General features: G+C 41.9%; 4 protein-coding genes across 17 annotated transcripts; 2 read left to right on the top strand and 2 right to left on the bottom strand.

The window, feature by feature from the left end:
* Nucleotides 1–51,412: 51,412 nt before the first annotated feature.
* On the bottom strand, nucleotides 51,413–92,027 carry gapvd1 (GTPase activating protein and VPS9 domains 1). 7 transcript variants are annotated; one of them, XM_080434459.1, is made up of 29 exons: nucleotides 91,871–92,027; nucleotides 84,355–84,573; nucleotides 83,097–83,364; nucleotides 81,821–82,393; nucleotides 80,974–81,057; nucleotides 80,711–80,845; nucleotides 78,876–79,071; nucleotides 78,128–78,208; nucleotides 74,191–74,345; nucleotides 73,113–73,242; nucleotides 72,766–72,792; nucleotides 72,226–72,351; nucleotides 71,914–72,087; nucleotides 65,059–65,196; nucleotides 63,091–63,225; nucleotides 61,917–62,036; nucleotides 61,296–61,367; nucleotides 59,564–59,910; nucleotides 58,905–58,992; nucleotides 57,234–57,305; nucleotides 56,966–57,094; nucleotides 56,509–56,635; nucleotides 55,531–55,643; nucleotides 54,590–54,749; nucleotides 54,276–54,463; nucleotides 53,644–53,857; nucleotides 53,066–53,138; nucleotides 52,729–52,926; nucleotides 51,413–52,352 (listed from the first exon to the last, which is right to left on the bottom strand). In XM_080434459.1, exons 2-29 carry the CDS (start codon nucleotides 84,537–84,539, stop codon nucleotides 52,212–52,214), a joined length of 4,449 nt encoding a protein of 1,482 aa, XP_080290585.1. In that variant the 5' UTR covers nucleotides 84,540–84,573; nucleotides 91,871–92,027; the 3' UTR covers nucleotides 51,413–52,211. The 7 variants fall into 7 exon arrangements, with proteins under 7 accessions (XP_080290585.1, XP_080290586.1, XP_080290587.1 ...); XM_080434460.1 differs by lacking the exon at nucleotides 78,128–78,208 and having other exon boundaries at nucleotides 55,486–55,643; nucleotides 74,191–74,348; XM_080434461.1 differs by lacking the exon at nucleotides 78,128–78,208 and having other exon boundaries at nucleotides 55,486–55,643.
* A 1,556-nt stretch (nucleotides 92,028–93,583) lies between these two features.
* On the top strand, nucleotides 93,584–101,535 carry LOC308089643 (uncharacterized protein). Of its 4 annotated transcripts, none has more exons than XM_080434496.1 (5): nucleotides 93,584–93,857; nucleotides 95,639–95,819; nucleotides 99,226–99,472; nucleotides 99,834–100,161; nucleotides 100,566–101,535. In XM_080434496.1, the coding sequence occupies exons 1-5, from the start codon at nucleotides 93,739–93,741 to the stop codon at nucleotides 100,714–100,716; spliced, it is 1,026 nt and encodes a 341-aa protein (XP_080290622.1). In that variant the 5' UTR covers nucleotides 93,584–93,738; the 3' UTR covers nucleotides 100,717–101,535. The 4 variants fall into 4 exon arrangements, with proteins under 4 accessions (XP_080290622.1, XP_080290621.1, XP_080290620.1 ...); XM_080434495.1 differs by having other exon boundaries at nucleotides 100,563–101,535; XM_080434494.1 differs by having other exon boundaries at nucleotides 99,834–100,186.
* An 11,114-nt stretch (nucleotides 101,536–112,649) lies between these two features.
* Nucleotides 112,650–126,740, top strand: LOC308088418 (uncharacterized protein). Of its 5 annotated transcripts, none has more exons than XR_013933441.1 (6): nucleotides 112,650–113,071; nucleotides 118,563–118,743; nucleotides 123,660–123,906; nucleotides 124,296–124,614; nucleotides 125,059–125,200; nucleotides 125,852–125,944. XR_013933441.1 is itself a non-coding variant. In XM_080432869.1 (6 exons), exons 1-6 carry the CDS (start codon nucleotides 112,953–112,955, stop codon nucleotides 125,935–125,937), a joined length of 978 nt encoding a protein of 325 aa, XP_080288995.1. In that variant the 5' UTR covers nucleotides 112,650–112,952; the 3' UTR covers nucleotides 125,938–126,740. The 5 variants fall into 5 exon arrangements, 3 of the variants coding, with proteins under 3 accessions (XP_080288995.1, XP_080288993.1, XP_080288994.1); XR_013933442.1 differs by having other exon boundaries at nucleotides 125,855–125,941; XM_080432869.1 differs by having other exon boundaries at nucleotides 124,296–124,501; nucleotides 125,855–126,740.
* Nucleotides 126,741–131,044: 4,304 nt separating this feature from the next.
* Nucleotides 131,045–134,266, bottom strand: unm_hu7912 (un-named hu7912; the record flags this gene model as incomplete). Its single annotated transcript, XM_080433404.1, has 1 exon — nucleotides 131,045–134,266. One exon carries the CDS (start codon nucleotides 134,264–134,266, stop codon nucleotides 131,045–131,047), a length of 3,222 nt encoding a protein of 1,073 aa, XP_080289530.1.
* Nucleotides 134,267–144,179: the final 9,913 nt, after the last annotated feature.

The following is a 144,179-nucleotide window of genomic DNA, read 5'->3' as shown; positions in this document are numbered from 1 at the left end:
TGCTATTTTTGAAAAATCTTGAAAAAATATTTTCCAGATTTTTTTCAAAAAACTTTTGAGATTTAGATTTTTTTAAAGAATCGCCTCAGGTCTTAATGGGTTAAATTAGTGAATATTGGCCATGGGCCATAGCGTGACGGTCCAGGCACCCTAGGCTGTAATGCCAGCCTGACAGCGTGTCGCAGGTTCGACTCCCGTTCCCGACGACCTTTGCTGCGAGTCACCCCCCCCCCCCATCTCTCTCCCCATTTCCTGTCAGCCTACTTTCACTATCCCTCTCTAAATAAAGGCATAAAAAGCCCCCACAAATATTTTAAAAAATATATATATTAGTGAAGTTTAGATCATGATTCATTCATTAATATTTTTTTGCATTGCGGTCATGTTTTACGCCGTATCATTGTAATTTGATCAAATAAGTTAAGTGTTAACGCGCCATGCCATTACGACAAGGCGGATTACACTTCACATCTTCAGTAGTTTATAATGTTATAGTATCGAAACTTCAGAAACTACACCAACTAAACTAACCACTTTTCTAACTTTTGGGCATGTCATTATGGACAAAATTCTTACAACGCTTTCAACAATTTTCACACATTTTCACAAAGCATAGCAGATATACAAGCTCACAACACGTCCTGATGAGGTATTTCTGCGGAACACCGACGTATGAGAAAGTATGAAGCTCCCCCAAGTATATTCTTGGGGGGGGGAACATTCGCCAAAAATTGGAGATTTACTGTACAAGCTCACACTGCACGGCTTGTAGATCGGCTATTTTTGGCAAATAATTTTGGTGTAGACAGAAAAAAGTACAGTAAGAATAGAGGGTTTCAGTGGTTAGGGCTAACTAACAATAAACTGGTTGCAGCTGACAGTGGTGCTTTTGCACCAACATGAGCGCCATAGTGATCAGACAGGTGTTTTGACATCACCCTCTGCTTTTTACTGTAACATCTGGCAGGCCTGCCAGGGTGAACTGTAATAGTATTTTACAAGCTGTCAGTATCCTGCACCACACTAACAAGAAGAGGAAAAAAAACAACACAAGTTCATCCTCATGAGGATATTTTAACCACTTAAGCCCTACATGCCTTATCGTGTGATGAATAGCGGAAATAACTGTCGTGGAAGCTCACAGCGCGTCGCAATGCAACTCGTTGTGAGCTTGTAGATCTGCTATTTTTGCTATTCTTGAAAATGTTTTTACAATTTATGACAATGTTTTAAAAAAAATATTCCTTCTCTTCCCTATAATTACAAATAAAATATAAAAGATTAGTCACTCATACTAAATCATGTCTTCCCCTCTTGCCCTGTTACATAGGCTGACTGATTTCCCTAAACAGTTGGAATCTTCTGTATTATTTACTTAATTTAGCTAGCACTGACTAGCTGTCTGCTTGTGTTAGTTTGGCTTGAAAAGGCAAAACCAGCACGAAATTAAGGGTGGGCGGCTGGTGATTCATTTGAACCAAAATTAACACAAGAACCGTGGAGGAGGTAGGGCGTTATTTTTGGATTGGTGACTTTATTCAACAATATACACAGTTTGAACTGAATGTGTATTATATTTCTTCAGCTTCTATGAATGAGTGATAGTACACTTAAATGAGAGAAAGGGCAGTTAGGCTAAGTGAACGGTATAATGTGCTGTATGCTCAATAAAAAATGGTTGTACGGATGACAGTTTGTCATTCAACAGGTGTTTATAGCAGACTGTAAACAAGAGCCCACCGCTGATTGACACAGCACTCTGTGTGATGGAATACACTTATATCATGCCATAGTAGTACAAGCTGTGTGAGCGTGTGTGTGTGTGTGTGTGTGTGTGTGTGCGTGTGTGCGCGCGCACGTTCTTGGACGAATAGAGAATGAATAGTTCTAAAGACTGCAGAGAAAGAATCTTAAGTAGACCCCTGGCACAGAAATTAAATGAGTAACTATAAAATGGTATGAGCCATTTTACGAGTGACAAAAAGATGCTTACTTTTATAACGTCAAAGGGACAAATTCGTTGAAGCAATTGTAAGGAACAATTACTTAAATAATTGGGCCTTCAATGAAAAGATTGATCGTATAAAAGCTGTTTTCTGTGAAGAATCCATTAGGGGAAACCATTTTTCTGCCCTCTTGACATCGTGTTTTTATTAATTTCTACTCCCAAAGATGCATGATTCTTGGGGTTTTTCGCTGTTCCGTCATTGCCCCGCATGATAAACTATTCAGCAACGGAGAGCCCATCAGACAGACCACTTACATTACATTCTGCCGCTGATTTACAGTGCTTACATCTCTCCTATACTGAGGTGCTCTCATTTTACACTATTTAGAGATACAGTACAGTATATACGCCCCAAATGCCAAATCCTACCCCGGGAAATTGAGGTTAAGGTTATGAGACTGATACTAGTGTATGGATATACGTATACAGTAGAATACTCAGTGTTAATTCACCAATTTGTAACTCTGACAGTGTACAAATTGAACCAAATTGACCCGTAAGAGTGTACAAATGGCTACATTTGTGCACTCTCTGGGCTACAGTAACACTACGGATTTAAAGACTAGTAGTTCACGCAAAAAAAAGACATATTTTCTATCCTATTACACACCCCATGAAGCCTTGAATTCATGGAGTTTTTTTTGTTTTTGTCGCATTTTGATCACTTATTTGAGTCGGAGACTCCTACGGTCATCAAATTATTGGTGTAGGAATGCGCCAAAAACAAAAAATCCCCATGAACTCAAGGCTTCATGGAGTATGTACAGTAATTTATAGAAAATACGATTTTTTGGGGGGTGAACTACTGTACTCCTTTAACATTTGCGGCAGTGCCTCAGGGGTAGTGGCCAGTAGAGCGGCTGGATGGGAACCGCGAGGTTCCAGTTCGATCCCGGGCTCCCCAAGAGTTAGTATCGAAGTGTCCTTGAGCAAGACGCTGAACCCCTAATTTCTCCCGATGAGCAGGTTGGTTGGTGCCTTGCATGGTTTCCTCCGTCATCGGTGTATGAATCCGTGTGTGAATGGGTGAATGTAATGCAAAATTTAGCTTTGGATAAAAGTGCTATATAAATGCATCATTTACCATTTACCATTTCTACACTCTCAGTGTTAAATTATTAACAACGAGGATTTGACTGTGTAACCAAACAGCTCCTATAGGCAATGTGTTTTTTCTGCACACTACTGGGCTGCCACAGCATGATGTCATCTTTATATTCACTGAGCTTAATTAGCACCTATTCACTACATGTTTTTCACACTGAGAGGAGAGGTGAAAGGGCTGGGAGGCTGCTGAAGGTTATCTCACTGACAAGCTGCTCAGACGCTGCAGGCTCCATTCAATAGGCGACCGGCGTCGGAGAAGAGCTAGCCTCCAGGCGGGCAGGTCATCCTGCTTTGTCATCTCACACACACACACACACACACACACACACCTGATATTCTCTCACTCTCGTTTTGGGGTTGGGAAAATGTATAGGAATACATTTTAAACCCCAGCTATAATAATACGGCCCCACATTTGTTAGGGATACGGCGTGGCGTGAATTCAGGGGGGGTTCTATCCTTGAGCCTTCATGTAATAGGCTAAGTACCCAGATGATTGATTCAGTATTGCCGGCATTGTGACGAGAGGGGCTTGGTTTGGTTGGTAGGGTCGGTGGGGTGGGGGGGAGTGTGTGTGTGTGTGTGTGTGTGTGTGTGTGTGCGTGCGCGCGCGCGCGCGCGCGTGCGTGCGTGTGTGTGTGTGTGTGTGTTGGGGGGGGGGGGGTTGGAAGTTGTTAACCCATTAAGACCGGGAACGGTCATTTTTCGGGCTATTCAAAAATAGCAGATATGCAAGCTCATAGCCTGGCACCGAGTGCCGCGCTACAGTATGAGCTTGTAGATCTATTTTTTGAAAAAAAACATGAAAATGTGTGAATATATATATATTTTTTTAAAGTGAAAAATGTTAACTCAAATCTTTGCTTCTGGGGATTCTAAAAATGTCTTCTAAATCCTAACAGTTGTTTTTTGTTTAAACTGTTGCTATAATCAGTGGTTCTCAAACATTTTTCATGTCAAGGACCACCCAAAATTATATGTATTTGTCTGTGCATGGACCCCCTCATCTCAAAATATTTTGTTCCAGGGACCCCCAGAAGCAAAGATTTGAGTTAAAAATGTATATAAAAATAAAAATCATGAAAATGTGTGAATATATATACAGGGTCCCCACACATTTTTAGCAATGAATTTCCAAAACTTTTCCAAAACTTTTCCAGAATATTTAGCCCAATTTCCAGGCCTATATAACAATCATTCAGCGCAATAATGTGTCTCTTACTCCTATGTACAATGCCCAAAGATAGGCAGTGTAGCAAAAAAAATCTTAAACAACCTCTATGGCATATGTTTGCCTGTTTGACTGAAATAAACGTGGCCTAAATGAAGTGAGGGTCTCACTCACTGTATGAAAAGATACATAGTGCACGCATATGATCCACTCAAGTCCCGCACCCGCAGGTGCAGGACAAACAACAGTTAATCAAATAGAAAAAAAAAGTGCACACTGGTATAAAAAGCTCCGCTATTTATGTATTGCTGTCAACGTTTCGATCAGTTAGAAGTTCATCAGGAATTTAACATTTTCATTAGGAAACATGTATCCTATGTAGCCAACATTTTCAGGACAATTCCCGAAGAAGCAATAAATAAATAAATAGCGGCTGTGGTGGAAGTGGAAAGTAACTAGTACATGTACTCAAGTACTGTAGGCCTACTTAAATACAATTTTGAGTTATTTTTACTTTAGTATTTCCACATTTCAATACTTTTACTTCTCCACTACATCTCAGAGGCAAATATTCCTACTTTTACTCCACTACACAATTATTTGAAAACTTTAGTTAGTTACTTTGCAGATATACATTATTAAATTAAAAAACATACATTAACCACTTTAGCCCAATTTTATACATTTGAAAATAGCCGATCTACAAGCTCACAATGCATCACCATGCGTTGTGAGCTTGTAGATCTGCTACCTATTTTCAAAAATTTTAGTAGCCTACTTTTACTTTAGGTACATTTTGATGCCAATACTTTTGTACTTTTACTGAACATTGGCCTTTTACTTGTTGTAACAAATAGTGGTTTGATAGTCGAATAGTCGGTTTGATATTCGAATATTCGAATATTCTACTATTCGGTGAATGCCCTAGATCCTATATCAAACAGGCACAAAGCACTATTTTTTTCTTCACTCTGACAAAGCAGTGTGCAGATCTCAACCAGGTCCACAATGGAAACACGTTCCTTTAACAACCATTGTAAAATCCTACCTCTGTACTGTTTACAAATCTGTTAATAAAGTATTTAATCAATAAATAAAAAACAATAAAAAGTGTTTGGGGGCGGGACACAGCCGCGAAACCTCGCTCAAATAGAGACCCTGCGAGCAAAAAATAGGAGGGGTGGACGACGTCGTTGCACGGTTCGTTGTCGCTCGCGGTAGGTCAGGACGGTCTCATTCAAAAACATGTATTTTAATGAGATTTCATCGCCCACTCGCGTCTCATCGCTGGCAGTGCGGATGGGGTGTTACACAGCCCGTTCGGCGAAAAACTACTTATGTTACATATTTCGTTTAATGTTATACATGTTTATGAAAATGTTTTGTATAAAAAAAAAACAATAGCCAAAAACAATGCATAGCCAAATATTTTTCCAGGACCCTTGATAAATTCCAGGACCTTTGATCAATTCCAAAACTTTTCCAGTACTGGATTTTTTTTTTTTTAATTTCAAAATATTTCCAGGAATTTCATGACCGTGGGGACCCTGTATATATTAATTAAAAAAAAGTGAAAAATGTTAACTCAAATCTTTGCTTCTGGGGATTCTAAAAACGTCTTCTAAAACCTAACAGTTAATTTTTTTGAAAAAACATATGTTGCTATATATACATCAGTGGTTCTCAAACTTTTTCATGTCAAGTGCACTCAGTGCCGCGCTATGAGCTTGTATATCTGCAATTTTTTTGAATAGTCCAACAAAATGACACAGATGCGTTCCCGGTCTTAATGGCTTAAAAACGTATCGTGCTGGCTTGGATGATAAGCAGTGTGTCCCTGAACAACAGCTAATGTGAGGAGGCCTGTGGCCATCTTGATTCTTCTCTCCTTCTGTTGTGCTGTTGAAGGGACAGGGGCACGCCGCCGCCATCTGCTTCCCATCCTCCTCCCAGGTCTCCCCCACCCTCCACCCCCCACCCATGGACGACGTAGGTCTCTCCTCCGATGCCCCCCCGCCGCCATCATCCAGCAGGCTCACACACACTCATTGTATTCTGTCTCCTCCTTGTACTGTAGGTCATGCTGTGTGTTTCAGATACATTATCCCCCAATGCAGCAGCAAGCAGCAGCATCCGTGTGTCTCGTCGTTTTCTGCACTTTAACCCGTTAAAACCGGCAACGCATCTGTGTGTAACCACTTAAAACCTGTATTTTATACTTTTGGGCTATTCAAAAATAGCAGATATACAAGCTCGCGCTATGAGCTTGTAGATCTGCTATTTTTGAAAAATCGTGAAAATGTGTGCAAATCTTTGAATATATTTATTTATTTATTTTTGTTAAATTTTTATCCCACGATTTTTGTAACCCATTTTTTCAGCCAGTGCCAATTGTCTAAGTAATCCTGGGCGCTACACTCCCTCTGCCAGCCTAGGGAGAGCCTAGAGCCGAGCTCCTTCAATGCATGAGAGCTAGCAAGCCGCTTCTTATCACCTGAATATATTTATTTTTAAAGCAAACATTTGTAACTCAAATCTTTGCTTCGTTCTGGGGGGTCCCTGGAACAAAACTTTTTCAGATGGGGGGTCGGCGGACAAATACACATATTTCTGGAGGTCCTTGACATGAAAAGGTTTGAGAACCACTGATATAGCAACATTTTCAGAAAACTGTTAGGATTTAGAAGACATTTTGTAGAATCGGAACCTCAGGCCTTAATGGGTTAAGATCCTGAGCGGAGAGTATGTATGTATGTATGTATGTACAGATATAGTCATCTGTACTACTCTCTAGTTTACAATAACCCTCCGGATTTTCATCGTGAGGGCCTCTTCCGCGTGTGATGCCGTTTTCGTCAATGGTATTATGCAGGAAAAAAAGGGAATAAGACAGTAAATTAAGAAACACCCTCTTCAGATGTTAAAGAACATTTCTACATGCAATCCCAAGTCTTGTTCTGAGGCGTGTACACCCTACTACCCTTTATTATTACTGTACACACTGTTTTGCAGAGGCTGATGTGAATTACTGAGCAATCCTTTATCAAGCTGTGTCTCCACATGCCTCCACAAACCTTGGGCTTGATGGAAATGTGGATGTGCATCATAGAGTATTATGTAAATGCGAGGAGAGAGAGAGAGAGAGGGGGGGAGAGAGAGAGAGAGAGTGTATTCCAAGAAGAGAAAAAAAAAAAGCTTTATTTATGTGTCCTACATCTCAACTTCTATTTCAATCATCCAGGGGCCCCCCCTCCCTCTGTGTTGGGACCGGCAGCTCTCTAGCCCCAGGGCGATCCGAGTCCCCGTGTGTGTGTGTGTGTGTGTGTGACTGACACCCTCCACCGCTGCACCCCACCAGGATGCTTCACACACAACCTGGGGGGGCCACCGTGTTAGAATTAGCTTTAAAAACTAGGCCATGGATAATTGTCTGGACAGGGAAGTGTATCAGCGCTTTGTCATGTTCAAGTTCCTGCCACTCAATCTCCTCTGCCTTAATCCAGGGGACTACCTTGATACTGCCGGGGCGAGAGAGTGTCTTTCTTGTGAGCTCGTTTTTTTTCTTTCTGTCTTTCTTTCTCTCTTTCTTTAACCCATTAAGACCGGGAACGCATCCCGCGTGTCCTTTTTAGATTTATTTGGCTATTCAAAAATAGCAGATCTACAAGCTCGGAGCGTGGCACCGAGTGCCGCGCTACGAGCTTGTAGATCTGCTATTTTTTGGGAAAATCCTGGAAATTTGTGTTTTAAAGCGAACATTTTTAACTCTGATCTGTGCTTCTGGGGGTCCCTGGAACAACATATTTTGAGATGGGGGTCCGTGGCCAAATACATATCATTTTGGGCGTCCATGACATGGAAAGGTTATGGAGCACTGCTGATATAGCAACATACTGTTAGGATTTAGAAAACATTTTTATACATGTATTTGCCCGCGGACCCCCATCTCAACATGTTTTGTTCCAGGGAGCCCCAGACGCAAAGAGAGTGCAAATTAAAGTTCGAGTTACAAATGATCGCTTTAAGAATATATATAATAAGATATATTCAAAGATGTGCACACATTTGCACAAGATTTAAAAAAAATAGCAGATCTATAAGCTCATAGCGGTATGAGCTTCTACATCTGCTATTTTTGAATAGCCAAAGAAATCCTAAAATGACACAGCATGCGTTCCCAGATTGAACGGGTTAACTTAATATTCTTCTTCGTTGGTTAGGTGCATGCTAATGCAGTCTGCAGCCCTAAGGCAGCTGAGCATAATTAATACATATGAAAGGTGAAAAAGGAGCAGAGAGAAAAAATAAGGTGTTTTTTTGATTAATTGTTCCTCTGTGTTGGCTTTACCGTATTAATAACCAGGAGGATTAAGAAGGTCAGGAGTGACCTGGTAAACATTAAAATTTCATAGGACTACTACACATGGAGCTGACAGTAAAAAGACAGTAAGCATACACGCGGCTGGCTCTCACGCTGGCACTGGATATAAATTACTCACGTGGCGTAACACCCAACCAAATCTGAAAAGTGTGCTGGGATGTCATTAATAATAAACAGGAAGGGTAGCCATTTATTAGAATAGTGAAAAGTCATGTTTTCTCTCTCTCCGATGTGGCCTATTTTAAAAGTGCGTCTGTGGGGGGATAGAGAGAGGAGAGGAGAGGAGAGGCGCCCCGTGCTTGTGTCTGAGCAGGCTCTGCAGGTCTCCACAGGGAGAGCAGCTGAACACTATAGCTGCTCCTCATTCTGGTGGGACAGAGCACAGGGGGAAATAGCAAGAGGGAATGTTTTGGCAGCAAGCTTTTTGCTTAACCCGTTAAAACCGGGAACGCATCCGTTGTAACCACTTTAACCTTTGGCTATTCAAAAAAATCGCAGATATACAAGCTCGTAGCGCGGCACCGAGTGCCTACGCTACGAGCTTGTAGATCTGCTATTTTTTGAAAAATCGTGAAAATGTGTGCAAATCTTTGGATATATATTTTTTTTAAAGCGAACATTTGTAACTCAAATCTTTGCTTCTGGGGGATTCTACGAATGTCTTCTAAATCCTAACAGTTTTTTGAAAAAACTTATGCTGCTATAATCAGGGGTTCTCAAACGTTTTCATGGCAAGGACCCCCAAAATGATATGTATTTGGCCGCGGACCCCCATCCCACAATGTGTTGTTCCAGGGACCCCCCAGAAGCAAAGATTTGAGTTAAAGATGTTCGCTTAAAAAATTATATATTCAAAGATTTGCACAAATTTTGACAAATTTTAAAAAATAGCAGATCTACAAGCTCACGCTATGAGCTTGTATATCTGCTATTTTTGAATAGCCAAAGTCTAAAATAATGGTTAAAGTGGTTACACAAGATGCGTTCCCGGTCTCAATGGGTTAAGCTAGATTTCCTTTAGAGCGTGTCTCCTTATCACGCGCGGATCGTGGATTTTATTGGCCATGAAAATGTTCCGTATATTTTTATGCTTTAAGCTATAAAACGTAATGAAAGGGGGAACACCCCAACGGTGCATAAAAAATTGTTCAGATTTTTAGCACAGTGTAAGAAATCCAGCTGATTCAAGGCCAACGGGGTCCATTTTTATCTTTTTGATTCTCACATTAACCTTCCATTAAAAATTATCTATGTTATCATCACCCCAGATTTAGACCCAATAAATTCCGGCTTTATGAGCCGTCTTGGAGGAGAATTATCATGATGTTATAGTTTAAGTAACATATGTTCCAATTTAGTGACATCTACTGGGTTTGACGCGGCATCAGCCATCCGTTTACATCATCATCATTTCATGGCATGAGATTTCCCTGCAATAAGTTGCTGTTGGATTTTGGTGATCAGGCAGCACATGAGGCTCAGAATGAACAGTCTGCTGAACAAGAGGAGCAGGAGCGAGATCTTAATCTCAGTGTGTGTGTGTGTGTGTGTGTGTGTGTGTGTGTGTGTGTGTGTGTGTGTGTGTATATATATATATATATATATATATATATATATATATATATATATATATATATATATATATATATATATATACTGAGATTATGATCTATCTCTTGTCAGAGTGTCACTCTGAGAGAATATAAACCTTTGTACCAGAGGTGGAAAGTAACTAAGTACATTTACTTAAGTACTGTACTTAAGTACAATTTTGAGGTATTAGTACTGATTGATTGATTGATTGAAATTTTTATTAGGCAAAAGAATGTAAAACAACACAGTTACATTTATAATGCTTTTGTCTAAAAGGTCCGGCCAAAAAAGTCCTTGCGGACTTGTTTCCGTTGGGGTCCTTGAGTTAATATATAGTAGCAACCAAACAGTTCAAAAATCAACATGAAAATACAGATAATACAGAAAAAGTACCACTATGTACAAAAAAAAGCATTTAAAAAATATATGTACAAAAAAAAGGGGGGGGAAGCATGGAAAAATAAAAATTATATACAAAAAAAAGCATGAGGAAATACAAAATATGTACAAAAAGAGGAGGGGGGGGGGGGGGTCGTCTGTCTACAGGGAAACTGGTACTAGCTCCTCTTTCGGCCTCCAGAAAGATGGGTTTTTAGGGCTGTTTTGAATGAGCCCAGCGAACTGCATTTTTTGAGGGATGGGGTTAGACTATTCCATTCCTTGGTGGCTGTGCTATAGAAGGAGAATTTACCCATGTTTGTTTTATGGGTGGGTGGTACCAGATTGTTGTTTACACTCCCTCTAGTTTCGTGGCTGTGGGTGTCACTAACTTTTTCGAGGTATTTATACAGATATGCGGGTATAGGGGGCATATCGGGCAAATCTGCATTTACAATTTTGAAGACCAGACCCATTTTTAGTTGTTTAACCCTGTCTTCCACCCTGAGCCAGCCTAGGCTGGCAAAGTGAGTGGGAGAGAGGTGGGTCATGGGCCCCAGTCCGAGAAGTAGTCGGATCAGTTTGTTTTGGGAGGTTTGAAGCTTAGTCTGCAGTGACACTGAGGTGTTGGAGTACCAAGAGGAGCTAGCATAGTCAAAAAGGGGCTGAATCAGGGCCCCTGAGAGGGTCCTGAGGGCCTGAGGGTTGACAAAAGAGGAAACTCTGCCCATAAATCTGGTTCTCTGGTTTACTCCTTTGACCACCTTTGTTGCCATGCTTTCACCTGACAGGTATTTGTCCAGAATACATCCCAAATAGGTAATCTCTTCTTTGCTAGTGATGATTGTGTCATCGACTTTGACCTTGAAGTCATTTACCTTCATTTTACTGAGGGAATGTTTGGTCCCAAATAGGATGGATTCAGTTTTCCCAAGGTGTAGAGACAGTTTGTTATCGGTAAGCCAGGTACGGATTTTTGAGAGTTCAGAGCTGAGAGCTTCCTCAACTTGCAACTTGTCCTCACCCGAGATCAGGAGTGCCGAGTCATCAGCGAACAGGAACAGTTTGCAGTTACAGGCAGCATTCATGTCGTTAATGTATAGAAGGAACAGTAACGGCCCTAGAATGCTGCCTTGAGGAACCCCGCAGCTCACCGGGAGGGATGAGGACATGGTTCCGTTGATGTCAACCACTTGTTCTCTACCCTCCAAGTAAGATCTCATCCAATTTAGTGATGTGCAATCAAAACCAATCGCCCTCAGCTTATCAAGTAGAATTGCGTGGTTTACAGTGTCAAACGCCTTTTGGAGGTCCAGCATGACCATGCCACAGTATTTGCCCGAGTCTACCTCACGTTTGATGTAGTCGGTCAAATATAGTAGGCATGTGTCAGTGGAGTGGGATGTTCTGAAGCCTGATTGGAATTCAAACAACAGTTTACGCTCGCTGAGGTAGCTGTTGATTTGTTCTTGGATTGATCGCTCTATAACCTTTGAGATGGAACAAAGGATGGAAACAGGCCTATAGTTGCCAGGATCTAGTTTGCTTCCTTTTTTAAATAGAGGGATTACTCTTGCCAACTTGAATTCCTTGAGTATATCCAATTTCCAATACTTTCACTTCTACTCCACTACATCTCGGATCCAAATATTGTACTTTTACTCCGCTACATTTATTTGAAAACGTTAGTTACTAGTTACTTTGGAGATTTTGATTATTATTACAAAATGTACATTAACCCCTTCAGCCCTATTATATATATACACATTTCGGCCATTTGAAAATAGCCGATCTACAAGCTCACAATGCGTCGCATCATTGTGAGCTTGTAGATCAGCTATTTTCTAAAGATTTGTATACATTTGAAAACTTGAAATGGGACATTCTGCACAATGAGCACTTTTACTTTTGGTACTTTGAAGTACATTTTGATGCCAATACTTTTGCACTTTTACTCAAATACATTTTGAATTCTGGACTTGTACTTGTAACAGAGTACTTCTATATTGCAGTATTGATACTTTTGCTTATGGAAAAAATGTGAGTACTTTTTACACCACTGCGTTGTACACTCTCAGAGCTGTACTAATGTATAACATAACACAGTATTCTACTGTGTGTAGTCTCCACTTCAAATCAAACTTCCTGTATCAACTTGGAACATCGGAATGATGACGACGATGGTGATGGTGGCGGCGACATGTTTTTCATGTTTAGGGTTATGTTTAGCATGTTACAACATATTTCATTACTATCAGTGCAACTGTTTTCTGTAGGTGAACGATCCACTGCACTGCATAATGTACTTGAATCTCAAGTGATCCAATACCTCTGGAATTCTGCTGAATTCGTGTGTCTTAACCCTTGATTCACTACAGTGGATACAACCCCATTAGCAAGGGATACAATGAATATTTAAATACTTAACGTTTGAGTTTTATGATCATCACGCTTTTAGTTTATAGCATATTAATTTATTCCCCTTGGTGGAAAGGAGAATGGCCTTGGTGTTAATGGGGAGGTACCTGTATATGGCAAGAGGATTGACTAAGCCAGCTAGTCTTGTATTCAGGAATTATAATTTGGCATGACTGTGAAGGGGATGTTTGATTTATAACTGGCGTCAAATGATATGATACTTTCTGAGATCATGGGAGATGGTCTGGAATCTCTGAGTGGTTTTGTTGCCAAATTTACGCTGGTGGAGTTTGAGGAATCCACATGTAAATCAGATTTCCAAAGGTTAATAGTATTGTGCTTGGGAGAATGCAGAGTCATAAAACAAGGAGTCGTACTCATGGCTTTTGTTTTGCTAAGAAGTGAAGTTCTTTTTCCACTCTACTTGCTTGATACTTTGTAATTAAAGTTTATAAAAATGCATATTTTCTTGTGATAACTAGGAAGAAAGAAACGTAGATTGCCGCCGCAGCAAATTATATGCAGTATATGGAGTTTGTGTGTGCGTTTGTTTATGTTTATGTTTATGTGTGTGTGTGTGTGTGTGTGTGTGTGTGTGTGTGTGTGTGTGTGTGTGTGTGTGTGTGTGTGTGTGTGTGTGTGTGTTAGTTACAGTAAATTTGAGAAATCAGTCAAAATAAATCTGATACTGATGTTTTGTTTGAGAGTGTTTTTGTAAATGGACTAGTTAGGGTTAGCGAATTTGAAGAAAAGCTGACACTAACCAAAAATCCATTCCAAATTCCATTTGACAAACGTTTGTTTTTGATTGTAAAATGTTGCTTTTAAATCAATCAATGAGAAGTTACACTTGAGATCAGGTGCATCAAATTTCCTAAAGCCTAAAAAAGGGTTAGTAGTGTGAAATAACACTCACAGAACAACGGTCATTTCAAAACGGGTAATAATTACATCCAGCACGGCTTGCCAACTCGAATGGTGCGCTAATCGATGCGCGAGGCCATCGGCTGTTTGTCGACATTCACCATGACCAAAAAAAAAAAAAAAATTTCGTCCGACCAGCGATAGTCAGTCTGCATTTGCATGTGTGACTGTGCCCTAAAGGTAGGCTCACACACCAATGTGGGGGGGGGGGGGGGGGGCGGGGGGCAATCACCCCTCATTTCATTTGAACAGAGGAGGACATGAAATGTGTTCACTTCCTGTAGCAAATAGATCTTCTATTTGTGTTCTCTGATTGGCTTACCCACCCTCCAAATTCAACCACAAATGAGCATTAGAGTAGGGCGGGTCTTGTCACCTTTCCTCGACTAGTGAATGAAGCCTGGTGGAAATGTCCTTATGCATTAAAGATAGTTCACTTTTGTGATAACTACATTACTGCACAACCCAACCGGATAAGCCTAATATTTGATTATTTGTGATGCTATGTGTGAGTATCCTGGTGTCAGCATCCTGGTGTATAGCGCATATCCGGGTTCCGTTCTTCCTTGAGAAACGGCCAGAAATGGCCGGAACCGGAACAAGGGCTTGCGACAACTAGCGTCAACTTGTATCTTATGTGTGGATGCACCCTATCCTGGCATCTGTATACTGGGGTCAGTATCCTGGTCTCAGTATCTTGGTGTCAATATCTTGGTCAGTATCGTAGTCAGTATCCTGGTGCCAATATCCAGGTCAGTATCCTGATGTCAGTATCCTGGTGTCAATATCTGGTACAGGCGTAGAAGCAGCTCTGTGTAGGAATGTCTCATCATGCCATAGTTCTTGAATAATCATTGCAGTTTTTATAAAACGTATTTTCATGTATTTTCAAGAATACAAAACGCGTATCTGTATCTCAAATACATAACTCAGACCAGTATTTTATATTTGAATTGTGATAAATTCTTTGAACCAGTATTTGTCATTTGTATCAAAATACCTTTTGATGTATTTTCACCCATCCCTGACCACTGACATCTCACACTAGTAATAATTCTGTATTGAATTAACACTCCATTTGACCTTGGAAAGTTGTGTATGGACGTCCCTCCTTGTCACAAACAAGAGCCAGCCTAATGATTATCATATAAAAGGGAGATTTTATTTATTTATTTATACAGCGCAAGCTTGCCAATGAAACGCTTCTTCTGATACAGAAATGAGTCACAGAAGTACAACGGAAAAGAAATCTAATCGATGTCATTAATGATGTCTGACACCTCCGTCTACTGTGCAACCAGTGGCCTTTTAGAGGGAGCTTTTGGAGACATCAGGGCAAAAATGAACCCTTCTCTGGACAGCTGCTGCAATAACCTGAATGGATGTCATCCCGGGTGCAATTAAACCCTCCCTGATTACGTATCTGTGGCTATCGATTGGAAACTTTCACTTAATAACCACTAACATGGTCTCTTATCTTAACCCCCAGGTCTAGTCCTCAAGAAGTGCCTGTGTCTGAGATTTATATGCCTGGTACCTTAGTGACTCCTCTGGGACTCTGTGTCATTTCTGACTTCCAGACTGTGGAGAGGTGCCATTGCCTTCACTTGTTAAACCACATTATTAAATACTGCACCTTGTTTGTGGAGGAAATCCTCTATGGATGACTTGTTGTATTGAAGGGAAATTGATGATGACATTTTTTGATAGTGTAAAGCTACGTTCTCTTGTGATCTCATGATGTGACATGTATAAAAAGGAATGGAGCTATATTAAAATACTGTTATGTAACCTGTCAAAAATGAATGAATGAGTAGCTTCAAAAAACTTTTTTGCATGTTCTCCCCGTGTCTCCTAGGGTAGGTACCCTCACAAAAACATGAAGTAATACTGGTCTCTATACTGCCTCCCCCTGGTCAGCCGGGGCGCCTGATGGAGGGGAAAGGAACTGGTTGGAATAACGTGTTCCTTCCACGTGCTACGTCTAACCAGGGACCCGGAACCTCCCCCCTGTCGGGTGATAAGAAGCGGCTTGCTAGCTCTAGTGCATTGAAAGAGGCATGAGCTCGGCTCTAGGCTCTCCCTAGGCTGGCAGAGGGAGTGTAGCGCCCAGGATTACTTAGACAATTGGCACTGGGTGAAAAAATAGATTACAAAATCGTGGGACAAAAAAATTAATGGAAGTTCCAGGTAAATGTTTATAAATCAACAGTTATATCAGTGTAAAGTCCTACATATAATTTCAAATAAATACTGTAAAATACCGTTATTGTATAAGTCCTTCACCAACGTATAAAAAATAGCAAAATAAGGCAAGAGAACACAAACTACACTCAGCCTTTGATAAGCATGGCAATGAAACAATGGAAATCGCGGGTTGGCTTATAGTGCGAGAGCAAACGAGTCACAATGCGTGTAAATGTTTCCTGGGACGGCTCCAAGCCGCTTGGTTTTTTTTGTTCCAAAAGCAACATTGTAGCCTTGTATAAGAAAATTCACCCTTCACAGCTCACGCCTCTGAATCATACACCTGTTTGGTTTCGCCGTGCCAGTCTCCCTCACTCTCTCCCCATGCTCAGCCATGTGAACAGAGCGCAGGTTGTCCACAGCACTGCCCTCAGGCCCTGCAATGTGTTCATAGCCTGACTGGCTGGGTGGGCGGGTGGGCGAGTAGCAGGAGAGGGGGGAGGGGGGATCGAGGGGAAAAGGAGGGAGGGGGGAATTAAATAAATAAAAGCGTGGCCTTTCTCTGGGTGAGTAAGCAAAGGGCGAAAGCACGAGTTTCAAAGTGGCAGACACGGTGCCCTTTTATTTTCCAGGAGCTTTAGGGCTCTTGCTCTTTATGGCAGATATATAAATGCTTTGTATATTACAGTGGTATTTGGTTGTGTGCAAAAATGCCAAACTGTATTTACAGGAAGGAGAGACCCTTTTTTTACTTACAATGTGAATAGTTCACATTTTTTTGTCAAAAGGCATATTTCTAACCTGGTTAACGACTTGAACTCAAGATGGAATTTAAGTCGGAAAAAAACGGCTCTTCTGTATAAAGTCTGCCGTGTGGGTATTATCTTCTTGTATCGTATCTTGTGTGTAGAGATAGATGCCTAGAGATGGATAGGTGTTTTTTTTTTTTTGTTGTGTGCTCTACTGTCTGGTGTCTGATCTGCAGGGGTAACTGCTGCATTCATCAAAGGTCTAGTCAGACACACAGAGACAATAGCTAATGAGTAGAAAGCTCCCAGTTGGGCTGATCCTGGCTGTGGTGCTTGCAGACAATGCAACAACATCTGTGCTGCTGAGTGCTGTTGTGTGCCGTCAGAGGCGTTCCCCAGAGGAACGTGTTTGGTGGGGGTGAGAGGAGCGGTGGTTGGAGGTAGTTGGGAGGGGGGTGCATTCGGGGGAGGGGGTGGTTGGGGTGGATTGGGGGTCTTCCTGTGTCCTGGACATACAAACGTCCCCCCTGCCCTCTTCCACATATCAACCCCCCCCCCCCCCCCGCCCCCCTTAACCCGACCGCTCTCATCACCCATCTGTAGGGGAAGGGGGGGGTGCATCTATTCTAAGGGGGGTGGGCTGGGTCAACTCTGTGATGTATTTCTCACCTAGGTATACAGTTCTTTGCACAAAACTCCAATCCCTGAAAAAATACGCATTTAAAATGTCAACATTTTTTGAGTTAGCGCTCGGAAGAAGGAGAGATGACTTTTCCAGAGTGAGGGGAGGGGGGGGGGGGGGGAACAGGTGTGGACCTCCCTTTGGTTGGAGCTTCTCAAGGGGAGGGTTAGCATTGACTGGGGCTGGATGGATGCCTCCCCACTGGGAGGAAGGTGCACATAATTCAGACAAGATGCCGGGCCTCTCCCACGAAAAAAAGGATTTGTTTTTTCTGGAGCAGTGACAGCCTACTATATGTACGTACACAGAAAAACACCCCATTTATGGAAGCATTGTGTGTACTTTGCAACTTTTACGAGAGAGTGTGTCTCATTGTAAACATGCAGACTGGATATAAAACAAGGGTCTAAGAACATGCACACATGCAGGCCCTGACTCCCCCACCAAGGCGGTGACCCATCAGGAGGACAAGGTGTACCTGGTAATTAAAATGCAATCTCTGCTGCTGTGCCCCCTGGAGTGGCAGTGGCAGCGGACTCAGCCCAGGAGCCCGGGGGCAGAGAGGTGCCACCTGCACTGCCATGCCACCTGCGCCACCACACCACTGCCTCCCTTCATTAAGCCTGGTATTTATACTATACCCCCACCACATCTCCTCCACCCCACCCCACCAGCCCTGGTCTTCGTGGGCTCTCTGGGTAAGGCAGCGGCTTTATTAGAATTAATGTGGCACTTCAGAGGAGAGTGTCAGTGTGGTGCGTACCGGGGTGCCAGGAGAAAGAGTCCCCAGCCCTCCTCTGTCACATTGAATAAAAGCGCCATGGCAAGCTCTGAGCGGAGATGAGCGTGGACAGCGCATGACAGAACTGTTTTCCGGGGGCCAAGGGAAAGGCAAAGTATTCTTTATTCAATCTGTTCTCATGTTTACAGGATGAGCCATTATATCATGTTGCAACGGAGAGACGATCAAAGCCTATGTAGAGAGTATACTGTTACTGTACATCACTGGGAGATTGGAAACATTGTACCCAACATTCAGACACAAAGGCCAAGAAAAGCAACACCTGGATGTTCAAACTTGCGCTTGCTGGCCAAAGCACATGACAGTTAAACCAAATATAATATTAAAGGGCCCCAGTAGAGGAGGATTGGCTTTGGGGGGTTGGAAGCAGCTAGACTCCCACTTGCTTGAGATGATGCAATTGTCAAAAAAAAGGATTGGCCCAGAGATTCATTGCAACACGCAGAACCCCGGCCTGTTCTACTTTGCTTCTATACATGTTGGGTTTATATTCCACTACTAACTCCCCTGACAAAGCAGCTAAAACCCACCTGCTTGGGACCGATGACACCGGTGCCACATGATTAATACCAACACTCAAAATATGGCCAATCTTGAGAGAATACACGTGTTATGTAATTTTAGACAAAACTCGTGCAATGTAGCTCCTAAATAAGTCATGGAACATATATAACTGGTTGTATGAGTGTTGCTGACTCGGGCTTGTTACCTGTTAGCCGTTACAGGCCATAATGTACAGTAAAAATGAACTATAGTGGAGTTTAACCCATTAAGACTTGAGGCCGATTCTACAAAATGTCTTCTAAATCCTATGTTCCTATAATCAGTGGTTCTCAAACTTTTTCATGTCAAGGACCCCCAAAATGATTTGTATTTGGCCGCGGACCCCCATCTCAAATTTTGTTCCAGGGACCCCCAGAAGCAAAGATTTGAGTTACAAATGTTCGCTTAAAAAAATAATATAATGAAGATTAGCGAAAAGTTTCACGATTTAAAAAAATTGCAGATCTACAGCCGCGCTACGAGCTTGTAGATCTGCTATTTTTTAATAGCCAAAAGACACAGATGCGTTCCCGGTCTTAATGGCTTAAACTCTTATGCTACGTTCTTAAGCACATGCGGCGAGACTAATATTCGGAAAGAGTTTCATACTGTTTTCTTGTCAACGGTATGTTTGGTCATTTCTGTGGGTGCAGACAGGAAGGAAGGGAGGGAGCTGCCAGTATACTGGTGCTGCTACTTGTAGGCAAGGCAGGCAGCAGGGGAGGGCATTAAAACCTAGTTTGCATCACTCAGCGCCTCCAATTAAACACGAATAACCAGATACAAGTTCCTGTCTTCAGATGGTGTTTTATGAGCTCCTACATAGCAAGGGAATTCTCCGTAATATACTGTACATCTCTCCCTGCAGTGTGGCAATCTCCACACTGCACGCCTCAGTTCATTAGTGTTAAAAATGGTAAGCATTTTAGAGGCAGATGTACTTTTTAAGTCTTATTAGCTTCATATGATGTTGTTTAAGGGGCAGATGAGGCTCCCAATTAAAGCTGCAGAAGAAAACCTAAAACCAAAGTTTCTCTGACATTCTCTTTTTTTCGGGCATAGTTGAAGCCAACTTTTCCCCCCCTCTTAACCCAATAAGACCGGGAACGCATCTGTGTAACTACTTTAACCATTATCTTATACTTTAGCTATTCAAAAATAGCAGATCTACAAGCTCATAGTGCCGCACTATGAGCTTGTAGATCTGCTATTTTTGAATAGCTGAATCTTTGAAAAAATACATATGTTAAAGCGAACATTTTTAACTCAAATTTTTGCTTCTGGGGGTCCCTGGAACAACATATTTTGAGTTGGGGGTCCACGGCCAAATACATATCATTGTGAGGGTCCTTGACATGCAAAAAGTTTGAGAACCACTGATTATAGCAACATACGTTTTTTCCAAAAACACATTTTCACGATTTTTCTAAAATAGCATATATACAAGCTCAGTGCCGCGCTATGAGCTTGTAGATCTGCAATTTTTGAATAGCCCAAAGATATCTTAAAATGACACAGATGCGTTCCCGGATTGAGTGGGTTAAGCCATAGGCCCGACTGTTAGCGCTCTCTGTATCAAAGGGAGACTTCAAAGGGAATCTACAGCTCTTACATAGTACAATCCTCTGGGTGCATTTCTCCTTTCCGACATGTCGCCTTTCCGACGTTGACGAACCCTATACCTAACCCTAACCCTAACCATAACCGCACGCGGAAGCCACTAGTCGGAGTGGTGAGATGTCGGAATGGAAGGAGCACCCCCAATCCTCTGTGTTAATTTAACTCTTAGATTGTGAACGTGGAGGTCGGTTCATCGGTCAATTTGGGTCAGATTTTTACTGTGTAGCCTATACTTTCATGACCATATAGGGCATAGCGGTGGCGGCCAGTTTGCGGTGCCACGGATGGAAAACCCATTCATTTTCCCCATAGAGATTTCCGAAAATATTTATATAAATTATTTTAAGCCTGGAACCAAGCCATCCAGACACCTGGTGAATCATGACCATAAAACATTTGATTCTGTGTCAAACTATATAAAAATATATAATATAATTACATACATTCATGATTCACCAGGAGCCTGGTTGGCTTGGTTCCAGGCTTGAAATAATTTATAAATATTTTGAGAAATCTCTATGGGAAAAATTTATGGGGTTTTCTATCTGTGGCACCAGAAAATGGCCGCCACTACTATGCCCTATTACATGTTAAGATGGACTCTCACAAGCTTGAAGAGAAAATTAAAAGTAGCATTTTTTGGTTTGTTAATCTCATGCTTTATACTGTAGGTGTTAGATTGAGGATATATTTGGTTTAGGACTAAATCAGGGATAGGATTTTAGGTAGTAAACACATCTCAGTGTGAACAATAGTTTGCACATTTTCTGAATATATTCTCATCAGATGTTGGTCCATAAATATATAATATAAGAATGCATCTGTTGTACCATAGCCACTCATCATTTCATATATCTGAAATAAATAATTGAGCACATATACAATACATAATACATAATGAACAAAATGCATAGGCTAAATGTATTACTTGAACCTTGAAACAAAAGACTGCTGAGGATTCCCTATAATGCTGATGCTGGATGACAACCATTTCCCTACATTTAGTCAACAAGTATTTCAGAGCAAGTGGAACCGTGAGAGAATACAACAACAACTCACGTTGATGTTTTCCTTGAATGTTGACCAGGTCCGGATCCAGCCCTCTCTGTGCAGTTTACCTTGCTTCTGTGGGTTCCCACTGGGATCTAGTCTGAACGGAGTCACAGGGCTGAGAACAAAGCCTGGAGCGTCTTCCTAGCGCAGGGAAGGTGCACTGAGGCCCGGTCCGTTGCTGCTGCTACCTCCACAATCCCCCTAACAGTGCTGTCACTATTCATTCACGGTGTGCCCTTCCTCCTGGCTCCACAACCTCAACTGGGGCATCGCTCATGATAGAAAACAATGAGCATGATTTGTGAACTCTCGCTGTGTTTGTAATTTCATCAGTGTAATGGGATTATATTTCAAATCACCACTCCTTTGTTCATTACGCGTTTAAACTCCTCTGACGGACAAAAAACTTAAATAAAATGTGCACGTCAACCCTGGTTGACTTCGCTCCCGCTCTCGTACTTGATTAGACAAACAGGCGCAGCCAGGGCTCCGGGATGGAGGGGAAATAATGTGCTCATTTATTCATTTTTCAGACAAGTCACAATAGATTTTTAACGACCAGTATCTGACCTCCCTTAGGTACTTCTTGCTTAGGGGGGTTAATAAAGCCTAACACTCTGGCGCCGAATCGCTACGCCAAGGAGCACGGCTGAGAAGCTGGCCGTGATGAAATAAAGACAGGACCAAATCAAGGGCCTCCCGACGCCGGCAGCAGCTCCATGACCCCAGAGAGAGAGACAGAACAAGTAAAGAGTGGGCGGGGGGAGTGTGTGGAAGGGGTGAGATCTGGAGGGAGGTGGGATTGGGGGGGTATGATGGTGATGGTGGTGGTGGGGGGAGGGGGTTGAGACCGGTATTCCACTTAGATTCCAATTCCACAGGTCTCTAAGGGACAATTAGACCAAGTGAGGAAGGAGCGGTCTTTCTCAACGCACTGGGGCGTGCATATTAGAGGCTGCACCCCTGGTGATACACACAGACACACAGACACACACACACACACACACACACACACACACACACGAACAGTCTGCCAAAGACTGAAAGTTGGTACTGTAGCCTCTAAAGCAGCTTTGAAACTCGATTTTGGTATTTAAGCCATCAAGGCCTGAGGTTCTGATTCTACAAAAATGTCTTCTAAAAATGTTGCCACATCAGTGGTTCTCAAACTTTTTCATGTCAAGGACCCCCAAAATGCTATGTATTTGGCCGCAGACGCCCATCTCAAAATATTTTGTTCCAGGGACCCCCAGATGCAGAGATTTGAGTAACAAATTAAAAGAATATATATTCAAAGATTTGCAAAAAAATTCACGATTTTTCAAAAATAGCAGATCTACAAGCTCGTAGTGCCGCACAATGAGCTTGTATATTTGCTTTTTTTGAATAGCCAAAGAAATCTAAAATGACACAGATGCGTTCACGGTCTTAATGGGTTAAAGAAAAAACGAAAAACTTACTTTTGCACAGTAAAGGAAGTTCTCTGCATGACGTTACTGTACAGTATATGAAGTAATTCCTCATTACAGGTCAGTAAACCCTCTTTCACATGATGTGGTAATTCCTTTATAATGCATCCACGGCGCAAGCAACCAAACCTACTAACTTCATCTCAAAACATTCATATTCAAATCCCTTCAGACAGCTTTAGATCATATGATGGGTCTAGGGAAAATGTCAAAAGTTTGTGCTCACCAGTCACAGAGAGAGAGAGAGAGAGAGAAAGAGAGAGAGAGAGAGAGAGAGAGGGAGAGAGTAGATGCATTGCCACCGAGACATCCATCTTGTTTTCCTGCTTAGCTCCAGTGCTCTATTTGTCTGAATCTATGTCATTTCGGCTCACTCAGGTCAATGGCAATTCAACCTTCTCTTTCGTCTAAGGCACTTCAGAACCATAATGTGATGCATGCAGGATGGGAACCTGCTAAACACAGTCCCTGTCAATGCTTGAGACGTAGCCGGATATAAATGATCTATGCCTCTATATGCCCGGGCTAGGCCTTCCCCGCCCGGCCCATACCTAGTAGTGATACTACATCCTGTTTTCTATGCTCTCCTGCTCGATGAGCACCGTTTTGTGTAAATGTTCCTCTTTCCACTCTGCAGTCTCAGGTATAACGTTTCAATGGTGTATCGTATAGCATTACGCTTAATCACAACCCCCAGATACAAGCGGAGGGAAAATAACTCTCGCTGATTTGGCAGCGGAGGAAATAGTAACGATAGCGTTTGTTCAAAAACAGTCAGTATTTCATAGCTTTCTCTGGAATCCATCCCTTGTTTCTTTCTTTCTTTCTTTCCTTCTAGTTTGGTGTGCGGCTCTCGCTGTTGGGAGCCTCTTGGGAACGGAGGGAAAATTACAGCCTACCTGATAATTAGCAAAGTTCAGAGCAAACTAAAAAATCTTCCCCGCTCTCCTATAGCTCCCCCACTACTGGCAGCTTTCTCTTAGCAACTAATTAAGTCCGCCTCTGAGGTTTTCAGACAGCAATGGTGCTGGATGCTGCTACAGCAGAATTAACCCGTTAAGACCGGGAAAGCATCTGTCATTTTAGATTTGAACCACTTTAAACCATTATTTTATACTTTGGGCTATTCAAAAATAGCAGATATACAAGCTCATACCGCGGCACCGAGTGCTGCGCTATGAGCTTGTATATCTGCTATTTTTGAAAAATCACAAAAATGCGTCCTTCCTTGAATATATATTTTTTTCTTTTCTAACAAAAATATTTTGAGATGGGGGGTCTGCGGCCAAATACATATAATATTGGGTGGTCCTTGACATGAAAAAGTTTGAGAACCACTGATATTGTAGCAACATACGTGTTTCAGAAAACTGTTTTAGAAGATTTAGAAGACATTTGTAGAATCGGCCTAGGTCTTAATGGGTTAAAAGAGAGAGAGAGAAAGAGAGAGAGAGAGAGAGAAATGAGGAGAAAGAATGAGAATATGATTTTTTTATTTTTTCCACAGTTTGTTTTGTCTTTCTTATACTGTATACAGAAGAATAAAAATATGACAATGGTATATATCCTGGAGGGAATATTATTATTATTTCACACATGAACGAATGGGACGTTTCAAAATAGAAAAGAACAGTGGAGGTCGCCATTATTGCGCAGTAGCAAATGGGCACAGCTCCCTCTGTCCATAATATTCTTTAATTATTATAATGTCATTATCCATATCCGGCAAATGTTGCATGAAAAAAGAAGGAGACCAGAGCCCACTGGGTACTAAGTGCGGGTTACTAATCTCCCTGCTGTTGAATGAAATCACAACCACACAGACAGCATTATTAGTGATGTTATCATCATCAATGCAAATTCATATGAGAGACTATTCATACAAGCTTAATACATTCACAGAGCGGGGGCCTCCATATGCGTGTCTGTGTTCCTGTAAGTGCTTTGTGTTTTTTTTTAGTCATTTTGAATTTTTCGAGATGTACATTTTTGATTACCGAAACTATAAAACAGCAGGCAGAGAGGAAAAAACGGGACCAAAAAACAGACAAATTAACTCAAAATGTCATAAATAAATCATGCAGATTTAAGTGCACCTCACATCTAACCAAAAAAAATACTACAATAGAGTAGGAAGATTCCAACCTGTCATAAAACCTTTGAGTAAAACACTTTAACACAAGATGCTCATTAAAGACACTCGAGCCAGTGGGCCAGCTCTGATGACTGGTGGTATAAATGGAGTCAGCTTTAAAAGGCAACCAAACAGGCTCCTTGATAAGGCTCCAGGTTGCACTGAGACTGTTTTGTGATGTGCAATCCATGAGAGACGGAGGATGCAAGGCAGGCAGGCAGTCATTATTTTCTCCACAATTACCTGAAGTCCTTGATAACGAGCAAAAAAATGCCACATAATTAGAAAAACACCAGCAACACCATTATTGTCAGGAGAACACAACGGTATAATGAAGCAATTATAAATGAGCAGCTTTGCGCTTGTCATTAATTTCTGCTTTTAAGGATGTGGAGATGAAGCATGGCTAAACGTCAGAGACAGAATGAGCTGGAGAGAGAGGACGGCGAGATGAGGGAAGACTACACCAGGGGACTCCTGGGAGGGAGGTTTTGGTGCTAGAGAGTGCAGCGCAGTGAGACCAAGCCCCGAAGAACCAAGTCTTGATGAGTCCACCGAGTTGAACCGTGGACAAAAAGGTCCACTGGGGACACTTCAGAAGTATTACAATAACCTTTTCGTCTCACACGACACAACCACTACATAGTGAAATCCTTAGCGTTAATTTTACTCTTGAGAGTGTACAGATGTAACCAAAATGGACCTGCGTGAGGGTCCATTTGGTTACATTTGTAAACTCTCAGAGTTACAAATTGATACATTAACACTGAGGATTTTACTGTGTTGTCTGCTAGTACACCTATTATTCCTAAAGACTGAATTCCCAAATGTGGTTCAAATAAGGATACAATAGAGATTGCCAGAGATGTTTGAATAGACAGTACTGTATTTTGAGTCATTTATTTTGTATGAAGTGGAAGATGTTTAGATGGCAAATGAGCGGTAATGAGTGAAAGGTAGGCAGGGGGAAGGTACATGCCCTCCTAATCTCACATCATCACTAATAGACCATCTTCTACACCAATGCTTTCTCTCCCTGGTACAGTTTCTGCTCTCGATTGAGAGATACTATATTTAAAAGGCATGCTTATATTCCTTTGAAATGTATACTGTGCTCCAACTGTGCTGATACGCCCGTGCAATTAGCTAGTGTTGCATTTCATTTGAAAGAATGCACGCTGCAAAAAAGAAAAAAAAGAATCCTCCCCGACCACAGAGTAGATTGGAGACAGATCTTTTAGTATTAATGAGCTTTTTTTTCCCCCCCACGTCTTTGATTTCACCACTTATTGTGATGAGCAGAGACAGGATGAAATCCCAAGTTTCTCCAGATCTGTGAGGAGAGTTACAGTGAACCCCAGTTGTTTGCTTGCCTCAAAGGCATCAAACGGTAAACAGGTGAGTAAAGAAGAAAGACCCGAGAGTGAGAGAAGTCACTCCGTCTAGTACACACGGGGAATTGAACTCCAAAGGATTGTCCTCCCCAGTTAGAAATGCCATCTTATTAACACATTCTACAGCACACTTCATCATATTGTCTTGAGAAGGCAATTGTATGGAAGGGGCAATTAGGATGGAGAAGCTGTGAGGTTGCCATTATTTTAGAATTTAATGACCAGGCAATACGGCGCTAGATGTAGAAATGAGGGCTACAATACTACAATTATGCATAATCTGGCAGATCTTACTGCACCCCCCCACTCTCTCTTCCTTTTGCCTTGAATAAATTTACATGGAAATGCATCCCTCCCTAATTTATTCAGAAAAATTAGAATATACATTACAAATATTTCCATAGACGACATCAGCAACATGCAGTTAGGATTTTAATGACTTATTTCTTTGTATTCATGGGTGTGGGTTAGGTTGTGGCCCCCCTAGGCAAGGTTTTTGAGAAAGTAGATAAATAATTAAACACAGATGTATACAGTGATATTTATATTCACCTTTCATTTTTTTGCCTGCTGGAATGCCACTTATTCTGTTGGAGAAAGAAAACTTTCTGGTTAAAAAAATCCTAAATCTTGGAGAGAAACACTATAGGAATTGTGTTTGAACATGCGCGCGTGCACGTGTGTGTGTGTGTGTGTGCTTGCGACGTGCACGCGCAGGTGTACGTATGTGTGAGTGTACGCCTGTGCGCATGCATGTGTGTGTTTGTGTGTGTGTGTGTGTGTGTGCGCTGGACACAACCCAAAAACAGGGAATTATTGACATGGATGCTCCACCATTAATATGCTGGGCTGTATCCTTTGTGTTTTGGGGTCGTCATTGCCGCAGTTAACTATAACTTGTCAAGGCTCCCCCCCAGCCCAGCCTCACACAATGCGCACCTCATGCATCTCCTGTCAGCAGGCATAATTCCTGGGTGCCGGCACGCCGCTGATTTCTGCATAAGTGATGCGAGCCTTCTAGTAGAGTTAGGAGCGCAAGTTTTTTTTTTTTTTTTTTCTTTGCCACTGAAGAGATGTTCATCATTCTTGATCTGGCTCTGTCAAGACCTGGTGTTTTAGTGCCGCTCACGATTAGGCAGAATTGACAGGTCAAGAAAGGCAAGCGAATAGCAGAAAAGTGTGAAACCAAGGGGGGGTGTGGTGGCAGGGTGTATATAGGGTGAAGTGGAGTGTGGCCGCCATTTAATCTGCAATTTATCAGTTTAGGCTGCAGCACCATGTAACATCAGGGAGATTACATTTGTGGAGAGAAGGAGCTGTATCTCTCCTCCATCCCCTCCTCCTCCTCTTCCTCCTCCTCCTCCTCATGTCTCCTCTCACATGCCTTCTAATGTTGCCTGACAGAAGAAGGTGGAGGAACGAAGAGGGAGGACTATCTTTATTGTCTGTATTATCATTTCTGAAACCCTTAATTAATATATTTCATTGTGGACTGCACCGTGGGAGAGCAGTGTAGGGCAATGGAACAAAAGCTGTTTGCTGTGCTGCAAGACAGGGTGTGGGTGTGTATCTTACATGTCTGCGTCATTGTTGCCTGTCATAGAGTTAGGCCATATTAAAGTACCCACACACACACACTCATGTGCACATGCATACATACACGCAAACAAACATACATGCTGCTACTGATGTCGGCGCATGACCTCTGACAACACGGATCACAATAGGCCGATAAATACTTAATTGCATGTTTTCATTGGGCTGCTTTATTGATGTCTTTTCAAACGTGATTAATATGAATCGGTAACTAGCTGCTGTATTTACCACTGACTGAACAGAGTCGAATTGATTTATCCAGTGTTTATGGACGTCTTTGGATTTTATTTACATTCTGCATAATTCTACCAAACACTGACTCATGAATTGATGACGTTATGCTTTTAATGAGAATCTGGTATATAAGCTCTGTGTTTGGCTCCAGTCAGCATGGTGCTGTGAGCAGTGACCAGTGATCAGCTGTGTTCCTCTAGAGGTGTCATTCACATTAGCTCCCCTGTAAATGATCCCCTGCCCAGTCTACTGGTCTACTACACACTGTTCATTTTGGCAGCTAATTTAGTCTCACTCTTTTGGACAAAAATCCTTACCGGTATCAGTTTTAGTCGCATTTTAGTCATTTCTATCCCAATCCGTCTAGTTTTAGTCAACGAATACTCAAAAGGTTTTAGTCCAGTTTTAGTCAAAAGAAATGTTTTTAAACCAATTCAAATGGGCCAATACAGGTATTGGATTTAAGATATGACTGTGCCAACAGTGTTATCATAAACACATCATCATGTGTTTCAACTAAATACTGCATGTTAAACCACATTACTGGTACTGGCGCACAGCAAACAACCCAACAGCGCAGTCCGTACGTCACTGACGTATACCCTTGGGAAACGTCACACCGTTTTATATAGAGCTCTATGACAGCAACAGGTCTGAAAAGCTAAATTTACTGCATTTGTTTAACTCAAACATGGGTCAAGTATATGACACGGCAGAGAAACAAGAAATGATTTATGATGACAAAAAGAAAAAGGTTCCTACCTTGAGCCGTCATCTACTTGACTTCGTCAGGTGTGTAAGAAGTGATGACCAGGGTCAACTCTCTAGTTCGTCCCCCGGACGAGCCCTCCAGCGGCATCTGCAGTCACGCCGATCCTCCATACATCCGGGTAGCGCGCCAGTACTTTCCTCCCCTTGCTGGGAGCTCCCCGACCAGCCCCATTCTCTCGGCTGCCATCTTCTCACTCACCCTTGGTAGCCTACCATACAGATGCATGTCGGACACATGTTCATCCTGGTTGATGTTTAGTACTGCACATAGTATTCTGGTGTAGCACAGTGGACAGGGACTTTCTGTAGAGCAGGCTTCAGGGTCCACAGCATTCACAAATGTATAGGAGAACAGACTCTACAGGACTGGGAAGAAGCTGAGCTTGATGTGGTGGAGGGTTGGACTTCCACACACTGGCCAAGTGGCCATGCCATTCAGAGCGCTCCTGCAGCACCCCTGCCAGGATGTCAAACTCCTCACTGTTGCCGCCTGGGGTCGTCACCTTGGCTCTTGTACCTTCTTCTTCTTTCGTGTATCATCATCAGATGTCCAGCTCAATGTCATGCAGCCACACCCTCGTCTCAGGTACCACATCAAAGAGGCCGGCCTCCGATGGTGGTCTAATACAGGGGACGGGTGGTGATTATGTGGTCGGCAGTGAGTCTGCTCAAGCTCCCCGCACTTGCATACTGCGCTGTCTGCCAGGCCCCACTCCTTCATAGATGTTTTGAAGCAGCCAACCCTGAGCCAACTCAGTCGGTTCAGCAGGGTCCATTGCAGGCGTGGCAGGTCTTCTCCTTTGATGCCGTCCCCAGACGTACTGTAGTAGTGACAACGTGTCGGCCCGGCTGACTCCCACTCACCAGCCATGCCTTTGTAGACAGGTCCTCAGGGATGGAACTGAGCATCTCTTGTGCCGTCTTGTTGTATGGGTGGCAGGACTTGAGTCTGTTTAGAGGCAGCACTGTCATAGCGGTGTCATGCAGGATATGCCAGTCATGTTTCAGGGCTTTCCTTGCTAGTGCAAGGGTAGCAGACTCTCGTCGGAGGCCGGCCGGGCCAGTTATGATAGGGGCACAGTATTTGGCTGCAGCAAAGACCAGGCAGGAATTGCGTGGAGATTCATAGTACCTGTCTTGTGTACATGGCTCCTAGGGTCCGGAGTAGGTTGGGAGGAAAACCATAAGCCTTGAGTGTCTGAAAAAGAAAGAAAGAAAGAAATTAAAGTGACCAAGACTCACATACATGTATAATGTACCCTGTCACAACAACTCACTACCTTCAACATTAGCCGCAACACAACATACAGTACACAGCCTAGTATACTGTGTATCCTGTCACAACATACACAGCCTAGTATACATATACTGTATCCTGTCACAATACAGCCTAGAGCCTAGCATACATATACTGTATCCTGTCACAACATATACAGTATACAGTATTCTAGAGCCAGGCACAGTCACTGAACATGATTCATTGCCAGACAGTCAATGAGGCCGCGGTAGAGTTAGTTTTACTTTGGATAGTTGACAGATATTCAACCACAGAGCTACTCAGGGCCGTCAACAAAGTACTCAACTTTATTTGTAATTTCTATTTTCAATTGCTAAACCAAATGAAATACTGACGTTCAAAAAACTCTATGTTGTGCAGGGGGATGTATGTGAGCACACCCTTATACATTTCTCATAATATATTTTGAACATTTTACATAAATATACCAGTAGTATTTGTATAGTACTTTTTTACTGTAAATTGTGTAATAACTACTGCCATAACAGTAGAACTGCACTTACAAAAGAAAATGATAATGCCTAGATTGAGCAGAGTACTTATATACAGTAGACATAATTTGTCTACTGAAGGACAACCTATATACTATATTATGTAGTAGTAGTAGGTATGTTGTCCTTCAACTGTCAAGTGACAAGGGTTGTAAAACTATGCTTCTTCCAGCTCGGAAACATTGCTAAAATCAAGTCCTTCTTTTTTGTCATCATTTGCAGACATTGGCCCAGTAAACATGTTTCTCTTCCCTACACATATTGATTTTGTCCTCACTATCTAGCTGGTAGCATTTTTTAACATGCACATATTATAACAGAGCTACACCTAGAAATGTGACTAGGGTATGCCTTGAAATACATTGAGGGATTAAATAGAAATCTAGATGTGGTATTCAAAGCAACTTTAGATGCAGATAGCATTTAGGATAGCATAAGTTGCTTGCAGCTAATTTAGGTTGTAACACATTGCATACAACACCTTCAAGCACCTTATTAATGGTACAGTATGTAATGTCAGTTTCAATTCTCAGACACACACACACACGCACACGCACACATTAACTCACCTAAACGACCAATGCAGTTTGTTTGTTTGTTAGGACAAGTCTTTCAACTGTCTGTCACAGATGTGACTCGGCAGTTTCCACTCCCTGACAACAACATTAACAAGTTGTTTGTTTCTCTCTCTCTCTCTCTTTTACTTCCAAACAACATTACATAAAGATGTTTTAATGGAGACTGCTCTGCTCTGTCTGTTTACAGTTTAGTCCTCCTACCATAGAGTTAAACTCCTACAGCAGGTGTGGGAGAAGGGGGCGGGGCAACAGGAGGATTTGAAAGAGCCTGCGTAGTTAGAGTTGTGAAGCCTAGTGCATAGGGAGTGTCTACCAATAACCTGCATTCACAGAGTGTCTACTTTCTAGTGAGTATTTGACAATAACCAGTGGTGGAAAAAGTACTTAAGTATTTTTACTTGAGTAAAAGTATCAATACTGCTATGTAGAAATACTCAGTAAAAGTACTAAAATGTTTGAAAACAGACGATCTACAAGCTCACAACGCGTCGCATCGCAACGCATTGTGAGCTTGTAGATCTGCTATTTTCAAATAGCCTAGGTTTGAAATAGGGCTAAAGTGGTTAATGTATGTTTTATAATATAATAATGTATATCTGCAAAGTAACTAGTAACTAAAGTTTTCAAATAATTGTAGTGGAGTAAAAGTACAATATTTGCCTCTGAGATGTAGGGGAGTAGGCCTAGAAGTAAAAGTATAGACAATTGGAATTGGAAATACTCCAGTAAAGTAAAAGTACCTCAAAATTGTACTTAAGTACAGTACTTGAGTAAATGTAAGTAAAGTTACTTTACACCACTGACAATAACACATTATTTTGTGTCTCAATATTATTATTTTTTTGCGCTTGTTAGTGTAAAATTATATCAAATATCTTTTGACTAAAAAAGTTACATATGACATCACTTCAACCTGGGTGGCATACTCAACTTTATTATTTCTTTTTTTTTTTTGTGGTCAGATTATTAGAATCCTACATTCTACTGGATCTCTTCTCCACTAGTCCCTCCGTAATATTTTAGTCAATAGTATGTATTTGTTGACCAAATTATCAATATATTTAGTCATAGTTTAGTTTTAGTCATCATAGCTTAGTTTCTATTTAGTTTTCGTCAGTGAAAAAAGGTTGTCGGCAAACATTTTTCAGTCATTGTCTTAGTCAACGAAATTAACACAAGGCCAAATCACTGCTTGCAAAATGGGTTATTGCATTTCCATCTCAGAACAGCACAATGTCCAATTGTCCTTACACATTAAAATGATCTGTTAAATTATCCCTTTGTAACTCAGAGAGTGTACAAACGTAACCAAAAGGACCCTTAACGGGTCCATGTGGTTACATTTGTACACATTCAGTGTACACATTTAAGCTGCAATCCATAAATTTTTGTCCCAGATCCCAGATCTTCCACACAGGAGACAATATTTCAACCAGTGAACTAAGACGGAACGCTTGCTTGGGCAGGGGAGATATCGAGGGCTTGGAGCAAACTAAAGATCTCTATGAGCTCTATCAGATGGTAAAATAATATGGTAATTATAATTTTTACTTAAAAAAAGGCATGGGCAATCATGTCAGTATCCTGGTCAGTATCATGCCAGTATCATGGTCAGTACAGTATCATGTCAGTATCATCAGTATCATGCTCAGTATTATATTATGGTCAGTATCATGTCAGTATCATGTCAGTATTATGTCAGTACCACATATGTAAAAGTATAGTATAATTACAATCAATGAAAAGTTCGTTTTTACTCTCCTGTAAAATTCTGAAAATGTCACATACATGTACGTCCTTTGCGCTCCAAGCCCTCGATGTTGTGTTTTGGGTTTCAGGTGGTACCACTTGTCAATGGTGTTCCTACTTCCTACTCAAACACAGGGTCTGAATTCCTCAACAGAAGAGCAGGGAAACCACCTCCAACCACTGCAGATGTGTGCTATATTGTATTAACATACTCTACTCTACCATACAGATTGGTCAAAATAACGCTGGATTCACAAAAAGGTTCCAGACTGCAGCTTTAACGATCAGTATTTTACAGTGTACTTTGGGGGATGTACAGCCATGGAGCCTACTGTACTTCACATGAGTTGCATTGCATGTTTGTGTCAGTTAAAGGAGGAGTTCACCCAAAAAATGACTTATTTTCTATCAATTGCACACCCTATGAAGCCTTGAATCCATGGATTCTTTTTTGTTTTTGTCGCATTCCTAAGACAATAATTTGATTCCCGTCTCCTACCGGCTAATGTATGAGTAACGGTAGGAGACACAAAGTAGATTATTTGTGTCTCCTACCGGAAATACACACGGTCATCAAATTATTGTCTTAGGAATGCCACAAAAACAAAAATAAATCCATGAAATCAAGGCCTCATAGGGTGTGTAATTGATAGAAATAAGTCATTTTTTGGGTGAACTCCTCCTTTAAATGATGATTATTGTTTTTGTCATTGCATTTTTTCTTTTGGAGGGTCATTTACGCTGCCATTTGTTTAAAAATATTCACCGGTACAACATTTCTACAATATGATTTTATCTTTATTTTCTCCCCGTTGTTATAGGATTCAAAGTGAAATGAGCCTGTTTGTGTAACTGTGTATCAAAAATACATGGATATGTGATCCTCTGCCCTGATTTGGGGCCAAGCAGTCATACAGGAAGGAAACGCATATAAGCCTGATTTTCTAATGGTTCAGGAGTCAAGTAGAACAAGGCAAGTAGCTTGAGGGCAAACAAAAGAAAAAATAAAGAGAAGGGATAGGACTGTGTATTTTAAAAGACAACAGATAGAAGGCCACAGTGAATATCTACTTTGTGTTAAACTCTTATACTGTTCTTTCATGACAATGACTCTTTCCACCCAATGTAATAAAGTGTGCATTATAGATTGCAGATGCCCACCTTAAAATTTAATTTGATGTATAATTTTGAATGTACACACTTAGGCCTATAGAAGAATGTGATTTTAACAATTTATTTGAAATCAACTGTGTGCATTTTGAAGATTAGTGTCACCACAACCTCATCTATCACTGGGTAATTATCATTTACTGTACTTATGTGAAACAAATAAATCATAATTCAAACATGTTTGTAGTTCTCAATTCAAACTATTAAATCCAATAGGTATCAGTAGGCCTACTCTTATTACTGGTTGTTGTATAGTTGTTGTTTTTTTTACAGTTTTGTGTGTGTGTGTGTGTGTGTGTGTGTGTGTGTGAGGACAAAATCAATATGTGTAGGGAAGAGAAACATGTTTACTGGGCCAATGTCTGCAAATGATGACAAAAAAGAAGGACTTGATTTTAGCAATGTTTCCGAGCTGGAAGAAGCATAGTTTTACAACCCTTGTCACTTGACAGTTGAAGGACAACATACCTACTACTACTACATAATATAGTTAAGTACTTTACACCACTGACAATAACACATTATTTTGTGTCTCAATATTATTATTTTTTTGCGCTTGTTAGTGTAAAATTATATCAAATATCTTTTGACTAAAAAAGTTACATATGACATCACTTCAACCTGGGTGGCATACTCAACTTTATTATTTCTTTTTTTTTTTTGTGGTCAGATTATTAGAATCCTACATTCTACTGGATCTCTTCTCCACTAGTCCCTCCGTAATATTTTAGTCAATAGTATGTATTTGTTGACCAAATTATCAATATATTTAGTCATAGTTTAGTTTTAGTCATCATAGCTTAGTTTCTATTTAGTTTTCGTCAGTGAAAAAAGGTTGTCGGCAAACATTTTTCAGTCATTGTCTTAGTCAACGAAATTAACACAAGGCCAAATCACTGCTTGCAAAATGGGTTATTGCATTTCCATCTCAGAACAGCACAATGTCCAATTGTCCTTACACATTAAAATGATCTGTTAAATTATCCCTTTGTAACTCAGAGAGTGTACAAACGTAACCAAAAGGACCCTTAACGGGTCCATGTGGTTACATTTGTACACATTCAGTGTACACATTTAAGCTGCAATCCATAAATTTTTGTCCCAGATCCCAGATCTTCCACACAGGAGACAATATTTCAACCAGTGAACTAAGACGGAACGCTTGCTTGGGCAGGGGAGATATCGAGGGCTTGGAGCAAACTAAAGATCTCTATGAGCTCTATCAGATGGTAAAATAATATGGTAATTATAATTTTTACTTAAAAAAAGGCATGGGCAATCATGTCAGTATCCTGGTCAGTATCATGCCAGTATCATGGTCAGTACAGTATCATGTCAGTATCATCAGTATCATGCTCAGTATTATATTATGGTCAGTATCATGTCAGTATTATGTCAGTACCACATATGTAAAAGTATAGTATAATTACAATCAATGAAAAGTTCGTTTTTACTCTCCTGTAAAATTCTGAAAATGTCACATACATGTACGTCCTTTGCGCTCCAAGCCCTCGATGTTGTGTTTTGGGTTTCAGGTGGTACCACTTGTCAATGGTGTTCCTACTTCCTACTCAAACACAGGGTCTGAATTCCTCAACAGAAGAGCAGGGAAACCACCTCCAACCACTGCAGATGTGTGCTATATTGTATTAACATACTCTACTCTACCATACAGATTGGTCAAAATAACGCTGGATTCACAAAAAGGTTCCAGACTGCAGCTTTAACGATCAGTATTTTACAGTGTACTTTGGGGGATGTACAGCCATGGAGCCTACTGTACTTCACATGAGTTGCATTGCATGTTTGTGTCAGTTAAAGGAGGAGTTCACCCAAAAAATGACTTATTTTCTATCAATTGCACACCCTATGAAGCCTTGAATCCATGGATTCTTTTTTGTTTTTGTCGCATTCCTAAGACAATAATTTGATTCCCGTCTCCTACCGGCTAATGTATGAGTAACGGTAGGAGACACAAAGTAGATTATTTGTGTCTCCTACCGGAAATACACACGGTCATCAAATTATTGTCTTAGGAATGCCACAAAAACAAAAATAAATCCATGAAATCAAGGCCTCATAGGGTGTGTAATTGATAGAAATAAGTCATTTTTTGGGTGAACTCCTCCTTTAAATGATGATTATTGTTTTTGTCATTGCATTTTTTCTTTTGGAGGGTCATTTACGCTGCCATTTGTTTAAAAATATTCACCGGTACAACATTTCTACAATATGATTTTATCTTTATTTTCTCCCCGTTGTTATAGGATTCAAAGTGAAATGAGCCTGTTTGTGTAACTGTGTATCAAAAATACATGGATATGTGATCCTCTGCCCTGATTTGGGGCCAAGCAGTCATACAGGAAGGAAACGCATATAAGCCTGATTTTCTAATGGTTCAGGAGTCAAGTAGAACAAGGCAAGTAGCTTGAGGGCAAACAAAAGAAAAAATAAAGAGAAGGGATAGGACTGTGTATTTTAAAAGACAACAGATAGAAGGCCACAGTGAATATCTACTTTGTGTTAAACTCTTATACTGTTCTTTCATGACAATGACTCTTTCCACCCAATGTAATAAAGTGTGCATTATAGATTGCAGATGCCCACCTTAAAATTTAATTTGATGTATAATTTTGAATGTACACACTTAGGCCTATAGAAGAATGTGATTTTAACAATTTATTTGAAATCAACTGTGTGCATTTTGAAGATTAGTGTCACCACAACCTCATCTATCACTGGGTAATTATCATTTACTGTACTTATGTGAAACAAATAAATCATAATTCAAACATGTTTGTAGTTCTCAATTCAAACTATTAAATCCAATAGGTATCAGTAGGCCTACTCTTATTACTGGTTGTTGTATAGTTGTTGTTTTTTTTACAGTTTTGTGTGTGTGTGTGTGTGTGTGTGTGTGTGTGTGTGTGAGGACAAAATCAATATGTGTAGGGAAGAGAAACATGTTTACTGGGCCAATGTCTGCAAATGATGACAAAAAAGAAGGACTTGATTTTAGCAATGTTTCCGAGCTGGAAGAAGCATAGTTTTACAACCCTTGTCACTTGACAGTTGAAGGACAACATACCTACTACTACTACATAATATAGTTAAGTACTTTACACCACTGACAATAACACATTATTTTGTGTCTCAATATTATTATTTTTTTGCGCTTGTTAGTGTAAAATTATATCAAATATCTTTTGACTAAAAAAGTTACATATGACATCACTTCAACCTGGGTGGCATACTCAACTTTATTATTTCTTTTTTTTTTTTGTGGTCAGATTATTAGAATCCTACATTCTACTGGATCTCTTCTCCACTAGTCCCTCCGTAATATTTTAGTCAATAGTATGTATTTGTTGACCAAATTATCAATATATTTAGTCATAGTTTAGTTTTAGTCATCATAGCTTAGTTTCTATTTAGTTTTCGTCAGTGAAAAAAGGTTGTCGGCAAACATTTTTCAGTCATTGTCTTAGTCAACGAAATTAACACAAGGCCAAATCACTGCTTGCAAAATGGGTTATTGCATTTCCATCTCAGAACAGCACAATGTCCAATTGTCCTTACACATTAAAATGATCTGTTAAATTATCCCTTTGTAACTCAGAGAGTGTACAAACGTAACCAAAAGGACCCTTAACGGGTCCATGTGGTTACATTTGTACACATTCAGTGTACACATTTAAGCTGCAATCCATAAATTTTTGTCCCAGATCCCAGATCTTCCACACAGGAGACAATATTTCAACCAGTGAACTAAGACGGAACGCTTGCTTGGGCAGGGGAGATATCGAGGGCTTGGAGCAAACTAAAGATCTCTATGAGCTCTATCAGATGGTAAAATAATATGGTAATTATAATTTTTACTTAAAAAAAGGCATGGGCAATCATGTCAGTATCCTGGTCAGTATCATGCCAGTATCATGGTCAGTACAGTATCATGTCAGTATCATCAGTATCATGCTCAGTATTATATTATGGTCAGTATCATGTCAGTATCATGTCAGTATTATGTCAGTACCACATATGTAAAAGTATAGTATAATTACAATCAATGAAAAGTTCGTTTTTACTCTCCTGTAAAATTCTGAAAATGTCACATACATGTACGTCCTTTGCGCTCCAAGCCCTCGATGTTGTGTTTTGGGTTTCAGGTGGTACCACTTGTCAATGGTGTTCCTACTTCCTACTCAAACACAGGGTCTGAATTCCTCAACAGAAGAGCAGGGAAACCACCTCCAACCACTGCAGATGTGTGCTATATTGTTTAACATACTCTACTCTACCATACAGATTGGTCAAAATAACGCTGGATTCACAAAAAGGTTCCAGACTGCAGCTTTAACGATCAGTATTTTACAGTGTACTTTGGGGGATGTACAGCCATGGAGCCTACTGTACTTCACATGAGTTGCATTGCATGTTTGTGTCAGTTAAAGGAGGAGTTCACCCAAAAAATGACTTATTTTCTATCAATTGCACACCCTATGAAGCCTTGAATCCATGGATTCTTTTTTGTTTTTGTCGCATTCCTAAGACAATAATTTGATTCCCGTCTCCTACCGGCTAATGTATGAGTAACGGTAGGAGACACAAAGTAGATTATTTGTGTCTCCTACCGGAAATACACACGGTCATCAAATTATTGTCTTAGGAATGCCACAAAAACAAAAATAAATCCATGAAATCAAGGCCTCATAGGGTGTGTAATTGATAGAAATAAGTCATTTTTTGGGTGAACTCCTCCTTTAAATGATGATTATTGTTTTTGTCATTGCATTTTTTCTTTTGGAGGGTCATTTACGCTGCCATTTGTTTAAAAATATTCACCGGTACAACATTTCTACAATATGATTTTATCTTTATTTTCTCCCCGTTGTTATAGGATTCAAAGTGAAATGAGCCTGTTTGTGTAACTGTGTATCAAAAATACATGGATATGTGATCCTCTGCCCTGATTTGGGGCCAAGCAGTCATACAGGAAGGAAACGCATATAAGCCTGATTTTCTAATGGTTCAGGAGTCAAGTAGAACAAGGCAAGTAGCTTGAGGGCAAACAAAAGAAAAAATAAAGAGAAGGGATAGGACTGTGTATTTTAAAAGACAACAGATAGAAGGCCACAGTGAATATCTACTTTGTGTTAAACTCTTATACTGTTCTTTCATGACAATGACTCTTTCCACCCAATGTAATAAAGTGTGCATTATAGATTGCAGATGCCCACCTTAAAATTTAATTTGATGTATAATTTTGAATGTACACACTTAGGCCTATAGAAGAATGTGATTTTAACAATTTATTTGAAATCAACTGTGTGCATTTTGAAGATTAGTGTCACCACAACCTCATCTATCACTGGGTAATTATCATTTACTGTACTTATGTGAAACAAATAAATCATAATTCAAACATGTTTGTAGTTCTCAATTCAAACTATTAAATCCAATAGGTATCAGTAGGCCTACTCTTATTACTGGTTGTTGTATAGTTGTTGTTTTTTTTACAGTTTTGTGTGTGTGTGTGTGTGTGTGTGTGTGTGTGTGTGTGTGTGTGTGTGTGTGTGTGTGTGTGTGTGTGTGTGTGTGTGTGTGTGTGTGTGTGTGTGTGTGTGTGTGTGTGTGTGTGTGTGTGTGTGTGTAGTCCCATCTCAGCATGTCATAAACTTTCTTGTGTGTTGTAAACTCTCCGCTATCTCCAAGTTGCTGAGAGCAGAGCACATGCACTACCAGTATGTTACCCCCTCACCCACAGCCCACCCCACCCCCAGATGGATAGTAGTCTGAATACCAGACCACTATATGAGTTCATACAAGTACTGTACCTTGCTGTGCCTGGAACTGGTCACTGAATACAGAAAGAAGTTAACCCCTCATGCACTCATTCAACGTGTGCAGTAAAATAATAACTAACAAGAAATGACAAAGTCATAATATACCCGCTTGCGGCAGGCTATTTTTGCCCCAATCTGCAGCACAAAATGTAAAAGTTGTCATTAAAATAAAATCTCAGCCATTCGAATGCAACAAAAATAACTCCACAGAGGTTCATTGGTTGGCTACCAATATAAAGTGTGTGTGTGTGTGTGTGTGTGTGTGTGTGTGTGTGTGTGTGTGTGTGTGTGTGTGTGTGTGTGTGTGTGTGTGTGTGTGTGTGTGTGTGTGTGTGTGTGTGTGTGTGTGTGTGTGTACAATATCAATGATAGTGAAAATAATTGATCTACAATCTCACAGATCTGCTATTTTCACCAGCTGATATAGTTACTTCATAATGTAGCCTACCCTTACCCAAGTCAAAACTACAGTGTTTCACTTAGAAATGTATGAACAACAAAAATGAAGACACACACACACACACACCCAGGAGGACTGGTTGATAGTGAGTAATTGTATGCATTGTTCCTGGACAAAAGACCGGTGGTGACCAGTTAGTATTCATTTATGTATGAAAGAAAGAAACTATTTTCACAATAAACGAAGTGAGTCCATAGAATACAGGTAGCGTAAGGGCAGTCATGTTAAAAACATCAACAGTGGTGGAAAAAGTACTGTAATGTTTTACTTAAGTAAAAGTATCAATACTTTAATGTAACCCTAACCCTTTATAAAAGTGAAGCTCACAACTTGTCTTTTGATTGCACTGTTTGAAACAGCTAGGCTTGAGTTGTAATGCATAACTGCAAGTTTGCCCTTTTCACTACTGGCTTACATGAAAGAAAAACCCAAATGGGTCCATTTGGTTTCATTAATGTCTTTTGTAAATGAAGTATTCAATAAAACGTCATAATAAAAAATAGCAGATCTACAAGCTCACAAGGCGGCGATGCGTTGTGAGCTTGTAGATCTGCTTTTTTCTGATAAAATGCAGCTGATTTTAGCGTCATACCTTACATGAAAAATGTTGCTACAGTAACCTTGGTTGTAGTGTGTATTCATTCATTTGTAAACAGGGCAGTCATGTTAAAAACAGCAACAGTGGTGGGAAAAGTACTCGTACTAGTGTTGCCATGTATACTAATTACAAGCGACCTTGTTTTCTGTGAAGTTGCTTGTAAATGTAGGTAGTTGCTTGTTATTTGTTATTATTTTGTTGTGAGCTTGTAGATCGGCTATTGCCAAGTCGTCTATTATCAAATAGCCGATGCATATAGGTTTAAAGTGCTCATGTAGCCTAATAGTCACTTAAGTCTTTGGGCTTGTTTTCATTGACCTGGTTGCTTATTTTTCTCTCAAAATCTGGCAACCGTGTCATTGTTTAGACCAACGAAGAAGAAAATGGCGGAAGTGATCCTCTTTTCCAAGGCCCGTGGGAAAGACAGTATTATGTTGAGAAAATATAAAGTCATTACAGCACCATAACATGGTTAATAAATTTTATTTTGGGATGTAACAATACATGAAAATTACGAGAGTAATAACGCGAATTGCGTCGATAACTAATGGGGAGCGGACATTAGCGCACTTGGCTAAAAACAGTTAGTTAGTAACATCATACAAGCTAACTATTAGCCAAATTCGGCTAGCGCTCGGAGGACTGCATAGTCCCATAGCTTGGGAGGACGAGGCCGCCCGTTCAGAGTATGGGAAAGTATCCCATTGGCTTAAACGACAGCCAATGACGCAAATCTGTCGAACAAATCTGTCGAATGCAAATGAATCTGTCGAATGCAAATTTGTCGAATGATGAGTCGTAGGTCTGCCTCTTCATAGACCCGCAGCTTACAGCAAGCGGGTAAAAACTCCATTGCTGAACTACATTAACTTGCTGAACTACATTAACTATAGTTAATGTAGTTCAGCAATGGAGTTTTGAGTTCCTTTTAAATGTGACATTTTGGATTATGCATAGCTGGATTATGCTTTGTATACAGTTTTATGTAGATATCTTTTTTTGCAGATAGATGTTTGCCTATCCTCGACACGTTTCTTTTTGCTGTTAGATTTATTTTTCTCCTTTCTCTCCCTGGCCCCCCCTTTTCTTTTCTCTTCCTGAAAACAACAAAAACGATGGAGTTTGCACAAGAATGAACATAACCCACTTCTTTACACCTGTAAACCCGTGATCTGACAATAAAGTAGATTTTGAAAATGTACTGTAAGACTCTGAATTAGGCTCATCCTGTGTCATGTTATATACATTTTAAATGCATTATTCATTAATCCGTTTTTTGATATCATGCAAAACAAACAGAAAAATGTCCCCCCCTTCACTTGTGAGAACACCTTATTAAGAATGCTCATGTCACACGGGTTGCTTTTCACATATCCCCAAGAGGAAGTATGATCCACTACACTTATCTCCACTGACTCTCTCCAGCGACAGAGAGCTTGATCCATCCTGAAAGGAGGATTGAACTCTCACAAGATGAAGACATGACATCTTCAGCTCACTTGATGTCAATGATAGGACAGCTCACTTTGTAGGTCGGGCATGTTGCCAGCCAGCTCTCCCAGGGTCCGCAGTGCCGTCTCTGAAGAGGGGCCAATGACAGAGATGACATCCAGGGGAAACCCGTCACCTGTTGCATAATCAAAGTAGGTCATACGGGGCAATGGCCTCATGGGTCGACCGTGTATGGGTGATCATATTTAGTATATGTGTGTGTCGGTTGTATACGTGTGTGTGTGTGTGTGTATGTGTGTGTGTGTGTGTGTGTGTGTGTGTGTGTGTGTGTGTGTGTGTGTGTGTGTGTGTGTGTGTGTGTGTGTGTGTGTGTGTGTGTGTGTGTGTGTGTGTGTGTTTGTGTGTGCGTGTGTGTGTGTGTGTGTGTGGGTTCGTGTGTGTGTGTGTGTGTGTGTGTGTGTTCGTGTGTGTGTGTGTGTGTGTGTGTGTGTGTGTGTGTGTGTGTGTGTGTGTGTGTGTGTGTGTGTGTGTGTGTGTGTGTGTGTGTGTGTGTGTGTGTGTGTGTGTGTGTGTGTGTGTGTGTGTGTGTGTGACGTGCGTACATGCGTGCAGGCGTGTGTGTGCATGTGTGATGTGTGCTTGTAGATTTGTCATGGCATCAGCTCGGGCTGAGCCTTGATATCCACCCCAGTGACAAAGATCATCAGCATCAGCAGCAGATTTTCAGTCTAGATCATGTTCACAACAAGGGCCATGCCAGGCTCTGACACACCACTGCAGAATGTCCACTTGTAAATAATGATGCCAGCCAGTGGACTGGCAAAACCCTTACCCTTTGCACAAAAGGGCTTTTTGCTTTTTTTCCCAAAACATTCATTATGTGTGTTAAAAAAAATGCATCAGCAGTTTGAAACAATGCTTGTTCATTATTAATAAAGAGCACATTTTAATAAAGAAATAATGGCTGTATCGATTCAAGGCCATCCTGTTAAATGCATGTTATGGTTACCCATAGGGTATTTTTGATTACATTCCATGGTGGACACTTACCTAACAATGCTGCTTAATTGGAAAACACAATGGAGAATGTGTGTAGTACAATTAGAGGGGGAGTTTATTGTTGTATTTATGGAAATGCATGAAAGGAGCATGTGGAAGCACAGTACACCTGCACTTGTCAAGATGCTGAAGTACACTGGGTAATTGGCTGTTGATTGCTGCCATTAACATCTGATGGCTAAGTGCATCTAATTCTTGTTCCATTTCCATGGTTCAATTTGATGTCACCTCCCACTCCTTCTCTCATAGGTGATTAACCATGCCTATGAAAATTGTTCTTTTTCTAATGATATAAGTGCAATTTCAGGTAGAAACGGTAACCACAGAAGCACAATTGTAATTGACATTTTTGCCTAATTGATGTCATTCGTGGTAAGCACAAGGTAAACACGAATATTGTGTAGGCTATGCTATTTTAGACCAAAGCCATCATAGTAGGTCTAGCCAAAGATGTAGGCATATAGCCAAAATAACGGATTTCTTTGCAGGATACAACACAAATAGGATAGCAACCTGTCATCATATGTAGGCTATTTAAAAATGTGCCTATGTAGCTTGAAATAAAACCTTATCTTGAATTGCCTAATTGATTTAATATTTCCCCTCATCAGGCTTCTATTAAGTGCCGCTCGGAATTATTTGTTATCCATGAATATAAATAATAAAAAAGCTCCATCATGTTTTTCACTGCATCTCTGTGGTTTGGACTCAAATCATAATAGAGAAAGCTCAGTTTGACTATTTACGTCTCTACAGTATCACCTCGGGGCAGAGACTTGGTATCCCTCTGAGTTTTAATCTCCTCGTCTCCCAGCATCCATCCTCGCGGCTATTTCATTTAAGTTTTAATATGTGTATTTGACATTTTGTTCATTTAGACTCCCCCTTTAATTTAATTGACGTGCTGCTGCCTTGTGTTGTTTGTTTTCTCCTTAGTGAAGATTTCTCACAATCAGCCGAGTTGGTTCTCAGTCTCACATGGTAGGCTATGGGCCCATATTGTGTCTGAGGCTATTGCCGTCAAGAGGGGAAATACTTTTGTAGAGCAGTGGTTCTCAACCTGTGGGTCGGGACTCAAGAGGGTGTCCCCAAATGACATGAAGTGACTTAAGACCTTTTTTAATACCTCAACAACAAAAAAGAAAGAAAAGAAAAAGACCATTAGCCTACTGTATCAAAAGTAATCAACAAACTATATAAAAACTGGTAAAACATTGGCAAAATTGTCAAATAACATAAGAAGGAGGCAACCCATTGTGTATAGCCAATCTACAATAGATCTGCTATTTTCACAATATTTATCTGTGGAACCGAGTCAAACTAAATGCGCATGATGCCTCAACTCCTACATTCCAAGTGCTTGTCAGGGTGGTCCCAAGTTCAAATATGATTATTTTGGCGAGTTGAGGCCAACTTGAGGGCCACTGTTGTAGAAGCTCAACACTCAACTCAAGACGTGGAGAGTGGAGACTGTTAGATAGTGATGACTTATCTAAAGAATCAACTCCGTATTTAAACAGGAAACTTTTATTAGGTTCTCCGTGTACAAACCACACACATCGGCTCTTAGTGTACACACGTGAATGTAATCAGTGACTCGCGTCACCTCCTTATGATCATGTCATCAGTAAGCACAAATCAGTACACAACAGAGACGACTCGCATTGCCCGCCCAGCTCCAACGCTTTGAATGAACTTTTGACCTATTTGGCTTTTTAAGCTTGTTTTCGTTCTTTATAGGCTATTAGGTTACCAGGTTTTGTGGGCAGACTATGCCTATAAGATGCGGATTTTTAGATAGCATATGATTAGGCTAATTTGAATAAAATGAGTCCTCTCCCATACGCGTGTATCACCATATAGTTTGCAATACTAGCCTAACAAACTCATAGCCTCATGTCAGACACACTGTCGGTGAAAGTTGATTCTGTAGCATATTGACTGCAAGCTTCTGAAACTTGAGAGGGGTGTAGTAGAAATGAGCAGATGTCTATCATGATCAACAAAATAATGATAACAACAAGGCTACTAGCATTATTAAATAAATGTCAAAGTATAAAAAAAATACATTCTACTTTTCAGCCAGCCATTCCTTCCTATTGACTTTAAAAGTCAAATAGTCATCATGTCCCATGGTGTTCTTTGTCTGAGCCTCTCTGAGTCTATGAGCTCAGGAGACCGTGGTCGGGAATGGTGCGTCTGCCATCTGCAGGAGCTGGTGGAAACGACACACTCACACATATCTACAATTATTGATCATATCGATGCTTTGGTTGAACTGTCTCCTGACTGGACGCTACATGATTATGATAATGGTAATAATCGTAGCAGTTCAGCTGCTGTTTGATAACTGAGCTCATGTGCCTGCCAGTTACAAGAGCATGTCAGTAAAGCTGAGTGATTCACATTGAGAGAACATATATATGTATATACAGTAGGCCTATAGCTATGTCTACAGCTTCAGATTCAGATTCCTACAATTCCTGCCAATGAAACCGAGTTGGACGACATAGGCCTACTGTAGCCCAGCAGTAGCCTAGTTCTCAACCTTTTCAGGCCGTGAACCCCCAAAAGAATCATATTTGAACTGAGTAGCCTACCCCCCAGATAAATATTGTGAAAATAGCAGTATACAAGCAAGCTTGTAGGTCGGCTATTTTCAAATGTTCTGCCTCTTTCTTATATTATTTGACGATTTAGCCAATGTTTGACCAGTTTTTAGTTTGATTACTTTTTATGCTGTAGGCCTAATGGTAAAAAAAATAAAAAAGGTAAATTGTCACTTCACTGTCATCTTCACTGTCAATCATGTGCACAGGCTGCGAACCACTACTTGCCTACTTGTGCGTAGCCTACCATTTTACACCATCGTAATAGGGAAAATAACTGATCTACAACCCCTGCAAATCTGCAATGCATTACTAGCCTGCTATTTTCGAAAAACGTTTTTGACAAATTTTCCACCTATAATGATGACATGGCCAAAACAGGGACGCCAGGTTTGAAGTGGTTATAATAAGCTATATTGGACATTTGGACCGGTCCGGCCCTTCCTCCTCCACCTCCGTGCAGACCAGACCAGTGTGTGTGAAGTCATGCACAAGCCCCGTTGGACTGATCATCTGTTATCCCTCTGCCATCTGGGTGCTGAGGCCGCAGGGCTGTTTAGATCCTCATGCAACAATCTGACTGAAATATGAAACACAGTTGCATCAGAGAAGAAGGAGAAGAGAAGCCCATCTTCTCAATTTGATTCCTACTCTCTACTACACTATCATCACCATGCAGTAAAACATTATTGCTGCTGCAGCGGAGCGGAGGTAATGTCAGGTCAAATCTGCACGATATCCTATTGCGGCGCCTTGATAATGTCTAGATGTAGTAGGCTGTAGACTACAGCAGTGGTTCTATACACATGTTCAGGCCGTGAGTGATCCCCAAAACAATCATATTTGAACTGGGGAGGACCCCCCACACGGACACGGACAAGCACTTGGAATTGTAGCAGCTTATAGGCATTCGATTTGGTTTGACTCCCCCCCCCCCCCCCCCAAATCCTGTGGGGACCCCCTGGGGGTCCCGACCCACATGTTGAGAACCACTGGGCTAGCCTACAGGCTGTCTCCATTCAGCCTACGTAACTCAATGGGTAGACCATAACTAGCTACTACCCAACAATAGCCTACTTCTGCTGTTCACCGGAGGAGAAAAAATATAAAAAATAAACTCCAATCCTCCACGGATCTCAAATCAGCCAAGTGCCACCTAAACAAAAAGATCCAATCTCCAAATCAGGCCAATCTAGCCATTGGCTTATACGCAACTAATTAACTTCACACACCAAAAATTTGAATTTAAATTAACGATTGGGAGATATCATCAGGGGATTCAGACAGTGCACCCCACGAAGAAGTTTATGATAAAAAAAAAGATGACTATTAGGGAAGGCAATTGGTGGAGTAAAGAGGAGCTTTTAGATGAGGAGGAGAGGGGGGGGGGGTATCTCCAATTACAATCCGCTGTACACTTGTCAGCAGTAATTAAATGTTTGCCGAGAGGTTGCTATTTGTGGCTGGAAGATGGGCTGATCCTGCTCCACTGCCCCCACTAACAATTATTATATTCCATGCATAAATTTCCATCACACTCTTTTGTGTGGCCTTGTCGACCACATATACCTCCCACTGAACAAGGAGTCGCAGAATAATGAAACATTATTATTGTACGTGTGCATTAAGTGATGTCCTCCCCCTAAACAATGAGCATGTGTCTGCTGCACAAATGTGTGCGCGGGCACACACAGGCGCACGCATGCACGCACGTGCGCGCGCACACACACACACACACACACACACACACACACACACACACACACACACACACAGTGGTGTGAAGTACATTTACTCAAGTACTGTACAGTACAATTTTGAGGTATTTTTACTTTACTGGATTATTTCCAATTTTCAGTACTTTTACTTCTACAGTATTGTACTTTTACTCCACTACAGTTATTTGAAAACTTTACTTAGTAGTTACTAGCTTGTAGATCTATTATTTTCAATTATTTTATCTATTTGAAAACTTGTGAAATGGGACATTCTGCATAATGATTTTTGTACTTGAAGTATATTTTGATACCAATACTTTTGTACTTTTACATTTTGAATTCTGGACTTTTACTTGTAACAGAGTATTTCTACATTTTGTAGGTATTGATACTTCTACTTAAGTAAAAAAAAAAAAAAAAGTACTTTTTCCACCACTGATGTGCACACTGCCACACTCACAGGTCATGTACGTACACACACACACACACACACACTGACACGATGTTAAAGACTGCTACAGAAGGGAGGGAAAACTTAGGGTTCTTTTATTGTTTTTTGTTTTGTTTTTTTAAGAATTACGTAATGCATTAATCACAGTAAAGACAAATCGCCTCCCTCCCCCCGCATGTCATAATTGTGCAAGCTTACAATTAGATGTAAGATGTAAAATTCGTTCTTCTCTACTCATCCGTTCACCTCTATTGTACAGGTAGTGGGAGCGAGCAGAGTAGCAGTATATGAACTGCGAAGCCAAATGTATGCTCTGTCGTACGACGGTATCGCGCGCCTAAAATAGATCTGCAAGCCGACGCGTGGTGCGAGCTTGTAGGTACGCAGCTTTATGCCCGATTCATGCTTCGGTTGCAGGACACGTATGAATCGGACTTAAAGCTTTTGAAGAATAGTTGTCCATCATAGTCCATCTACTTTACTCTTTTGATACATCTGTCCAGTGGTTTGCATACAATCAATGCTCAAACTGCAGCTGCTATGACTGTCATGTGTGTAGCCTACTTGAATGTCGCCTCAGGTGTTCTGTCCTGTGCATAAATAGTCTATAGAGTAGGCCTAATATGAACAGTATTTCACTCAGGTTATTAAGAACAGCTTTGGTCAGCTAGGCCTATCTGGGAACACTGAAACACAAACCAGGCCTGAATAATTTCATCCGATTTGCTCGTATACATATACATACTGTGTAGATATCTAATTAAAGTGACATCACAGACTTAATTAGTATAGATATGACCCTCAACATGATTTTCCAGTACATTGGTGTCTCTTAAAACTGATTACACAGATAAGTCATGGACATATAGGCTACTGCACATACATTGACTGTGCATATTTCACTGTTGGGGGAAGAATAAGAAAAAAAAAAAACATTTTGCAAATACCAAGACTGCCATTGGAAGTGAAATGTTCATCACCTTGAAGAGACAAAGTGTAACAGTCAGATCCTAATTAGCCTACCTACCCATTCAGTATACAGTATTCATCTAAATTACAATGTTACGTTTATGGCAAATGACTGTGGCTGTACTAAAGGGTATACAGTATGTCTGTCAGAAAGGTAAAAGAAAAAAGAAAACGGAAACAAAAGAAAAACATTCAAAAAAAGACTGTTCCATGTCAAATTTTAGGACATCTGGTTTGTGCAAAACAAATAAATGAGGTTCAAGGCGCCAGGACACAAAAGAAAAACAACATCCTCTTACAGCGTCAATTAGCCTACTGGCCTGTGGCAGATACCAATCATATTGTACAGTTTATCCTGGGTGAGAATGTACAATGACCATTCAATATAACATCATGCAAGAGGTCCCAAAGGCTCAGCCAATCGCACTCACTAAAGTGTTCTCTCACACATTCACTAGACAAACCTCAAGTCATGTGCTACACCCACTGCATGTCAGTTTACACATCAGTTTACACATCAGTGTTATTTGCCCTTTTTAACATTACTGTCTGTGCTGCCAGCTCATTGACTTTGAAATGATAAAGCCTAATTTATCTTTTGTTGTACCCCGTGCCTCTTGCCAAAAATAACTGATGTTTTGCACTTTATTAGTTATTTTCGGCAAGGGGTGCAGGGTATTATGAAGTATAAATAAGGATTAATTATTTAAACTATGATATATACTGCATATGGCACATTTGTGCACAAGAGGCAGAGGACATCTGCCTTTTACGTGAAAAAGGAGCTTTGTTCATTTGAAAATTCTAGACATGCTTGCATTGTACTACCAATGGAGGAGGAGGAGGGGGGGGGGGGGGGGGGGGGAAGTCGTAAAAAGATATAAGTGCACATAAAGATGAGTCCCTTTCTTGAACTTATGAGGAGGTAGAGAGCTAATCCAATCACTAGTCTGTCCATACTGATAGATGTCTCAGTAATAACTTTGTTCACTAAGCAAGGGCATGTGAGAAGGGTTGCGTTCTCCAGAACTACCATCACAGCAGTTCAGTGTCTAACGCTAAACCCTTTCTAACATGTCCCATTGTATTATGAAGACGTGCTGAATCTGACGCATGAACAGTGCAAATATGATCCGTTTCTCTGTTGCCAACCAATGTGAGTTTACTGTGTGCAGATTGAGATATCAGGTTCATTGGTTTCAACTCTGAGGTAGGATCTCTATAATATCAAAGGGGGATACATGTTGTTGTCCACAAACCCAGAACACAAGTGCATTAAAGGGAACAATCCGTGAATGACCATAACATTGTGCTGCCCATTGTTTTTGCGGTGACAGCTGGACAGAGGTTTCTCTCAATGAGATGTGTGTGATTGGCCCATTGGCAGAGGGGTGGCTGGTTTATGTAATGTTAGATCACAAGCACAAATGGAAAACACAAAAGGGAACCTTGTAAAAAATAACTCTTACTGTACAAAGAGCGCCCCATCTTAAAAGGCACTATTTTCAATATTTCCCCCCAAAAAACTAACACTATACTCACTGTGCACAGCTGCTGTTCAGCAATGACCCTGTATCTAAACTTCAGCAATTGCCCCACTGACCTCACCTACAGTTCGGGCTAGCCATCATTAAGGTGCCTTTTATATTGAGGCCTTTCTATCAAGTTCATTAAAATACCGCGACTTGCCACAGACACCTAATATGGGCATGATATGTGAAATCATTCTCAAAAGTTAAACAAAAAGCATTAAATAGAAATAAATACATTTTATTTCATACAAATATGGGCCCTTGTGTTCAAACTGTCACTGACGTATAGGTGTTTGGGAATAGGGGTAAATGAATGTCATTGTACTTTCAAGAAAGACACTGCCCTACTATTGATATGCTAGCATTTAAATAGCTAGGTTACTGCAAATTGACCAGTGTATGCAAAATCACCAACACGGAGTCAACCAACTCTATCAGTAACCATCACGACCTGTAAATCCCCAATGTTACAATGCATTTGATGAGCATTAGATCACTTGAAATAAGTCGTAAGCCCATTGCTTACAAACAAAACAAAACAAAAAATACACCATCAGTGATCATATCATGGAAGTATGGTCCCTTTTCATCTGATTATCTTTTCCATGTGTCGATTTAACGTTTGAATAATATGGGATATATATAAAATCTAATACAGACCCCAAAAAAACCCTCAACATGACAGAAGAGACAACGAGATCAAAGGAAATGATCCAAATAAGCTGAAGTTCAAACATTAACATGTGGACCCCCCCCCTCCCCACCCCCCCAAGGCCTTTTTTTTTCTCTCCAACCATTTGCTAAAACCTGGATTTGTCCACACATACATACAGTAATCATATATACTTTGTAATCTCTCAACGTCTCTGGCTATGTACAGCTATACAAATAAGAGAGCAGGCTTAAGGCCAGCTTTCTGTGAGCTGTTGGGTTTGGGAAGAAGGGAGCAGTTGGTTGGGAAGTCTCCCAGTCTCCCAGGCTCCTTCCCCGCAGTCTGCCCGTACAGGTGGCTTGTTCTGCTTCACTTGCGATCGTCGATGGTCTTAATGAATTCCACTGCCGCGGTGAACTGCATCCACCAATAGCACTCCTCCCCACTCAGCCGGCTGGCGTAGAAATTATTGATGTACTGAATGGTGGACAGCAGGCAGGGCGGGTTTGCCTGGAGGGGAGGAGAAGCGGGGATGGGCACCCACATTAGCCGCTGAACGAAAAACCACGCCGCTATGCCCATGCAGATTATCACCATAAATATGGAAATATGGAAAATATCAACCGGCGTACAGGTTATCGGGGCAGCGAAAATCTCGACGCCACCGTGCAAATTACTGGTTAATCATATCAGGTAAGGACTAAGTAGATGTCCCAGAATGATTATTTTCAACCTTCAGAATCCAAAAGTGGTCAAACGCTAAAGCACACACACAAGCTTTGGAGCTTACAAATTGTTTTAGAATACACTCACACAGTTCAGTTAATGAGAGTCTGCTATTCAGCATAATGTGTAAAACGCATTAAGAGTAGCGGGGAGGACTCACCCTTATGAGGACATAAACGAGTACGGGGACGAAGTCGTCCGCTCCGGGGACGGAGTCGTCGTAGGCCAGACTCAACAAGTTCATAATGGTGGAACACATGCGCAGTATGCACTGGACTTTGTCTCTCGGGGTCTTGTAGGCATTGATGGTCCTAATCTCAGATTGTGCAGAAGGCCATGGAGCCTCTTTCAGATACACCTGTAAGGATAATAAAACAAAAAAAAGCATTAACACTTCATGCCACTTTGTGGAGCAGCCATTACAGAAACAATGGCTTTCTATATAAAATGTTCTTTGGATGCATCTGATGAGGGCATTGGATCATCAGGTTGTTTACCTCTGGGATCTGAAGAGCTTTGTGATTGGCTGTTACAACTTTCGTGAGCCGCTGTATGTGTTCGTGGAAAAGCCTGGAAGACGACAATAGAAGAGTGGTTTTCAACCTTTTTTGCGTCAAGGACCCCCAAATTGACACATATTAGCCCAGGGACCCCCATTTGAAAAGATATGCCAGGGACTCAACCATATTGATTTCTTGGGGGTCCAAATCTACACTGTAGTATCATCATCAGTGTTCTTTTAACTCTGAGTGTACAAATGGAACCAAATGGACCCGTTAGGGTCCATTTGGTTCCATTTGTACACTCTCAGAGTTCTAGACACACAAGGGTCAATTTGGTTCCCAACTATTAATTTGTCTTGGGACCCCCTGGAACCCCCTCAAGGACCACTGGTGGTCCCCGGACCACTGGTTGAGAACCACTGCAATAGAAGATAATTGAGTGAAACTAGAAAACACAGCCCCAGCTATTTAAACCTTTACACATTCCTGCCAGGAAGAGTAGCAGAGGGAACTGGATCACTGTTAATTGAGACGGACGGAGTCAGCATGGCACTGCTGGTCTAGATACTCACTGATCTCTGAGAATATCCCCATCCTGGTTGGGGTAGAAGGCCAGTTTAAAGATGCGGTTCATAACGCTGCGTTCGATGGCCATCTGGGCATCTTGCAGCTGGTCCTCGCTAGCGTACTGCCAGATGGCATCACGGGCCATGGCACCGTACAAGTAGCGCAGAAAATCCTCCACTGCTGCGGTCTTGTCATCGGACGCTGTGCACCCCTGGAAGGCTATGGCGGGGGGGCAGACAACAATGCAGTCAACACGGATACGGGGACATACACATGAACGTCTGGAGGAATCACAGTCTGTTGACGAAGGGCAGGCGAAACTGAATAGCGTTGCTGTCAGACAGAAAGAAACCTTGTATCTCCACATTTCAACTTAGTTTATTCGTAAATGAATACCATACTTCACACAAAAGTGGTGAAAATAGCCATTTTCACTATTTAAAAATGTTTTAAAAAAATAATGTTTAAAAAAATAATAATAAAAACGGGTTTGTATATACAAGGTTTCCACCGACAGCAACGATATTCTACAGGCCTTGTTGGAGGCTTGCTGCCAAAACCATTTAATGAGCAACGCTAATATGACTACTACCATATCATGATGTGTAACAAAAATGGATGTGAGGAGATAGTATACCCTTGATGAAGTCCTGCGTCTTGGCCTCCATATGTTCGAGGAGGAGCCGCACACAGACCGTCGTGAAGTATCGGTTGGCCACCTCCTTGTCTCTCAGCACCCTCTGAAGGAGCCTCTCGAGGTGGGCCTGAGACGTCTGCAGGCCCTGGCGACACCTGGTCAGATACGCTATGTACGGTGCCCTCTTCCTGCAAGGGACACAAAACGTTGGCTTTTTCATATTTGCCATTATACTCCACACTACACCACAGAACAGCTAAAAAGACAGTGTCTTGAAAAAAGCCACAGGGCTGTCATCCCCCCCAGACAGGTACCTGTAATCCTCGGCGATGGCAGCCAGCAGCTTCCTGCAGGTCCGTGGGTCGAAGCGGCCGACACAACGAGTGGTCTCCTGGATTTGTGCCATCTGGTTCTTATCCTGGAGGTTGATGGCCTCCGCTAGCTGGACCTTCAGGAAGCAGACGATCTCATTGTCTGGAGAGAAGGAAAGGGGGAAAGGCAGGAGGGGAGACGTGTGAGACATGCTGCTGGTGTACAAAAGAGAGGCCCGGCTGCTGTAATCAGATCAGCCTGCCGCCTCCACATAAGAATGTGAATGATGGCTGCAGAAATGCTGTGTTATGGATTCACTGTTAGCCATTGGAAAAGGGGATGTCATTTTCTGCTCTGCCTGGTATTGTCCTGCTTCCAAATGTGTAGGAGAGATCCTTAAATTAGAATTGCTGCAAGGAACAGGCGAGTCACTCTCAAGAAAACCTCTCACTTTGAAGAAGTTGTGTGCCGTGTGCTATTGCTGCATGTCAAATTATAATTTTATGGTGAAAATGTTTTGCAAAACCGAACCGTGTATCCAGTTTGTACAATGAGGCAACAGTGCGTCAACCACATAATTGCTACACATGTCACTGGTTGCATTCTGGCTAGAGACCTCCGTTTCATGTCTTTGCCCCTCTGTCCTCAGCTTCCCGTCACTCTAAACTAACCAATCTAAATAACTGTAAAGCAACAACTTCGTGAAAGTGGTTTCTTTTTGTACAATTATTTATATTCATGGTTATGCTTACACTGTATTTTTGTTATTGATAGGAGAGCCACTTCTTAAAAATCTGATTATGAATAGTTTCTTAAATGAAGACATAAGTGGTGTGACACCTGTATGTACATTATATACTGTACACCACTACAAATGCCGAATCAATTCTACACTTACAAAACATCGGGTGAAGATGACCAGGTGCAAAACAACTGTGATTACCATCAGAGTCTGAGTGGTCGGGCAGCCCGTTTCGTGTATTGGAAGGAGCCATGATGGGCAAAGCCACAGAGTCCGCAGAACACAAGACCATTCTCAGCTTCTTCTTGGCATCACTGGAAAAACAAAGGCTTTTTGTTCAGAATTTGTTCCAATTTAATCATTGTCTCTTTGTAAAGTAGCATTTTCTTTAAAAGTAATACGTTTGCTACACCAATAATTGGTGTTTAATTTAACAAAAAATAACCTTAGACCACCTAATCTGAAAATAATATTTTAAAAACATAAGGTCTGTATATGCATGTATAGACCAGTGTTGATTTTGACAGCAAATTTTGATCTAGTTTTAGTCATAGTCTTTTGAATAAAATTCCATTTAGTTACAGTCATATTTTAGTCATCTGAAATGTTTTACTGTTAGTCTAGTTTTAGTCGACTAAATATCATAAGATTTTAGTCGACTAAATCTACAGTTGATTTAGTCAACTAAAATGTATTTTGGCGGTGCCTTGATGGCGTCTTAAAGGCTGTTTTTACACTTGGCCGCATGCTGAAAATAGCCGATCAACAAGCTCACAACGCGTCGCAGCGCGACGCGTTGTGAGCTTGTTGATCTGCTATTTTCGGAGCGCAACACCCGAGCGTCTTTTAGTTCTACTGGATCTCTTCTCCACTAGTCCCTCACTAACATTCGTCTAGTTTTTATTTGTTGACGAAATTGTCAACATATTTAGTCTTAGTTTTAGTCATCATAGCTTAGATTTCTTTTGTTTTCGTCAGTGAAAAAAGGTAGCCGACCAACATTTTTCGTCATAGTTTTAGTCGACGAAATCAACACTGGTATAGACTCAAATCTAATTTATACTTTTCTCAAAACATAAAAAAAATATGTGACGCTGTGCACTGAAAATCCGTTATTCTCAGCAAGCGACACGGTTGAACAACGAAGTAAAGATTAGGTATAAAGCAGTGCCATCTGACCTAAAAGAGAACTTGGAGTCGTGCTGCTGGGCTGTCTGGCTGGCTGAGTCTGGCAGGTCGTCTGTGGAGATATTCTGTAGAGTATCGTCTCTGGGAGAATCATGCACACTCTCCTCTACACACAGATCTAGTGACATACATACATGCAAAGTATACATTATTTTTTATCAATATGTTATACATTTTTCCAACATACGGTATGTGTGTAGGCCTGTCGCAATTATTACATAATTGTCTAATCGCAATTATTTTATATAATCGCAATTATTTTTGCATAATCGTCATAATCGTCATAATCATGTTAAAAAATGTAATATATTTTTTTAAAATGTCAAAAATAGTGGAAATAGCAGATCTATAAGCTCAAAACGCGTCGCAATGCCTACATACGGTATGTGTGTGGAAAGGTATGAACCGCATGCCAAAGTGTATGCATGCATCTCCTGCAGTTTCTCACCCCCTGCAGTTTCATATGAGCCTCCAGCTGTGGCTCCATCGCTGGGGCTGGTTCTCTTGATGTTCCTGTATTTGTCCAGGATGTCTTCTGCTGCCTGGGCCTGAGAGCTCTGTCTGGGCAGTGGGTCATCTGATAAAATCCCACCAAGACAAACAGGGCGACATTTGGGTTAACCCATCACTGTGTGCATACGTCCACATTTTCCCTCACTGATTCAGCAAAAAGAAAAAGAAAAGGGGGAGCACAATGACAATAAATCAGGACAGACCTTGTGGGACACGCTCCTGTGCCATATCGTCTTTCTCGTGCTTGTCCCTTTTCCGGAACGCCGCTATCGGAGCTGCGGAGGAGAGAGAGGGGGTGTAATGAGTGAGCTGGGAGGGGTGAGTCCATGTTCGCTGTCGCTAGATGAGAGGACGGTCATGAGTCACCTCATGACAGCTCATCGGGAATGGGGAATGCACTTTGGTAAATCTTTGGTATATATTTTTGGCGGGTTCTACTATGACTAACAATCATAGCACTGTACAACTTGAAGGGAACAAAAACAACTAGCATTGTGTTTTGTTGCAAAATAAAGCACATGGATTCCAAGATGGTGAAAAACAAAAAGCTTTACTGTGGTCCATGACCAAGAAGTCAAGACCTCATCCTATTAACGCCAAGGTGCTAATAGGACAAACGCTGGTCTTACGTTTCTTTGAGACAACAGAGTACTGGTATCTGATGAACCCTTCACAAACAAAAAGGATGCACACCGATATTCTGACCTACTGGGGGCAAACATTGAGTCCAGAGAGCCAAATGGTAACACAAGTGTAAAAAAGAAAAGAAAAATGGCAGCCAACAAAATGAATGCGTGGATGAGGAGGGGTGGCTGGGGAGGATGTCAACTCAAGGCTGCAACCATGTCACATCACAGCTCTATCTGTCACACAGGACCACAACTACAAAGCAATGTGGCGCTCAACCACTGAATCTAGCAGCTACATATAAGTCTATAGTGGCTTGATGATGGCGGTTGTGTTGAAGCGTTTACCTGTGACTTCACTCTCGGCCGTCCAATACAGCACTGTGAGGAACACAACAGACAGGGTTTGGCCTTTCACTCACACGCACACACAACAAGACGCGTAATACACACACACACCCCACAGGCTGCCGCTCTGTGGGACAACCGTCTACGAGTCTCTCCACGCAGAGCAGCAGAAACACAATAAACTCTGCATGGTTGGTGGGAGGAGGTTTCAGCTCTGCGGCGCTCCCATTCTTGCACGCCTGCACGCATCTCCATTTCATGAATACCGGTTTTAATGTTTACTCGAGGACCGTCATTATCTCAAAGAGTAATAAGCAGTCATCTCGTGCACGCACAGCTCATTATTTCTCAGACAGATGTATGAAAGATGGTTTGTAGAGTTGAACTGCAACAGGAGATGCGTCATCTATCAGCGTCGATGACAGAGAGGTCTATCTAATGACCATTAGCTGCTGGCTGACAGCACTGCTGGGAGGGCTACAGCCCCGCTATCTACACAGCTAAAGCCCCTCTCATGACTGATTAGCTTTGAAAAGTCTAAATAAATCTGTGGCTAGTGAGACGTGGGGAGAAAAAGGGGACCGGACACGTCTCCGAGGGAACTTTGAACAACAAGAAACATCATTTTCAAACTGGAACATCAGCAATGGAGTGGAGAACATGGATCATCATTCTCTTTCTTTGCTTTATAAATCGCTTTTCCGCGACGCTCTTTAAAGTGTTATATTTCCTGTCATAGGTGTGATTAAGGAAACATTTCTTTTTTTTTTTTGGTGGGGGGCTGGGGGCAAGGAAAACACGGTGCCGAAAAGTAACGGTGCAATCTGAAAAACTTCAGTTGGAAAATGTGCTAAAATGCTTTTGGAGCAAAGAGAAGGAATGAACCTGTTGATCGGTTACCTTTGGGTATGGCCGAGACAAAGCGTTTCTTCCACCAAGGTCTGTTGCGGTCAGACTTCTCGTCATCGCTGTCTTTTCTCTCCTCAACCTTTGGAAAGAGCAGTTATACACAGGATTAAGCATTGTGTATACTTGACCTGTATAGTTATCTCTCTATACACTTGTATATGTGAGAGTATGAGATGTATTGTGTGGTGGATGCATTGTCCAACTTGTACTACAGTACCATGACACTAAACGTTTATGTTTGCCCCAGTGTGGATAAAACCCATAAAACCCTTTACCCTTATATCAGTGGCATGTATCACCCACAGTGGTGTAAAGTAACTAAGTACATTTGCTCAAGTACTGTACTTAAGTAAAATGTTTAGGTATTTTTTACTTTACTGGAGTATTTCCAATTTTCAATACTTTTACTTCAACTCCAAATACATCTCAGAGGCAAATATTTTACTTTGACTCCAATACGATTATTTGAAAACGTACTAACTAGTTACTAGTTACTTTGCAGAGGTAAATTATTATATTATAAAACAAACATTAACCACTTTAGCCCTATTTTATACATCACCCTTCGATATCAACTCTCAACTCTACCGCTGAGTTTGCAAAAAAGCGCAGCTGGCTCATGCCCCGCGGCGTTACCGTCCTGTACTTACCTCTCCTTTCAGGGAGTCCTTGCTGGGGGACGAGGACGGCCCCAATGCAAAAGCAGCGGAAGAGTCACGCTCCTCCACCGCTGTGCGCCGGTTGAGACCCGGGTCGCTCGTAGGCCGGCGGCCCGGGCATACTATGTCGGAGCTGCGGCTCCGCACCAGCCTGTCGGGGTAAGAGTGGCGCTGCTTGGTGTGCTCCAGTTCGGCCTGGGCGAGACAGTGGGGGGTGAAGAGCGAATGGCGGGGCTCCTGCCCTAGGGCATACGCCTCGGGGATGGGAGGATCGGGGGGAGGGTGTGGGGGTCTGGCGTAGTGCACTTTTGGTCTTACTATGGTGCCAGTGGAGGAGCCTGGGGTAACAAAACAAGACACAAAATGTGTAAATAAGTCAAATGAGTTGTCAACTGTCAACCATCAGACACACAAATACAAAGTTCTTAAATTCTCTGTCAACACCTTTTATTTCCTGTACTTCTTTCTCAACTGTATTGGATGACTGATGAAATGAAAGATTTCACAACAAATTCAACATCTCAATGCAAAGATATACATTGTCTCCAGGTAGAATTAGAATGCATAATTGCTTCCAATATATTATTCATCAACACATTAATGAGTAGTAGAATTACTGCAACTAAATTTTCACAGTAGATTCACTAGCTTACAGGGGAATATTAGGAGCAGCGCACAGAGTGAGCGAGAGAAATCATTGATGCATAGTACCTAAAGAAACATTGAGGAAGTGGGGGGGTTGAGGGGAGGGGGGGTGCTAGCTGTTGTTGGTAGGGATATGAGCCCTAGGTGTAGGTAGACCACCTGTTCCAAGGGTAGACGCTCCTCTCCTGAAAAGCTTCCAATGGCAACCTCGTGCCATGAGCACAGTGGGATGGAGGGGACCGTGCCAAAGAGCCCGGGGTGAGGTCTCTCAACCTGTCATCCCTTCACCTTGCCACAGACACACACAGCTCCCTGCTGCTACCCATAGCACTTCGCTGAATGCAATCTCGGCTACCCGGTTACACTCGGCTAACGCCGACCGTGCAACGCAACAGAAGGAACAAAGACGAGGTGTCGAGGAGAAAACACTGGTCGAAACACTAAATGGGGCTAATTGAAAACGGGGCATTCCCACGAAAAAGGTAATATTTATTTTTGTCCGGTTAACCCTTTAAGTAGGACCTGAAGCTGATTCTACAAATATCTTCTGAATCCCAACAGTATTCTGAAAAAAACGTATGTTTCTATATCAGCGGTGCTCAAACCTTTTCATGTCAAGGAACCCCGAAATTGTATTTGGCCGCCGACCCCCATCTCAAAATATGTTGTTCCAGGGGGTCACAGAAGCAAAGATTTGAGTTAAAAATGTTCGCTTTAAAACAGTACATTTAAAGATTTGCACACATTTTCACGATTTTTCAAAAATAGCAGATCTACATGCTTGTAGCGCGGCACTCGGTGCCGCGCTATGAGCTTGTAGATCTGCTATTTTTTAATAGCCAAAGTGTAAAATAATGCTTTTTTAGCTCAAATAGAAAAGTGATATGCGTTCCAGGTCTTAATGGGTTAAGTGGGGTAAAGACTTTGGGCGAGGGGGCACAGACGCTCTTCTAGAGTTTATTTCTCAGGGCTCCAAGCTGTTCTGTGGAGCCCACGACATTAGGCACGGCTTAATAACGCTCATTTGCTAGCTCTAGGATTGGCTCCCGAAAACATTCCAGGGTTGCAGAAAAATTACCTTCGGCTGAGGAGAGGGGATCGAACATAGCCAGCAAGGAATCCGTCTGTGAGGGCGGAGAATTCAGATGTCCTGTGTGACAAGAACAGAGAATAAGATAAGAGGACAAATAAAATACAGATCATGGGCCCAGAGATAATGCGGCGATTAAAATTCCCATCTTTGAGGATATGTTCACTTCTTCCAAGCCTAAAGTTTCAATAAATCAGAGCCTTTCTTCCCATGCCTGCCCCCAACTATGCCAACGGCCGTCTCAACTTTCTGTTTCGACAAAGTACATAAAATAAAGCAGACCGTTCGCTACCCTTTATTAAATATATATAACATATGACGTTATAATACACCGTTCTAAAATGACACCACCTGAGTTCTATAACTCCATTCGTTTTATGTCAACCTTGTCCGAGTCTTCGGTGTCCCACTTTGACTTTAAGTAAACTACAACAAGAGCCCTACACGGTCAGCGAGTAAAGTACAGTAGTTGCAGTTGGTGGCAGCTGCGGAGATGACAGGGATTGATGGCTTTAGCCACCGCTGCTGTTTTTGAGCGGATAGACAGTGTGGAGTGATGGCTTAGCTCTCGTGGTGGGGAGGTGACACTCTTCCCACACAGTCTCCTACCGTTGCCTGCCTCCTCCCCATCTGGACTGGTCACCGAGTCCTTCCCTCCGAAGTCTGAGCTGCACTCTGACCGCAGGTCCTCGATCTTGTTGGGGATATCTTCAGAGGTCGCGCTGATGCCTGTGGCGGTAACACAACGTGACACAGACAAGCACAGATTTGTGGTGACATTCAGGACAAACAAAAGCAAAGAAAAAACTCAAAGAAATCTCTTCTACGGGTGAGACGCCTCACTTTGGAATAAGGTATAAGCACCAGAGGCTGGGAATTTTTGCTGTGCTCAAAGCTCCAAGTCTGACGGCTCCTGGGGAAGCCCCAGAGAACGCGGAGTGTCAAGAGTATGCAGAATGGTCCCTCTCAGATGGGAGCCCGCTGGAAGCTCTAAATTGGTAGCGTAAGCTCCCATGGGTGAGGGAGAGAGACACGGATAAGAGCGATCATCGGGCACAGACTATCCATCGGCCGGGGGCCCCTCGGGATGTTTCCCCCAGCGAGCTGAGCCATGGGCGTCACCGCCGGCTTCTTAATCTGGGATACTGCTTCATGCATGTCAACACAAAGCCTGTCCACCTGAGCCCACAGTAAAAAGACAACCAACATTAACCCCTGTGTATCCTCGTGAAAAAGTCACACTGACCCCGATGCACTGGTTAACAAGCACTCCCAGTATTATGACTGCTCTAACACAGAGAGGAGGGGGAAAAGAAGGCGAAAGAGACAGTTTCATTTATTCTACTTAACCTTGTCTTAACCCATTGATACCTGGAACGCATCTGTGTCACTTTAGATGTCTTTGGCTATTCAAAAATAGCAGATATACAAGCTCATAGCGCGGCACCGAGTGCCGCGCTATGAGCTTGTAGATCTGCTATTTTTGAAAAAAATCTTGAAAAAAAAATCTTGAAAGAAAATGTTTTAGATTATTTTTTTCCAAATGTTTCAAAATTTCAAAACTTTCAAAAAACCTCAGGTCTTAATGGGTTAACCGGGCCGGTCATTTGAGAACAAATTTGTATTTACAATGACAGCTTGGCAAAAGGCTAGATCCCTCTCGAGGTGAAGGCGACTGGGAGAAAAAAAAAATATATATAACCGACCCACCGACAAAAATCAATAAGTCATCCGACAGAAGGACATATAACCAGGACAGACAGAGTAGGTATAGCGCTTTTACCTGAGACAACGCTGAGGCCTGGGGTGCTGGGTCTGGAGCTGACCTCCCTGACCTCCGTGTCATCAGAGGTGCTGCCTACCCCGGAGCAGCTCTCCAGCTCCTGCAGACGCTCCTCCTGCTTGAGGTCAGGGGCTTCTGCCGACAAAATTTAAAAACACACAAAAACCATGCGTACGTGACATTAGTATTTTTTGCATTTCTGCCGTCATATTGCCTTATGAAGGATGGTGGGAAAACGGAGACACAGACACATACAGTACAGTCACAGAAGACAGGATACCTTTTCAGTTTACAGTTTAGGCATTTAGCAAACGCTCTTAATCCAGAGAGACCTACAGTAAGCAAGATAATACATCATAATACACATTATACATCAAATGCATAAAAATAGTAATCTAATAATAAAGTAATACATAAGTAAACCAATAATCTAATAATAAGTAATACATAGGTAAACCAAGAACCTATCATCAGCCTACATTGAAACTATACACACTGTCACTATAGGATGCCAGGTCAACAATGACCTGGCATGTGTCTATAATATAATCCTGCAAGGACGTCAAGGCTAAGGCAAGATAGAGACACAGACACATACAGTAGTACAGTCACAGGAGACAGGATACTTTCCCCCCTCATATGTGCACACTGTAATATAATGGACAGATGTGGTTAAATGTACTTGTTAAAGTTTGCTACAAATGATAGGCATCCTCCAACTACGCCCTCTCTGAGAGGATTATAGGGTAGTTGAGAGGAGTGCACAGGCGTGGAATCAAAACAAGACATATATTATCATATCTTATAACTGACTAAATTAAGCCATAAAAGCCAGTCCGGCCAATCCACTGGCTGCCCAGTGGAGTTGTTGGGTCGAACCCAGAGGCTCCATGCTAACAGCAGTACTCATTTGCATGCTCGTTAGTAATAATGCGGCGGTGAAGTGCTCTTCGGAGTGCAGTTTTCTGCTGCCTAGCCATGAAACAAGCGCTCCACTCCAGGCGAGCCCAAGATAGTGCTATTACGGAGCAGAACAGGGGCAGCAAACGGAACAAAAAGCAATCAAGACACTCATGCATGTCATTCCGACGTGGCACATATTGAAATGGTGTACTACTTCAATTAACATAAGGCCCAGGCTTTTCCAAGAAACACTTAACGCTGTTAATAAAGCACTCCACCGATTTTCACGAAACACTGACTTTGAAGGGGGGGGGGGGGGGTGTTTAAACACATAATCAGGCATTAATAAAAGCTTTGGATGAAAGTGCTTTAATTTAGTTTTCCAACAGATATAGTAAGCCTACTCTATAAATTATTGGATTGCGCTCACATTACACTAAACACAATGACATGATTGGTATAATGGCGCTTGCTGCAAAGGATACTAGTGTGGAAATCCTTCCCACAGCTCAGAGCAACGCATGCAGCGTGAAACACAGCATCACAGAGCGGCGTGATGATGGCAAAGTCTAGATGTTTGCGAGTCTAGACACATAAAAGGGTTGACACCATGTAAAGTGACTGAGGACAGCTGCTGTCCTTGTGCATGTTCTCTCCCCCACCGCAACCACCACAGGTGCTAAAGCACCTGGAGGTCCCCTCTAGGGAACACCCTGAGCTGCCTTTTACTGGCACGCGCAGATCTGCCCTGAAAGACAAGGCAAGTGCACACAAACACGATGACAGATGCATGCTCACATCCTTGTGTATGGACTGCGGCGGCACCACACCTGGCGTGTCCACCCCCCCCCACACACACACACACACGAAAAAGACACGCACACACACACACACGTGCACACAGATGAGACTGTCATGGAGATGCAGTGCATAAATCAACACAATAACCACGACGACAGAATGACTAGAAGGCGTACGATCGAGAGAATGAAATGGGTGGCACGTCGTCTTTCTCATGTTTGAGAAAAAAGCCCATGTTAAACTAAATGTCGACAGTAAATTCACCTGAGTCGCTGGGCAGGACCTCCACACTCCAGGCTTCACTGGTGGTCTCGGAGATGGTGGATCCGTACGGGTCTAGCAACACCGAGCCGGAGCCTGGCAGACAGAGCAGGCTGCCTAGCATGCTCTCCACAGCTGCACCTGGGAACAACAGAGAAACAGGGGAGGGAGAGAGAGTTAAGCATCCATTTCACAGAGGGAAACTCAGCGTGACGTTGGGTTTTTAAACCACTTTCAACCTGGCGTCCCTAATTTGGGCATGTCATTATAGGTGAAAACGTTCAAAATAAATTCAAACTCTTTCAAAAATAGCCGCTCTACAAGCTCAAAACGCTTTGCGATGCAACGTGTTGTGATCTCATAGATCGGCTCATTTGTTTAATATTTTTGAATAGGGGTTTAAGTTGTTAATAGCTCCAACATCAGTGTCAGAAGGTCGTAATCTGACCAGTATTTGTGATCAGGTCAACTTCTGCTATAGTCACAACAAAGGTGGCACCTACAGTATAGTTATAAAAATGGTTGTTAAAAAAACAGATGCGATATGCAATTAAATTAAATTGTGGTCTTGGCTGACCGCACTATTATGGTTCTACAAATCATTCTGATAACATGGTTCTCATATTCCCGGTGTTTAATAAGGATAGAATATACACTATACTATATATCCCCTAATACAGTTATAGAATATAATGGCTAATTCTATTGACACAAATAGTCATTGTGTAAGGATGAGATGCACGTGAAGGTTGTACATGGTGAACATCAATGCCACTTAACTGCTCAGGAAGTGAAGCGCCTTGCCATGGCAACACATCAGCCTAGCTAGTCTCATGCAAGATACCAATGGATGGATATTCCCATGACAATTACTAAACATGTAACAGCTGACCACTGAAGACCGGGCAGATGGAGTGGGGGAAAAAATGACAAAAATGCTACTGATGTTATTTCTGCCTTCCTGCCATTGAGTCAGCCTTGGAATTTCCCGTGTTAATGCATATGAGATTAAGCAAACCTGCATTTCTAAACACTACTTCTTTCCTACAGACAGTGTTGCCAGATTCTGTGAGAGAAAGCAAGCAACCAGGTCTAGGAAAACCAGCACAAAAGAAGCAACTATGGGCCACATGTGCACTTTAACATATACAGCAGCGATTTGAAAATAGCAGATCTACAAGCTCACAACGCGTCGCATCGCGACGCGTTGTGAGCTTGTAGATCGGCTATTTTCAGACAGTGTGCACACACAGAGACACATCGCACATACAGAGACACAGTGCACATAAGGAAGGAGACATGGTGCACATAGACAGTGCACATACGGAGACAGTGCACACACAGAGACGGTGCACATACAGAGACACGGTGCACATTGGAGAGAGCTGGAGGTCACAGGCATTCCATGCTGGGGGACCCACAGGCACATACACCACTGTGCCAAAAGGTCAGGGGTTAATGGTAATATCTCACCCTGCCCCCAGCCTCCAGGGCCGTGACTTTGAGCTGTTGATTAAGCCTGGCATTACTCACAACCAAATTACCCCCTTCGCCAGCTACCACCCACCCTCCCTCCCTCCCTCCCGCAAAGTCCTCGGCACCGCGTCCCTCCATCTCCATTTGGGAAGCCGCGGGTTAACAAGGCGGAAGAATGCGGATGTGGAGAAGGAGGGAGGGAGGTATTAAAAAAAAGAAAACTGGTTTGAGTGGGAGACTTGAGTTCCATGGCGGGTCAGGAGTTGGATATCAGAATTCCACCTGTAGGTAGCCACGCCCCCATCCCCACCGCCTCAGTACGGCACACACACTTCCACTTCATGGCACACACAGCATGCAAGCGAGTCAGTGCCCAGGCTAGAGTGAGTGTGTGTGTGTGTGTGTGTGTGTGTGTGTGTGTGTGTGTGTGTGTGTGTGTGTGTGTGTGTGTGTGTGTGTGTGTGTGTGTGTGTGTGTGTGTGTGTGTGTGTGTGTGTGGTGGCGGCGGGAGAGCTCTATCCTGCTGTCCGTGTTTACAGTCTTCCTTGTAGGGGCGCAGAGCACTTGTCTTTCAGGTGGATGATTAAATGAATGGCACAACAAGAAGTGAAACAATTAGAATTTCTGCCTCATTATCATGGTAATCTTATCAGTGGGATAATGAGGTATTAATGGATATTTAATGTGCATCTCATAACCCAATCCCTTGGAGAAAACACATAAGGAAATCGCTGTAAATTCACTTAATGATGGAAAAGTCCCCCAACGCCATATTCCGAAGAATGAAAAATGGCGGATGCAAATGAGAAGGAACCAAGGTCAATAAGACTGCAGGGACTGAGTGAATGTCAGAGAGAGAGTGAGACAGAGTGAGCAGGCAAGTAGGGGAGAGAGGAGAGAGAGAAGGTATGAGTGTGTGAGTGACTGGGAAGGAGAGAGAAGAAAAGAAAAAAAAAAGGTAGGCAAACACACTGAGATGAAAAAGAGAGGGGAGTCGCTCTGAATGGCACGAAAGGCATGAACCTTTTGATAAGGACATTTAAGTGAACGTCTGTCAAATAACCAGAGGGGTTTTGTGCTCTTGGAGGAGACACTGGTCCAAGATAACTTGCCTATACTTGCCTAACCATATGTCATTGCTAGGCTTATTCTGACAACTAAGAATATTCTAGTGGTTCCCAAATGGCGTGCCGAGGCTATATGATAATGAGTACTGCACTAGTTACTCCGATAGCGGGTACAACTGGTACAACGTACATTGCATAACCGGCTCGTTCCCAACGGGCATCGACCATAGCTGGGTGCTGCACAAAGCATGGACTATTCTAGTCTATATACTGTATGCAAATGTCATATTTTTCCAAACACAATTTATTAGCCAGTTTTTCCATCAAATGACAGAGCATAACACATGCATGCATGCACACCTCCCATGCCCTTCAACATCATCAAAGTTGTACAAGAAAGGTGCACCCAGTAGAGCGAAAAAGAGGCTGGTAACAAAAGCCTATGAATGTAAATGACAGCGCCCCTTATATTTATTTATAATAAATATATATATAGATAAATATGTTCAAAGTCAAAAGCACATGAACTAGCTGATAGGTCAGTCTATCAAATAACCTCACGAACGCAAACCATTTGAAGAATATTCTGGAATTACGTTCTGCTGACTGCATGCAGAAGAAATAGCTCCTTAAAAATAAGCTACAGAGAAGCTCTCAAAATAAATTAGTACGGTTGATCCTTAAACTCCATCCCAGCACACATCTTCTCCTTGCTCATTTAATTAGCCTCAGGTGGCTCAGAGTGGAAGAGAGAGTATCACATATTAAAATATGTATGGTTCACATGATTGTAAACAAGGTGGTACCCAAATAACTAATCTTATACTTATAATTACTGATGCGTCGTTAATTTGTCCTTCTCACAGCACACCAGTGGTGCAATTGTCTCCAAACTTTGCACCAATATAAGTCATGGGTTGGGACATTTAATAGGCTTGCTTGCATGCTGTTAAGTGTGAGTGTCGTAATGTTTCTTAAACTTTGATTAAAAAGATTCTGGCTCTGATTCTTCCCAGTAGGGGGGTGCCCTACTGTGCAACAAAACCTGCACCTCTGTCCAAAGAAATCACCTATCATCACCTGGGAGGGGTTGATTGCTTCCCACCGCCTGGGAGGTGTTTGGGGAGCTGATGTGGTGTAGGATAATAAATGATGGTTATACATAAGGAGCTACTGTGCAGGTGTACGCCTATGCACGCTCGCGCCTGTGTTATTGAGCATATTACAGGTCAACTGTGCCCTTATTTTAAATTCCACTGATCAGAAGTGAAACACTTACGTTCCTATAACTCGACAAAATGCTCTTATTTTGAAGTCCACCAACCAGAAGTCAAAGGTTTACGTTTGTCCAATCTGGGACCCCATCGGCCAAAAAAAAGGTATGTGCCCTGTGTAGAGACTGGATGTCAGCCCGTTCACTCTCCTTCAGCCCTCCTCTTCCGGTTGTTTACATTCGTAATAACACCAAATCTACATGTTGTAACGGGAGTTGCCGACAGATTCAGCTGCGGAGCTCTGAATCCGTCTCGAGAGTTTAACGTTTGTCTGACTTGACGAATATGCTAAGCTTTACTGATCACTGATCGTTCAATAAACAAACGTCAGTAGTACTGCTGGCAATGCTGTTTTGAATCTGACATAAGGAATCAACGTAAACAGTTTCATACAGAAGGATTTATAAGCTGCTTGCTGCATTCTAGTATTTTCACACGTCGTTTAGTAATTCATTTGCAATCAGAGGCGAGTGAGTGAGCAGGTAGGGAGCCGCGGGACAGGCGACAAGTCCTGTGAAACTATCGCGGATGCATTCATGCTCATCTCATGCACACGCCCGCTCTTACTAGAGTTAAATAGACTTGAAGTTGTTTCTACGTGACTCATAGGGAAAGAAGGCTTAAATGAGCCAAAATTGAAACGAGCTATTAAACACTTGAAACGTGAATGAATGATTGTGACTTGCTGCCTTTGGTTGTAGCCTTCAAGCAAGGCGCACGTGTAGTCTAATGTATCCAACTAGAAGTTCAGCCCGCTATGCAAGCCTCCCATCTAGCGTGATGGGAGCTTGTTCCTCGCGCAGAATCTGGCAACCGTGCTTCACGCGCCTGATTAGCTTAGCCTGCGTTGCCAGGTCTGCAACGTATTAGATTGTCTTTCAGGTCTTAGATGTATCATTCCATTTTGCGACTGTGTTAATATCTTGCATGTTCATAATGATATGATAATACCTTTAGTTCTAAATTGGTCTGGCAGAATCCCTGGCATGTTGAGAGGCCTCTATAGAGCACACACCTCCAAATGTGCTTTCACTTCTGCCCTTAGGGGGAGCCACAAACACAAAAAGTTGCACCATCTGTTGTAAAACTCAATTTCCCGCTGCAGCTTCCGCGTGTCCTGTCGGCTGCACCCCATGACTGACACAGCCCTGGTTAGGCAACCTGGCCTGGTGAAGATCTGCACTCCCGAGGAGCACACTTTTCTAGTTGTCATTGTGGAGATTTTTAAAGATGGCAACAAGACGCATGTGCCTCTCGCACACAGCGCACTGTATTGACATACACATAGAGGGACAGAGCGAGTGACACAGAGGAGAAATAGACAGAAAGAGAGATGGAGCTATAGTACATAAGTGCGTGCAAACACATGCTTTCAAAACAGGACCGAGACGGCTGCATTTCTTCCTGCTCCATTTTAGCAGCCAGCGACAGACAGAGTAACACACAGCCCACTAGTAGCTACACTGCTTGTTACGCAACAACTATGGAAGCTGGGAAGGTAAAGGCAAGTCAACATTATGGGCAGCAAAATTATTTGTATTATTCATAGAAAATAAGTATTCTTAATTAAATGAATCGATTTCCTCCCCCACACCCCTAATTGTAATCATCAATCAGTTGAGTTGTTGTAACAGGTTCCATATACCCATGTTGCGTGTGTGTGTGTGTGTGTGTGTGTGTGTGTGTGTGTGTGTGTGTGTGTGTGTGTGTGTGTGTGTGTGTGTGTGTGTGTGTGTGTGTGTGTTTTTGCTATTTTAGTTGTCTTATACATTGGAAATTGTATGAATGTATTAATTATTATTTTTTGACAATCAAAAACGCTAATCAGCCTAGTAGTTTGAGAGATTAGCTGCAGTCACACCGGCAGACAGACAAAAAGGCGAAAACATAATCCCCCTTCCTGGCAGAGATAATAAAACATAAAAAACAATAAAAAAATGCATTAAAAAATATAGTTTTAGTCTACTGGCAAAGTTGAGAACTAATTTGCATGCAATGCAGGGAAGCATTACTGCACGTGGGATAACTCAAACTAAGCTTTGGATATATTCCCAGTGACACAGGGACATTTTTAATTACTGAATTTGGTCACCATCTTACAGATAAGTCCATTTTATATGACAGCGTAACTCATACAGCGCACCGGTGTATTTTATCAATATGGAACCTAATTACTTATTCATTCACATTTTGTCAGAGGCGTATTGGGACAGTGGAATGAAACGGGGTTTCTCTTTGCTGTACGCTTATGAAAATTACAGATGAAAAGATGAAGCTGATGTGGAAGTACAGCCTGTCTTCAGTGTCTACTTACTTTCATATTAAAGTAAACAGAAGTACTGGAACATGTTAATCAAAGTACACTTATGATTTGCTTCTTTTCACCTTTACATGAATGGAATGGAGTTTGTGACCCAACAGAACACACAAAGTATATCGTGTCCTCTTCGGAGACGCTCTCTCAAAGCTAAAATGCAGCTTTGTGTATTTCAACTTGTCTAAGTGAACTTCCATTTGGGCTAAATCCTTAGTGATTTGTTTAGGGTTAGGTCGTGACGTGTAGCATACAGTACATGTATGGCTCTAAGCTAGTGTAGCTGACCTGCAGTATTACTGCACTCCCCCGAGTTTTCATAACATTTTAAAACAAAAATTCCAAGATGACCACTCCTCCTCAGCTATTATGATCTACGTATATGCTTATCTAAATATTGTCCACAGCATCCATTATGTGATGCCAAAATGTCTTTGAAAGAACATTTTAAACAATTACCATAGCACAAAACTGGCACATGGCAAGTCATGTACTTGCTTCTAAGGAGCTGAGCAGTCTGGCTGGTCACCAACAGAGGGACCTATTGACCTTTGATGCAATATCAGTCTTTAGCCACCAGGGTGCAACATTTACCCATATTTACATGGGTCAATACATATCTTTTTAAATGTCAACGCATAATATGTATTATGACTAAAGGTGCGTGTTCACCTCTGTTATCACTTCGGTCAATCAAAAGGTGTGTGCATCAGTGCAACTACTTTACCTGCTATCTCCTGCAACCGATCCTCGTCCATGTTGGGGTCAAAGTCACTCCCCAGCACGTCGGTGCTCCAGGTCTCGCTGACCGTCTCAGAGATGTCCCGGTCGTCCGTCAGGCCCATCATGTCTCTGATCTCAAACTTGCGTAGCTTGTCGTCCAGGTTGTCCTGTGTGGTGGCTGAAGGCCACAAAGACCAAGGGTCTCATTTAGAAAACATTTTATGTACTGTAGTTGTTGCTTTTTTCCGTTTTAAATTTAATTGCATTTCGGTTTAATTGACACAGCGCACATGCACACACACACACACACACACACCCTGTTCATGCTCCAGCAGCTGTAGAGCTTCCACTCCATTGCTCCCTGAGGGCCCGGCTCCCAGTTCAGACACAGACTCTCCTTCTAGGTCCAGAGACGACACCGAGTTGGAACGGTTGGATGGACCTGAGCAGCGGAGAATAGAAAATGCATTCCTTAATAAAATAAAGTTCACTCATACAAAAGAGGGGGAAATTATTTGTGTTCATTAACAAATGAATGGTTAGTTTATGGTTTCTATGATTATTTTATGGTTAGTTAAAGGTTGGGCAAGTGATTTTCTTTGGTTAAAATCAATGCTAAATCGCTCTATATTCTGAACATTGCTATAGAGTGTTTCTTCAGTAACAGGAGTCTCCAGGTCTTTCCAGCTCTTTATTAAACAGAAAATGCATTTTCAGGTCAGGATACCAATTTTATCCAATCAGGATAGAGAACTTAGAGAGGATACAGATTAAACAAGTGAAATAGGAAGTGATGACACAAATAATTTGGATCTGGAACACTATACAAATGAAGCTGATAAATGTGTACTCTCACCTGATTGGCTGAAATTTTGCAACCCACCTGAAAATACATTTTCTGTTTATTAAACAAACACTCAAGTCTATAGCAATGATTAATATCAATTAACAAAAAACCTTTAATCTGTAATGTCAGTCGGAAGTTAACCACTTGAACCCCAGCATACTAATTCTGGGAGGAACCTTTGCCAAAAATAGCAGACCTACAAGCTCAGAACGTGCCTTTTGTGTGCTTGTAGATCTGCCATTTTTAGCGTAGAAGTACAGTAAGTAACTACATTTTTACTAAGACTAGAGGTTTTAAGTGGCTATGCTATTTTTAGTCAGGCTAATGATGCGTGTGTCTTCAGACTGCACGCTGACCTTCTGAGATGCCTTCCAGGTTGTCACTGCAGAGAGAGAAGCGCAGTGTTTTGTCTGGCTTGCCGTGCAGCTTGTTGTCATCTGCTGGAGCGTCCCCTGGTGCACCGTCATTCATCTGCAGGTTCAAAACCTATAGTGTGGCAGACAAGTGACAGCCCTGGTCAGACACATATACAGTACAGAGACAAATTATTACCTTCCACTTTCAATAATTCATTATCAGGGTTGTTGTCAGTGGTGTTAAGTAACTAAGTACATTTACTCAAGTACTGTCCTTTTGAGGAATTTTTACTTTTACTTCTACTCCACTACATCTCAGAGGCAAATATTGTACTTTTACTCCACTACAATTATTTGAAAACTTTGGTTACTAGTTACTTTGCACATATAAATTATTTCATTATACCACATTTACCACTTCAGCCCCATTTTATACACAGGCTATTTGAAAATAGCCGATCGCATTGTGAGCTTGTAGATCTGCTATTTTCAAACATTTCGGAATGGGGTCTTGTGAGAGACGCAAACGTCTTAGGATAAATGTACTTGACCAATACAGTTATTCTGATAACATAACAGCACGTACTAGAGAGACTAAACCCTGATTACATTTTTTTACGTGACGCTCGCCTAAAATAACCGATATACAAGCCCAACAACATGTCGCATCGCAACGGGTTATGGGCATGTAGATTGGCTATTTTGGGAGTGCAAGTGAACCATGTTCAAGGTACTGCATTTAGAAAATACACCCAACATCACTGCTGTTAAAGGTTTGTGCCTTTTTTTTTAAAGAGAGGAATAGGGAAAGTAGGCTGACAGAAAATGGGGAGAGAGATGGGAACGGCAAAGGTCGTCGGGAACGGGAGTCGAACCCGCGACACGCTGTCAGGCTGGCATTGCAGCCTAGGGTGCCTGGACCGTCACGCTACGGCCCAGGCCTGTTAAAGGTTTGTAGAAGCATTGTGAAATATTGTACTTATCTAAAAAGCACAATAAAAACTACATCGACAGCAACCGTGTCGAACCATGTCATACGCCCCCGTGCTGATGAGTACATTAATTCAAGTTCCATTACCTCATTCTCTGACATCATCCCAGGAACTGTCTGAGGGCTGTTTCCCAGTGAGATCACCAGCACCTCCTCTGGCATCTCATCCTGTAGGGACTCCTGGGAGCTGGCCTCTGCCTCCCCCTCCTGGGCGATGTTGGTACGGCTGCGGCTACGAGCGGCTGCTGTGAGAGACATACAGTGGTGTAAAGCAACTAAGTTGTAAAGTACATTTACTCAAGTGCTGTACTTAAGTACAATTTTGAGGTACTTTTACTTTAATATCTTTCCAATGTTGAATACTTTTTAGGCAAATATTGTACTTTTACTCCACTACAATTATTTGAAAACTTGAGTTACTTTGCAAATTATTATATTAGAAAACAAATTAACCACTATAGCCCTGTTTTATATATAGGCTATTTGAAAATAGCCGATCTACAAGCTCACAACGCGTCGCATCGTGATGCGCTGTGAGCTTGTAGATCTGCTATTTTCAGCACTTTTACTTTTGGTACTTCAAGTATATTTTGATGCCAATACTTTTGTACTTTTACTCAAGTAACATTTTGAACACGGGCCTTTTACTTGTAACAGAGTATTTCTACATTGCAGTGTTGATACTTTTACTCAAGTAAAAAAAATTTGCACTTTTTCCACCACTGGAGACATGTATGATGGTGTGTTACTTTCAGGTGTTTTTTGTGGTACACAATAATAGGATATGTTGCTGTTGCTCCAGTCAGAAATGAACACCTCGTTCCTCAATAGTATTAACCAGAGAACAAAATAATATGAATAATTCATATTATGGCAGTGTTAAATCAGAAAATTACATTCCCATTTTTTTCTAGTTAACCTGTAATGTAAATTGGTCATGGATTAGCAGGCAGGACAAAGCCCTTTCTATCGTTTCTGGCTATTGAAGTCAACTTTCACTAATGGAGACTCACTGACCTATCATGCAGCATTAAAGTAGCATTTAAAGCAAACGCTATTCTACGGTATGCAGTCTACGGGTTCACATGCAGATATTATCTGTAGAGCTGTCGTGTGTATATTATACACATGACAGTTCTGCCCATTACACCTTCTTTACCCTTCCCACTGAGCTCTCATTAGAAAATAAATATAAAAGTAAAATATTTCATCTATGACAAGTACAGAAATCAAAACTGGTTTGTAAAAATAGTTGAATACTGTTGAATACTGAACTTTTGTGGACTTCCAATCTTACCAAGACAGCTATCATCATGTATTAACCCATTCAAACCGGGAACGCATCTTTGTCACTTTTAGATTTCTTTGGGCTATTCAAAAATAGCAGATATACAAGCTTAGCTCATAGTGCGAAATCTTTGCTTCTGGGGATTCTACAAATGTCTTCTAAATCAAAAACAGTTTTTTGAAAAAACATGTTGCGATAATATGTATTTGGTTGTGGACCCCCATCTCAAAATATTTTGTTCCAGGGACCCCCAGAAGTTGTAACAGAGTTAAAAATGTTCGCTTTAAAAAATATATATATTCAAAGATTGGGCACGCATTTTCACAAATTTTTTTTTTTTGCAGATCTACAAGTTCCAATGAACTTGTATATCTGCTATTTTTTAATAGCCAAAGAAATCTTAAAATGACACCCAGATGCGTTCCCGCCCCTTCCCGGTCTTAAAGGGTGTATTCGGCATCCATAGCATTGCTTCTCTGGCATTTCAGGACTCACAAGTGCATGCTAGAACCTCTGAAGCACTCTCCATTTGACCAACAACACATGCCATTGCAATGATGGATCAGATGGCTGCTAAGTCCAACTATGCTGATGCTAGTTGTCATGCTACTCTAATGGTTATAATGAGCTACAATGAGGAAACTCTTGGGCTTCATCTATTCTTTCTACAGAATAGTGACAAATAGGGGTGGACGGTATAAATGGTATATAAAGGTAGAAGAGGCTTTCTGGAGCTTGATTTTATTGTAGTGTGTTTATAGAGATTTAAGTTACTTGTTTTCTACTTCTGCACTTTTACACAACAAATGTTCCTAACCACTTAGGCCTTTTATACTGTCATACGACGATGTCGCACAAAATAGCGGATCTGCTATTTTAGCTGTCTTTTGGAAAATGTTTGAACTTTTTGTTTTTGTGTGTGTGCCAAAAATAACATCCTCAAAATAGGGATGTGGTTAAATACCTCTGTTCTATGTGAAATATGTCCTAGTAATACATTTAAGAGTACCATAATGGCTGCTGTGCTGTTACCATACCAAGTCCTTCTGAAGACTGAAGCATTTACAATATTTCAAAATTGTGAGGAAAAAGTTACATACTGTGATATAGCTTAAAATTCTACCATGATATACATTTTTACTCCATACCACCCCTATAGTGCCAAAGGTGCTAGAACACCAATATGAAAGTCCTATTAAAATGAGGGATTCTGATGGAGCTGTGTGTGATGCCAGGTACTGAATCAATGCAGTCATCTCTACAGGGCCTGACAAAGGCTCATCACAACTAGCATTATTCTGTGATGACCTTTATCGCGTGTTTCATTTTAATAGAAGTGGTGTTTTTCCAGGATAACTGGTACAATGCTTTGAAGTGCTTCAGTTCACGATGACTTTGGCTTTAACTGAGGCCTTCCACGACATAATAAACCCAATTGAGCAGTCAAAGGAGCTCCTGGAACGGCATCCGAAAAGAAACCCCGCCATCACAGAGACGGATGGCCCTGACGATATGATTAGCTTTAGCTCGCCCTGCAGAGGATGAAATGATATGAAGCCATACCAGACAACAACCCACGCCATCATGGTCTCTCCATCATTATGAGTGGTCTTTACATTGGTGTTTTCTTTCATTTAAACCTAGGCTCTAAAGGCTTGTTTATACTTAGTATGCAAATGCCACTGTACCACGACCATGTCGTATGTCAAAAATGACATATTTGAATTGGGCGTTTGGCATTTATACTTATTATTACACACATAAATATCTCATTTCTGTCATACAAGGCAGTCGTGTGACAACGCCTAATTAAGCCTTTACAACTAACCACTACGGAGCTAAATATTTAAATAAATACATTTTGCTTCAACTCTACCTGGAAATGAATAGCCATATTCAGCTGTTGTATGAGAAAGAAAAACGGCAAACGTTAAAATAAAAAGTGCTCACAGACAGTTAGAAAGCCCCTAATGGGGGAAAAGCAGGGTGTGGAGAGGAGGGCAAGGCAAGGCAGGCACATGGACAGGAAGTGTGCTAGGCTAGCAGTGCTGGTGAAGCGGCAGGCTATCCAGTGGTGGAAAGTAACTAAGTACATTTACTCAAGAACTGTACTTAAGTAACATTTTTAGGTATTTTTACTTTACCGGAGTATTTCCAATTTGCAGTACTTTTACTTCTACTCCACTACATCTCAGAGGCAAATATTGTACTTTTACTCCACTACAATTATTTGAAAACATTAGTTACTAGTTACTTGTGTAACTAGTAATTTATGTAGATAGAAATCATCACATTATAAAACTACTTCAGCTATTAACTACTTCAGCCTTATTTTATACCTTGGCTATTTGAAAATAGCGGATCTACAAGCTCACAACGTGTCGCATTGCGACGCGTTGTGAGCTTGTAGATCTGCTATTTTCAAACATTTTAGTACTTTTACTTTTGGTACTTTCAGTACATTTTGATGCAAATATTTTTGTACTTTTACTCAAGTACATTTTGAATTCCAGACTGTTACTTGTAACAGAGTACTTCTAGAATGCAGTATTGATACTTTTACTTAAGTAAAACATTTGAGTATTTTTTCCACCACTGGTGAGTTCAAGCAAAGCTATGGGGGCTATCGCTGAATGAGCACAATTATCTAGCACATCAGTTGATGACAGACAAAAAATAAACGTATGGTTTTCATGATCTCCACGCCCCCGCAAACAGGGATTATGGTCTACCCACCAAACGGGGTTACTAATGGAATGTGAGCAGACAAGGTGGTTGCTGTGGGGTCCCAGGATGTTATAGCAGCTAAGTGTTGTCCTGGTCGTTGGCAGCAAAAAAAAAAGGGGGGAAAGAAGGAAAGAAAGGGTTGAGGAGATTGAGATTGAGAGAGGGAAAGAATACAATGTGCTTCTCAAGATTCAGTATGATACTCGATGTATTATAAGTTCAGATTTCGTGTATTTTAAGAGCCATGTTTCAGACCAGCACGTACGAGCGGTTCTTTTCTAATAGAGGGGGAGTTGCCGCTGCGTCATTTGTCTTAGAAATGCTAATGACGGTAGTCTATGCATCTTTCCATCCATTCCAATTAAAGTGAGTTCATTTATATTTGGTAATTTAATTGGTTGTCATTTCTGTAATTGAGCTCCAATCCAGGCCATGCTAATTATCTTTATAACAAGCTGAGAAGAAGCTCATTAGCTCTCCTGCAAAACAAGAGTCTATCAGTAGCCATCACCGTTCGGCTCAACTTGTTTATTTTATTCCTCATTAGGAGGAAATATATAACAGTTCTGGTTTTCTGCTTCTAGTTGCACATTCTTATAATCAGCAAACGTACACACTGGACCTTGAATTCTCTCGTCTGGAAACATTACCGAGAAGTTGCATCATATCCAGGAACATTAATAATGCATCGTGAGAGCACCAAGTGGCTTAGAAAAACGTGTAATAACAGCTTGAGAAGATGAGGAGACGAGCTAACCTATGGGCAGTCTGTTCTTCTTGTTGGCCGGGGTGGTCGCGGGGGAGAGCTGCGGCGTGTTGGACGGCGTGAGCTCCAAGCTGTTGCTCTTGACGTCTCGGGACTGGGGCACGTTGGCGAGCTGGGTCTCCAGCGCCATGTGCTCCTCCTCCCGGAGGTGCTCTCCTGACGCCATGACGCCCCGCACAAAGTCCACCTGAACAACAAGGGAGGGACGTGGAAGACATGAGTTCTTTATATCGTTGGTTCTGGGGACCCTCAGAGGGGTCCTTAAGGGGGTTCCAGGGGGTCCCCAGAAAAAAGTAGTTCATTTAACGTCACAATAATTTTAACCACTTTATCGATTTATGAGTTGGCTATTCAAAAAATAGCAAATCTACAAGCTCACAGCCTTCAACCTTCTGTGAGCTTGTAGATCTGCTATTTTTTGAATTATTTTGAAAAATATCGAAAATGTTTCAGATAGAGGTCCGCGGCCAAATCTATATCAATTTGGGGGTCCTTGACATGAAAAGGTTTGAGAACCACTGCTTTATATTTCATCACACGACCCTTCGGTCGTATCATGACACTTTCACTCGGTAGAAATGATGGTGCTAGATCAAGCGCAAAGGTCATGCGACAAAAAAAAAACACGTCTTCCAAGATCTTTTCACTGCCTCTGTCACATTTATATCACAGCTCATTATTTATGGGAAAGTCAACAGCAGTCTTCCAAAGAGGCATGTGGGGTAGTGTATAAACTTGCTCTCTTTCTAGTCAAACAAGTTTAGACACGGCCAGCTCCTACTCTGTAGCAGTGGAACTGGTTTGTCACTGATTTAAGATGTTGAATGGATAGGCTCGAGTTGACGCAGTTACAAACACAGATTCAGGCTACTGCTCGAAGCCACAAATATTTGGTGCCGTTTGATCTTACATCAATTGCAGCTCGCCTTGTTCAACGGCAATTTTTTTGGCAGGTGCAAGCACTCCTTCATACTTACTGGATTGTAAAGGGCTTGTCAATACCTTTTTAAAATATATATTTTTTCTATATATGTGTCAAGTTATTTTTATGCGGTCGACACGCACTGACATATTTGCACCTTAATCCCATGTACAACGCACTGACTTTTTGTATTTTTTCCCCTTTTTTCTAGCACCTAAGTGCATCAAGCACTAACGTCCATAAGTGCATCAAGCACAGTATATGTCTGCTGCTATACTCACTCACCTTTTATCTTATCTCAGGTACCATGTGTAAATATGTAGATAACTTTTTCTTGTTTGATCTCCCCCCTCTTCCGTTTCTTTTTTTCTATGAAAATAAAGATACGATGGGAACTATGTACGAAAACGAACTTCACCCACTTTTTACTTCTGTGATGTGACAATAAAACTTATTTTAACGAATCTGTATGGTAAAGTACGTTAGTTAATGCAATATAACTAACACATCTGTAGTGGTTGGAGGTGTTCTCCATACTCTTCCATTGAGAAATGGAGAAATGTCAGGTAGGAGTCGGACACCTACTGGTTGATAACTAGTACTGCCTCAAGCTCATGAGCACAACATCTCCCGTAGCCAAGGGGGGGATTCTGTCTTTGATGGGTGGTTAATGTTTGGACTCCTATGGGGACGACACAGGTTCGAATCTCGAGTAGGACATAAAACTACGGATTGCAGCATTAATGTCAGATTCAAAGCCCATCAGGTTTAAGCATTATATCAAGGGGGCTCAGTGCTCACCATTCTGGTAGTGTAAAAGCTGTGAAAACTAAAAATGTTTGCACATTGAAGTAAGTTTGCCACATTATAGAAAAAAGCAGAGAGGCAGATGTCTGCCACCTACCAGATAAAGCAGCTGATTGTGTGACATATACACCACAGTCCTGCTGAGGCCTTCAAGTAAGTTCATCGAGGACATGGGCGGAGTCTCCACGGCTCTCCCACCAATCACCACGTCCAAAAAGGCTGCTACACAACTCTGGAGACACAAGCCACAACAAGGACAACTTACTGAAAAGAGTTGTCAATATTATCATGCAGAATCACAAACACTGAACCGGTTCAATATTTTTAAAATAGAAGCACATTTTAATGCATGGTGCTCACTTTATCAAATTTGGACAAACTGCTTTTCCTCCTGGGGTCTCCGTCATCGTCAGGCATCGACAACTGTTGCAGAAGTTGCCCAACCTATAAGACAAAAAGAATAGTGTATTGGACATCTCGCATTTCGTTTGCAATTGTAATCAATTCAATTTAAGCAACAACAGAAGTGTACAGGTTAAATTATTCACACATATCTGTACTCAAAAGGACAACACATTATTATTGAAGACACTTTGTCCCTGTGTTGTCCTGTGTCCTCTTTGATTAAAGTTATTTAACCCATTAAGACCGGGAACGCAGCCGTGTCATTTTAGATTTCTTTGGCTATTCAAAAATAGCAGATATACAAGCTCATAGCGCGGCACCGAGTGCCGCGCTATGAGCTTGTAGATCTGCTATTTTTGAAAAATCGTGACACATTTGTGCAAATCTTTGAATATGTATTTTTTAAAGCGAACATTTGTAAAAAATATTTTGTTTCCGGGACCGGGAAGTAAAGATTTGAGTTAAAAAAAAAAAAAAAAAATTATATATATATATATATATATATATATATATATATATATATATATATATATATATATATATATATATATATATATATATATATATATATATATATATATATATATATATATATATATATATATATATATATTCAAAGACTCTACAAGCTCATAGTGCCGTGCTATGAGCTTGTAGATCTGCTATTTTTGAATAGCCAAAGAAATCTTAAAATGACACAGATGCGTTCCCGGTCTTAATGGATTAATAACTTATTCAATGACGAATGACACCATACGCATTAATGTAGCGTTATGCACTCTGCCCCTGGCTGCCAACAGACCTGCATGAGGTTGAAGCGGGCCACCTCGTTGATGGGGGCGTCCGAGATGATGCCGTACTGCTCGGGGTTGACTATCGCCGGGCAGATGAAGCACGTCAGCAGGAGGTCGGTGCACATGGTGCGCACCTCGCCCACCTCCAGGCCCTCCGCGCACGACAGCGTCTTGTACATCTGCGACACGATCCAGCGCAGGCTGTGGGGGAAGCAGTAGGTGTTCTGCTTCAGGTAGCCGATGAACTTGTTGACGAGGGTCACCAGCTTGGCCTCGTTGGCCTCCACGGCCGCCTGCACCCACTGCTTGTAGGCGTCGGAGCCCTTCTCGCCGTAGCGCGCCTGCTGCGCCGGCGTGAGGCGCTCGGTGACCTTGGACGGGTCCGTCTCCAGGTGGTCCTCGTCCTCCACCAGCAGCTGCATGATGGGCTCGTGGAGGGTGGCGGTGAGGAAGAGCTTGGCCGAGTAGAGGCCCTCGGAGAAGAGCTTGAACAGGATGCTGAAGGCGCAGGTCCCCCGCCGCAGCAGGCGCCGAGGGTTGTCGCTCTCCTTCAGCTCGAACTCGATCAGATATCGCAGCACCTAGGAAACGGACGGCAAAGAGCACACACGTCAGGCTGAGATGACTCATCATCCAGCAGCATGACAGATTTCCAACAAAAAAAAAAGGGTTGACTTATTTCAGTTGAAGATAGATAACATTTGTCAAACGACTAGGGCTGTCACGATTACAAATTTAAGTTGACGATTAATTGTCACTCAAATAATTGCGATTAACGATTTAATTGTGTGTTTGGCATTGAACATTGGAACATTATGAAGCCTTTTAGGCTTCGTAATGAAAAATTGCACAGGGCAGATATGAAAAATAACTGAAATATGCAAAAAAAAAAAAAATACACATTTGATAATTTTATTCATGTAAAAATGGCAGAAATAGCTGATCTACAAGCTTACAACGCGTCACTTTGACGCGTTGTAAGCTTGTAGAGCTGCTATTTCTGCTATTTTTTATATTTGAAAATGTGTGACAATTTCAACATAAAAACGATCATGACGATTATGCAGAAGTAATTGCGATTATCTCAAATAATTGCGATAGATAAGATAGATAATGTTTTTCAAACGACACTTGAAAAAAGGGTAGTGAGCTGCACGTAAATGTGACAAAGTATGTGACAAGATAAGCTACTTATAGACTTTGTGCAACAAAGTATAAATAAGCCTCATTCTACGCCTGACATGAATTTTGAAGCTGCAACAGCGGTAAAGCAGGGCTCCTCACCTGTAGCAGGTAGCTCTCGTCCTCCTGCATAATACAGTTGCCATAGAGTGACGTGAACACCGTATGGATGACGCCCTGGGTGTGCTCCTGGTTCAACCTCTCTCCAGCGACCAGGCAGGACGCCACGAGTCTAGGGTTCTCCCTCAACCTGGCCAGGAACTCTCCATAGATGCTCTCCTGGAAGCCCAGGGTCTTGTAGCCGTCGACAAACTGCGTGTCCTCCAGGACTTTGGCATGTTGGCAGCATTCAGCCGGAGAAGCTTCCGCACTGTGAAGGATGTTTCATTATTATCATCGGAGCATAAGGCTCCTACACAGCCCTAGCAGGATGTTTTCACAGAGATACACAAGGCCTCGGCCTGCTGATCTTCAGTTAAACTGACACCACACTGAACCACATGCTCACTGATCAAAGGGCTCCTTCTGACTCTGCGGTTTTGGTTCAGGTCCGGTGATTCTAGTTTAGATTTAGCCCAAGACTTGTGCAATTAAAAACATTTACATCAGACAGTGACATCAAGTTAATATGTCGTAATTTTTTTGGATGGGAACTAAAAAGGCCACCATTTCATTAATCACTCCGGAGTGGATTTGTACTTTTATCTTCCTGACTTTGCTACTTTGTGGATGTGTAATCAACCCGTTTGTTAACAGTTAAGTGTGTCTAAAGCCAAATGTATTAATTAAAATAGGTACAGTTACATGTTACATGTAACGGGTACAGTTACAGTTACATGTTAACTCACAAGTTAACATGAATATGCACTTGTGAGCTAAATCTAATTAGCGACTGAACGGTAAGATTATGCATTCAGAACGCTACAAAATATTCTTCAAATATCAATGCTGCTATGGTGGATTTCCTCAGAATCTGCCAGCCATTTACTAGTTGTTGGATCAAACCAACTTGATTTGTCTTTCTTGTAGTGAAAGAAACTCTAATGGATAACTAAAATATATCCTTTCTTTCATACAATCAATGAAACACCCCAGAAGCAAAGATTTTAGTTACAAATGTCCTCTAAAAAAATAGAAAATATTAGCACAAATGTTCATGATTTTTCAAAAATAGCAGATCTACAAGCTCATAGCGCGGCACTCGATGCCGCGCTATGAGCTTGTATATCTGCTATTTTTGAATAGCCAAAGAAATCTTAAAAATTACACAGATGATGCTTTCCCGGTCTTAAAAGGGTTAAGTCACTATGATCATCTACAGTACTTAAAATGCATTATGTAACGTGAACATAGGTCAGACCTCGTGAGGATGAGGCGGTCGAGGTTGATCCTCTGCTGCTTGGCGATCCAGGCGGCCCGGTAGAGCCTCTCGGCGGTCTTCAGCACGTCGCCGTTGAGCCGCTGGATCAGCTGCTTCTCGGAGGCCACGTACAGCCGCTCCTGCTTCAGGTGGTGGGCCAGAGTGTGGATGTCTGGCTTCACCATCTTCACCGGCTCAGGCAGGTAGAGAGTCAAAGAACTGGAGTACAGAAAGAGAGGACAAAACAGTCAGATACAGTGGAAAAACAGAATGACAGAACCTTATGAAAAACCAAGTCTTAAGGTCATGCAAGCAAATAAGTAGGGTTCATCCTCCAGGGTAGCCTAGCCTCGCGTAGCTGACCTAAATCTCGCTTCTTCTTTTTTTTCCGGTTACAAGACATTTTGTCTGGAAAATCTCCACTGAGAATGGCTGGATTTTTTTTGCAGCTCTTATTGGCTCAATACTGATTGCCTGCAAAGTTGCTTGAATTGATGACAAGTCACACCCACACAACCAAAGTAATGCCAATTGAGCCTTGCCACACCATAATGAGGCCATGGATCTGGTCACCAAAATCAGTAGGGTTCGTTCTCAGGGGGGGGGCATGAAGGGACACAGGAAATTCCATGGCAATCCAGTCAATAGTATTGTTAGATATATCTTGATTGGGACCAAAATGTTGGACGGACGGACAGACGCACCTTGCCATCCCTAGAGCCCTGTGGCTAGCTTAGCCTATAGAAACAAAAACAACACAAAAAACACAACAGGAACCAGGACGTTTTACCATAGATGATAGAACAAAGCTTAAACATTTTTAAACCAATGCAAAGATTTAAAACAAAACTGACACAAGTTTAGTTTTCCATAGGCTCTTTTCAGGTAAGAAATAAAGGTGCAGTACAAAGTACCATGGGCACTGGAGATTCAATATAGCAGATTATGTAAATCAAAAACTTAAATGTAAGAAAGGTCCTGTGTCCTGTACAGTGAGTGTTAATAATCAATTTGGTTCCATTTGTAGATTTTGCACACTCTCAGAGTTAAATTAACATTCAGGATTTTATATTATAGAATCCAAGCTCACTCATCATGATCATGACCATTTCATACAAGGGAAGTGAGTGTCTGCATTCAGTGTGCTTCACACTCTGGCATCTCAACAATAGTGAGGCCCCCCTCTCCCCTCAGAGGCTTTCTTCACAAGCTACTGGTGTCATTACACACACACACATCAGAAAATGCAAATCACATTTCTCCTTTCCCAAATATATTATAGCCAGGACACTCAAACAAGACTGGCCGCATGAAATTTAAATGATTTCCCGCAGAATTCAGCACAAGGAAAGTTCTTTGTGGCTCTGCTAACATGGGTCACAGACTAGACTGTGGATACTGGGATGTGAATGGGAAGAGACTGGCAAAACTGCGCCAGTCCACACTTGTCAACATTGTTATAAGAAACCAGACAACAACCATAACGGCATGGCTAGCACAAACCGAAAAGGTTATGCATATTACCAAAATACAACCAGGCAAGCTGAGCATTTACATCCCTTAGAAAAGTGACAATAGCTATTTTTGGAGAGGTTTTTTTTCACATACTCCTACAGAGTGAGGTTTAATTTGACAGTTTCCCTCTGTCATCCATCTTATGAATGTTGTAAACTGATGATTAGTGACTGATGGACCAATATATCAGTGCCTGTGTGCATCAGTGCTTGTGCATGCAAGCATGCAGTTGCATGTTCTTGAACCCAACTGCATTCCTAATACAAAACCTAAGCGGAAGTTGAAAGACTAGCTACACTTATAAAAAGCAGCTAGTGGCATAGATACCACTTTAGATAGATAGCACACACACGTTTTAAAGCCTTCTTCTGCCCCCTCATTTCAAAGCGAGATCAATCAGCTACAGTCACAGGCCTACCTGTGGTGAGTCAGTCATGGAAAAGGATTGGGGAACTCTAAAGCAGAAGAGAAACCAGCCCACAGAGGGCTGGGTGGGAATGCACAGTTCTCACCCTTCAGAGTTATGTGAGAAATGGAATTGAACAACTATTTATTTTCAACTTCTGGGTTTAAATGTTTAAAATGAACCATGTCGATGTCAACAAGACAACATTAAAACCAAATGTGCATGAATAAAAGCTAGTACAAAATATTATTATTATATTTTGGGATGCAACTAAATCATAACCATTTGTGGTAATCTTGGCCCAGAAATTAAACATTACATTATGTGAAAGCTGTAACAATGCAAAGGACAAGGGGAGGGGGGGCGGGGGGGGGGTTATGAAATGATGCAGCTGAAAATCACAAAGCAATGCTTTGAAGATGTTTGGTACACTTCCCACCACAACATGAAGACGCGCACGTGCTTGCACTTGCACTTGCACGAGCAAATGCTTGCACTTGCACACACACATATATATATAGATATCCATAAAGGTTTCACTTTGATAGGTACTTGTATTTCAGAGGTAATGTCCCTTTTTCACTTCCCATAATATCGCCTGGAGAGCTTTCTGGGAAGAAGATTGCGTGCAGCCACTAGCCTCGTTATTACACACAATTAAAGAGCATAAATGTGAGTGTGACACCTGAGCTACAAATGTTCCAACAACAGTTCTTTTGAGGGTGATTAGGGTCTAAGATCAGGTCCCACAATGCAACGTGAATTCAATGCAATGCAATTTGAAGTGTGCACGTGTAAACAATATTGAAACGTGTTAATAACATGAGCAAGAAATCTGAGCTGAGGAAGTAGCTGCAACAGTAGGTTAACTAGGTTTGTCATTATATAAAACGGTTTACACTACAGCAGTGGTTCTCAACCAGTGGTCTGGGGACCACCAGTGGTCCTTGGGGGAGGTACCAGGGGGTCCCCAGCAAAATGAGTTAACATAGCATCAGAATCATTTGAACCACTTAGATTTGGCTATTCAAAAATAGCAGATCTACAAGCTCATAGCGCGGCACCGAGTGCCGCGCTATGAGCTTGCAGATCTGCTATTTTTGAAACATCGTGAAATTTGTAAAAACCTTTGAGTATATATGTCACAGGTAAATTGGCATTCCAGGTAAATTGGAAGTGGAGCGCTTGTTTTTATGCGCGGGGCTGCGAAAACAAGCGCCACTTTTCCAATTTACCTGGAATGCCAATTTGCCTGTAACATATATATATTTCTAAAGCACATTTTTAATTCAAATCTTTGCTTCTGGGGGTCCCTGGCACAAAACATTTTCAGATGGGGGTCCGCGGCCAAATGTATATCAATTTAGGGGTCCGTGGCACGAAAAAGGTTGAAAACCACTGCACTACAGTACTTACAAACCAAGACAGAAAGAATTACAAACAAAAAATAATCCAATTAAAGGATCTTTGCCTCTGTTCCATGGTACGTCAGGAAGGGGTATAATAAATCACAGAGCAAAGACTGTTGGATGTATCAAATTAAATATCACTATGATTGTTATGAAACTGTTATGCTAAACAGAGTCATGTATAATGATGATTTATAAACTTGTTCATGTCAAACTGATTTGTACAAGTATTTTACAGACTCGATCATTATCAGAAGCATCTAGGTTGTCTATATCTGATTAAGATGTATTATGGGGAAAAAACATTCAATTCAAAACACATTATGTGTTGGACATTTTGTGTTAACAATATAAAAGCAATCACTGAATACAGTCTTCCACATCCTTTCAGGTGACGCGTCTCCTAACCTGTCAAAGCAAAGGGTGACTGACATTGTTTCTAGAGTGCACTGCAACACAATGTGACCTGTAAACTCTGGGGGTGTTATAAAATGTGTATAACGCCACTTGAAATTTCCAGCAATTGACTGTTAATCGTGTGTGTATTGCAAAAGCGGAGGACTCCTGTTTCTCAATGCAAATGACAGAAAACCTGCCCTACTATATGTTGAAAAGGTCTGTGACATTGCGCATTACTCCATGCCTCTGGAGTACAGTGCAATCCATACCATCTTGGTGCGCTCCCAGGGGGGCATTGACATAATGGCTTGGCAGAGTTGGCACTCAATTTAGCCCATTTAGCCCTGAGGCTGATTCTAAAACGTTTTCTGCTATATATCATCTCTGTTGGTTGGAAACCTCATATATGCTACAAGCTTGAGCTTGTAGATCTGCTATTTTTTATGCTTTTGTGTGACGCTGTACTGTAGTATGATCAAGTAGTGCATTCATTTACAAAAGAAAACACAAGAGGTTAGAATATGCAGATAAGAGGTTTCTGCCCTACAACAGCAAAATAGAAACAACTAAAATGACACAGAGGCGTTTCCAGTTTGAAAGTTATAACAACGTTGTATACGTGTAACAGGTCTAAATGGGTTAAAACAGGCCTTCCCAGTACCTGGTGTTCTGAATCAGTGGCGAGAAATGGCCTTTTCAATCAAAACATGGCAGCGGATCAATCAAAGTAAAGTAAACAGAGATGGGTCTCTCTCTGCTGCCACCACTATGGACCCTTTAAAATCCTTTGCCATGATCCGCTCGTCATATGACTGGGTGGGTGGGTTACCTGACATACTTAAGATGAGGCACGAAGTGAGTGGGAGCAGACAAGTCCAAGACAAGTGAAGGTGTGTGCAGGCTAAAACGGGGTAGGTGCTCTTTAACCAGGGGTGCACTGGTCGCTTCACGCGACACCACAGCGTTTCGCCAGTTTTTTGGGCAGGATCACACGCACGCACATGCATGGATGTGCACCGCGTGTGCACGCTAGAACGTGTTCCCCTCGATTCATGAGCCCCAATGGCTACTTTGCATGACGGGTTTACAGTGTGCAAATGTGTCCTCACTCCTCACACACACACGGTGTATAAGCAACACAGCATTTTGGCTACAGTACTGCTGCCCAGTGCTGCCCTATATCCTATCTGCACGCAACAAGAATGCCTCAGCCACAGTCGAAGAAGAGAAAGATACTTTGTTCAAAGAAAACTTTTTCATTTCAGCTCAAGGCATCTTCCTTGAGAAGACTTACAAAGACTAAAACTAAGCTAAAACTAGTAATTTCCTATACAAACATGTTTGCTACTATTTATACAAGTACAATTAATCACACATTAAGGTAAAATAAAATGCATGCCGTGCTTGCGTTGCGTGTGATCATTAAAATAGCGTTCTGGCAGTACACCTCTGTCTTTAACCACTTGAACCACAGCATCCTTATTCTGGGGGGAACATTTGTCAAAAATAGCAGATCTACAAGCTCACAACGCGCATTGTGAGTTTGTAGATCTGGTATTTTTGGCAAAGAGATTTTGTGTGGAGGAATAAAAGCTGTCCAAGGTCAGTTTTTTACTAAGAACGGATGGTTTAAGAGGTTAAGAAGTGACTTGCTGATATTAGAAAGTAATCTCTTCGAAGGGGAACAAAGTTGTAGTGAAGACCGTGGTATCAATTCAATGTGTGAATGTTTCTGGCTATCATTTGGCGATAGTTCTGATTGAGTTTCTGTTTTTCTTTTTTCTATTTATGTAGTCTAGTCTTTAAATTTCACCAATCGCCAAAGACTTGAAAACGACTAAAGGTGGGAGAAGATGAGGACTTCACTTCAGTGAACATCGGATGTCAGCCAAGAAGAGACAACTTAAAGAATATGTTTGATCAGCAGGCACAGGTGGTAAATGGCTGACTTTACAGAGAATTTTGTATCCATTTGATTAAGGCCTACTGGGCCAAAACATCATGGATATATAATTAATAAAATGAATGTATTTGTATCCATATATATCAGATATGGAAAAGCTTAAATGCAAGACATGCTCCTAGTAGGTAAATGACAACGTTCCAAACAAAGCAATGAGAACTCCTGGCGATGGTTGGGCTTTCCCTATAATAAGAGTGAATTCTTGTTATACATCCAGGCAAACTTTTTTAATATTTATGCAATGCTGAAAATGCTGCAGAAAATAGGCAACAATTACATTTGCAGGACACAGGACAGAATAACAATGTAGTCTCCCAACATGGTTCAATGCAAGCTAGTCTACTGGTAGCAGCTAACCAATGAGTAGCTCCAACAAGCATTATTAAAAAAAAATGTAATAATTACTATTTTATTAATGAATAAAGTATTTCTCAAACATATTAAATGTAAAAAATAAACACTTTAACTCTCTCTCTTATAAAACGGACAAAAAGTCAACACACCACAAACAAGACACAAGCAACTTAGTTAACTACAAATGACATTTTCAAGTATTGAAGACAGTGGACAGCAGTCACACTACAACAGAAGCTTTGCTTAGAGTAGCACAATATCTGGCAAGATATTGGTTGTGTTTTTTTTCCCCCACGTTTGAGGTGTACCATTAATAGCAATGATCATCATGTCATCATTTGAAGTTGGCAGCAATAACGTTAGGGTTATAGCATTATAAGATGTATTTACGCATATCTTTGGTTTAACTACATCATGCCAGTGTTTATTGGCTTGAATTAAATGTAAATGCGTCTTCATATGAGCATACATTAAACCATAACACACGCTGCCCCGCCTAAATCGGGAGTAGGGGTACATGATATGATCCGGTGACTTTAGTGAGACTGAGGATGGTAAACACTTCATAAGAAAACATATTCACCGCCGAGTAACCTATATCGGATTCCCCTCATCATCCGTGTTAGTTTATTTAAGCACCACCAGTGATATTTGTGCTACCAAAAAAAGAAATTTAGCTGAGTTAACTTAACATTAGTCAGCTATGGTGGTGGCTTGAGGAGGTGGTTTATAACGAATATCAAAGTGCTACGTCAGATTAACGTTAACATGATGTTAGCAGCCCACCTGTACTGCCTGTCAACCAAAGCTGGGGAGGATCGAAAACATTAGCCTGTTAGATCATTGGTTCTCAAAGTGGGGTCCGGGGACCCCCAGGGGTCCTTGAGGGAGTTCGAGGGAGTCCCCAGCTAAATGATAGATTAGGTACCAAATGGACCCTTATGGGTCTGTAACTCTGAGAGCGTACAAATGGAACCAAATGGACCCTAACGGGTCCATTTGGTTCCATTTGTACACTCTCAGAGTTAAATTGACATAGATTTTACTATATAAATTGTGGTCCAAGTGATAGAAATGCCATTAAATGGGGGTCTGTAGCCCTAATGCATGTCAAACTGGGGGTCCTTGAAATTAAAATGGTTGAGAATCACTGCTAGAGCCGTAAAAAAAATCTTCTCTTATGGGGGTCCCTGGCATATCTTTTGAAATGGGGGTCCGCGGGCTAATAAGTGTCAATTTGGGGGTCCTTGACATGAAAAAGTTTGAGAACCACTGTGTTAGATGATGAGTCAACTGGCTAACCTAACATCACCCTGCTAACGTTAAACCAAGCTATAGCTAAGGTTAGCTAGCTAAAAAACAAGGTAAGCTAAAATTGCTACGCTAGCCTGGCTAATGTTACAGACTGCACTCTCTCTCTCTCTCTGATGGAAGGCCAGCGACGTGTTTTTAGTTAATTTAACAACTTACCAAGTATAGCTATGGTCTATTGGGTGTACACAGTTTCTTTAAAACGCCGCTGATCATCAGATTTCCCACAGAACAGTGAAGGGTTTCCAGTAGACAGCAGAACGGTCGTCTGTCTCCCTGGCTGAGGCTTCTATCTCTCTGCAGTGGCGAACACACAGCTAGCTGTCATCTGCTGTCATCACGAGGAGACCTGCGCAACCCGCATGCGCAGTGGCACGATGCTGCCAAAGGCTCATGGTTGTTGTAGTAATAACAAATAACAGACTCTCGGCTGCGCACGTTGCGTCTGACGTCACGTTGGAGGTAAAGTTGTGTTTGTTTGTTTGTTTTCCATGATAGGTGATACCCACACTGTGCGTGTGTGTGTGTGTGTGTGTGTGTGTGTGTGTGTGTGTGTGTGCCTGCGTGCCTGCGTGCGTGCGTGCGCGCGTGTGTGTGTGTGTGTGTGTGTGTGTTGTTGCGCATCACTTTAACGGCTACTTAATTGATTGAATACTTTATTAGCAGTTTGCAAAAAAAAGCACAGAGTACAGTTCAATACACGCTCAGCAAAGTGGATTTTAAACACAGGAAAGCCTATGACTTGTTTCCATTGCGGTCATTTGTACTAAATTAATAGAATAAAGATTTTCCTCCCCGACGGGGAATTGAACCCCGGTCTCCCGCGTGACAGGCGGGGATACTGACCACTATACTATCGAGGATATGGAAGCCGTAGAAAGTCTTTATATAAAGAATTTTAAGCTTGTAAGTTCCAACCACTACAGGTGAATCATGACAGGCCAGCCAAAAGATGCATGTACCCCTCACTGCAGCGCGGGACAAGAAATAATGATAATTCGAATTCGAAAATGACCTACGTATCCCATAAACCATTGAGAATGACAGCCACTTCCTACCAGCGTTGCCATGTCAGCTTATTGTAAGCGACTTTGGGCTTATTTCTCTGTAAAGTAACTTTTTGTGGGTTGCTGTTTTTTAGGCTTCTTTTGGGCTTTGGTTTTCTTTTGGGTTTTGGGTTTCTAAAGTGTTGTTGCTTATGTAATTGGGCTTGCTACCTAATTTCTTTTTTTCATGTCAAGGACCCCGGATTAATATGTATTTGTCCGTGGACCCCCATCTGAAAATGCTTTGTGCCAGGGACCCCCATAGTGTTGTTAAAATGTTCGAAATATTTCACTTAAAAAAAAAAAAACAGATCTGCAAGCTGCTATTTTTAAATAGCTGATTTAAAGTGGTAAAACTTTCTCTTTCGCTTGTTTTCATAGACCTGGCCGCTTGTTTCTCCACTTCTACCCCACTTCCTGGTTTTTCGTGGTGCCGGAAGGAACAACTCAATGCATTTTTCCCATTGACATTTCCAAAAATATTTATATCTATTAATTTAAGCCTCGAATCAAGCCATCATGACATGACATGAATCATGACCATAAAACGTTTTTTTCTGTGATTTTTTTTATTTTATATTTAATTATATGATATACTATATTTAATAAATACCCTTTGTTTTGCCGTTTTCAAAACAAAAAAAAATCACAGAATCAAACGTTTTATGGTCATGATTCATGTCATGTCATGATGGCTTGATTCGAGGCTTAAATTAATAGATACAAATATTTTTGGAAATGTCAATGGGAAAATGCATTGAGTTGTTCCTTCCGGCACCACGAAAAAAAACCAGGAAGTGGGCGGGAACTGCGATGCTCTATTGGCTAGCGACAGCATCAGTTTGTTTGCTTCTTGAATGCATAGCATTTTAACATAGTGTTTGTATTGTTAATATGAGTGTCGTAACCACAGAGTTGGTCGACTCGTAACATACATATTGTAATTGTAGTTTGTGTGAGTGTATAATAGGTGTAACTATTATGGTAGCGTGCTTCGTTCCTGACTGCAAGCACAGAGCTGGCGTCCATAAATGCCATTTCCACCGATTCCCCAAGAGTCTGGGGAGCTCTGCGAGGAGACGCTGGATTCTAAATATAAGGTCATGATGATAAGTATAACGTTGCTTGTGTTGTGGCTCTGCAGGATGCGGACTGTCTGGCTCAGATCAGGCTGAATTCTGAAACCTTTGCTCAAATTTGGAGGCATGTTAGCTGTAGTATACAACCCTCGTAGACGTATTTATGATTCTGACGTTTTCAATCTACGAGAGTTGTAGGGTGCACTTCCCATAGTGACCTGGACTCTCTGCACTATGCCCCGTAGACACTCCAAACATTGTACAAAATGAAAATAAAGGTGCTTACCGCCGAGCCCCAAATGTTAACTGGGTCTACGGGGTAGTAGTGTAATGTAATAATCCATATCTTTCAATAAAGAAGTGTTTTAATGCCGTCTGTGGCCGATTCTGTCGGAAGTTCCCAATGGGCGGTAGTGATGGGTAGTGACGGGGCGCATCCGGTGGAACCCGGAATTACACTAAATGTAAACAGGAAGTAAACGAGGGTGAAAAAATGGCGTTCGGCCACAGCTCTCGCAGAGCTCTCGTAGATTGAAAACGTCAGAATCATAAATACGTCTACGAGGGTTGTATACTACAGCTAGAGGCATGTCATCTTGTCAGACAACTGACGTCATAGATAAATGACGTCACAGGCTCCACATTGGAGCCACTGTTCCCTTGTGGATCTCAAGAACAAGATGATGTTGATGATTATTATTATTTAAACGATTGTAGTATGCGTTGTCGGAGTACTTGGACGGCCAGTCTGTCAGTCAGTCATCTATTTGATTGATTGAATACTTTATTTATAAAAGACATGGAAACAGTACATGGAAGTACAATTCACAATGACAGCCACTAGTATTAAATAAGGTCTTACAAGTCATTAAATTGTCACTTCACTGTCATCTGGGGACGCCCCCAAAATCATGTGTGGACCCCCCATGGGGGTCCCGACCCATAGGTTGAGAACCACTGATCTATGATGTCAGTATTGTAATGTCAGTACTACCCATTGTCTGAGTATTTGGAGGTCAGTCTATGACGTCAATACTCTGACATCAGGCATCTCCATTTTTGGGAGAGAGAGACACACATTTATTGATTTAATAAATGGATGTTAATTTGTGATTCACATAGTTACCAATAATGTTACACGTAAAGAAAAGTTATCCCTTCCGGGGCGACAATATGCGTGACGTCAGAGTCCTACCAAAAGATGACCGGGAAATCCAACCACTTGGTGTTTGTATATTTAGACCCTCCAGAAAAAACGCGGGCAAAAATCCTTGATTATGCGGGCTAAAATCCTTGATTTTGCGATGAAATATGCGGTTTTTTTGCAATTTTATGCGGTGAAATATGCGATGCGAAAAGTGAGAAAGTTGCGAAAAATGCGATGCGCATATTATGCGATGCAGCCTTATTTTACCCCCGCATAATGATGCGCCATTTTGCTGATTATGCGGTCAATTCTGCGATCGCATAATCGCATTTTTCTGCAGGGTCTAATATATAGAGATATATATATTTATACACATGTGTGTGTGTGTGTGTGTGTGTGTGTGTGTGTGTGTGTGTGTATAGCCTATATGCTATGGACACTTGTCTGTGTGTGTTTGTATATAAATTCAACTACCCAAAGTAATATATATTGTTGCACTACTGGTCATATATATATCTTTTAATTTAATCTACAGCTCGAACAATAACTCATTGACTGTAGCTAGACATGTAATTGCACGTTTTTTTATATGATTACTTCATCATGCCTACCCCATGTATATACTTATTGGGGATGTATTATAATTTCCTTTCAGGCGTGGAGACCGGAAAAAGCCCAATAACAATTCTAGAGTGTGCAGCTGCCACTTTACAAAGGGACTTCAGAAGGGTCCAATATGGTTCCCTGCACGTGTGAAGGGCATTCCGCCCATTGAGGAGGACCTGGCCGAGGAGGACAGTGAAGAAAGTACATGCAAGAAAATATATAAAGCAAAGGTAATTGATAATGTGAATATGTAACGTGGGTGGCCAACTTTGTTACATTTGACTTGCCCAGTTATACTCAAATTTGGCATGGTGAGTTTAATTGTAATTTACAATGAGCTTACAACAATAAAATATCAGGTACACTATTAAAGTGAGGGGTGCATAATTGTTGTAAAAGTCTGTATAAATAACTGTTTGTCGATTACGCCACCTTTGTTTGAGAGGAAGGTCCCCTATAATCAACTTTACTTTTCAAGGTTACACACAGGTTCGTGATAAACCAGGTAAGTACTTAGACTTAATGAGAACAACACATTTCAAAACCACAAGAGAAAGCTGATGCTGACACAGTGAATAAAAAGGGTAAACATACATTTATTATTTCATCCCTAATACAAGAGGCCTGCTCTGTGGCATAAAATACAAAATGAACCAAAAAAAATACAATCCTAAAAATAAACCCTAGCCTCCTATGGCGCCGCCAACCTTACTAAAATACACTCAATACAATCACTTAAAATACAAATGGGCCCCATTTGTATTTTAAGAGTGATTGTATTGAGTGTATTTTAGTAAGGTTGGCGGCGCCATAGGTGGTTAGGGTTTATTTTGTGTGCAAATAGCAGGGCGCAAATAAATAGCAAAATGTGCAGCAATAACTTTTTAAACAGTAAAGTGCAGGTGCTAAATAAAGTGCGTTATATGCCATTCAAATAAGACCAGGTTTAAAGTGCAAATAATGGGGGAAAAGGTAGAGGGTAGCCAAGCCAGGAATCTTCACTGTTCGTCAAACACATGAACATGTAGCCTACATGCTTAAATAATTTGAGAAATTATAAAGATAACCACTGCACTGCATGGTGCTTAGGCCCTAGGGCATGGGAACAAGGTTATCTATATTTAGACTATTTTGGTGTATATTATCTTTCATATGTTAATTGGATATTTCACTTTCAAACTTGTTTTGGATCATTTTAACGTCTACCCAGAGTAGATGTTAAAATTACCCCAAACATGGTTGAAAGTGAAATATGTGTCTGATGTTAGGTGGGGGTTGTAGTCGAGCAGACAGCGGCAGCAGCAGGTCTTGGCCAGGGAATGAACCCGACGCACACAGCTGGACCGGCCCAGGGACAGCATCTGGAATGAGAGGTCCTGATGACACCAGCCCTGGGAAGGAGAACCGCCCCGAAAAGAAGAACCTCCTTAGAGGGTTGAACAGAGTCAACGGAGCTGATGGTTGCATATTTGAGGCGGCAGCTCGAGCGGTCTGTGTTGTTGTTTCTGATGGAATTCAACATTAAAAGGTGCTTCAGGTGATTGATTTGATTCTGAACGTGATTGTGGGCGTGGACGAGGTGAGGAGGAGGAATGTAGTCCTAGGATGGCGAAACCACAAACGTGTGTTCCAGATCTCCGGGATCAAGATTGGCTCCAAAATGGGGGAAGCTGGTCAATGGAATCTAGGCGCTTGGTGGAACGTACATCGGATGCAATAACCATTGTGAAGATGCTTTTGAGCCGTCAGATGCAGAGGAGACTGAGCATGAGGAGGACTTCTCTAAACTGGAGGCAGAGCAGAATGTATGCTCTCACAATTGAGGAGCGGCCCACGCAATCCAACACATACATGGTCTGCGATATGTCTAATACCCACTCATCGACGGAGCCCTCTGTCCATCCCGTTGTCCAGGAAATGTGGTCAAGAGGAGAGTTCAACTATGCAAGTATCATGGTGGAGGGTGGACTCTTCTCTATCGCGTTGGCAGATATCAAAACCTACTTGTCCCCGGGCCAAAGTGCATGGCGTCCCTTCTGCACCACGCTCTACAGGGTGAAGCCTCTCCTTTCTTTTAGCGAGACATCCAGGTGTATCATGATTCTGTGCACCAAGTCCACCAGAACCTCTGTAGAAAGGTCTTGGCCGAGCACAGCGACACATTCGGCTAGATCGTTCAGACTCTTCTCCCTGAGGACGCGGTTGCGTTTGACGTGCTGCTGACACCAGAAGTCCACCAGGACAGACAACAGGTCCAACAAGATGTCCATCAGATCCCTCTGTGTCAGATCTCTCTTTGGATGATCCTGTTCCCAGACTACAACGTAGATCAGGAGCTCACAGAGGCGCTTCACAGCCATGGACAGGGCAGTAGAACGCTCCCATACGGTCCACATCCCATAATATTATCAGAAACTCTGTAAAATTAAGTTAAACTAATTAATGCTGAAAGGAAATACTGATATACTTTGCAAACAAATGACAGCCCAAATGTAGGTGGACAAAATAAATCCAAACCTTCAAATTAAATGTACACACCAACAAAATATAGCAGATTTTAATCAATAGTCATAGAAAAAATATGTTTTGACTAGCCCCCATTATGTTACGGCCTCCAAACAATTCAACAAAACAGTGGCTCAAATTGGAGACCAACATAAGGATGGACACCACAAAAGATTGGCAAAGTTTAAATAGCTTTTATTCACTTCCCACAACAAAAAGTAAGCATTGAGGAACAAACATAACATAAAGTACTTTACCAAAACTGAAATCAGGAAACCAAAAGGAGGCCTGGAGATTCCGGTCAAACTAAATAGAATGGATAGAATGGAGGGGGGACCAGGCCACCCCCTATAGGGACGCCGAAGATGCTCCCCCCTCCCTAACTGACAAAACCAAGTTCTACTAAACTAAAAGCTAAACGAAAAGATAGAACTACCGGCCATCCCCGGGCCAAACTAAAATAAAATAAGTAACTTAAAAGAAATGGCTTTCTAGCCTAAATAATCAATGGTGTGAGATTCGAGGCTGTTGCTGGGTCTTTGTCTTATAAGAGGACCTGAATCTGGCTGGCTTTTATAGAGGCTGGTAATTGGGGCGGCAGCAATTTCAGATCTGCTGCAGGTGTGCCAGCCTGGGGGAGAGGAGAGACAGTGGGGGTTAGTCAGTGATTGAGTGAATGATGTCATGGCCACACGCAACACCTTTAATTAAAACAATAAACAATGTGTGCCTGCAGCAAGCGGCAGCACAATGCGCACACGGCCATATCATTTTGCTTTAACTAGGCTAATGATCGATATAATATAATAAATAGCTAGAATGATTATTTATGCTTGTCTGTTTGAATGTTGCGGTTTACTAGACTTATCCAGTAGAGGGAGCTCTAATACAAGTGTGAACTGCTGGAACTGCAGCAGCATCTGAACATGCCTCATTCTCCTTCTCCTTGTAACAAGTCTCATGTTGTACAATCAAAACCTCATCAGTGAATGGATTTATCCCATCTGCCATGGTGTTTCACCAGTACTTTGTGTTATTATCTGACATGCCAGCTACTGCTGACATCTCTCTCCTCACTGTCACCTCTCCCCTTTCCCCCTTACTCTGTCCTCTATCCTCTCTCTGCCACAGAAGCAGCAGCATCAAGCTGCATCAGGAGTGGACTGTCCGGCCAGCGGTGCCCAGCAAGATCAACTGACGCTGACAGTGATCCAGTATCAGGGTCAGGCCACAGGCCAGCTGCAGATCATTCCACAGGGAGTGACGGTGATCCCCAGCCCTGGACAGCAGCTCATGGAGGCCTTGTTGCCCAGCGGCCAGATCCAGGGCTTCCTCTTCACCCCTGTTGCTCGCACTGCCATGCCTACCTCAAGCACAGGTATGACCATGATCACAATACCCACATACACATACTGTACAGTAAGTCAGTACAGACTAAACAATGTGAAATACAAAAGATGTCCAAGTCACAAAATTGTTAGCCTTGGAATTGATGTGACCACATCATCGTTTCTTTCTACATAATTTACACCTGCTATTAAATGTGACTGGAATAATCAGAGAATCCTATCGCCCTTATTCACATTAGAATCTAGGTGTTCTAAATGCATCCAGCACACATTGGGGTTAGATTGCAATCCGATTGCTCAAACCATTCCTTTTAATAACAGCTCTTTTGCAAGTTTGTCTAAATGTATTTATGGTGCTAGTGCCATGATCTTCTTTCTCTTCTCCTCCAGCAGCAACTACAGCTGCCGGACAGCTCCGCTCCGCCACCCACATCCAGACCCCAGCTCAGCCTGTGGTGCAGCAGGCCGCTGCCCCAGTCCAGGCAGGGGCCACCCTCGTGGTTGGCACTATACTTGGTGTGTTCAGACGTATTGATGGTCGGCTGTCTCTCTCCTATCCTCTCTCGCCACGGTCAGGTCCAGGCCACAGGCCAGCTATAGATCATCCCACAGGGAGTGACGGTGATCCCCAGCCCTGGACAGCAGCTCGTGGAGGAATCGTTGCCAAGCGGCCAGATCCAGGGCTTCCTCTTCACACCTGTGCCCTCCTCAAGCACAGGTACAACCATGAGCACAACTACACAGTAAGTCAATACAGACTCAACAATGTCAAATACAGAATATAAATGCTGTGCTTTCATAAAATGATTTGCTAGCCGTGGAATCAGCTACATAATTATTAAGTTGCTTTCTACATAATTTACTGTACACCTCTAAATATGACCAGGCTGACATAATTTGTGTGTTTCTGTGGGAGTGTGCAGGGCATTGCTGTATAGAGCATTCATGCTCAGCATGAAAAAGAAAAATGCGACTGGGCTAACACAATTTAACACAAAAATCAGAGAATCCCATCGCCCTTATTCACATAAAAATCATTTATGTGAATAAAAACAAATGCAGTTTAACTAAAAGTATTCATGTTCTTAGTGCCATGTTCTTCTTTCTCTTCTCCTTCAGCAGCAACTACAACCCCCGGACAGCCCCACTCTGCCACCCCCACCCCCACCCAGACCCCTGCCCGGCCGGCCTGGGGTCGCTAGTGGCAGTCAGAAGGGTGGCCCCTGCCCCAGTCCAGGCAGGGGCCAGGGGCCACCCTCCTGACTGCCACTAGCACCCCTCCCTCTGCCACCCCCCAGGGCCAGTTGCCCCCACAGACTCAGCCCCACATGCCCATCCAGTCCCCTACGCCGCTGCAGGTGAAAACGCAGGGCAGCAGGGACCAGCTGCAGCTCCAACATCATGGCCTAAAACAGGGTTCCCCAATAGGCGGCCCGCGGGCCATTTGCGGCCCGCGAGGGGCAACTGTCCGGCCCGCGACGACTCCTGTCATAAAAAAATAAAAGATTGAAAAAACATTTCTTTTTTTGATTATATTTTATTATTATTTTTTTGAAGAAAAAAAAATCTGTATTACTGTTCAAGCAGACTAACAAACACATCTGTAAGTAAATTGTTGATTCTGGACTTATTTAGATTTTCAGTATGTATAACTGGCTGCTGTTAATCTGTATTACTTTTCAAGCAGACTTATTTTGTTTCCAGAGTGCATTTTTTCCTTGTGTGACCCTCAACACAGGATTTAAGAATCCCAGGCCTAAAATAACACAGTGTCAAATTAGCTCGATTAGAGAAAAAAAACGAATAAAAAACAAAAGAAATAGCGCTCGCGCGTGCGCGATTTCGGCGCCCTCAATGCCCCTGGCCCTCGGCTTGGTACCCAGGCATGCAATGCTCATTTGGTATGTTCTTGCACTCTATTTCAATGGCCCTTGGGGAAAAGTAATTGGGGAACCCTGGCCTAAAATCTCCGCCAACTCTGTCCTGAATGCGGAACGTTTTTCTACAGTAAGATTCACCCTCAGCCCTATTCTTGTAATGTCTGTGGCAAGACTTTTTTACCTCAGGACTAATTTGACAAATAAACTCTTATATTGTACCTTTGACCTTGTTGTTGTGTTATGTTTGGGAGTTTAAAGAACAGTGGGTTAAATATCACTTACCAACAACAAAGCAGCATGCTATGTCAAGTTAAAAAAAAACACTTCCTAATTCAGGTGCCCACATGTCCCTAGTGCCCAGTAGTCCAGCTGCCCACCTCTCCAGGTGCCCACATGTCCCTAGTGCCCAGATGGTTATTGTGCCCAGTTTTCCAGGTGCCCACCTCTCCTGGTTCCCAGTTATCTCCACCCCTATGTGCCCACTCGTCCAGGTGTCCACATGTCCCTAGTGCCCAGATGGTTTTGGTGCTCATCTGTCCTGTTACCCAGCTTTTCAATAAAGGGCTTAAAGGGATAGTTCACCCCCAAAAAAAATTCCTATCGATTAGTCACTAATTTGATGACCGGCAACGGTTCCGGTAGGAGACACAGAGTCTCCTTTGTGTCTCCTACCGGAACCGCTGCCTACCGGTCCGCTGGTCATCAAATTCTTGGCTTAGGAATGCGACAAAACAAAAAAATATCCATGAATTCAAGTCCCCATGGGGTGACTAATCGATAGAAAAAAAGTCATTTTGGGGGTGAACTATCCCTTTAAGGGAGCCAGACAAAAAGATTCAAAAGGGATGAAATATTGTGGTATTGAAGACATACAGTATTTCTCAATTTTCTGAGTGGGGAAAAGAAAGGAAGAAAGAATGTGTTGATTTCGCCTCAGGCTCCTCCTCAGTTTGGCATACGTCCAATTCACCAGGCCGCACCAAGAGCCAAGCTGTGTTCATAGTAGAGCGGATAGTAGGAACAATCGTTCACTTTGTGATACAAGCGTGAAAATTGGCATGAACATTCCTTTAGGTCAACTCTTTGACTTTTTTAATCGAGCCACTCAAAAATCCAAGATGGCGGCCATTTTTCAAGATGGCCGATACCTTAGTGGGCAGTTAAGTGATATGATGGTTTATTTGGTGATACAAGCATGAAAATTGGCATGAGCAGTCTCTGTGGGTCACTTGACAATAGGCCACCCACAGCTACTTGAAATTTCAAGATGGCGGCCATTTTTCAAGATGGCCAACACTTTAGTGGAGCATTTAAGTTATATAATGGTTCATTTGGTGATACAAGCATGAAAATTGGCATGAGCAGTCTCTGTGGGTCACTTGACAATAAGCCACCCACAGCTACTTGAAATGTCAAGATGGCGGCCATTTTTCAAGATGGCCACCACCTTAGTGGACTAGTTAAGCTTAAGAAATCATTTAGTTGGTGATACAAGCATGAAAATTGCCATTAGCCGTCTCAAAAGGTCATTTGACAAGAAACCGCCCACAGCCACTTGAAATTTCAAGATGTCAATCTTTAAATGATACCTTTTCTCATAGAAATGTATTGGGTTCCTCAAAAAGCTCTGTCAAGAGAGGTTGTTTGACTGTGTTTTGTCTGACTCCTCGCCCACGACCTGTCCAGTTTGGTAAGACCTGTCAGGAGTTGCCTCCCACCGGCATAGCTCTCAGGGTTCACTGAGGTAGGCCTAAACAAGCTCCCTTACCACGACAAGGTAACAGTCACAAGGGAGGATATATATATATATATATATATATATATATATATATATATATATATATATATATATATATATATATTGTTTTTTTTAAACTAACAGCCATTACATGTGTCAAATAAATACTAAGGGGTGGGGATACAAAAAATAAGATGAATAAATTAGCACAGTTGTGGTGCTGATAAGCACAGTTGTGGTGCTGAACGGACAGCGCTCCAAAATTATGAGTAATGGCTAATACTGAATGGCAATAGCCACGGAACCATGACAAACGATACTAAGGAACTAAACTGAAAATGTGCTTCACTGTTAGATATGGCAGTGGAAGGCAGTGGAAGCAATGTTACAAAGTAACAACTGAAAATTACACAGTAATAGACTAGATAAAAAGTAAAACATGATGCGTCGATGTGACGAGGGGAAGCCGAGCCATAGGCCTCCACTTGAAAACACAGAGGACAACAGGGAATAACTCTGGCAAAATAAACATGCAAATAGGTTCTAGCAGGGGCAACTACATAGGCATGTGAAACTGAGTCCATATCTGAAGCAGTTACACCTTCCAGTACATGCCTTGGAGCACCCACATTTGGTCAACTCCCAACAACTCTCCGCAATAGGTGGAAGTGGAGTCCAGAAGACTTTCCACTTCTCGTCCTGTTCCACCCATCCCCAGTCAGATGGGCTCGGCATTTGTGGATGTCGCTTCAATGCCTGTCCCCACACGTATCCAGCCTCATAAGAAGCATGTTTGGCATGCTCTTTGAGTGCTGCTTGAGTTGGTGGGATCAAGTCATATTGTCTTTGCTTTCTGGCAAAGAGATCAAGCCTGGCCTCGTTCACAGTTGTGACATCGCTGGACCGGTCATACATTAGATCTTCTTGGCCTCTTGACATGGATATCTTTGGTATCTTCAGTGTCTTCAGCAGATGTAGATGCTCTCTTTTGGGCCCTTTCAGCTCTGTGTTGTTGAACCTAAGTTTACAGCTTGAATTATATTTTGCTCTGTTTCTTGTCGATGTGCTTTCTATGCCATCACCTTCATCTAGTCGGGTTGGACTAAGTAAGATAGGCAGAGCATTGATCTTATGAAATAATGGAACATTTCTTGCAATGGTATCATAACCAGTACGATCGTGCTCTCTGTTGAATAAACTCGGCTGAATGAGTTTTTCCTTGGTGACCTGCTGACAAATTAAACATCTGTCCCAGTTAGTTTTCACAACTGTTATGATGGCTTCTGCCATGTCTGCAGCATAGGCAGAGGCCGAGGGTTTATCCTTTTACCACCTTTTACCAAGCACTTTGATGTATGGGATACAACTAAGTTCGTGCCTTAACCCTACACTTAGTTCGATCGTTCATCCAATGCCATTTAAATCCTGAGCGATCTGTACACCATCCGGTTAACTAAAACCCCATTAACCTTGGCTCGGCTCTCCCGTGCTGGCACAACCTGTCAATTCAGGTGCGGCTATCTAACTGTTTTGGGGTAAATTAGACAGCATTTGGGATACCAACTTTCAATTAGCTGACATTGAACCCCACTCTGAGTTTAACAGCAGTGATATATCACCAGTGTGCCCTGGTAGTGCAGATATTCACTCTTATCTAATCTATCTATGATCAACAAATCAACACAACTATATTGTGATGTGTTAAAAGTTGTTCTTTAGCATAATAATAATAATCGTATAATCGTCCTTAATGAAAAAAAAACATAAATTTCTATGAGAAAATGTATCTTTTGAGGATCCAGGGGGCGGCCATCTTGAAAATAGAAATGTAAAGTGGCTGGGAGTGTTTTCTTGTCAAGCAACCCTTAGAGACTGCTCATGCCAAATTTAATGCTTGTATCACCAAATAAACCATTATATAACTTAATTGCTCCACTAAAGTGTTGGCCATCTTGAAAAATGGCCGCCATCTTGAAATTTCAAGTAGCTGTGGGTGGCCTATTGTCAAGTGACCCACAGAGACTGCTCATGCCAATGTTCATGCTTGTATCACCAAATAAACCATTATATAACTTAATTGCTCCACTAAAGTGTTGGCCATCTTGAAAAATGGCCGCCATCTTGAAATTTCAAGTAGCTGTGGGTGGCCTATTGTCAAGTGACCCACAGAGACTGCTCATGCCGATTTTCATGCTTGTATCACCAAATAAACCATCATATCACTTAACTGCCCACTAAGATGTCGGCCATCTTGAAAAATGGTCGCCATCTTTGATTTTCAAGTGGCTCGATTAAAAAAATCGATACATGACCTCTAAAGATGATCTGTACCAAGTTTCACGCTTGTATCACCAAGTGAACGATTCTCCCAAAATATTGCTTTTATCCGCTCTACTATCAATAAAATGTCAATTTCATTGGTTCATTCACTTACAGAGGGCAATGTGCTTGCCACTGCCTCCAAGAGAGATACTTTGAGTCAGCGATAAACTGAAGAGGTTTGCTATCCAGCTGTAGTCCTTCAGTCAATCAATCAATCAATCAATCGAACAGTCAAACACTAGAATGAAAGTGGCTGACCTCACCTGACAAATATTATGGAATGGCAGTTTCTTAAGCAGATGAGAACCCCGGCAAACACACATGGACTAAGGTGTCTTTCAACTTGCCCGATCATGAGACACTTAGGTCAGTGGTTCTCAAAGTAGGGTCCTTGGGGGGGTTCCAATGGGTGGGTCTCCAGCTAAAATGTTCGATAGTTTGGAACCAAATGGACCCCTACATATCTGTAAGTTCTGTAACTCTGAGAGTGTACAAATGAAGAGTACAAATGAACCAAATGGACGCTTATGGGTCCATTTGGTTCTATTTGTACACTCTCAGAGTTATGAGGGTGTAATGCCTAATGCATACTAAACTGGTGGTCCTTGAAATGTACTGACCTAGGTCATGTCCATGACCCTATTTTTTTTATATGGTCATGACATAACTAGCCTATATCCCAAATCCTTGCATGGACCTTACCTGATTCAGAGTTCACATCCAGCTCATTTGAACCAAATCCTTAACTTGGATTACCACCAAAACTCCCTTTCATTCCGGATTTTACTTTACCTCAGCCAACAGAGTTCAATGGGGGTTCTGTTTGTTCGTCTGTCTGTTAGCAATACAAGTTTTGGTTTGAAAAAGTCAAAGGTGAAGATCACAATCGAGAGACATAAAACAATATGTTGGTGCAGGCAGGGTTTGCACCAATGCACCTTCACATGCATTTATTTAATTTTAGGATGCGTTTGATTCTCTTTATGTTTTACTCCATATAGTATGCAATTTGGACGTGTTTACTTTCATGTGTTTTGACTTTGAAATGTAAGATAAGATAAGATGCAGTAAACCCCCATTAGCGTAGCAGCAACAGTAACAAAGTTAGGCACATGTAAAGAAGTCACAAATCTTTCATGGTAAAAGGGCATATGTATGCATGTACCGTGGGTATTTAAATGTAATGGTTACATACGTACTGGGTATTAACAGTGAAAAGCAATATCGATATGTACATGTCTGTAGTAGACTAGTCACTGCAATTCACTTTTTATTTTTTATTTTTCAAACTTTTTCTTTTAATCATTTGGATAGTAGATATGAGAAAATTTACAAAAAGGTATTTTGGAAAACAATGTGGCAGAATGATGCAGTTATGTGCGAAAGCCCAACAGAGTATACAATCCTTGCAAGCAATGTCTCAATTTTCTCACTAGGTGTTGCTCAAATTACACAACTAATATAAGTCAATCCTCAGTAGTCTTGTCAGGTAAAAGTCTTATTATTATACCACTATGTCTGTATATCCTGGCATGATCACTCAATCCGGGACCAACGATTCCAACAATCACATGAGGGTGACTACCTTCAAACAGGTCCATTGAGGGACAGATGAACCCGTTTCGCGGGACACATGCACACGCGCGCGCAGTTTTTGGTTTATTTATTTCGGTTTTAGGGTTAGGATTAGGGTTAGGTTAGGGTTATGTTATTTAATTCTTATTTTTGCCTGATTTTACCATTTCTTTTTTTCATCTTTGATTTTCGGGACATTGCTCTGCTTGTGCGGGACACAGGGTCCAATTTCGGGACTGTCCCGCGAATTTCGGGACGGGTGGTCACCCTCTCCATATCGCATGCAGTCAGTCTGTGACCAGATCCCTTCAACTCTGCCTGATGACCTGGAAAGTGTTGGATATCACCGCAACTGTTATCTGCGCTTTACTGCCAACCTTAATCTCCTAGGACATGATGCCGAACCAGAACCATCAACCTCAAGGGGGTATCAATCGCCCCGCCGATCGTCATCTGGTCCCATCTTCCCACCAGAGTGCATTTTTTGTAACAAAGTTGCGATCAAAGTCAGTCATCGGAAAACAGAGAGACCTGAATTGTTCTCGTCTTATAGGAACAAAACAAATGCATGGGAGAAAATTGAATCAAGGGCAGAGAAAATGGGTCTAGTTCGACTTCATAGACAGGTGAAAGGCAAAGATCTCTTTGCTTGTGAGGCCAAACATCACCATTCATGCTTTAACTCTTTCCACACAGCATTCACTAACTATGAACGCAGGATTCAAATAGCCAAAGGAGCCAAGGGTACTGAACAGGATTGTATGTCAGCTGCCCATGAAAAAGCATTAATCTCGGTATTGGAACACATTCAAACTCATATCATCCAGCAAAATGAAGTCCTACAGCTATGTTCCTTACGCTTGGTCTATGTCGAACAATTGAAACTGAATGGGTACGAGAACTCAAATTATCGTTCTGAAAAGCTAATGAAACGCCTACAGAAAGACCCCATCAAGGAGCATATCAACTTCACGAAGGTTGAGCATCATAAAGCCATTTCATTCTGGCTTGTGTACAGTTCACATCTCACAGTTTCTAGTGCTCTTGCACAAGCTTACACTCTAGGAAGCACAGACGAGCACCAAAATGTTGCTCTCCAACTTCGTCAGAGTATTCAACAGGCTTTCAGCGACTCCAAAGACCTACTGTGGCCTCCAACAGCCGATGACATGGAGCTTACATCTGAAAATCTCTTGCCCCCAGCCCGTTCCTACGCACGGTTATGACTGGCAAGGAAAACATGGAGACTGATGAAAAGGTGAATAGTCTGGTATACTCCATTGGGCAAGACCTGTGCCGTGCAGTGTCAGAGGGGATATGGAAGTTACCAGAACACATTCTACTCTGTGAGACTGTCAGGCACTTGTTCCGAAGCAAGCAACTCACCAAGATGTTGCACCGACTTGGGCACTCTGAGAGCTACGTGTTTGGCTGTGGTCAGAACGCCTGACACAGACAATTTAGCTATTCTTCTGTACCATGCTCATGCCATCAAGTTGACAGTTTACCTAGATACAGGATCAGGGAAGCATCGCCAACTTCTCAACCTCTCTGAGCTGGCAGAATCCCTGGGAGAATACTACTGTGCCACTCTTCTGGGATTCTATGTGTTCAGTGGAGAAGACTGCACCAGTGCATTCAAAGGGAAGGGGAAGGTGGGGCCCTTGAAAAAGCTGGAAAAGAATCCCAGATTTCACGAGGCATTTCGTCAGCTTGGCGACGACTGGAATGTCAAGCCTGAGGTGATGAGGCAGTTGGAGCAATTCACGTGTCTTTTGATTGATTGATTGATTGAAATTTGTATTAGGCAAAAGAATGTAAAACAACACAGTTACATTTATAATGCTTTTGTCTAAAAGGTCCGGCCAAAAAAGTCCTTGCGGACTTGTTTCCGTTGGGGTCCTTGAATTAATTTCATAGACATATATAGTAGCAACCAAACAGTTCAAAAATCAACATGAAAATACAGATAATACAGACAAAATACCACTATGTACAAAAAAAAGAAGAAGTATGAAAAAAATAAAACAAAAAATAAATGTACAAAAAAAGGGGGGGGGGAGCATGGAAAAATAAAAATGATACACAAAAAAAGCATGAGGAATTACAAAATATGTACAAAAAAGAGGAGGGGGTGGGTCGTCTGTCTACAGGGAAACTGGTACTAGCTCCTCTTTCGGCCTCCAGAAAGATGAGTTTTTAGGGCTGTTTTGAATGAGCCCAGCGAACTGCATTTTTTGAGGGATGGGGTTAGACTATTCCATTCCTTGGTGGCTGTGCTATAGAAGGAGAATTTGCCCATGTTTGTTTTATGGGTGGGTGGTACCAGATTGTTGTTTACGCTCCCTCTAGTTTCATGGCTGTGGGTGTCACTAACTTTTTCGAGGTATTTATACAGATATGCAGGTATAGGGGGCATTTCGGGCAAATCTGCATTTACAATTTTGAAGACCAGACCCATTTTTAGTTGTTTAACCCTGTCTTCCACCCTGAGCCAGCCTAGGCTGGCAAAGTGAGTGGGAGAGAGGTGGGTCATGGGCCCCAGTCCGAGAAGTAGTCGGATCAGTTTGTTTTGGGAGGTTTGAAGCTTAGTCTTCAGTGACACTGAGGTGTAGGAGTACCAAGAGGAGCTAGCATAGTCAAAAAGGGGCTGAATCAGGGCCCCTGAGAGGGTCCTGAGGGCCTGAGGGTTGACAAAAAAGGAAACTCTGCCCATAAATCTGGTTCTCTGGTTTACTCCTTTGACCACCTTTGTTGCCATGCTTTCACCTGTCAGGTATTTGTCAAGAATACATCCCAAATAGGTAATCTCTTCTTTGCTAGTGATGATTGTGTCATCGACTTTGACCTTGAAGTCATTTACCTTCATTTTACTGAGGGAATGTTTGGTCCCAAATAGGATGGATTCAGTTTTCCCAAGGTGTAGTGACAGTTTGTTATCGGTAAGCCAGGTACGGATCTGCTGTATGGACAGAGTCACGAGTCTTCAGTGGACATCGCCCATGCCAAGTTGCTGCAGAAAATGGTGGGGACGGATGACAAACTCAGTTCTAAATCTAAAGTTGACCTGGCTCGCCTTCCTCCATGCTACTCTGCTCTGAAGCCACACATCCAACGTGTGAACCACCGTGTTGCCTTATACAAGCGAGCTGATGAAGCTATTGTGGAAAAACCAAACCCCTATGATGAAGGGCAGGGATGGTTGAAAACCGAAGGGGAATTGACACCAGTGTGGTCCTGCGGTCCAGTCCTACCAACCTCACTGGTTGATCTCCTTGACACTGGAGATCATGGACAAGAAGACAACGAGATTGAGGAATTTGAGGAACTTTTTGACTCTGACGTGTTCTATGATGATTGATTAATGTGACTGTGCATTTTGTTCTGCATGGTGCAAGTTAGTGTATATGGTGGACACTGTTTGTACACTGTTGCTGTAATGTGTGTATTTAGTTCCTTGTTCATTACAGAGGATGTTGTTTTGTGTGTAATGTTATGCTATATGTTATAAAGCTTGCTTAAAAACTCTGTCTAGACATCTTATTTGAACATAGAAACCTATTGTTGGATTCTAGGCTTCTAGAAAGTTACTGACTGAATTTTATATTTTCTCCGATTTGAGGTATAGTGCAGACTTTTGGCTACAGAAAGAGTAATTTTCAAGATAGAAAGGTCATCTTGGGCTTAAATTAAAGCTTAGGGACATGGGAAGTTTTCTATATACAAGTGGGGCAGTGATACTCACAAAAAAGTGCTGGAAAATTACAATCTTTCTTGTTGTTTGTCAAGTGGACAGTATATTTTTCTGTGTTTCTGGGGATTATATAGATCATATTTATAAATACAATGGTAGCAAGCCCCAAAATGCTATTCTGCTACTTACCCCCATGTGTCAGGATAGTCCATGACAAATTTCAGACTACCATGTCTATTTTTGGAATTTTGGTGAATTAATATTTGCATTTACATAATTTCGCCAGAGCCATATACAAAAATGGGGATTTTGAGGTAGGTGGGACATTTTGACAACTTTTTATCATAGCTCATCATTTTCAGCACATTTTTTCCAATAAGAAAAACCTGATTAAGTATAATTCCGGGGGGTGCATGATAACCCCCTGCAGTGACTAGACTATGGCTTGTTTCCATTGCGGTACTTTGTACTAAATTAATAGAATAAAGATTTTCCTCCCCGACGGGGAATTGAACCCCGGTCTCCCGCGTGACAGGCGGGGATACTGACCACTATACTATCGAGGATATGGAAGCCGTAGAAAGTCTTTATATAAAGAATTTTAAGCTTGTAAGTTCCAACCACTACAGGTTAATCATAACAGGCCAGCCAAAAGATGCGGGACAAAAAATAATGATAATTCGAATTCGAAAACGAACTACGTATTCAATCCCATAAACCAGTGCCATCTATTAGAGAGTTACGCCAACTCCGTTCACTTCGGGCCAGCTCTTCTACATACACATACATTGGCGAATAGTGACAAATCCCTAAACCGGAAGTACATGGAATGCATTGAAGTGGACGGCTCCTTGTCACTATTTCCAGCTACGTAAACCACGTGACCGACGCTGTTTCTGACCCCTCATTGGCGCAACTCTCTAATAGATGGCACCATAGATATTAGAAACCTAGATACCTCATTGGCCTCTGCAGTTCATTGGGGCGACTTGTATCGCAATACACACGGCTCTTCCGCCCTGCACGGCTGCACCTGCCACTCAAAGTGACTACTGGCCAATCACAGCGCTCACAGCGCGTTGACTACTGGCCAATCACAGTGCGTCTTTTCCGGGACTTGTCATGCAATGGTTCTCAACCAGTGGTCCGGGAACCACCAGTGGTCCTTGAGGGGGTTCCAGGTGGTACCCAGCTAAATGATGGAGAGTTGATAACCAAATGGACCCTTATATAGATCTTTAAATCTTGAGTATAACATATAACACAAATACTCCAAGACAGCCAAAATAATATCATTCCAAAGTCACTAGAGCAGAATATCATAATGGCAATAAAGATAAAATAATACCAGAAGCATATCATTTTCTAGCCATGGTTCACGTGACGCTTGTATACGGGCTAATCATTTTCCACACGAAGCGACCATGTCTTATTTGAATTTCACAAATAGAGTGTGGAGTTTGCCAAGTTCCAACTAACTAGATGCTGCGCACAGCTGCTGCCTCTTAAAGGGTTAAAAGCTGGGTTACAAAATGACCCGCCCCCCACCTGCCTCTGATTGGCCTACCGAACTTCCGCGTGTGTGACGCACACGGCAGCCCTGCAGAAGCAGGAAGCGCGCCCGAGATACAGACGCTTCAGAGCCGAATGAGGCGTCTACCTTTATATGTCTATGGATGGCACTGCCATAAACCATTGAGAATGACAGCCACTTCCTACCAGCGTTGCCATGTCAGCTTATTGTAAGCGACTTTGGGCTTATTTTTCTGTAAAGTCACTTTTTGTGGGTTGCTGTTTTTTAGGCTTCTTTTGGGCTTTGGTTTTCTTTTGGGTTTTGGGTTTCTAAAGTGTTGTTGCTTATGTAATTGGGCTTGCTACCTAATGTATTTTTTTCATGTCAAGGACCCCGGATTAATATGTATTTGTCCGTGGACCCCCATCTGAAAAAGCTTTGTGCCAGGGACCCCCATAGTGTTGTTAAAATGTTCGAAATATTTCACTTAAAAAAAATACCAGACCTGCAAGCTGCTATTTTTAAATAGCTGATTTAAAGTGGTAAAACTTTCTCTTTCGCTTGTTTTCATAGACCTGGCCGCTTGTTTCTCTTGCAAAAGTTGGCAACACTTCTACCTACTACTACTAGGCTAGCGACAGCATCAGTTTGTTTGCTTCTTGAATGCATAGCATTTTAACATAGTGTTTGTATTGTTAATATGAGTGTCGTAACCACAGAGTTGGTCGACTCGTAACATACATATTGTAATTGTAGTTTGTGTGAGTGTATAATAGGTGTAACTATTATGGTATCGTGCTTCGTTCCTGACTGTAAACACAGCTCTGGCGTCCATAAATGCCATTTCCACCGATTCCCCAAGAGTCTGGGGAGCTCTGCGAGGAGACGCTGGATTCTAAATATAAGGTCATGATGATGCGTATGTAACGTTGCTTGTGTTGTGGCTCTGCAGGATGGGGACTGTCTGAATACTGAAACCTTTGCTCAAATTTGGAGGCATGTCATCTTGTCAGACAACTGACGTCATAGATAAATGACGTCACAGGCTCCACATTGGAGCCACACTGTTCCCTTGTGGATCTCAAGAACCAGATAATGATAATAATAATAATAATAAACTTTATTTGTATAGCACCTTTCATGACATGAAATGCAGCTCAAAGTGCTTTACAGAGCAATAATACAATTACAGTTAGAACCAATTTAACAATAAAGCAAACAAAGATAAAATAAAATAAAATAAAAGCAAGCAAAAGCAAAGGCATAAAACAACATTAAAATAGGGAATACAGTGAGGAATTAAAAATCAACCAAAGAATCAGCTAAAAGCAAGAGTGAAGTAATAGGTCTTGAGCTGTGCTTTAAAGCTATCGACAGAGGCTGCCTGTCTTAGGTGTAATGGGAGTTTATTCCACACTGTCGGTCCGTAAAAGCAGAATGCTGCTTCACCGTATTTTTTATATGTCATTGTAGGCACCTCGAGCAGGTCAGCACTTGAAGACCTGAGGGCCCGGTTTGGAACATATCTCTCTAGGCAGTCAGAGAGGTAGGTAGGTGCCAGACCATTTAGAGCTTTATAAACTATTAAAAGAATTTTAAAATCAATCCTAAAAACAACCGGGAGCCAGTGTAGTGAAGCAAGAACTGGAGTGATATGTTCTCTCATCCTGGTTTTAGTTAAAATTCTGGCTGCCGCATTTTGAACAAGTTGTAATCTGTCAGTTGTTTTCTTTGGCAGGCCAGAGTAGAGTGCGTTGCAGTAATCAAGCCGAGAGAAAACAAAAGCGTGGATCAGCGTCTTTGCATCGTCTAACGACAGATAGTCTCTAATTCGCGCAATATTTCTAAGATGAAAGAAAGCAATCTTGGTGACATGATTAATGTGTGTATTGAAATTCAATTCAGAATCGATAATCACCCCCAGGTTCTTTACTGTGGTGTTACTTTCTACAGCCAGGTTACCAAGTCTACTTGTTATTGATTCTCTCTGCTCACTGGAGCCAATTATGAGAACTTCTGTTTTATCCTCATTTAGCTTAAGAAAGTTCTCACTCATCCAGCATTTTATACTGGACAGACAGGTCAACAATGGGTCTAGAGCGCAGGGGTCGTCTGGAGCTACTGAAAGATACAGCTGGGTATCATCAGCATAGAAATGGAAGTTCACTCCGTGATCGGCGATGAGTTCTCCCAGCGGTAGTATATACAGGGAGAACAATAAGGGACCCAGAATTGAGCCCTGTGGAATACCAGAACAGATGTTGTGTTTGTCTGAGTCAAAGTTAGCTAGACTGACAAAATAGCTTCTGCCTGTTAGGTAAGAGTGAAACCAAGACAAGGCTGTGCCTGACAAACCAATCCAGTACTCCAAACGTTGTAGTAGAATTGTGTGATCAATCGTATCAAAAGCAGCGGTTAAGTCAAGAAGTAGGAGAACAGATACATTTTTGTCGTCAGCGGACACCCTTAGATCATTAATTACTTTTACAAGTGCTGTTTCTGTACTATGACCTTTCCTGAAGCCAGATTGGAATTTGTTATGAACCTTATTGTTCTGTAGGAACACATCCAGTTGATGAAAGATAGTTTTTTCTAAGACCTTGCCCAAAAATGGCAGATTTGAGATTGGTCTATAATTACCCAGCACCAATGGATCAAGGTTGTGTTTCTTGAGTAGCGGCCTGACTACAGCCGTTTTCAGTGAGTCTGGAAAGACGCCTGAAAGTAGAGAGCTGTTTACAATTCTTAGGATATCTCCAATAACACTGTCTAAAACCTCTTTGAGAAACGGGGTGGGTACTACATCCAGTGAGCAAGATGATGATGTCATCTGTGATATAGTTTTACGGAGTTCCTCTTCATTAATTGCGCAGAATGATATTAGGCTTCCTCTGGAGGGATCTACATTTTTGCACCATGCACCATTTGCCGCATTTGCAGTGCTAGCAGCAGCATTTATAATACCAGCTCGAATGCTAAAAATTTTGTTTTCAAAAAAGGATGCGAACTCATCACACTTAGCTTTAGAAGCAGGGAGCGACTCCTTGTAAGCCTGGGGGGGGTTTAAGAGATGTTCAATGGTAGAGAATAAGACTCTGGCATTTTGCTTGTTGTCATTGATAATGCGTGAAAAATATGCCTGCCTTGCCAAGCGCAGTGCTTTGTTATAGGCCACTGTTGACTTCTTAAAGATCTCTAGGTGGACAGTGAGTTTGTTTTTTCTCCAAATTCGCTCAGCTTTACGACATTCTTTCTTGAGTGAGCGCATGTGCGTGTCGATCCAGGGTGTTACTCTAGAGTTAAGTTTCTTTTTAGTTTTCATAGGAGCCACTATGTCGAGAGCTGACTCTAATTTGAGATTAAAATGTTGAACCATATCATTCACTGAGGGAGCATCAAGTAGGGGGGGCACCTGCACACACGCCAGATGACGAGGAAACTCGTTTGCTGCAGATGAGCTAAAAAAACGTTTTTTTATAGTATATTCTGTATTGTTTTTCCCTAGATCAGAGACAGTCATATTAAAACACAATAAATAGTGGTCTGTTAGTTCGGGCTTATCAATAATACTGTCAACAGTGATATTCAAACCTTTAGTGATCACCAAGTCCAGGGTATGGCCATGTTTATGTGTTGGCCCAACAACATGTTGAATAAAGTCAAAGTTGTGCAGTAACTGTAGGAAACCCATAGCCACAACATCCGAAACAATGTCAACATGTAGATTAGCATCTCCAGTAATCAGAGTTCTGTCATAATTAGTGGAACAGATAGATAAAAGTTCTGATATTTCTGTTAGAAATAAGGCTTTGCTGCACTTTGGAGGTCGATACATACTAATCATAAGCACAGAGGATTGACTCTCCAATATGGTGGCCTGGTATTCAAATGATTTAAAACTGCCGAGGTTTGGCAGAGGTTTGAATTTTAAAGTGTCAGAAAAGATATTCGCCAGACCACCTCCTCTTTTTCCCTCACGTCCTGAGTGAATGAAACTGTACTTTGGTGGGCATGCTGCAGCTAGGGGCACCGCTCCATCAGATCCAAGCCAAGTTTCTGTTAAAAAGATAATATCTAGTTTCTCTTTACAGATGATATCATTTACAGAGGAAGACTTGTCATTAAGTGACCTGATGTTAAATAGGGCCAGGTTTAGCTTCAGGCATTCAACTATCTGGCTGTTGCCTCTACAGGGAATGCGTGTTAAATTTGCTATATTTGCAGAGTGTTTAAAGTCACTCCTTGTCCCGGAGGCTCTATTTGAGATAACAGTGGGAATATTGTAAACCTTGTTTTCAACAAGGCTAACTGAAATAGCCTTGGGCCCAGACATGATTTTGGCTATGCATAATGGACCCTGCCTATCTCAGCAGTCAAATGTATTCTCTAGACGTAGGGACAATTCGTAGGGACAATTCTTGCGCTGTTCTTCACGTTCTTCGTTCCTGATCTTGCGCCTCTGTATCGCTAGTGCCAACAGCGTCAACCGTCGAGGGGGGATGGTTGGGGGGCAGGGCACGGTTGATGGTTGTGGGGCCTGGCGTTTGATTTGGGGGGTGATTCTAGTCCCCTCTTTAATCAAGTCGTTCATGCTACTGGTGAACTCCAGAAGGGGTATTGGGGACAGGGAAAAAGATGATGATGAGGAGGAGGAAGGTTGATCTTCCTCATCGAGAGTCCATCCCTCCCTCTCATCGAGAGTCCATCCCTTCCCTCTGCAGACCGTGGCTGCAGAGTCGACAATCTCCTCCAGGCTGTCATCAGAGTCGACAATCTCCTCCAGGCTGTCATCAGCTTTTGTTTTTGTTTCCGAGTTATCAGAGAGTTCATTTGTTATGGCTGTTCCACCATCCTTGGTAGGGGGGGGTGTGGCGCCCCCCTCCCCCTCAGCAGCGGTGGGGGATGGTGTGGTAGCGTCTACACAAAGCCATTCATGTTTTTCAGCAGCGGTAGCAGATAACAGAGCACTATCTGTTGTTATGGAATCTTGTGCTCTGATGTTGATTATTATTATTATTTAAACGATTGTAGTAGCGTCGTCGTCGGACGGAGTACTTGGACAGCCAGTCTGTCAGTCATCTATTTGATTGATTGATTGATTGATTGATTGAATACTTTATTTATAAAAGACATGGAAACAGTACATGGAAGTACAATTCACAATGACAGCCACTAGTATTAAATAAGGTCTTACAAGTCATTAAATTGTCACTTCACTGTCATCTGGGGACGCCCCCAAAATCATGTGTGGACCCCCATGGGGGTCCCGACCAAGCCCCCAGAACCCAGTGGTTTCACTGAAGCCAATTGAACATGCTGGCCATTCATGGTACTGCAGCTTAGTACCTATACATGAATGAGCGAAAACGGTTTCGACCAATGGGCTCGACTCACGAGCATGCGCACGAGCTTGCGCACGGGGCTGCGCGCTTCTGTGACGCAAAACGCGTCACAGAAGTGACGCGTTTGGAGCCCCAAATAGGCCTCGCCCACCAAATTTCCAACCCGGAAGAAGGGTTCAAATGGGCCCATGCGCTGGGTGAGCAACTCAATGCAAGTGGATGGGAGGAGAATTCGGGTGCCCTCTCTATTATTTTTAACTCTATGGTCCCGACCCACAGGTTGAGAACCACTGATCTATGATGTCAGTATTGATGTCAGTACCCATTGTCTGAGTACTTGGAGGTCAGTCTATGACGTCAATACTCTGACATCAGGCATCTCCATTTTTGGGAGAGAGACACACATTTATTAATTTAATATTAATTAATTTAAATTATATAATTTGTAATTCACATAGTTACCAATAATGTTACACGTAAAGAAAAGTTATCCCTTCCGGGGCGACAATATGCGTGACGTCAGAGTCCTACCAAAAGATGACCCGGAACTCCAACCACTTGTCCAGAAAAACGTGGGCAAAAATCCTTGATTATGCAGGCTAAAATCCTTGATTTTGCGATGAAATATGCGTTTTTTTTTGCAATTTTATGCGGTGAAATATGCGATATGCGAAAAGTGTGAAAAATGCGTAATAGGCCTATGTGGAAATATGCGATGCAAAGCGTATATTATGCGATGCGCATATTATGCGATGCGCATATTATGCGATGCAGCCTTTTTGAAAAAAACGTTACCCCCGCATAATTATGCGCAATTTTGCTGATTATGCGGTCAATTCTGCGATGGCATAATTGCATTTTTCTGCTGGGTCTAATATATAGAGATATATATTTATACACATGTGTGTGTGTATAGCCTATATGCTATGGACACTACAGCTCGAACAATAACTCGACTGTAGCTAGACATGTAATTGCACGTTTTTTATATGATTACTTCATCATGCCTACCCCATGTATATACTTATTGGGGATGTATTATAATTTCCTTTCAGGCGTGGAGACCGGAAAAAGCCCAATGACAATTCTAGAGTGTGCAGCTGCCACTTTACGAAGGGACTTCAGAAGGGTCCAATATGGTTCCCTGCACGTGTGAAGGGCATTCCGCCCATTGAGGAGGACCTGGCCCAGGAGGACAGTGAAGAAAGAACATGCAAGAAAATATATAAAGCAAAGGTAATTGATAATGTGAATATGTAACGTGGGTGGCCAACTTTGTTACATTTGACTTGCCAGTTATACTCAAATTTGGCATGGTGAGTTTAATTGTAATTTACAATGAGCTTACAACAATAAAATATCAGGTACACTATTAAAGTGAGGGGTGCATAATTGTTGTAAAAGTCTGCATGAATAACTGTTTCTCGATTACGCCACCTTTGTTTGAGAGGAAGGTCCCCTATAATCAACTTTACTTTTCAAGGCTACACACAGGTTTGTGATAAACCAGGTAAGTACTTAGACTTAAAGGGTAAGACCACTTTGGTAGAGGTTTGGGTTGTTACCGTGCCATGATGTAACCCCAAAGGTGGGCAAGAAATCAAAAATAATTGCTCCATTGATTAGAAATTGATAATAAAAAAATAATAATGCTCCTCATTGACTTACATTGGTACATACGGTAAAACAGTGCTCAAAGTAACTCTTTTAGCACATAAATGAACCCAAACATAGCTGATTCAGGCAATATAGAGCATCACCAAAGTACAGTACAGTTTGTTTTTTTAATAAAAATGACAACTTCCTGTTGATTTTACTATGAAGATCTGAATCTGGATCCAGTCCAGGTTTTCTACTTATTAAAAATGGCAAAATCAACAGGAAGTCGACATTTTTATATTAAAAAAAAAAACGTACTGGGTTTGGTGATGTTCTATATTGTCTGAATCAACTTTGTTTGCGTTCGTTTATGTGCTAAAAGAGTGACTTTGAGAGCAGTTTTACCGTACAATGTAAGTCAATGAGGAGGATATTTTGAATTATCAATTTCTAATCAATGGAGCAATATTTTTTTATTTCTTGCCCACCTTTGGAGTTACATCATGGCAAGGTAACTACACAACCCAAACCTCTACCAAAGTGGTCTTGCCCTTTAATGAGAACAACACATTTCAAAACCACAGGAGAAAGCTGATGCTGACAGTGGATAAAAACCGTGGATAAACATACATTTATTATTTCATCCCTAATACAAGAGGCCTGCTCTGTGGCATAAAATACAAAATGAACCAAAAAAATATACAATCCTAAAAATAAACCCTAACCTCCTATGGCGCCGTTAACCTAACTAAAATACACTCAATACAATCCCTCTTAAAATACAAATGGGGCCGATGTGCAAATAATAGCAGGGCGCAAATAAATAGCAAAATGTGCAGCAATAACTTAAACAGTAAAGTGCAGGTGCTAAATAAAGTGTTTTATATGCTATTCAAATAAGACCAGGTTTAAAGTGCAAATAATGGGGGGAAAGGTAGAGGGAAGCCAAGCTAGGAATCTTCACTGTTCGTCAAACACATGAACATGTAGCCTACATGCTTAAATCATTTGAGAAATTATAAAGATAACCACTGCACTGCATGGTGCTTAGGCCCTGGGGCATGGGAACAAGGTTATCTATATTTAGACTATGTTGGTGTATATTATCTTTCATATGTTAATGGGATATTTCACTTTCAAACATGTTTTGGATCATTTTAACGTCTACCCAGAGTAGATGTTAAAATTACCCCAAACATGGTTGAAAGTGAAATATGTTTCTGATGTTGGGTGGGGGTTGTAGTCGAGCAGACAGCGGCAGCAGCAGGTCTTGGCCAGGGAATGAACCCGACGCACACAGCTGGACCGGCCCGGGGATAGCATCTGGAATGAGAGGTCCTGATGACACCAGCACTGGGAAGGAGAACCGCCCCGAAAAGAAGAACCTCCCTAGAGGGTTGAACAGAGTCAACGGAGCTGATGGTTGCATGATTGCAGATTTGAGGCGGCAGCTCGAGCGGTCTGTGTTGTTGTTGCTGAAGGGATTCAACATTAAAAAGGTGCTTCAGGTGATTGATTTGATTCTGAACGTGATTGTGGGCGTGGACGAGGTGAGGAGGAGGAATGTAGTCCTAGGATGGCGAAACCACAAACGTGTGTTCCAGATCAAGATTGGCTCCAAAATGAGGGAAGCTGGTCAATGGAATCTAGGCGCTTGGTGGAACGTACATCGGATGCAATAACCATTGTGAAGATGCTTTTGAGCCGTCAGATGCAGAGGAGACTGAGCATGAGGAGGACTTCTCTAAACTGGAGGCAGAGCTGCTAATGTATGCTCTCACAATTGAGGAGCGGCCCACGCAATCCAACACATACATGGTCTGCGATATGTCTAATACCCACTCGTCGACGGAGCCCTCTGTCCATCCCGTTGTCCAGGAAATGTGGTCAAGAGGAGAGTTCAACTATGCAAGCATCATGGTGGAGGGTGGACTCTTCTCTATCGCGTTGGCAGATATCAAAACCTACTTGTCCCTGGGACTCTTGCCCCCGCCAAAGTGCATGGCGTCCCTTCTGCACCACGCTCTACAGGGTGAAGCCTCTCCTGTCTTTTATCGAGACATCCAGGTGTATCATGATTCTGTGCACCAAGTCCACCAGAACCTCTGGAGAAAGGTCTTGGCCAAGCACAGCGATACATTCGGCCAGATCGTTCAGACTCTTCTCCCTGAGGACGCGGTTGCGTTTGACGTGCTGCTGACACCAGAAGTCCACCAGGACAGACAACAGGTCCAACAAGATGTCCACCAGATCCCTCTGTGTCAGAGCTCTCTTTGGATGATCCTGTTCCCAGACTACAGCGTAGATCAGGAGCTCACAGAGGCGCTTCACAGCCATGGACAGGACAGTAGAACGCTCCACATCCACGTCCACATCCCATAATATTATCAGAAACTCTGTAAAATTAAGTTAAACTAATTAATGCTGAAAGGAAATACTGATATACTTTGCAAACAAATGACAGCCCAAATGTAGGTGGACAAAATAAATCCAAACCTTCAAATTAAAAGTGCACACCAACAAAATATAGCTGCAATAGTTAGAGAAAAAATATGTTTTGACGAGCCCCCCATTATGTTACGGCCTCCAAACAATTCAACAAAACAGTGGCTCAAAATAGAAACCCCAACATAAGGATGGACACCACAAAAGTGGCAAAGTTTAAATGGCTTTTATTCACTTCCCACAACAAAGATTAAGCATTGAGGAACAAACATAACATAAAGTACTTTACCAAAACTGAAATCAGGAAACCAAAAGGAGGCCTGGAGATTCCGGTCAAACTAAATAGAATGGAGGGGGGACCTGGCCACTCCCTATAGGGACGCCGAAGCCGCTCCCCCCTCTCTAACTGACAAAACCAAGTTCTACTAAACTAAAAGCTAAACGAAAAGATAGAACTACATGCCATCCCCAGGCCAAACTAAAATAAATTAAGTAACTTAAAAGAAATGGCTTTCTAGCCTAAATAATCAATGGTGTGAGATTCAAGGCTGTTGCTGGGTCTGTGTCTTTAGAGGACTTGAATCTGGCTGGCTTTTATAGAGGCTGGTAATTGGGGCGGCAGCAATTTCAGATCTGCTGCAGGTGTGCCAGCCTGGGTGAGAGGAGAGACAGTGGGGGTTAGTCAGTGATTGAGTAGCCTGAGGCTACGAGCTCAATCCATGGTCTTGAAGGGCGGACCCAAACACAGCCGCCCGGATTTGTGCGTGGCTTCCTATTGCTTCACCAATCTATGTCCCCGCCTCCCCTCCCCCCCCCCCCTCGGCCTGTGCACGGAGCACGCTGACGTCACCAAATTTAGAGCGACGCCCCTCTGCACTCTGATTGGTTAGGAGATAACAAGGTCCAAGACCATCGTTCCTGCATGGCTCCCCCAGGCTTTTTTTCTTTTGTAACAAAAAAAAAAGCCTGGGTTTCCGAGGCTAGTGATTGAGTGAATGATGTCATGGCCACACGCCTTTAAAGGATCTACACCATGAATAAAAAAAAAAAAAAAGATATTTAATATCATATGGTGTATGTCCCTCAAACCTTTTTCAAAAGGTTTGAGCCTAAATCATCACTCAGATATACTCATCCCAAGTCAATTGTCTCTGGCTTATGCAGCACTTTCAGCTGCAATACCAAAACGTCCTCTTGGGCAGGGGGGGGCTACTGAGCAATTCTGTCTGTTAATAAAAAAGATTATAAAAAAATAAAAATAAAAAAGGAAAACTTCTGCATAAAAAGAAGCATCTAAGAAAAATACAAAATAAAAAAAAAAACACTTTGAACATTTTTGAACAATTCCACCAAGTGTTTGAGGTGCCTGTTTCACCCACTTCCGGGGGGCGGAGCCAAAATCCGAGCCCGAAGTATTTGTTCGTAGACCCCCACTTAGGGGGGGTAGAAAAAGTTTCTGAGCGATTCGGGCACTTTTCATTTAACATTGCAACGCAAGTGACATCACTTGCGTTGCACATTCTGAAATGGCCTGTTCAGACACGCCCATTCTGAAAATCTCTGAAATGACAAAAAACGACTGAATGTTAAAAAAAATATTTTTTGGGGTACAAGAGACACTGGGGAGCCCAAAAAATACTAAAAACCAAAAAAAAAATGAAATTCATGGTGTAGACCCTTTTAATTAAAACAATAAACAATGTGTGCCTGCAGCAAGCGGCAGCATAATGCGCACACGGCCATATCATTTTGCTTCAACTAGGCTAATGATCGATATAATATAATAAATAGCTAGAATGATTATTTATGCTTGTCTGTTTGAATGTTGCGGTTTACTAGACTTATCCAGTAGAGGGAGCTCTAATACAAGTGTGAACTGCTGGAACTGCAGCAGCATCTGAACATGCCTCATTCTCCTTCTCCTTCTATCAAGTCTCGTGTTGTACAATCAAAACCTCATCAGTGAATGGATTTATCCTGTCTGCCATGGTGTTTCACCAGTACTTTGTGTTATTATCTGACATGCCAGCTACTGCTGACATCTCTCTCCTCACTGTCACCTCTCCCCTTTCCCCCTTACTCTGTCCTCTATCCTCTCTCTGCCACAGAAGCAGCAGCATCAAGCTGCATCAGGAGTGGACTGTCCGGCCAGCGGTGCCCAGCAAGATCAACTGACGCTGACAGTGATCCAGTATCATGGTCAGGCCACAGGCCAGCTGCAGATCATTCCACAGGGAGTGACGGTGATCCCCAGCCCTGGACAGCAGCTCATGGAGGCCTTGTTGCCCAGCGGCCAGATCCAGGGCTTCCTCTTCACCCCCGTTGCTTGCACTGCCATGCCTACCTCAAGCACAGGTATGACCATGATCACAATACCCACATACACATACTGTACAGTAAGTCAGTACAGACTAAACAATGTGAAATACAAAAGATGTCCAAGTCACAAAATTGTTAGCCTTGGAATTGATGTGACCACATCATCGTTTCTTTCTACATAATTTACACCTGGTATTAAATGAGACCAGTTTAATATAATTGACACCTTGGTATTACATGTGACTGGAATAATCAGAGAATCCTATCGCCCTTATTCACATTAGAATCTAGGTGTTCTAAATGCATCCAGCACACATTGAGGTTAGATTGCTCAAACCATTCCTTTTGATAACAGCTCTTTTGCAAGTGTTGTCTAAATGTATTTATGGTGCTAGTGCCATGATCTTCTTTCTCTTCTCCTCCAGCAGCAGCTACAGCTGCCGGACAGCTCCCCCCCGCCACCCACATCCAGACCCCAGCTCAGCCTGTGGTGCAGCAGGCCGCTGCCCCAGTCCAGGCAGGGGCCACCCTTGTGGTTGGCACTAGCACCCCTCCCTTGGCCACCCCCCGGGGCCAGTTGCCCCCACAGACTCAGCCCCACATGCCCATCCAGTCCCCTTCGCCACTGCAGGTGAGCACGCAGGGCAGCAGGGACCAGCTGCAGCTCCAACATCAGTCATGGCCTAAAATCTTCACCAATCTTTACCAATTTTTACCTATAGGACACATAATAAAGAATTTAAGGTAATAGTTGACTAGGGTTGTGTTGTTAATTGTATCGATGCTGTCATATGTTGAGCCCGACCAATATAATGGCTTGGCTAATATACTGGAAGTACCATTATTATTATATAGACATTTTGTTTTACTTCAGCTGGATCAGCAGATATGAAGCCGATGTGTCCCGATTTTTAAATGAGTACAATAAACAAAAAAACATTCATTATTTGTCTGTTTGAATGTTGACATTTCTATTTACTAGAATTATCCAGAGAGAGAGAGAGCTCTAACACAAGTGTGAACTGCAGCAGCATTCTGAACGTGCCTCATTCTCCTCGTATCCAGTCTCATCCAGTACCTCATCAATTAATTTATCCCCTCTCTACCATGGCGTTTCACCCATACTTGGTGTGTTCTGTCGTATTGATGGTCGGCTGTCTCTCTCCTATCCTCTCTCTCCACGGTCAGGTCCAGGCCACAGGCCAGCTGCAGATCATCCCACAGGGAGTGACGGTGATCCCCAGCCCTGGACAGCAGCTCGTGGAGGAATCGTTGCCCAGCGGCCAGATCCAGGGCTTCCTCTTCACACCCGTGCCCTCCTCAAGCACAGGTACAACCATGAGCACAATACCCACATACACATACACAGTAAGTCAATACAGACTCAACAATGTCAAATACAAAAATGATTTGCTAGCCGTGGAATCAGCTACATAATTATTAAGTTGCTTTCTACATAATTTACTGTACACCTCTAAATATGACCAGGCTGACATCATTTGTGTGTGTCTGTGGGAGTGTGCAGGGCATTGCTGTATAGAGCATTCATGCTCAGCATGAAAAAGAAAAATGCGACTGGGCTAACACAATTTACACCTCAGAGAAAAATCAGAGAATCCCATCGCCCTCAGTGGCGCGGGAAGGGGGGGGGCTATGGTGGCTGCAGCCCCCCTGATGATGGGAAGAAAAAGATATATATATATATTTTATGGATCATAGCAGTCTGTTACGGTCATGGATGAACTTCAACCTGGTGTTTGCACTGTCTTTCTGCCTTTTTGTGTGGGGAAAAACACAGAAAACCCACAAAAAATCGAGGAGTCCCCCCCCCCACGCACAGCCCCCCTAGGTATTAAGGACTTCCCACGCACCTGATCGCCCTTATTCACATAAAAAACATTTATGTGAATAAAAACAAATGCAGTTTAACTAAAAGTATTCATGTTCTTGGTGCCATGTTCTTCTTTCTCTTCTCCTTCAGCAGCAACTACAACTGCCGGACAGCCCCACTCTGCCACCCCCACCCAGACCCCTGCCCGGCCTGCGCAGCCGGCCTGGGGTCGCTAGTGGCAGTCAGAAGGGTGGCCCCTGCCCCAGTCCAGGCAGGGGCCAGGGGCCACCTTCCTGACTGCCACTAGCACCCCTCCCTCTGCCACCCCCCAGGACCAGTTGCCCCCACAGACTCAGCCCCACATGCCCATCCAGTCCCCTACGCCGCTGCAGGTGAAAACGCAGGGCAGCAGGGACCAGCTGCAGCTCCAACATCATGGCCTAAAACAGGGTTCCCCAATAGGCGGCCCGCGGGCCGCAAATGGCCAATGGGCCAAAACAACGACTCCTATCATAAGAAAAAAAAGATTGAAAAAGCATTTCTTTTTTTGATTTATTTATTTAAAAAAAAAAAAATGTATTACTGTTCAAGCAGACACATCTGTAAGTAAATTGTTGATTCTGGACTTATTTAGATTTTCAGTGTGTATAACTGGCTGCTGTTAATCTGTATTACTTTTCAAGCAGACTTATTTTGTTTCCAGAGTGCATTTTTTCCTTGTGTGACCCTCAACACAGGATTTAAGAATCCCAGGCCTAAAATAACACAGTGTCAAATTAGCTTGATTAGAGAAAAAAAACGAATAAAAAACAAAAACGATTTCGCCGCCCTCAATGCCCCTGGCCCTCGGCTTGGTACCCGAGACATAATTTGGCCCTTGGGGAAAAGTAATTGGGGAACCCTGGCCTAAAATCTCCGCCAACTCTGTCCTGAATGCGGAACGTTTTTCTACAGTAAGATTCACCCTCAGCCCTATTCTTGTAATGTCTGTGGCAAGAATTTTTGACCTCAGGACTAATTTGACAAATAAACTCTTATATTGTACCTTTGACCTTGTTGGTGTGTTATGTTTGGGAGTTTAAAGAACAGTGGGTTAAATATCACTTACCAACAACAAAGCAGCATGCTATGTAAAGTTAAAAAAACACTTCCTAATTCAGGTGCCCACTCGTCCAGGTGCCCATTTGTCCAGGTGCCCAGTTATTCAGGTACCACATTCAGATGTCACATGTCCTTAGTGCCCAGATGTTTTTGGTGCCCAGTTGTCCAAGTGCCCACCTCTCCAGGTGCCCAGTTATCTCCACCCATAAGTGCCCACTCGTCCAGGTGCCCACATGTCCCTAGTGCCCAGATGGTTATTGTGCCCAGTTTTCCAGGTGCCCACCTCTCCTGGTTCCCAGTTATCTCCACCACTATGTGCCCACTCGTCCAGGTGTCCATTTGTCCCTAGTGCCCAGATGGTTTTGGTGCCCATCTGTCCTGTTACCCAGCTTTTCAATAAAGGGCTTAAAGGGATAGTTCACCCCCAAAATGACTTTTTTTTTCCTATCGATTAGTCACTAATTTGATGACCGGCAGCGGTTCCGGTAGGAGACACAGAGTCTCCTTTGTGTCTCCTACCGGAACCGCTGCCTACCGGTCCGCTGGTCATCAAATTCTTGGCTTAGGAATGCGACAAAAACAAAACAATATCCTAATCGATAGAAAAAAAGTCATTTTGGGGGTGAACTATCCCTTTAAGGGAGCCAGACAAAAAGATTCAAAAGGGATGAAATATTGTGGTATTGAAGACATACAGTATCTCTCAAATTTCTGAGTGGGGAAAAGAAAGAAAGAAAGAATGTGTTGATTTCGCCTCAGGCTCCTCCTCAGTTTGGCATACGTCCAATTCACCAGGCCGCACCAAGAGCCAAGCTGTGTTCAATAAAATGTCAATTTCATTGGTTCATTCACTTACTCAAGGCAATGTGCTTGCCACTGCCTCCAAGAGAGATACTTTGAGTCAGCGATAAACTGTGAAGAGGTTTGCTATCCAGCTGTAGTCCTTCAGTCAATCAATAAATCAATCGAACAGTCAAACACTAGAATGAAAGAGTGGCTGACCTCACCTGACAAATATTATGGAATGGCAGTTTCTTAAGCAGATGAAAACCCCGGCAAACACACATGGACTAAGTCTTTCAACTTGCCCGATCATGAGACACTTAGGTCAGTGGTTCTCAAAGTAGGGTCCTTGGGGGGGTTCCAATGGGTGGGTCTCCAGCTAAAACTATCGATAGTTTGGAACCAAATGGACCCTTACATGTCTGTAAGTTCTGTAACTCTGAGAGTGTACAAATGAAGAGTACAAATGAACCAAATGGACGCTTATGGGTCCATTTGGTTCTATTTGTACACTCTCAGAGTTATGAGGGTGTAATGCCTAATGCACACTAAACTGGTGGTCCTTGAAATTTACTGACCTAGGTCATAGGGAGCAAACTGTTACAGGTCATGTCCATGACCCTATTTTTTTTATAGGGTCATGATGACATAACTAGCCTATATCCCAAATCCTTGCTTGGACCTCACCTGATTCAGAGTTCACATCCAGCTCATTTGAACCAAATCCTTAACTTGGATTCCCACCCAAACTCCCTTTCATTCCGGATTTTACTTTACCTCAGCCCGAGTGGTGGTCAAGTTCAGCCCCCATGGCCACGCACAAAAGCCGGCGTCCATGGTATTAACAGTGAAAAGCAATGTCGATATGTACATGTCTGTAGTAGACTAGTCACTGCAATTCACTTTTTATTTTTTATTTTTCAAACGTTTTCTTTTAATCATTTGGATAGTATATAGGAGAAAAATTAACAAAAAGGTATTTTGGAAAACAATGTGGCAGAATTATGCAGTTATGTGCGAAAGCCCAACAGAGTATACAATCCTTGCAAGCAATGTCTCAATTTTCTCACTAGGTGTTGCTCAAATTACACAACTAATATAAGTCAATCCTCAGTAGTCTTGTCAGGTAAAAGTCTTATTATTATACCACTATGTCTGTATATCCTGGCATGATCACTCAATTATCTTGAAGTAAATAATCCAAAATTGTTAGATTTGTATCCGGATGCCAAAACAACATCAATCTTCATCTAGCACTAGCTTCTTATTGGCAAAGGATTTTAAGTAAATTATAGTTTTTGTTTTTTTTCTGTCCAAGTAAAGATTGTTCTATGAATACAGTTTGTTCTGTGGTCCACTATGGTCAGGAAAATATATCTGCAGTCTTAAATTGATTGTGTTCATGTACAGTATTTATTAACTGGCAGCTTGCTGGCTCTGTAGTTAAAAAGTCAAATTTCTACCACTGGGGGGCAATGTCTCCTTCCTCTAATTAAATTGAGCACTATTCATGTTTTAGAAGCACAACTACTAGCCTAATGTAACTTTAACAGATGAGGGGAATTTTTATCCACTGAAAATCAGTATTCTATCAGTAGCTAGTAAACAATTTTTTATTGATCAGTACAATTGTTTTTTATTTTAACAAAATGCTCAAACATGCTGCTGACAATCCCTCAAAAAAGAAATACCAACTGTTTGGTCTGCTTTTAAATTCCATGTATTTTATTTGGGTTATAAACATCACAAAATAGAAAGTTGAGGAAGGTCTTGCACAAAGATAAATAATGACGTAAAAGAGCAACCTTAGATTAATCAGGCTTTATAATGGAAATAAGCATAGCCTATATATCAGTCTTGTTTAAGTGCTGTACTACAGAAACATTAGGAACATTCATTTTCTGTGATTTACATTTTAGTGCAAACAAAGTGTTTCTGGCTCATGGCCCAAAGGAATGATTTAACATAATTAATAAAATAGTTTATAGTAGATGGTAAGGTTGCTCTTTTTATCTTTTTATTGCATATTGTTTCTGAACATACATTATTAGTTACAATGATGTCTTAAAGTCATATCGTTCAACTGAAATAACAGATCTAATATTCAATATATATTTATAATATACATGTTACATTTCCAAGCATCAAATGGTATTCTATCTTTACCATAATTAACTTCATTATAAGCAATATCCATATTAAAATACCTGAATATAAATAACATGCTTTAAGCAAAATAATTGTTAATTTACTATGGTAGGTAAAAGAACCCAAGTCAAGAGCGGTCAAGCCTTAGGAAATAGCTAATTCTATAGATTGCTTTGTGCCAAATGCATTTTTTTTTCCTATTCTTTTTTTGACTGAAGGCCACTTTCAAACAAAGCAAGGACACAAGATTGACATCGAATCTGATAAAGTGATGATGCAGGTTGCAAATAAAAATCTGAATCATGAGGAAAAGTTAATGGGAAGCTTGATTGTTTTTCTCTATTTCTATCAAACAAGAACTAATATATCAATAAGAAAAATAATCACCCACATAACTATACTTCAGAAATAATACTAAGGTACAACTAAACAGTAGTGATATTACAGCCACTGTAACAAGGTACAATATAAGTACTTGATATAATATTTGGTGGAGAAAACAGAAATTGAATGTAACAATATTAGATGTGGCGGTTAATGCCTCATTTATTGTCTGACGCAAGACTGTGTCATGCGGCAAGAATAGCCAATCTAGCTGATCTTTCAGCGCGTGTCACTGTCGTACGCCAAAGTATAAATCAGGCTTCACTCATTTATAGAGACAGCATGTGTACTTTATAAATAGTATGTGCTTCAAACATTATTTGCAGAAACTGCACATATCATACATTTTCATATCTGGAACACCTGGATAACTGAGTTTGTCTTCTACATGCAGGCAAATAACTGTTCTGAGTTCAAGAGGATCAAAACAAGGCAAAAACAACAATGGGTAATGTTCAAGTCACGTGTGTGCGTGTGTGTGTGCGTGCGTGCGTGCGTGTGTGTGCGTGCGTGCGTGTGTGTGCGCGTGTCTGTATGGTGTGCATTTGTGAGCTTGTACAGTGTATGTGTGGGACAGAAAAAGAGCAAGAGGTTTGCCTGAATAAAAAAAAAGAATTGCCATCAAATTTATTGTTCGGAATTTCCACTTCCTTAAAGGTATAACGAGTAGGATTTGTCGGTTGTGGTTCAAAGTTGGCCCCTCCTCCCTCCCTGGTTGATGCTGAGAAATAATAAAATACAAGCAGCGGGAACCGGGAAAGGTCTCTGAAGATATAGACAGCGCCAAATGCTGTGGGTCATAAGTGGTGATTGACACTAAGGAAAATCCTGTTAGTTATACCTTTAATTTGCCACAGTACTCTAAAATATATACAGTATGTACATATAGTGTAACTGACATCATTATTGTTGCAGTGCAGCACTAGGCTATATAATATCATCCAGGAGATGAGGAGTGCCCACCCAGTCCAGAGTTCTTGGCTCCGACGCGGCCATTATCATACACATGAATTGTTTTCCCGTTCTCTTATCTATTGGGTATATAGTGGTAGGAGTGAACCTTTTGTTGCTCTCCACGAACTCACACAGCTGATTATAGACTTTGGGATACTCGTGACGAAGGAAGACTCCCCTGGTCCTGAGCTCACGCTGGACATTGATAAAGCACACCTCTCTGGCTTTTCTGCCCTCCTCCCCCTCCTTATCAATATTAGGTGTGCCGGGAGGCGGAGTGAGGATGAGCGTTTCCATGTCATCATCCTTCCTGAATAGCTTTTTGTCTGGGCTGGAGGAGGCCAGGGACACCTTTGCATATTTCCGGACTGTCGGTGCTGGGATTCTCGGCGATGGTCTGTTAGGCACTAGTTCACCAACCGCTATGGATACATTCAAAAGGAAACATTCACTGGGGTCGTACTCGCTGCCTGCCTGTTGCAGTTCCTTGCAGTAGTCGCCTAGGTTGTCCTTGAAGCCGTCCAGCTCTCTGAGAGACAAATACGTGGGAGACATGAGAAGGCTCTCGAGCCCAACCTGCAGGAAGTTGTCCGCCGTGCCGGGATTGGCAAAGCCCAGGAAAAGAACACCTCTCCCTCTGGAGAGGTAGCCAGCTTTAGCGATGCGAGAGAAGGCTTTGTGGATCTCCGAACTCTCTCTGCAGAACTTCAAGGTGTGTCTACATACGCTGCTGATGCGGCCGTACAGACAGTCCCCCTTGTGGATCTCCCAGGCGTCCCTGCGGCAGTTTCTGGAGCAGTAGAAGGTATAACAGCTGTGACAAGACTTGAAGTACAGGCAGGCGTTGAACAGAGTCTCTACACGCTTGCACTTTCTGTTTGCACAAACCATAGTGTCATCTTCATCCGTGCTGTGGTACGGAGAGCATTCCTCGGCACTCCTCTGTAAACCATCACAGCCGCTATCAGGGTCTTTGACTGTGTCAGGGCTGGATTTAGTGGATGGAAGCTGTGTGTCCAGTGGACCAAGATCCTCCAACTGGGGAATTGCTCTTTCTTTTTCAACATCTTCACTAATCAATTGTTTCAGTTGATCCAACAGGCCTTCACTTGATTTCCTGCCCATTGGAGGCTTGTAATCAACGACCAGGTCAGCCAGCAGTTCGTCCAGTTGTTCTAGACTCTGTTGCAGGGAGAAGTTATTGTGTATCCTGTCTTTGGTCATTTCTGCTGAGTCAGGTGACTGCCCTTGGGGCAATACTCTGGGAGATGGTGACTTTTCCCTGTCAATGGCCTCCCAGTTGACTGAGTGCACCTCACTCTGTTTGTTGTTGCCTGCACGTATGTCATTGTCCGTTATGGTGATCTCAGGGGTTACGTACCACAGTCCACTCTTAGCGTTCCTCCATGGATTGCTTGAACCCCTCTCTAATGAGCTCTCGGAGAGGGACAGTGCAGCATATCGCCGTGGTGAACTGGAGAGGTTAAGTATCACCGGCTGTGGTGTAACTTCATTGGATGCTGCTTGCCTGCCCTGGTAAAACAGGTTCTCATAACTGCGTCCACGAGGAACCGCCTGCTGCTGTCTCTCATGACGTGGATAGAGAATATTGTCCCAAGACTTGGAATGGTTTCTTACCTCTGCTCCCAGTCTGTTTGTCTCTACATAACTGTTGGCAAACCAGGGAGGCATAATGGGGTCTTGCCTTACTCTTGGCGGTGTATGTTGAGAGGACTGATTGGAATAACCAGATATACTTGAGCGATACCAGTCATCTGTATAAGGCTGGGACACCTGTGGGCGCCGACGACCCTCTGTGTGATACGCCCTTGATGGAACATATTGCTCCGCAGGAGAGACATACGGCTTGGGGTAAAACACCCTGGAGCTATTTAAATTATATGAATATGCTGGGTGGTCTTCCCCATAATAGGGTCTTGACAATGGCATTTGAGAAAAGTACGATCCTGCCTCACTTGTGGAGTACGGTCTGGTGTAGACTGGCTGCATGGGCTCATGGGGAGGTGGTTGGTCTGTGTAATACGACCTGACGGGAAGAGTGTGAGCCCAGCGAGTCCTCGGATCGTACTGGCTGGTCATTGTGCTGCCGTGGCTGGCCAGACTGGACTGATCATCCTGAAAGCATGTTCGAGAATATGGATGGATGGGATATCTTGCAGGGTCTTGTTCAGTGTAGAAAAACTTTGTGGGTATGTTGGGATTTGAGAAAGCCCTCTGCTCCCTGCTCAGATATGGCACTGTGGGAGAGGGCATTCTGTTTATGTCCAGAGGCTGATAGGACGTGGGAGAGATGCTGGTGGTGTAGTGATACCCTGGCCTAAAATCTGTACTATAACACTCACTTGGCGTGGGTGTCGGAGAGGAGACGACCTGCCGTGGCACATAAAGCCCTCTGCTGCTACTGGAGTGTGAGTGTCTCTGCCATGGCTGCTCAGTCCGTACACTAGGGGGCTGTCTGGATGTGTGCTGCAACACAGCAGCATCTGGCTTGATGTCCACACGGCACCTGACATGAGGACTTGTGGCTGGTTTCTCTGGTTTGTCCTCTTCAAAACAGTCTGAGACGTATAGGGGAGAATGTGGCTGCAGCTTGATAGGATGAACATCGTTTAAAAAGGCCCTGCTTGAGGTGTAGGGCTCCCGATGTGTTTCAGATGTCCTCAGAAGTTCTGACACGGCCTGAGGTGTGTAACAGCCCTTCCTAGCGCTTGTGGGAGCCACAGAGAGCGGTACAGGGGTGAGAGTTGACTTGACTCCTCTGGGAGCACTCTTGGATCTTGTTCTCTTTTTAGAGTCAGACCATGTTAGGTGGCTGGTCTTGTCTTGGCTGGTGTGCTGTTGAAGTGGTTTAGAGTTAAACAAATCAGGGGAAGAGAAACGAAGGTACCCTGGCTGATTGAGTCCATTCCACACAACATCTTTTTCCACTGTCTGATGCTCGGTCCTCTTGTAAGGGTACTCCATGGAGGAAGAGAAAGCCTGCGGGTCGTCCAGTGACTCGATGAAGTCAAAGCTACGACAGTGTCTTTTGTTGATGGTTTCTGGTTTGTCAATCATTTGCAAGTCACACCGTGGGGAGGACTGACCAGAAACAGAGTGCCCAGTGATGGGATTCAGAGTATTGTCCCGATATAATGTAGATACCAGTATATCAGGTGGATGTGTGCGTGTCATCTTAAAGGAACTCCTCTGGTCCCCATTCAGTGTGATTCACCATCAACATTACCTGTGAACAGAAACAGATTTAGAATACACACGTAAAATATTGTTTTGTATTAGGTGGTTGGGGTAAACGACTAAGTAACTTCATACTGACACATCTTCACATTCTTAATATGCTTTCCCTGCAGTTATAGCAGATTGTAGTTTTTGGTAACCCTCTATACAGATTAATCAGTTGTAACATTGTAACCAAATAAATGCATCTTGACAGTCATTTGGGCCACAGATGAAATGTGATTCTTCATGTTCTGTTATTTATAATTATAATTCGGTGTTAAGTGAACCTTGTAAAACTGTCTGTGGACTAATGAAATGCTTGTCATAGAGTTACAGCAACACAATTACAAACATTACAATGCAAATGTGTGTGTGTGTGTGTGTGTGTGTGTGTGTGTGTGTGTGTGTGTGTGTGTGTGTGTGTGTGTGTGTGTGTGCCTGTGCGTGCGTGTGTGTGTGTGTGTGTGTGTGTAGGGACTAGGGTGCTGAAATATAGCAACTACAAAAAAGTTATATTGTTTTTCTTTTTCAGTTCATGTTTTGTTAAACACCAGAAACATGTTGGGGGCTTTCTACACTACTTTCATGGATTTCTAATGTGCTCCTGACAGAGATGAGCATACGCACACGCACACGCGCGCGTGCACGCACGCACGCACACGCACACACGCACACGCACACGCACACGCACACACACACACACACACACACACACACACACACACACACACAGAGGGTTCCTTGTTGGCTCTCACCCATGAGCTAACCCTGAGTTACCATCTGTTCATCACGATGAGAGATAACTGACCAACCATGTCCCCATCATGTCTCCTCACACCTAAATATCACTCCTGTTCAGAAACACACAGCCATAGCCTAAAAACTTACATACATAACCCTGCAGTACAATTCACTTACTCACTTTAATACAACTAACTACTACTGACTTCTAACTGTACACAAGCAATAACATGATTATTTTTTCATGTTATTGCTGTTGAGTAACATATTATATGTAAATTTGCATGATAATGATATAGCTACATATTTTGAAGGTTCCTGCATATTTTGGTTAATTAAATTCCCCTTTCCCCCTTTATATTTTTGACCTGCAACTTTTGCATGACACAGGCTACTTGTGAATGTAATATTGTCATTTTTTTCAAAAACAAATGTTTTATCTGAATTGAATTGAATATTGTGGACTTGTAGTTATAGCTTACTGGAATAGTGGAATACGCTTAAATGTTCCACAATATTTGAACAATAATTATTACTGTATTGTGTTTTCACATTTAAAAAGAATTGCTGCAGTCCTTACAGGGTCTCTATCACCAGCTTGGGTCACCAAGCCTCACTTCAGTGTTGCTGCAGCAGTTGCATTGCAGATAATGTCAAGTGAAGGGACAACAAGTATATATCCACTTTCACAACAAAAACAGGATAACAAGAATATATCATGGGTACTGGTTCCAAAATGGTCCACCATCTAATGAGAAGAAGGTTGCAGAAATCTATCTCAATCTTCTGATTTTCACGGGAAGGGAATGTTGCCCAGAGGGCAAAGTCAACCCGCATTTTATTTTTTTATTTTCATTTTTTTATGTGTGAGCAGTGCTTGATGAATAGATTATTATTCGGAAGGACTGCCCAGTTTCAATACAACTATAAAAGTGGAGAATGTCTAGCTTGCAGGTCCTAATAAATACTGCTGGGCTATAATCCAAATACTACATTTAGGCTACTTGCAATTAGAAGGATAGATCCCACTTTAAGATTAAGATCTAACTAACCAAATAAATATGTCAGACTATTTGCAATGCTGTGTAAAGTTTATTTTTATTTTTTCGTGGACAAGGGCAACAGAAGAATCATTCCCTTACTATTCAATAGTGGGGCCACTTTGAACTAATCATTGAACTAGTTGGGGTGAGAGTGAGACCACATGCCACATAACTCTTGTCGCCTAGCTACAGCTCACAGCAGTGAAACCATGAAAACAGTCTCCCAGTAGCAAACTAAGGGCAAATCTCCATCTAAAAATGAGTCTAGGACATGGGACCCAACATGTAGACCGATCTAAAGTCATTTTATAAACTCAAGCTGGGATATTGATATGGTCTTTAATATATATTTTTTAAATGTCAACTGGTGATTTTAGGCTATGTCACTAATAAATAACTTCTGCTGTCATATAACAAAAAATTAGGCCTGTATGTGCATGCTTATTCAAAACGTTCGACAAAAAATAATTCACAACAATTATGAACCAAGCTGCTTCAACGACAAACCCCGCTTCATAGCAATCAATGGCGAATTAAAACGTTGAAACGGTACCAAACGTTGTCATACACTTCAGTGGCCCTTTTATGTTGTTGCTGCGGCACCACGGCCCCTGCATCCTTTATGCCTGACCCAATGTCTTTGAGCCTCGATGACGACACCATCATAGTAATAAAGAAAACGCAGGTGCATATCAAATAAAATCTCGCCATGGTCGAGGCAAATGGCTTATAACTTTTGATATAAGAGATTTCACATCGTTAAAAAAAAACATAAATAAACGGCCTTTCTTACCGTCACGTCAATGACTTGGTCGCAGGCATTGATCATGACCTATCAATGCAGCTTTGCGTCCAGTGAGATGCTCACTGCAACCTGCTATCATCAGCGGTTCCACTGGAGCCATCAAGACGTATTTGTTCATCCCTGGGGTTACATGTTGTCCAGATGATCACTCTGACAGCAGCACTCATCGGTGCCTCTTGTCTTTTATGGCTCTGTGATGGAGAGCGCACAGAGGAGGTGTGTCTGCGCTGGCGAGAGGCGTAATAATACATGCCAGTGTTGCCATGTGTTGCGAGAGAAATAAGCAACCAGGTCTAGGAAAACAAGCCCAAAAGAAGCGACTACTAGCCTAGGCCACACGAGCATAGGATATTTGAAAATATGTACAGTAATATGTACAGCAACACGTCGTTACTGTACATATTACTGTATTACTTTTTATTTTTGATTACTAATCATTTATATAATGTTTGGAATTGTATATTTGTCTGTCATTAAATGTTTCGATGAATTGAATACACAGGACCCCAATGGAAACAATCCATAGTGCTTTCTTGGGTATAATCCTCCTAGCAGACCTTGTATAGAACTGTACTTTCTGTGCTAAAGTATTCAATCAATCAATCAATCAATCAATCAATCAATCAATCAATCAACTTAACAGAAAAACAAGCCCAAAGTCGCTTATAATAAGCGGACATGGCAACGCTGATACATGCTCGTCTCTGGGGGGCGTGGTTGTGCGTGGTGAGGAGGGCCGGGGTATATTCAGGCTGAGAGCAGCACTGCAGTCTCCAATCAAACGCCCAACTTTGATTTATGCCCCTGCCTGCCTTTCATTAATCCATCCTAATGGACAATTGGACACGCCTGCTTATCAGTGGCGAATGGCAATCTATTATTAGTAATCCTGTATTTTGTGACGCTTGGGTGCACATTATAGCCTCAGTGTCAGTAGCCTATAGCCAGTCATTTGGGTGCATAAGGCATTAGCAATAGCAGCAGCCTACACCTAAGGCTATATATTTTCTAATTGATAGGTCAGTCTACCTTTAGTGCATCCATTTGTTGGAAAATCAAAAAAAACTGTCTAAATTTGGAACAGTGTAACAAACTTACAAACTCCACTCACTTGGTTTGCCACCTGTGATGTTCCTCCTATCCTATCCTGTTGGACTTGGTCCCTATGGTAACACTCACTTTCTATGTCTATAATGCATTATTCTAAGCATACTTATAATGCATTATAATCTGCTTCTAACACAGAATGTATAGTTAAAAGCACAGAGCACCCATAAAAACTCATAATGCTTTATAACATTAATCATAGTTTTACAATGACTTAACAAGGTAAAATATAAATGCATTATAATCAGCCTACAACACTATAATTACAGTTATAAGCTCTCTGTTTTAAGAATAATAGCACATTATAAAGCATTTTAGGTAAGCTATCATAATACTTCATAATTACTGGACACTCTAAAAATCACAGTTATGATATATTATATTGTGATTGTAAGTCACTATAAGTGACCTGCTTAAAAGCAGGGCAACACAGAACTTTAAATGCTGGATATTCAAATAATGGAAAAAAATGTTACGTGTATGTCAATTTGGCATTCTCATAAACAAATTCAACAAATATGTTTTATAAATTTTGGAAAAAGGTGTTTGAACAGGAAAATCATTCCCGTACCCGTTGTACCCGTTTTCAGAATATACCCAGAGTGGTACCCACTACCATACGACCGTTAGACTAAAGATGGAGATATGGTGATCCCTGATGTTGTCTTCATCTCTCCATCTTCTTTCTCATGGCTATGGGAACCTTCAGCAAATATCCTGAAGGTATTAAGGTAACACAATTTTATTCCTGAACATAAGTAATAACAATAATAATAAACTTTATTTGTATTGCACCTTTCATGACATGACATGCACCTCAAAGTGCTTTACAGAGCAAGAATACAATTACAGTTACAACTCATTTAACAATAAAGCAAAAAAGAAAAGCAGAAGCATAAAACAACATTAAAACAACAGCAAAGGGCAGTGAATCAGGCAATACAGTGAGGACATGGACAACAACACAGAGATTTAAAAATCAACCAAAAAACATCAGCTAAAAGCAAGAGTGAAGAAGTAGGTCTTGAGCTGAGCTTTAAAGCTGTCCACATGCCATGCTTTCATGAAGCCTAAGCACCACACCTCCAAATCTCATTAAGATACAGTATCTTTATTGTGAGAATTGATGAGGGGGAATGGGGGATAGCGTCCCCAACATGTGACTTCCGCAGGAAAACTGCTTACCAAAGCAAGTGTAGCATGGATAGACATCACCAAACATACAGGGCTGATAAGCTGGAGATCACTTAGCTATGATGGAGTTCCATTTATTACACGAGCATACACCATACCAGATGATGTCCCAACATAGCTACACCGAGGCACAGGGTTTTCTTTTTCTGCCTGCCTATAAAAGATTGCACATATTCATTATGTAACACTACAGTTAACCAAGTCTCCATCTGCAACACGCTCCGTGTAGCAGAATGATTCAGAATGACAGTGCGGTGGATCTCACATTGCGAGGTGCGAGCATCCAGCATCCCTGGGAGTGGGATCTATCAGAGCATGACTCACCGTCACCCTCTTCAAAAACAGAGCTTTGGCATCAGTTAGTGTCAGCTGTTGGTTAGCGAGCATTAGTATCTGTCAGCTGGCTTTGAGCTGGTGTCTCAGGCATCTTGCAAGCCCCGTGGAGGGGAAATCAATGGCTCTCTGTTGATTAGAGGCCCCCTGTGCAAGGGATCAATCAGGTTTACACCATCACATAGTAGTAACAAAATGAAACAAAAACACAGCTTTGCTCTGCCTCAAATGATCACATGGGCTTGCATGGATTCTGGGATCTACAACCATTATGGGAAATGTTAATGTCCTCCTCCAGCCCTCCTCCAGCAGTTTTGGGGTTGAATGACTCAACAAACCTGATATAGTGCTTTCTATAGTCTCCACTGAGAAATTATATAAAAGATGTAAGGGGAATAGGGGGCAGGCCTACAGCTAGGTCCATTGGTTATTAATTCCAGTCCAAAATAGCCAGTGCAGCCAGTAAACCATCATAAAGCAAGTTTCACTTTTGTTTATCTAAGGTGGGTCACAGGAAACGAGAGGTCACAGGAAACAAGAAAAATACATTAGTGTCATGCTAGACTAACACGTTTTCATCATGTTGTGTGTAATCCCAGGAGTGATTAATATTTCAAATTGCCTGATTCAGATCTCTCAGAAAGACTTGCATGAGGTAGTATGTCAAGACATTACTAAAAATCCAGTATGAAATATGGAGATGCTCAGATTCAGACAGGATGGAGGCTTAACCATGTGGAAGGAAGTAGAGTGTGGTGCTAAATGTAAGAGCTCCTAATAGCTCGAAGGGAATTCACCAAAAATCATCATGATTGTGCAATTGGTGACAAGTTTTTGATTTTTGGGATGGTGTTAGTTATGGGCATAAGGTTTTCAAAAACCATCGCAAACGAGTTGGCATTTTCAAGATGGCACATATTCCCTCCCAGCTAGGTATTTTAAGCTCCCGGCAATTATTTGGGGTTTCAACCATACTGACCTATCTAATTTTGAAACATGAAAACAAAAATGAGTTATGTTTATGTATGATACATGGCCGAAGCTGGGAATAGTTGATGATATGTATTGACACTGATAAGGTCCTTTAACGTGGCATTGGAACACTACATCGTGTAAAAGTAATAACGAATTGCTTTGGGAAGTTAAAGAGGTTGAGCTTATTCTCGCGTATTCAGTCTTTGTCAGCTTGTTTGTTCAGTATCTTGACAGCCAAAGAAACAACTGCCTTTTCAACCATAATAATGCAACATGCCCACTCAGGATCAGGGAATTATTATTTTTGTGACTGTGTAGAAAAGAACATTCCAATCGCCCCCAAGTAACAATCATAAACAAATTCATGTGCAAGCCAAACCAGTTGGGAGCGGTATCCATGGTTACCCACACTGAGTAGGAGAAAAGAGACTGAATTGATTTCAAAGGGAATGAAGTAAAGTGCTGATGGGAGCCCTCCATGGAGACCATAAAATCCACGTCACGAGGATAAGATGAGCGGAGGTGAAAATTGCTTTCAAGTGCATATCAATCTGCAGTTGCACCCTGTCAGGATTGCAGCTTCCCACCTTAATTTCATGTTGTGCTTGGTGTGAGGAAACATCCGGTCATTATAATCTGTTTGTTTTCTGTCATGGCCCAGATTTTCTCTAGTTTCCAAGACTGAAAAATGCAAGTAAACATAAGGTATACCATAAGATCTCCCTCTGGCAGCGTTACAATGAGAGGAAAACAATTAGGAAGCAGATTCTCAAGGCTTCCTTTGAGTGCATGTAGGTCAATGTAAGAATAGTGGAGATATTATTAACAGCTGCATTCAGCAAATGCAAACTCTTCTCTCTTTTGTGTCTTGTCACAGTAAGATATCCCATGGTGAGGCTTAATTAAATTTCTACTACTCTACACACTAGTAGTCTTTCATCCTTCATCATCTGTTATGGGGAGTCATTGTGTTGAAGATGAAGGCCATGAGTGCAAAGATGTTTATCTGAGGGGTAAAGCCTAAATTAGGCTTAAAACATTTGCAACTAAAGGAACATTTTCTTTGGTCACTGTTTTAGAAAGTGGTGTTTGGAAGTTTGCACCTTTGTCTGCTGATTGAGATGATATTACATTAATACAAAATGTCACATTGCCTTTAAAATATTAAGAGTTATATACCAAGATTAGATGTCAAAGATAAAATAAAACAACTCTTTCAGCCTGATTGATTGCACAAACTTTTCTTTCAATTACTTTGTGGGTTGCTATCAATTGCAAAAATCTTTTTAAGACTTTAGCTTATAAACAGCTTTTGATTAACTCGTTTTTATTGACTGAATATTTTCAAGGAACATTTTGTTTCTAAATGGGTAGAGATAGTGTTTTAAAATGAAATCTTTCATAATTAATTTGTTCATGTATTGATTGGGTGTGGATTAGTCAATGGCAAGTCTTTCATGCTTTACTATGTAGATGTTCAGTTATTCAAGACTGGGCAGATAGCAAATCCTTTGTGCCATCAGTTAAGAAAAATCAATGAGGTCCTTCTATCTATGGGTCTCATGCACCATCCCTTTCACAACAGGACAATTCAGAGCTTTACTCTGAGCCATACTGTATACAAGGTCCGAGGCTATAATAGCTGATAACAATCACTGAATTGTTTCATTATTCAAAACCAATTATGCGATTGCAGAGTCACATAGGGAATTGTGTATTGGCGTTTGTTCTCTCTCCCTCTTTCTCTGTATTCTCATGCATATATGCACAAATACCAACACACATATAAACACAAACATTATGTTTCCCTAAGACATGGTTACCAAAGACTAAGAATGCTCACCAATGCAGTTTCAGTTTAAATAGGTGAATTAACTGAAACATCTTAACTCTTTGCCCCAAATGATATACTTGAAACCCTGTGAATAGTTGTGCCAATCAGGCACACTGACCAACCCAATTTCATACATAATCAGTTTTAAAACAGTGCTCTTTTTAAAGTTGGACTGCATCTTAACGCATGTAATTACACATTCTGCTTGGCTATCAGTGACAGCTATCCAGATGCACCTGTGCTTGCAGCTACTACCCAGGGCTGTTTAAATGGGTCATCTCTAGAAATATCTTTCATTACTGAACAAGGCGTTTGGGCCCCTCCCATTTTGCCTCTCCCATGTCTGAAACGGGGCAAAACTCTCGCTAGTTGCGTCCCCTGATGCTTTATTCATAACCTGCGAAATAATGAGAAGCTGAATCAGAATTGTGACACATCAGTGGCACCGCTGTATTAGTCACATACTGTATATGACAACTCATTTCAGATACAGGCTACGTCATCACTGCTCCTTCTTTTCAGCCAGTGGTTAAGAGCAAAAAAAATCTTACATAAGCTCACATCTCACCTTGTGCAGTACCTCACAAGGTGGTATCAAGATACCTGCAACATTATGCAGTGTTATCACTGTAGTCTAAAGATGTGATGATGTGAAGTTGATCAATGTTTTAAAATAATGCTGACATGCATGACATTTTGTTGCTGCAGGAAAACAGAGAGTAATTTGTCCGGAGTTCAACATGAGATCACTCAACTCCTCTGTTCAGAGAAAGGAAATGGATCTCTAACTCTATAGGAAATGGATGTTACTGTAGTATGGAGTTGTAACTCCATACTGTTGCTATATTGTTTTGGAGAATAATACAAGTCTTCTGGTAATATGGACAAGAGATTTAAGCAGCCCAGACGGCTTTAAAATACTACTCTGACCTTTCATAATCAGTAAGTGGGGTGGGCGCTATATAACATCCTGCCTACAAATTGGATTTTGCACTCCAGACACTTCTGTCTGCAATGAAAACTTTCAAGGGGAAAAGAAATGGATCCATTTGGTAATTAAAATCGAACTCTCACTGTCATTCATTCCTACCAGAATATCTCATCTTAGCCTCCATGCAACAAACAAATCAAAATATTTAGTTTTCTCTCATAACTTCATTGTAAAATCTCCACTTGATCAGTGCTGCTGATCAAATCGACTGAATCCTTGATTGGCGCAACGTGGGGCAATGAAGCACTGGCATTCTTTTGAATTGAGAGTTCATTATCCTCTCCCTTTGCTGCAGCTGGCTGCATACAGACTTGCAAACCCACTGGAACATAATACTGGAACACAATACATACTACATTTCAACTGCGTTTTGTTTTCAGTAGGCATGAGTCAAACCATTATGCTCAGAAGAAAAGATTGACTACACCACGATGAGTCTTATCAGGGATGCTATTTGTCATGCACTGTTAGCTCAGTTTTGATTAATAGGATTATTCAACCATTGGCGTTTGTGTGCAGCCACAGTTGGGTACAGGGACAGTGACTAAGTATTATGTAAGTCACTGCTCACAAACTACTTTCTCCATCTTTCTCCAAAAGCCTTGTACTTACATTTTACTTTTATAACACCTGCAGAAGACATATTCCAATGATATTTGTATTACTGTATAGAGACAATAACTTGGAATGGCAGCAGTCATATAAGGAACAATATAGAGTATATCATACTTTATAGTTAATCTCATTCTCTATTGAATGCTGGCCAGACTGCAAGTCCACACCACCTTGTGGTCGCATTAGTGTTCCTAACACTGCAACACTGAGCATTCAGTGTGTTCTAAGTA

The sequence above is a fragment of the Gymnoscopelus braueri genome (assembly GCF_963280865.1).
Source record: "Gymnoscopelus braueri genome assembly, chromosome: 7".
Lineage (NCBI taxonomy): Eukaryota > Metazoa > Chordata > Actinopteri > Myctophiformes > Myctophidae > Gymnoscopelus > Gymnoscopelus braueri.
This window is presented reverse-complemented; position numbering and strand designations above follow the sequence as displayed.

Coding starts and splice junctions, on each gene's coding strand:
- gapvd1 (XM_080434459.1), bottom strand. CDS start 84,539: ATGGTGAAGCCAGACATCCACACTCTGGCCCACCACCTGAAGCAGGAG. Junction 72,793..73,112: donor CCTGGAAGGCATCTCAGAAG/GTCAGCGTGCAG, acceptor ATGTATTTTCAG/GTGGGTTGCAAAATTTCAGC. Junction 58,993..59,563: donor AGGACTCCCTGAAAGGAGAG/GTAAGTACAGGA, acceptor CTCTTTCCAAAG/GTTGAGGAGAGAAAAGACAG.
- LOC308089643 (XM_080434497.1), top strand. CDS start 93,739: ATGGTAGCGTGCTTCGTTCCTGACTGCAAGCACAGAGCTGGCGTCCAT. Junction 93,858..95,638: donor CGCTGGATTCTAAATATAAG/GTCATGATGATA, acceptor ATTTCCTTTCAG/GCGTGGAGACCGGAAAAAGC. Junction 99,473..99,833: donor CATGCCTACCTCAAGCACAG/GTATGACCATGA, acceptor CTTCTCCTCCAG/CAGCAACTACAGCTGCCGGA.
- LOC308088418 (XM_080432867.1), top strand. CDS start 112,953: ATGGTATCGTGCTTCGTTCCTGACTGTAAACACAGCTCTGGCGTCCAT. Junction 113,072..118,562: donor CGCTGGATTCTAAATATAAG/GTCATGATGATG, acceptor ATTTCCTTTCAG/GCGTGGAGACCGGAAAAAGC. Junction 124,502..125,058: donor AGTCCCCTTCGCCACTGCAG/GTGAGCACGCAG, acceptor CTCCACGGTCAG/GTCCAGGCCACAGGCCAGCT.